At 43.1% G+C, this 144,179-nt stretch overlaps 3 protein-coding genes across 12 annotated transcripts; 1 reads left to right on the top strand and 2 right to left on the bottom strand.

Annotated features, from left to right (window-relative positions):
• Positions 1-43,305: 43,305 nt before the first annotated feature.
• Positions 43,306-53,044, bottom strand: LOC138606412 (SH3 and cysteine-rich domain-containing protein 3-like). The gene is made up of 14 exons (XM_069678882.1): positions 53,025-53,044; positions 52,862-52,918; positions 52,502-52,580; positions 50,343-50,499; positions 50,164-50,261; positions 49,125-49,164; positions 45,973-46,004; positions 44,998-45,090; positions 44,643-44,709; positions 44,398-44,447; positions 44,198-44,301; positions 44,057-44,108; positions 43,694-43,831; positions 43,306-43,404 (listed from the first exon to the last, which is right to left on the bottom strand). The coding sequence occupies exons 2-14, from the start codon at positions 52,876-52,878 to the stop codon at positions 43,306-43,308; spliced, it is 1,026 nt and encodes a 341-aa protein (XP_069534983.1). The 5' UTR covers positions 52,879-52,918; positions 53,025-53,044.
• A 4,752-nt stretch (positions 53,045-57,796) lies between these two features.
• Positions 57,797-115,762, bottom strand: LOC138605394 (R3H domain-containing protein 2). Of its 10 annotated transcripts, none has more exons than XM_069677602.1 (28): positions 115,497-115,762; positions 115,091-115,143; positions 89,860-89,939; positions 89,200-89,358; positions 88,851-89,073; positions 87,923-87,964; positions 84,293-84,379; positions 83,981-84,104; positions 83,187-83,265; positions 81,861-81,920; positions 81,119-81,259; positions 79,778-79,886; positions 79,318-79,413; positions 78,918-78,967; positions 78,302-78,355; positions 74,362-74,597; positions 73,381-73,547; positions 72,581-72,679; positions 71,098-71,391; positions 67,274-67,409; positions 65,528-65,685; positions 64,816-64,955; positions 64,572-64,672; positions 62,877-63,046; positions 62,463-62,607; positions 60,828-60,922; positions 59,877-59,961; positions 57,797-59,362 (listed from the first exon to the last, which is right to left on the bottom strand). In XM_069677602.1, exons 5-28 carry the CDS (start codon positions 89,007-89,009, stop codon positions 58,974-58,976), a joined length of 3,216 nt encoding a protein of 1,071 aa, XP_069533703.1. In that variant the 5' UTR covers positions 89,010-89,073; positions 89,200-89,358; positions 89,860-89,939; positions 115,091-115,143; positions 115,497-115,762; the 3' UTR covers positions 57,797-58,973. The 10 variants fall into 10 exon arrangements, with proteins under 10 accessions (XP_069533703.1, XP_069533706.1, XP_069533705.1 ...); XM_069677605.1 differs by having other exon boundaries at positions 73,381-73,505; XM_069677604.1 differs by having other exon boundaries at positions 78,918-78,949.
• Positions 115,763-119,924: 4,162 nt separating this feature from the next.
• Positions 119,925-121,737, top strand: LOC138606481 (inhibin beta B chain). The gene is made up of 2 exons (XM_069678949.1): positions 119,925-120,543; positions 120,956-121,737. The coding sequence occupies exons 1-2, from the start codon at positions 120,174-120,176 to the stop codon at positions 121,735-121,737; spliced, it is 1,152 nt and encodes a 383-aa protein (XP_069535050.1). The 5' UTR covers positions 119,925-120,173.
• The last annotated feature ends 22,442 nt before the right edge of the window (positions 121,738-144,179 follow it).

Here is a 144,179-nt window from a genome sequence, read left to right as displayed (position 1 = left end):
AATGTTCGTGTCTCTGTCTTATGACTTGACTGGACCTAAATGTGTTGGTTTGTTTACCATGTGTCCTCGGCCCAGCAGCTGCTCCTGAGCTGAACAGAACTGAGTAAGTCCATCACTGACAGTGTAGAAAGTCAGTTGCAGTCTTTGGTTTGCACATCACCTATAAACACTAAGAGACATGCACATATTTTTCCCCGCAGTGTTCAAACTTGGCCTCAGCTAGATTGCCATCTTTCCTTTTCAAGTGTTGTCATGTGCATCTTTACTTTCTTTGACTTTAACTACTTTGTATTTGGCAGAATATCATGTCATAATGACAAACGTCGATGACTTAAATAATACTGCTCCATTGTAGAATCACAGTCTGTCCTCTGACGGGAGCAAAGGGCACTTTGTCGTCTGTGGTTCAATAACTGGCAGCATCCTTAATGACACTCTTAAAAAGCTAAACGAGTAATGAAGACAGCAGCTTCACCTCAACATCCTGAAACATGCACATCATTTACATTTAAGCAAAGTATCAACAGGAAAGACATCCATATTGGACGAGTCAGCACCTCACAATTTACAGCAGACGCTAACCTGAAGTGCCAAAGCAAAGATGCTCATTGGCTGACAGCATATGTACGTAAATACAGCGAGACTTCATTCATCTCGGGCCAAAGTGAAAGTGAGAATACATTAAAAAATCATCTAACACAGATTTAACTCCTTTCATAGTAAAAGAAAACGTCTTTACAGTGATTCATACATCTGGTCTTTCTGTGAGTGATGGATGTTTAAGCTAAAGTGCATTCACTTGTTTCTTTGTTTTTTGGCAGTAACCAAACAGCTGTACATGCTTTACGCCTGACCTCGGACATCAACGTCTCACAGGTAAATGGGGATGAGAGACAGGTGTAAAGCTGTGTGTGCAGCTGCAGGATGAGAGCTGACACAGAAAACGTGATCGCGATGTTCGAACGCTGCACATGACGGATGGTCAAAACACAAACTGTATTCCACATGTGCACAAACAGGACACACTTCAAAGGAACAAACACACTCTGATGTCATTTACACCTCGGAGCTAAAAACTGCAAAGCCTGATGGGTAGTTGGCGTGTTGTTTAACAGCATTTTACAGTTCAGGTTGTTCTGACTGTAAACATCTGCTTCAGCACGCTGTGATCTTAAGTGTGAATCATATAAAACAACAAACACACGGTGGACGTCAGTCGCGCCGTGCACAGATTTACTGCAGGTTTGATGCTTCGCTTCATGTTGCAGTCTGAACAGTCTGTTTGGATAAACACAGGATTACTTCCTCTCCGACTCTGAGTCTCAGCTGCAGCACTTAGCTGTTGTTGCTAAATTATTTCTAAATGTGTTTGGGATAAAAGACGTGTTTGTGTGTTTTCAGAGGAGATGACAGATAATGATGACATGTCATCCTGTGATCACTTTAGTTACGAGTTGGCTGCTTAAACAATAGTGCCAGACATCTTTCTTTGGGAAAGAACACATTCATCTTTACACAACTGTCCTCCAGTCTCACATCAAGCCTTTTGTTTTTCTGTTTAGTAATGTCCTTCTTGTGTTTTTCCATTTCCCTTTGAAAGCTACTGTTGTCATGTCGTGGTTGTGAGGTTCACACAGCTTACAGCTCTAGTAGAGAAAAAACTAATGATTAGCTCATAAAGTAAAAAGAGAAATCTAAAAACACCAAAGTTTGAACATTTTGTGTTGAGTGATACTAACATGCTGATGTACAGTCAACACTCACAGCAGCTGGAGAAATAACTAAGTGTAACCGAAAGGATTCTTGAACATGAAAACATGCTGACAGATTTCCTGACAGTCAGCACAACCTCTTCACATCCAACCTGTGACGGTGGCAGCCATTAAAGTTTCACAACACTAGGACCAGCGCCCGCTACCTCAACTTCAGAGCGCTTCTCACTGGCGCTTACTGTTGCTAGTTCACGAAAGTTGTGGTGCTCACCGATAAGTCTGCTTTAAATCACTCTGAATGCTTAAAATGTGTTTTTATTCACTATAATTTAATATAGAAAACATTAACAAATGGAAAGGAATCGTGTCCTGGCGTTAGCAGCAGCTCTACACCTGGAAATTGTACCCTCGAAAAAAACGAAACGATACACATCTCCTCCGACCCACCCCTTCTTGATTTTGATTGGTCGGTGAGGGAAATGTGACATTGACGACTGCAGCTGTGTTCTAGAAGTTTAACTATTTTCAACTGACACTGGTGAGAGCACAGCGACGGGCTGCAGACGCTGAGAGCTGAAAACCCTGAACTGCTGCCGGCGCAAAAAACGCTGTTCGTGGACACAGGCCCTTATCCATGTGCAGTGTGTTTATGTTGAGGCTTCGTCACTACCTGGTTTGGTTTAAGGATGTATTAATTAGATTTGGATTACATAATAAGACATCATAATGTAATGTTGATATTTGGTCTCCTGGGTGAAGGTCACCACAAAAAGAAAAAGAGAACTTGTGTTTATATAAACAAATCTATGGATGACATTTTGTACGTCCGGCCTTGAGCTGAGCTGTGACAGGTACGTGTTGCTGCGATGCACCATTGTTACCTCGTTCGGTTTGTCAGTGTGTTTTTCTCTCACTGTACTGTGAACGTTCAGTTGAAGGTCACTGTGTGCAATCCCAACAACGTGAAGTCACAGTTTCTGTTTGTGTGTTTATAATTACAGCAGAGTGTAAAACGGTGGCTTTCAAATCTTGGTTTCATTTATAGTAAAACAGGTAACAACTGTAATATAGTGGTAACGTATAGAGGTCGGTATTACAGGTGTCCAGTGTTAGTATACAGTTTCATATATTTATTTATTCGTAGTTTTAGTTTAAAAATGGCTGGAGAAACATTATCTCCCTCTCACAACTACAGTAAGTGTGTGTGTGTGTGTGTGTGTGTGTGTGTGTGTGTGTGTGTGTGTGTGTGTGTGTGTGTGTGTGTTTGTGTGTGTGTGTGTGTGTGTGCACGTGTGTGTGCGCGCACGTGTGTGTGTGCTTATTTGTAACAGTGAGGCAGCAGCACTGTCTTGTTAGCGATAGGGCGACAGATGGGAGTGTGTCCATCTGCGTTTTTGTAAATGCACAAGTGGAGGCTGTGTGTGTGTGTGTGTGTGTGTGTGTGTGTGTGTGTGTCTGAAGCAGTGCAGTGAAGCGCTGGGTGACCTTTCGGGGGGTGTAGAGGTGGCATCACTGTGACAGTGTGACAGAGCGGGCCTCAGCCTTCCTGTAATGGATGAGCACTCTCAAGGTGAACACCTCTCCTTCGTCTCCTTTCTCTTCCCCCTTCATCCCACGTGTCCTCTTTTCCACTGAGACTTGCCGCGTGTGGCCCGTCTCCTTTGGTTGTTTTTGACCCAGTATGCGTGAGTGATGACTTCCTGTTTCTTGGTTTTCGCTGTTGTGCTCTTTCTTTTTTGCCTGTTTCAGCAGAGCAGCTGGTGTATCTTAAAAAACAGAGCCTGTTAATCCTGAAAATAAATGACAATAATATAAAGATACTTTTAAATGAGCAGCCTGTATTTAATGTCAATAATAAATTCATTGAAATATTAAAACAAACAACTGGTACTTAGAGCCATCACGAGACCGCTCCTATCACTTTAACTCTCTCTCCTGGTACCTCTCAGAGCTCTTCCTGTCAATTGAATTTCTGTAGCGTTCCAACAGTGGAGCTGACACTGCCCTTTCAAACAGGGGATATATGATAATGATGTTGAAAAGGCACACACTAATCCCTCAGAGAGTGGAGGTGGGGATGGGGGGTTTGAGGGGGTGTACAATCTGTTCGTGTTATTGATCTAAGCTGAGGGGACACGCATGGCAGGTCACAGCAACATACTTGCATGATATTGATGAGTGGGCAAGCAGCCGGCCACCTACGTCTCTGAGAAATGGACCCTGCTGTTCGTCCTTTGGAGCGAGCAGACTGTGGTGGAGTGGATTCTGTATTCTTCTGTCCTGGAGACACAGACTCAGTCACACTGGGCAGCTTTGGCCATGACGACCGAACAGTGTCTGACTGAATTAGTTTGACAGATTTATTGCATCAAACGTATCAAAGCTCACCTGAGTTCTACTTTACCTTAATATAAAGTTGTTGTTTTTTATAGATATAAACTGAATGTCTACATTTGTGCTGTTATTCCTCATTCACTGCGGCGAGCAGCCGTGCAGCGTGCTGGCCTGACCTTTAGGAGCAGTTGGGTTGGAGAAACTTCTGGCTAGCTTTTAAGCCAAAAAAACATTTAGACATGTGGACAGGATGTGCTGGTGGAGATCGAACTGCCAGTTACTACTGAATGTGTCAGTTATTCAAGGGAACACTGAAACCAGGGCTGGTAGAGAGTAGCTCAGTCAAGTCAGAGAGGAACTACAAATATGTGGTTAAACTACAAAGCCAACTGAATGTATTTTAAAAGTCTGCTAACTTTATTTGGCCCATTGTTCATAAAAGAGCCATTGCGTATGTCAACATACACCAATCAGCCACAACATCATGACCACCTGCCTAATATTGTGTAGGTCCCATTTAGCCTGACCCGTCGGGGAGTGGACTCCACCAGACCTGTGAAGGTGTGCTGAGGTATCTGGCACCAAGACGTGAGCAGCAGATCCTTTAAGTCCTGTAAGCTGCGAGGTGGGGCCTCCATGGATCGGACTTGTTTGTCCAGCACATCCCACAGACGCTCCGTTGGATTGAGATCTGGGGAATCTGGAGGCCAAGTCAACACCTTGACCTCGTCGCTCCTCAAACCATTCCTGAACCATGTCTGCAGCGTGGCAGGGCGCATCATCCTGCTGAGAGAGGCCACTGCTGTTAGGGAATACTGTTTCTATGAAGGGTTGGACTTGGTCTGCATCAATGTTCAGGTAGGTGTCAAAGTAACATCCACATGAACGGTAGGAACCAAGGTCTCCCAGCAGGACATCGCCCAAAGCATCACACTGCCTCCGCCGGCTCGCCTTCTTCCCATAGTGCATCCTGGTGCCATGTACCCGCCTTCTTCCATCGCTCCGTGGTCCAGTTCTGATGCTCACGTGCCCATTGTAGGTGCTTTCGGTGGTGGTCAGGGGTCAGCATGGGCACCCTGACCAGCCTGCAGCTACGCAGCCCCATACACAACAAACTGTGATGCTCTGTGTGTTCTGACACCTTTCTATCAGAACTACAGCAGCTCTTCTGTTGGATCGGACCACTGGGGCCAGCCTCCGCTCCCCACATGCATTAATGAGCCTTGGCTGCCCATGACCCTGTCGCCTGTTCAACCGTTTTCCTTCATTGGACCACTTTTGGGAGGTACTGAGCTCCACTGGGAACAGCCCGGAGGAGCTGCAGTGTTGGAAATGCTAGACCCAGTCATCTAGCCATCACAGTTTGGCCTTGTTTAGTTTATCAACATCAACGGATATACTGTACTCCCTTTGGAACGCTTACACTATGAGGGATACCAGGTTACAGGTTGTTGTAGTTTAAACATGAGCATCATTTCCAGGTCTTTGTCGTAGGAGCTGTTCATCTCTCACTTCATGTAACTTAAACACACGGGCGGATGATATGATGGAGTAAAAATCGGACGTTTGGAAATGTAACAGCAGCCATGATGAAGACAACATGCCAGTAAATATGGCTCAGTAGTGGACTGACGGGCGGCTGTGGCTCAGTGGTGGAGTGGGTTGTCCCTCGGTTGGATGGTTGGTGGTTCAGTCCCCAGCTGCTGGAGCCTACATGTTGACGTGTCCTTAGGCAAGAACCCTAAACTGCTACTGGCTGCATCGTCTGCGCTGTGTGAATGTGCGTGTGAGAGGATGACTGTGACGTGTCGTGTAAAGCTCTGAAACAGGAGACAGATCAGGGCAGTCCACACAGATCACACTGAATAATTACAAATCTATTTTTCATCAGCTGCATGCGACAAACATTTGATCCCTTTCAACACAAAGAAACTTTTATTGTTTGATTTATTGTGTTGCTGTTTTTTTTTTAAGTCTACAGTGAACCATGAACGGACCTGTGACTGAACTGACCTCCTGAACACGTTGACTGAGCCCAGCTGTGAACATCTGCACCAAACGACCATCATATCAGCTTTGAGTCACTTCAGCTCCGCGGCTTCATCACATCACTCAAACATAATTGACTGCGCCGCCGCTTCGTCTTAATCGTCAGAGATGTTACTGTAAACAGGTCTAACGAGATTAACATTTACACGCGCTGATATGAGACATTTGTTACACACGTGCTCTGTAGTCATTCAGTTAATTGTACGATCGTTAAGCGTTGATGACACGATTAGAGCGACGCTGTAGCTGGTTCAGCACAGCTCACAAGGCCTCGCCCTGAACCGGGAAACAGCAGAGCGATTCAAAGAAGATTGCATTTGTGACAAACACCATTCCGCACTCATCCATCATGCTTGCCAAACTTAGACATTCATTATAAAGTTTGCCGATGGATGCGGCCCGTTCTGCTCGGCCATTCATTTTTTAGACCCTCTCTCTTCCTCTCTCTCTCTCTCCATCCGCTCTTTCCATCTCCATCTCTTTACCTCTCGCTCTCCCTTCTGCGCTTCCTGTGTGTGTGCAGCGCGCCGTGGTGTGAATGAGTTCCTCTCGCTCCTTCTCTCCTGCTGTGGACTGAAAGATGCTGAGCAGCAGTGTAACAAAGGAGGCAGTGCATTAATTAAATACAGCAATTTGCTTTCCTCTCCTTTTTGTTGTGGGAACAGCGCTGCAAAGATTGATGAGGCACTGTCTGATACACAGGAGGCCCACTACATCTATATCTAAGGCTGATTGTGATGGAACACCCACTGAACGGCCAGTATGTATTAAGATGTCAACTTTCATATCATAAACTGTGTCGGTCTGTTTATTCAGATTTATTTCATTAATGAATCTTTCTTCTTTTGCATGTTAGCTCTTTGTTCCGAAGCAGCACTGATGCTCATGGTGGCTCTGCACGTTTAGCACGAGTGCAAGTGGTTCCAATTAAAATCCAAAGGGAGGTAAACAAAGAAAAGACACCAGAGAGGACGTCAGCATGCCGACCTCCAAAGTATGAACTCTCTCTTCTTCTTTATCTGCTGTATACGTTTGTCGGGGTAACGACGCTGCTTTGTGTGCGATGGTAACATTACATGGAGGAGAAAGAATTCAACGTCACGAGGGCTGAAGGAGGTAAGAGGAGGAGCGATCATGTTCAGGTGCCATGAAAGAGCAAAGTGAGGCCTTCAGGGACTCTCATCATCATAGAGCTCTGTATGGATTTCACATTGCAGGACCGTAATGAGCGTTTAATGAACGTTTCATCAGCCAAATTCACGTCAATTACAGCACATTAATTAATGTTTCTGTTCTGTATGAATCCGTCTGGACGTGGGACTCTGAAGAGGATCCTCTTTGGTTGGCCGTGTAAAGTTTGACCAAACCAACCAGATTTTCAAGGCCAACATTATAACTGATATTCAAGAGTGAGAAGAGTGGGTTTAGAATAATTTAACACCAGGCTGAAAGCTGTGTTTTACTGGCTTCTCTGATTGATAACCTGTGAATTGTTGCTCTTTTAAACCCTGTTACCACACCCGAGCTGCCGCCGCTGTGTAATAGCACCCTAGAGGTGACTCGACACTTTTCTTCCTCGACCACTTTCTCTCAAAATGTCCACTGGTGTCACCGTGAAGCACTGAATAGTTTATTGAAGCCTGGAGCACACGCTGACCTGACCAAACGGACACAAGTAGAATTTTCTGCAGAGATAATGTGTAACTACAACACCAGCATGTCAGAGTGCTTCAGTCGTGCAGGGTAGGCCGTCAGCTACGATGCTTTCACAAGAGACGAGCTTCATCCAACAGAATTAAATAGACTCAACAAAATGACATCATTCAATGAAACACCTTTAACAGGTGTGATACTTAAACATACACATGCAGAATGGGGAGCATTGTGTTCTGCCTTTAGAGGAGGTAGCTACAGAGCTGAGGGCCAGCAGGACGGGACAGGCTCCACCTGCCCATCTCCAAATGTTGTCACCATCACAAGATGACAGCGCCCGTCAGGGCGGATATTTTGGCATCAATTTCGTACAATGAGAGACGATGGAGACGCGTCGACCATCTATACATGCAGTCATTGGTTAGACCCGGCAGTGAGGAGATGAAGAGGTAGTCAGCAGCTGACCGACACAGCACCCAGGAATGTCTGCGAACTGGTGACGCAGCAACGTCTTCCATCTCACGTGAGCAAGAGTAACCACAATGTAACAGGAACAGGAGGGACCATTATTTTATCACATCTGCTTTGCTTCTGGAAGGACTGCATGCTGGGTAAAATGACATCATGGAGCAGCTGGTTCTGTGTCAGCATCATGAGGGGCCTTCTTTACAGGGTTACAGACTTCTGTATGAAACGGCTAATTTGACTATAACCGAGTTAAACGGTAACAATTCAGCCAACAACACTTCATGGTCATTTATTAGTTATGGATTTATGTGTCTGTTGGTGAGCTCGTTCTGTGTCACAGCTTCTTTTCAGCCTCAACAGACTCCAGTCTCCTTCAGCTGTTTGCATTATGGTATAGTTTTGTTCACTCATCGTTTGGTAACTTTGTACGCTTGTTCTTGTTACATGCTGCGGTATGCGTGAGTGCGAGCCGAAGTTAACGTGGCCGTAACAAAGATCAAGAAAGTTTTTCTACAATAAGTAATGAAAATCACATCCTGAGTACAAACTCACGCAGCCTGTCAGCTCAGAGTTAAACACTGTAGCACTGTATATGATCAGTCACCCTGTGATTAGTCACAGCTACAGAGGTGATTGTTGCAATCATTTAAATAGCGCTGAGGAAACAAAGAGTTAGCAGATGCTATGTACAGCCATGCAATGCTGCTTCCAACCATCCTACACTCATGTAACACATCATCACAGTGTAGTTACCTCACAGCTTCACCTCCTCTCGGCGCCTTCCTCCTTCATTTCTTGGTTGTGTTTCTCCTCCGTCCCTCTCTCACCTCCGGCCTCCCTCGGTGCCGCCGCCTCCCCTCTCTTCACTCTAATTGATAGGAACAGACTTAGTTAAGATGTCACCTGAACGCATCCACCACGCTCAGACACGGTGACAGCCCACCATCGACAGCCCACCCGGCGCCACACGTGGACTAACTGGCGGTTAAATTGGTGTTGGAGGGTCAGGAGCGCCGGCGGCCCTCGGGGAACATTTGACCCTTCCTGTCACACGCTTGCAAACTCGCACACGCTCTCCACACTTCAGCTGGTGAAGCCAAAGCGCCACAACACATTTACGACCACAGCAGCTCAATTAACACATGCAGCCAGTAAGGCAGCTCCCGCATGCTTCCAAGTATGCACATTAATTACGCAGATGCACCGGGCTCGCTTGCACTATGTATTGTGATTGGTAATTGCTTCCAGAGTTCTGACCCAGCTGTCATGATCAATGGGTGTGACCAGGTGATTAGACAAGACAAGCAACCGAAGCCATTGATTAGAGACATCCATTCCATAGGATATAGATTTATGAGCCCGCCCGCTGCACAATGAGTCAACCCGATGGGATTTCTTGTGTAAAGGTTACAAAAGGGTAGAGAATCTTCTCCTAAAGGATTCTCATTTCTAACAGGATGGAAGTGACCTTTTCAAGAAACTTTGTCGGAATAGTAAAGCATGCAGTAATTGCAGAGCATGCATCTTTAAAATTCATATTATGGACTGCCGTGTTTGGTGGAGGGGTTAGGGTCAGAGGTCAACAAAGACCGACACAGATTTATCTGTGTTTCCTCCTCTCTGATGATAAACAGGCTTAAAGTCGGATGTGTTTAAATAATACATCTGACGCATTATTCTTGGTTTGAAAGTCAACGTGAGCGAATCGCTTAGACATTCATAGAAAACTCAGCTGTTTGGAAAACTTGAGTTTTACGCATTTTTGGAGCTCAAGGAATGTTTTTCAAATCATGTCCGACTGAATCAGCTGGATCAATACACAGCTGTTAATGCTGAATGGAGCAAATCAATAGACTGTAATAGAATTGTTTTTTGTTGTGTGTTTAGATGAAACTGTCGCTGGAGGATCATTAAAGACTATCTGTGTGTGTGTGTGTGTGTGTGTGTGTGTGTGTGTGTGTGTGTGTGTGTGTGTGTACAGTGAGTACAGTACACGGAGCAGGCTCATAAGAACAGAATGGCTGCAGTTTTATTACTTTCATTACAAACAGCCAGAAGACAAAATCATAAAACTATGCGCGCTCGTGATATTTAAACTAATCACACTGTAATTCTTCAGTTTCTGGGTTCATGCGTGACACGGGAACACGGACATCCTGAAACATCGCGCACAGAGCAGCAGACTCTTCTTCATCGTGCATCATGATGAAATAGTTTTTTTAATCCTTTTACACGACAGTTAATATTTCAGTTTTATGCACTGCTCTGTCTGGAGTCGGTGTGTCAGGAGAAACTATGTTTAAGACTTAAAGAAGCTCAACACTTAAAAAAAGGCTGCTCCCTCTCCGTCTCACGTGTGCAGAAACCTCGATGACACATAAAGCATGAACCTTACTGACGGGAACTGAAGAGTGAAACCAGCATCATTCTATGACTCTGCAGGAATCAGAGGAGAGTCTCGTTGATCTAACCGAGGACACCTTTCCAACACGTTCTGTGGATGAAAACTGGCCGCGTGCCCGCCCTGTTGTGCCGGTATAAACAAAAAAAACACCAGACTTAGCATCTTCCCCCCGCCGTTCACACGGTGATCAGCAAAAGTGTATCTCTGGAAACTGGCTGTCAGGCAGAATGGATTGTACTTAATTTCCAATAAGGTGCTTAAGAGCGATCCCTAATCATGCCTTTAATTAGAATCCCCTGGTCATTAAGGGGAGATAATTCAGTGAAAAATAACTGTGCTCTCTGCGGGAGGAGCCAAGCAGCAGACGGACGAACGCTCTGCTCTGCACACAGGTCAGCTCCTCTGCTCGCTGCACAATGTGTCACACGAGGCCTACGCAGGTTAAAAATTAAGCTTTGTGCGTCTGCCGTTTACGAGACACCAAAAATACACTTCTATTGTAAAGTATTGTTGTGGAGGAAGGACACTCGCACAGATTCTACCTTCAAACTAGCTCTGACCTTCCTGCTATTGAACTAGCCTCTAAAAACTGAACAGAAGGACAGCAGGACGCAGACATGTGACTCGTGTGTGCATGTTAATAAAACTAGAGTCTGAGCACCTCTTTATCAGCTTCTGACATGAGCAACAACTTTTTATTTTAACATGCGGTTTGTTAACGTTGGTTTGGTCACATCAGACCGATTAATGAGAGAGTGTGTTTCAGAGTGACTCTGGGGTTTTCTCAGATTGGTGCCTTTTCAGTCATATCAAACTTAAGCTTTAAAAGAGTTTAAGAGCAACTTAGAGTCCTCCCAGGATTTCTTGGGCTTTTTCTTTGAGTCTTTTTCTTTGCAGCCTAAAAACAGCCTCTGATCAGCCCAAAGACTCAACACAAGGCAACAGGAAGTGGAAGTTGGCGGCTAACAAGTTTCAACACAAAAAAAGGATTAATAATCACCAGAAGACACTGACTTTGGGATTTGTTATTATTAATTCACTTCACAGAGTTAGCACGCCGCAGCAGCCTGCTTCACGTTTCTGGCATGCAGCCTTCTGAGATATTACACAAACAGTAACCAGGACCTTCTAACGCTGACATGACATTGCCGACCTAAGGGGGTTAATATGAGTTCGCCCCAGTTCCCGCTAACCGGGGTGACTTATTACATTTGCAGAGACACTGCAGTGAACGGACAAAACTTTAAGGTCACACAGAATGCACAGGGATTGGTTGTATTTGCGTTTATGGCTGCAATCGCAACATCGCAACTTCCTGTAGGGACTGAACTCAACACAAGCATTAACTTGGCTCAATGCGAATATGAATCCTTAATTTAAGGTAAATACAAACGAGACTACAGACCTCAGCAGCAGTGTAACGTAGCACTGAGTACACCTGAGTTAGTGAAGCCTGTGTACCTAACAACACATGTATAACAAATAAGGATGCCTGCAAAGCACACAAACGTGTTTTCTGTTAACGTACAGTTAATAGAGAATAATTACAACAAAAAAGAGGGTTCGATGACACGTCCTTTCTGTCCTTTGCTGGACCCACAGTCACTTTGTTCACGTAGTATGTTTTTAGATCCACACCTCCCATGCTGTCATGGTGTGTGATATTAACCCAAACACATTAAATATTTACTGCACTACATTTCAGCACCCGGTTGTCCCAGCCCTGTTCTTTGGCAGCGTGGGAATCCACACAGACTGCAGTGGGAGGCGGTGCAGCACGCAAACGTTCCCTGCACACGATGAAAAACATCTCTTGGCGCAGAGCGTCACTGCGTCCAGTGTATCAATCTAGAAGAGTGCTTGCAACAATTCAGTAACGTTCCAGTGTGTGCTCTGTGTTATTGTAGTGTATTATCTTTATCACTCTTGTGTCACTTGTTTTTCTCCATTACATTGCACTTGTTCGTCGTGTTTGTGTGATTCAATCTGCGCCTGTGTGTATGTGGATACATCGTGGTGTTTGATTAATAATCTGCTTTCATTAAAGTAATCAGGTCTGGGATCGGCAGCGGTGGCAGGATGACTTAGAACTGTGGGGCTCGCCTCATTAACTCTCTGTGACCAACGAGCGACTCCCGCGCTACAAATTGGAATTGCCTCGGCACCCTGACTCTGCGGGCTCGTCCGTGAGCCCAGAAGAAGTAAAGATTACATCCCCACGCTCTAATAATCTGTCCTACTATCATACCTGATATCATGCCCCAAACAACCTGAAAGCTTTTCTTTTAAAACCAACATTCATTTATTTTCTTTACTTTGTTTGTATGTATTTTTTGGCTCTCTCCACCTGAGGCCACTACGTCTACGACTGTAGGCTCCGTGTGCCTGCTCTCCTGACTCAGCTAAACCAACTATTTATAGATAAACATGTTTTTTCTTCCACCATTGTAATTGAAGGGACAACCCTAAAGTGGACACTTGGATGAGGATGATGTACTGTCAAATAGAACACTTATAAATAAAGCTTTTATAAAGAACAAAAAGGACGATAATAGAGAGCTCCAGTGGGTGGGGGCTGCCACACTGAAGGCTCGCTCCCATAAAGTCTGCAGGCGGGTGGGGGTTGGCCCGTGTTTGGGCCTTTCTGAGGGACCTGTAGGTGAGAGGGAGGATTTTGACCTGACTGTGAACCAGTGAAGGTGGATGAGGGTGGGGGTGATGTGTCGGAGCTGGTCAGAACCCTGGCAGCCAATTGTGCACATACTGGAGCCTGTGCAGGGCTTTGCTGCAGTAGTCCAGACAGGTGGTGATGAAGGCACGTATAAGGGACAAGTGATATGTTTCTGTAAATCCCTGGTTCTCTGGCTGATGGATGTTAGACATGTTTATCTATCAGAAATAAGCAGGTATTAGTGCAGGGCTTTGTCGGTCTTTGTCGTAGCATTTCTGTTCCTGTTTTCCTGTCCCACACTGTTAACCCAAAGTTCCCCCTCACTCTGTCTCTGCTCCTCTCTTTGTTGTTTCCACTTCATCTCCTCATATGTCGGGTACTAAATATATCCTCTTCTTTACAGTGAATGGTCTCCTGCCTCCACTTGTTCAGTGACAGCTAGTTATTAAGAAGAGAACGGATGAAAATAAACGCTCCTCTTTAAATCTAAAACACCCCCGGTGAACACCCTGCGTAGCTGCTGTGGGTTTACAGCTGCCTGGCAATCTGACCTCCAGCGGAGCGTGTTTCTAAATTCATTAGGCATCACAAACTCCCACACGTGTATTTGAAGTGAGACGCTCTTCTGAAGCTTGACCCAAGCTTGCTGCAAATTCAAAGAGCAAGAAGAAGAGGACGTAGTGACAGCGTTAGTGTTTGATCAGTTACGCTTTTTCTTTTTCTCGGCGATGTTTCTGTGTGTGCGCCACGTGGTTTCACACTCACACAATTTAACATATCTAGCATGCCTGAGGCTTAAATAATGACCTGCTGTCATCTCCATCTCCCTCTGAATGTCCCTCCTAATCAGCCCCCTCAATGTGCACTTATAGAATTTAATTAGCTCCGATGTTATTATTAAAACTAATCACAAACATCCCTCTTTGTTTGAACTGGAAGCTTTGATTCAATAAAAAGCACAAAGTCAGAGACAAAGAAAATGACGTTATAAAAACGGATCGCTGGAGTTTTTTAAGCACATTCACATGTGAATGCAGAACGCAGATTTGATGTGACTTTAGAGTCAAGTGGTCATCAAAGCAGCATTTCTAGAAGCCTCCAGAGCGGACGAAGCGGGGGGCCTCTTAACTACGACAGTTCAATGTTAAGATCCCGGCTCTGCGTCCCTGTGCTGGAGTTAAATGACCTCCATATTTCCCTGTGTGGCTGACACTAATGGGAACCACGCTGTGTCGCACAACTCACTCGCCGTGCCTGTGTGCGCTCACTGGTACTCAACCTACTGATTGGGTTGGTGACTGAGGTCATATTTTCCTGCGCTGACCACAAGTTGTGAAGCAAAACTTCAATAACCCGCTGGGCTAATGCAATTAGTAGCCAACAACCATATAACTTACACAGGCAGAGTGCTGCCCAGAGGGAGAGAGCTCTGCGCCGGTGTGTGTGTGTGCGTGTGCGTGTGCGTGTGTGTGTGTGTGTGATAAACAATGAGGTCTTCACAAAAGGGTGGGAAGGGGAGGAGGGGTGGAGGAGGGGTGGAGGAGTGATGTTATGATGCAGTCGGTGTTATCGAGTCATCACAGTGAGGTTAGGGTGAGAGAGGAAGAAAGGTGAACCGCGTGCTATCATCGCAGCATAGGATGTTATCTCACAGGAATTCTGTCAGTTTGCGCTCCGTATCAGAGCTCTCTATCTGATCAACACTCCCCAGTTATGAAGTGTTCGCACAGCCAGAGATACGGCAACAGGAAAAGTGTTTTTTACTGTCTCACAGGAAGAACGGGTAAATAAAGAGCCGACGAGCCTTTAGGTTTGACTGTTTATGCATGTTTGAGTTTTAGCTGGGTTTGGTGTGAGAATGTGTCCTGTTGTTCTCACAACATGAAACATGAAATAATACTTTGTGTTGCTTCATGATCATATTCTTCATCTCTACAGAGCTTTATATGAGACAACAGCTCAGTGTCTCTGTGCCTATAGATGTTGGTGATGTTGATGATGGCGTGTTGGAACATGGAGCTTCTGTGTAACTGCACCTGCTTTTCTTTGGAGCCCCGCACAGCTGAATGAATGAAGGAAACCTTTAACCCTTAGGAAACCGCTGCTCTAACAACATCCAGCGTGTACACCCCCACTTGTCTCATTTTGCTTTGACCTTCCACCTGTTCACAATCAGCACCTGATGTAATTAATGAGGTGATTAATTGCTGGATTGATCCACTGATCAATCAAAAGGCTCTTGGGTAGCAATTGGAATCCTATGCCCCGTGTAATTACTGGGAATATTAGGAGTTAATTGGATCCTGGGCTCAAACTTGCTTTGTTTCTTATTTGCAGCTTAGCTTGTGAACAAATCGTTCTTAATACTGATTATTATTAAAAACTGGGGATGTAATTAAATCCCATCATTTTTAAATGTGTGCCTCAGTCATTGGACAGCAAAGACTTTTCAGCACCAATCACATCCCAGCTGCAGTCTTTGAACTCAGCATGGTGATGGTCTGGTTTAGTTCACACTTGAGCAAAAGCTTTTAGAGTTTAGAAGTTCTTAATATTTGCGACAGTTATTTTACTCATCTGTCCGGTAAAAACAAACCAGGCTACAGAACCAGCCTGGGTTCTCTTTGCTTTGCTCGGCGCTCGAAGAATTTATTTTGGCTTGGCTGTCAAACAGTCTTTGCTTTGATGGTCTGATAACGTTAGAGGATGTAGTGATGTTTCCAGAGCCAACCTTTAAATCTTAGATGGTGACATGATCCCCCGTCAGACAGAAGTGAAAGGTAGAGTTTGAGCGATAGTGCGAGACAGTCGAGACATGATCAAAAAAACGCAGGTGTGTAAAACAGGTAGGAGGGAGGGGGGTTGAAATGAGACAGTTGTAGTGCAGGCTGCAGCTTGAGAAGGTGACCCTGAGACACAGGCAGGGCTGTTCACTTAGGCAGGCAGGGAGCAGAGCAGTGACAGCCAGCACCAGAGTGGGCCTGGACCCCCGGAGAGAGCCACTGTAGCAGATGGAATAAGAGAATTTAGATTAAGCAATCCCACACTGCACGATGTCACCATGTTGATGCTGCTCTCTGATTAGAGGTGCTGGTACACTCTGGTACCTGGAGGCTTGAGTGGGACAGGATTGGAATCCTCTGTTGTGCAGCCCTTTAAGAGGACGTATGGGATACTCACGTTCTTTACGGTAACTGATGGCTGAAACTGTGTGTGACGATACCGCTGCAACAAATTGATCTCTTCATTAATGTATTCATAGATTTATAGTAAATGATAAATCAATGAGATTCTCAAATCTTAGCAGATACAAGGTGATTCATGGAAATCTTTTTGTTTGAGAGGCTAAAGCCAAAAAAGTTTTCTTTATTTATTAATAATTTAACTATTAATCAATTAGCAACTCATACACTTATTTTCTTACGACTCTGGACAACCAAGAAAAATGAATGCCCATTTTAACCCCTCTAAAGATCCTCCTCTGACGTCCTGCCTCGTGTGAGCTGTGTATCTTTGTATCTGAGGTTGTTTTAAAGTGCTTTACAAATAAAGTTGGAGTCCTTTCCTTTCAGCAGTGTTTGATAACATTACTTTAAAAAGTGACTCTTTACGTTACTACTGAGAAAAGTAACAAGTTAGATTATTTTGCATTATGGAAAATTAAACCCCCTCTGTGACTTGTTACGCAGTTTGTCAGTTATACTGTCAGGACGGCGTGCAGCCTGCTGTACGTCTACACTGCTGGCAGAGTCCAACAGTGCCGTGTGTGTGTGTATGTGAAGGGTGCGCTGTTTGTTCACACCTTTAGATGTGGCTCTCGCAGTGGCCTTTAGCACAGCTGTGCAATTGGAAATGTGTGCAGGAAAGGTGTTCACAGACTGTTACAATGAAAACTGCTGTTAGAATAATCGTCAATGAAACCTGTTGTTTAAAAAATGGGGTTAGATATGATGTAAATCTTGCGTATTGCAACTTTCAGGTATCACATGTAATATTCCAGCTACTTTATTTTGGCGGGGAAGTCATACAGGCTCCTACTGTGGACGATGACCCCATGTGGAATCCAATCTGACCATGGAAAAGAAGCAGAAGAAGAAAAGCGTGCGGTCAGATGGAGAGTGGACAGGGTTGGCCAACCTCATCATTACTGGGTACTGGACTTCTAATTTTTCCACCTCAGTCTCATTCTCCATTTCAAGGGCACGTCGGCCTCAGAGAGTGTGATTGCAGTGCAGCTGTACTAGTGATGCTCCTTCCATTGTGGCTGGACGGCCAGCTGCCTGATGTATTATATCTTCTGATTACCACCCACCACACTCTCTGATAAGATCCCAGCTGGAACAGGACTGGGGCCAGAGTGCCAACACCACGTCTGTATGTACTCTGTGAGCCAGTACCAGCATGCCTGTGCATATGAGCATCTTCGTCTGGCTGCTTAAACAACAGCATGCTTGTACGTTTTAGCGAAGACAACCTGACATCAGCACTTTATACACACACACACACACACACACACACACACACACACACACACACACACACACACACACACACACACACACACACACATACAGATGAGCTCACAGATACACAACCCACCTGCTTGTGAACAAACATGCATAAACTCACATAGATCTGATGTCAAACACTTTCTTCTGATCAGCGTACTGAAAGTGCAAATGTAAGCTGCTGTTTGTACCTGTAGCTGCATGTTTGGTGGAGCTTCTTGTTCACACGGTCCGTAGTTCAATAACATTATGTGTGATTGTGACGTGAATAGGAAAATATGATACATGTAAGTGTTAGAATGTAAATGATATTTGTCATCATTCATTCTTCATTCTAATATGCATTTAACTGAAATCCTTTAAAATAAAAGACCTGTAATAAAAGGAATAGTTTATGTCATTTTAATAACTACACATAAACCTTCAGAAACATCACTACAGAGGTGTAACTGTCAGAAGTACTTTACCTGCATTTTGTTTCCGTTGTGCTAACTACTGTTCATTATTAGACTGGAGAGGTTTCCTTTTTAGTGTTCACCTGATAATAAAAATATCCAAAGCCTTTATCATCCACAGACTGTATAAAAAGATGGCCGACATGACAGCTCCCTAACACTGAAGCCAAACCCTCTCTATTGCCCCCTGCTGCCTGGCTGCAGTATAGCTCATAAAGCCCGCCTCCTCCATGTTAACAGATGGGACATGAGTCAAACTATAAAATCAAAATACACGTCACATACATTTTTCTCAAACATGGTTTCTGTCATTATAGTTAGTTCTTATCATGCTGATTTATGTCCCAGTGTTCACTTTACTTTTAAGTAGTTATTTGATGCTGTCAAAAGGATGATTGACAGCTCTGTTGACAAATACAGCTCCTGCAGGCGATCTGTTCAGACGTGTGGGATCCTTGCTGCTTTTGTTCAATAAGTTAAGTGTGTGTATTAGTTAGCGGAAGTGGCTACTGCGCCTCCACCCGCTGATCTCTACTGCACAACAGCTCCAGATGACGTCACCATCGCAAGATGGCAGCGCTCATAACAGGGGTACTTTGGCATCAACTGGGATACATGTAGTGATAGAAAACCTCCAAGGCACTCTCTTTAGAAACAATTAAAATGCCTTTATTATCCTGCCATGGCCATGTGGACCCTAAAACCAAATTTCTACGTGTTTCAGCATCAGCTTCAACTTCATCAGGAAGTCAAAACGACTTGACTTCGATTTACAAGTTCGGTTTTAAGGATAAAATGTTAAAATTTCATTTAGCAGACGCTTTTGTCCAAAGCGACGTAGAAGGTTTACATGGCCATGCCAAGATAATAAAGGCTTTTTAATAGTTTCAGAGGAGAGCGCCTGTTTCTTGTTTCTATGACCTTTATCACCAGGGCTGGAGGAACACTGAACACTGTCAGTGTGAAGTGGTAACAACTGGTGACATACTAATATACAAAAGGGAAGACTGGCAGCTTTACTAACATACTAGCATTACATTGGAAGTAACCAGTTGGTCTCTCTCACACAGTTTGCTGCTGTTGCGACTACACGGGCTGCTGAGATCATTTTGCTTTATTATTGCCATCGTGGTGCCTTCTCCTCATGACAGAGCCATTCCTCACTGAGACACTCTCTCCTTACTAATTCATTTTCCTGAAACAGAATTTATCTTGTGTTACTCCGCACATACAGAAACACAATCATACGTTCTCTTCTACAGAAGAGGAGGAAAAAAAGGCTTTTGTTTCCAGAGATTGTCATTTCTTCCTGACAGCGGGTTCCTGATGATCACCTCTGTATGTAAACTGTCTGAATTTATAATGTGGCACTGACGGATGCATTCATTTTCTTGGCCACTTGTCTGGTTCAATATTGCGTGTTTATCTGAGAGTGCTGCCTCCTCTTCTCACGAGTGTTACAGAACTCCTCCAGGAAAACAATTACTGTGCCAAACCCACCTCTGACAACTTCAAATGATGACTGAAAATAGATGTACAGATGTTTAAATCCCTTCAGCCGGATGTTGATGTGACACTTCTCTGTTAGTCACTCAAAGGTTTTCTGCCTTTTTCCCAAGGGAGCGTTTGAATATGATCGCTATGCTGCTACTGATGCTGTGAACAAAGCATTAGCAGGAACACACACAGTCAGTACGCATACACTCATGCACATATATGCAAAAAAACATTCCCATGCAACACATATGCCACCACGGTAAAGATGGATTGTTTCCATCAACAGCCCATAGCCATTTCTTCCTCATCTATACCCTCCTCTCACTTCTCCCCCTCTGTCTCCTCCTCTTCTTCTAACTTCACCTCATCCTTCTTTCTGTCTTTCTCCTCATCTCCTGAAGCTCCAGAGGGTTCCTCCTGATTCATTATTTCCTGTCAACATGTGTCTCCTGAGGCCTTGCACTCACTGGAGCTCCTTCTCTGACTTCACTTGAGCTGTTAAACGGGTAGTCATCTCCCTCCTCAACGGTTGAACCCAACGCTCAAGCTTCAACTTTTAAACAGGTAACAGCTGCTTTTATTGACTTCTGTGGAAAGGAGCTAATGACCCTGAACTCATCATGAAGTGGTGCCAGGTGTGTATAACAGCGGACACAAAGCAACTATTGAAGGGATATCACAGTAACCGAAAACTGTCCTACATCTGACAAACGGATGGTTGTTGAAGTCGTCTCCCATCATCTCCATCCTGTGGAGTCAGCTTGCTTTGCTTCTCTGCCAGTGTTTTTCTTGTCTCATATTCACATGAAATGAAACATGTGAAATATAATCGGCAGCTTTGAGGCTTGGCTTATGGAACTAGTGAAGTCCAGTGACTTAAACATTATTAACAAGCAAAAGGTGCGCTCTCTCACCCGCCAGGAAGCAGCAAACCAGGCAGATAAAGTGTTACGGACACAGTGTGAGCTCCACTGTGATGAGCTCCAATGAACCAGCGGAAATTTGAAGTAAGGAAGAAGGAAATGCCAAGCTAGCAACTGGCTAGACATCCAGACTTTGCTAAATGGTTTAGTGTGTGATGAGCTACGATCAGCTAAACATGCATCAGCCTTCAAATATTTATTGTGCATCCATAAAAAAATAGAGATATTTCTAAATTTGACCTTGGCACTATAACAAGCATACAACATGTCACGTAAAGCCTTTCTTTTAATATTACAGAACAAAAATGTATTTAAAAATTGTTTTAAAACAAATATATTCTAACTTTTCTATGCTACATATTTAGATATAATATTTGGATGGCACATTTTAGTATGCATTAATTTATCACTCATCTATACTTTTATATGCAGAGTACATATATAAACAGATGCAGTCAGCAGGAACAAAGACGTCACTCTGCATCTTGTTTTTTTGAGCCCTCCAGCCAGCGGGACACATCGATTCTGTCACGCCAGCATCGGCCCATCGAGCCTCTGCCTTCACTTGGTATTTACAGTATTTGGGGACATGAGGTAACGAGAGGGAGAGGGAACAGATCAAATGTAATTTATCCGGTGTTGGACAGCGAGTCAGTAAACCATACATGCTGAAGAGGTTCGGGGGGTCACAGAGGGGAAGGTCACAACTGTATAAATACTGACACGGCCGCCCTCGGCATGATTGGTGTGTGAAGAACGGACGATGGGACTGTGAGTGTGTGAGATGGTACTTTGTTTTTAAAATGTGGGGGTTAAAGGTTACCAATACACATTGAATTTTAAGAAAATTTGTATTATTTTCTGAGTGAACATGATCATACTCTGACCACAGAGGCTGTCTGTATGGACCGTCACTCGTCACTTTGCACTAAGGTTTTGTTAATGAGGTTTCTGTGAGTTATGGGCAGTTGCAAAGCAATCTGGCACCAGGTTGTTGGGTCAGACACCTCAATGATCTGACCTGAGACCTTGGACTGTCATGTTAGCAATGCAGAAAAAAAACCAGTGACGATGCCAGGACGGAGCAGGTCAGCGTGGTCCGACAGGACGTCATCACAGCGCACAGAACTGAAAAATGTACCGTATTATACACACGTGAAATGGTGCTGCGACTACATATAGGGGGTTAATGCAATTACTCTGGATGTGACATTTCTGTCAATCAATTCTATTATTATATTATCAGATTTAATCAGCGTATATTCATTCAGATATTCATTAAATCAGTGTTCTGTTCGTGATCACGTTCCTGAGGGTTAACTGAAAAGCAGAAGGTCTGGAAAAGGGGCATGGCAATAATATACTGGCGCTCTGATTGGGCGTTTGGGTATCAGACGCTTCCATTCGAGAAAACTAGGACAGATTACAGTCACAAAGGGAACAGCGTCCAAATGTACCAAATGTAGCAAAGCACCGAGACAGGGACAAGCCTTCAGCAGTTCTTCAGCAGGCTGTAACTTGTTGTTTCTCGTGGTGCAGACCAACATTTTAAATGTGTTTATGGTGTGACTGTAGCCCGAACATCCTCCAAACTCTTCTTTCTCCCTCTCCTGCTTTTAGTGTGTCACTTAACAACTTAATAAAAAGAGAAACACTGTAAATACAGGCTAGAATACAGAATACAGAATATGCTAACTATTGACCATCCATCCATCCATTATCTATACCGCTTATCCTGTTCAGGGTCGCGAGGGGGCTGGAGCCCATCCCAGCTGTCATTGGGCGAGAGGTGGGGTTACACCTGGACTGATCGCCAGTCAGTCACAGGGCTGAGACAGACACAGAGAACCCGGGGTTCTAACTAGGAACCCTCTAGCTGTGAGGCAACAGCACTAACCACTGCACCACCGTGCAGCCCAAGCATCAACCAATTAAATAAAAAATACTTAGTAATGCTCAACATTATTCTGTGGTTGTAATTTAGAATTGCCATGAGTGCCTGAATGTGTCTTACATTAAATACACCTGGGAGAGGACAGCACATCTGGTTACCCTGCTGCTTTGGACACATGAGACCCAATGAAACAAATACTTCAGTGATATCAGGTGAAGAGACAACATCAGTCTGCAGGGACAGTCTCATTATACCCAGCAGCCCCATTATTTCTAAAGACATGGTACTTACTGTGGAGTATTGCATTTCATTATATCATATTACAGTCCATCTACAGCGAACGGTTTGCATGATTAGTATTAAAGTGAGAGTGTGTTTGCATAAGGATTAGTTCTTGTGGTCACTACTCTAAAGCTACCGACACACTGCAGATAAAATACCGTCTACCTCAGCAGGCAGGCGGCGTAAGCACACATCTGAGCGATCCTTCTCATAAAAACTGGATTGCACTGCTGGACCGTGACTGACACACACCCTTCTGAGCCTGTCCTTCCACTTCACTGCAGTCACATTCATGGCAACACACACAGATATCAGGTACAGGTAGGGGAAGAGAGAAGACGATGCAGTGTGACGCTCCAAAAACCACTTGACCCACATAAGACCGAGTGTTAATAAATTCCTACACCTCGTTAGCAGCTTTCAGGGTGATAATTTCAAATTAAAGATTAATTCATACCAAACAGATACAATACTTTAGTTTCTCACACCTGGAGGTAACACCTACAGTATGCTTTAAAAAAATATGCAGTCAAATTAAATACTATTTATAGACTGCATATGGGAAGGGGTATTCATTTGTGAAGTGGGGCTTTTGGAGCCAGAAGTGGACACATCTGGAGAAGTGGGTGGAGCTGGAGAAATGGGTGGAGCTGGAGAGTTTGGTGGAGCTGGAGAGTTTGGTGGAGCTGGAGAGTTTGGTGGAGCTGGAGAGGTGAGAATGGTTGGCAAACACCAATTTATCACAGTTCTATAGTTACACAGTCCATGCACGTGTCCAAGTCTTCATTAGCCGGTTAATTGGAGAATTAACTGCAGTGTGTCCCACTGGAAGTGATTCTGCTGTTGGTGGTAGCTGACCAGATATTTTTGGGCGAGCAGCAAGTTGACAAAACCAAACGGGTAACTGAGAGGAACCTCTGAGAATGTCTCGGAGCCAGCTGGAGCATGTTTTTAAAGTGTTGGCTTCTTTTTCAGTACCGGAGGTTGATAGCAAGCTTTACTCCGGGTTCCTGTGTCACACACACCCGCTCGCTCTACATTATCCCTTAATATCCCCTGGGGACCATACCTGGTTGCTCATCACCTGACTAGGAGACGAGCAGACCAACAGGCTGACTGGCAATGCCATCCATTAAGCTGTACAAAGCTGAGCTGCGTTATTCTTACTGAATATATAATAACCATTTGTTGTCTAATACTAGCCAGAAGGAACCGTCCTAACCCTTGTTAATATCTCCTCCCCAACTCCCAGTATTCATTTGTACAATCTGAATTACGACAGACTACAAAACTGCTCCCTCAGGTTTGATTTGACAGTCCATCTCTCAGAGTCGTCTGTAGCGGCCTGGAATATTCTCCAGAGAGTATTTGTTGATCACTGACACCATTCTGTCATTCAGCAATACAAGCGATTTACCTGAAGACAAAGACTTGAAACAATACAGTCACTGCCCATCAATCTTTGCCTCTGCCACTTTTCTGTTTCTTCAAAGAGCTGCATCCAGTGCCCGCACGGAAAATATTAGATATCAGAAGTTTAAAAAAATCCAAGACTGGGTTCATAGAAGCAACGGTTTAAATAGAAAAGAGGCTTCATGAAAACTAAAGAACGTAGTCTAAGTCACCTGCAGTGATGGAAACAGAATAAATAAAATATTTGGAAAAGAATGTGTCAATGTGTCTCCAATATCTGAAGCCTTCTGCTGTCATCCGACAACGATACAGCTTCTCGGAGCGACGGCCAACTTTTCTGGGATTGTGACGAGGCCAGGGCTGAGCGGAGAAGGACATCCAGCCTTTTCCTTTTCCGTGCGATGGTCGTGGTTTAAAGTCAGACGAGCGACTTGAGGAGCGAGAGAGGAGACTTAAGAGACGACAAATAAAAGCAGATTGTTAGCTGGACTTGCACTTTTTTAGAGATAAATGAAATGGTAGAACGGTTCAGGGACTGCAATACACCTGAGAGATTTTTTTTGCAGCATTCAGCCAAACGCAGCAGAAACGTGGATAATACAACTCGAGAGGAAACGAGAGCGTTTCCAACAACAGAAATCGTGCAACTAGCCGACAGACTCTGGATTCATATGTAGAATCTGCTTACAGAGATGAATGCGTCTCCAACACCATTGCCAGTTTGCATTTGCAGGAAATATATCATGCATTTTACAACTGGAATAGTTTCATGGGTTTGAATGACTGTGTTTAGCAGAAAGGCATCATGGTAGTTTTCCTGAACTTTTCTCAAGAGGGGGAAAACTGCTTACGTTCTATTGATTTCCCTTTTTTATTCCCCGTTCCCATTCTGCGGACTCAACACTTTTTCCTGCCCATCTGTAAGTCCTGCATTTCCTGCCAGTAGATAACAGTTATCTGCACAATTATTTGTAGCGAAGCGACGGTCAATAGAGCTAATATAAAATGGTTAAAGAACAAGCAGCCTGATACCCACAAACACATTAGCATAAGTGGGCTTGAATGCAGAAGCCACCAGGATGACTATTAAATGAGATGGGGTGTGAGAGACATGGAAATGTATTCTGAGTGTGTGGCTGGTGGCATTAGCACCTCCACCGCCACCTGTCCACACACTGTTCACACACACAGGCACACAGGCACGCGCAAACACCAACATTAACACAATCACGTGACAGAGAGAGCCAGAGAAAAATTGCATGTAGCCAACGCACACTCGTGCAGCCACCAGTCAAACCGCAGTGCCTCACTACAAGTTACTTTACACACCGAGGCACCGGCGTGTGTCCGGCCCATCTGCTGAGAGAGGAGGGTAAAATCAAAAAGGACATGCAGAAGAGGAGAGGAGAGAGTGACGGGGATCTGTTTCTCTGGTAACTGTCACTGTTGAGAGAGCGTAAAGCATTCGAACTGAATATAACTGAGACAAACACACAAGAATATAAACAGTATTTTGTGTAAATATACATCAGGTAAATGTTTACTCGGGGTGCAACGATTCGTCAAAGTTGTCGACAAAAATCCCCCCCCAAAAAAGTTGCCAACAAATGTAATAGTCGAGAATGGTTACATCATCACGCGTGATTCTCATGTTGTGTGCAGACATAACATCATTTCCCAGTTTCTGTTTGCTGAGGGGTGAGCCATCTCGCATCCTTACTATCTCTGCTGAGTTACGCATGCAAAACAGCGACCGTGAAGCGACAGGTAAACAAAACACAGCGGCGGTCGATGCAACACAATCGCTTCCTCGAGCTTCTTAAGTCTGGAAGCATTTCACCCTCAGCGCTGCAAAGAGAAGCACTGCCTGCAAGACTTTGAAAGTGGACCTTGCTTATCACGTCGGAGCACGTTGGTAATACGCGAGCATTTGAAGAGAAGTTGGTCTTGTGGATGATGCAGACAAGATTCGCCCAGATAAGAAAATAGTCTGGGCTAGTCGACTATCAAAATCGTCATTAGTTGCAGCCCTAATGCTTACACCGGCAAAAAACATTGTGGTGGTTCAGAACCATATGAAATATACAAGCACAGACATGAGCAGAGAGGCGACGAACACACGGACATGAAAACAGAAAAGTAGTACAAGCGGACCAGCCTGTATGACACTTTGTCTATGAATCATAAAACTACAAGAGCAATGATTAGGACTTAAAAACACATTGTTGTGAAAAAACTGAAGATTATTTGGTTTTGTTTCTTATCAAAGTAAACAAACATATTTAGGCTTTGGACTCTCGTTTGGATTATGCAAGATAATATAAAGGGGGGATTATTGTTCTAATTTTTCAGCCTCATATTTCACTCTGACACCTGTGGAGTAGCTTAGCATCACAGTTATAAAACCTCCTCATTCTTCTCACCCTGGAGCTCTGTGCAGGCCCTCATACAGCCTAGTAGCCAAGCTCTGTCCCTTTAAGAAACCCCGCCCCCAACAAGCCCGCTGTCTTCTGATTGGCCAGCTCTCCGAAGCCTGCTGAGGCCGCGTGTAGAAAACGCAATGTGAAAGCTGGCGTTCACAGCAGCCTGCAGACCGAGCTGAGGAGCCGGGGGATTACTGCAACAGACTGTAACCTTCAGGTTTGAAACTTCTCCCACGTTCAGTCTGAACAGCCAACACTGTGACATTATATATATATATGTATATATGTACAGTTTAATGTCACTATTATCCTGGTGAAAATAATTGCTATTGATAATAACACCACAATAGTCATCAACATCTTTTGTAAACTCTTGAATTGGCACTATCACAGACAGGACTCGTGTGGACTCATTTTAATCATAGAGACAAACCGAGCTCAATTAAGGATTCATTATAAATAGATAAATCAATACAGGACTGTATGTTAGCAATCTAGACAGCTGTTCAAGTCACTTGTGAGGATATTCATTATTATCCCAGTAAATGAATGATGAGTTTTTAATCACAATTCATGATGTGCCCTGAATCGTCCACACCAACACGTCTCACAAGGTTTTGATATTTCTGAGGACCAGCCATAAGTTCATTCTTCTTACATAAACTATATTACAGAGTTTGACAGACTGGAGCGTACTGGTGTACGGGCTGTTATTTTTACAGAGCATGGTTTATTTTTTCTTTCCAATGTTTGAGCTTGTTTCCACTTTAGAGCATGTGCAGTCCCTCACACAAATGTCAATGGAGTGCCGGGAACATGGGAAATGTTGAACCAGGAGAGTGAGAGGGAGAGAGTGTGTGCTGACAGGGTGAAGGGGGAAAAAAAGACAGAAATAGAGTTGTTTGTGAGTTTATTTTGAGCTCCATTACCCCTATTACAGATGAGTATCTGCTCTCCAGCCTCCTCTAAATGCTGAGGGTGCAGGTGGCCCAGTGAGGAAAGCACCTATTAATCTCTCCCTGGATATCTACCTATCAGTCTGCCCATTTATTCATCAGCTCATCTGATGACAATCCACCCTGTCCATTCCTCTCTTCTTCTGCCACTCCTCCATCTTTCACATAATCAGTCCATCAACACATCCATCTGTGCACCCATCCTGCAATTCATCTACCCATCCATTTATCTCCCCATCATTCATCCATTTGTCTATCATCCATCCATCCATCCATCCTAACACACACGCTCGCTACCATCAGTTTCCAGCAGCTCCATCGAGACAGCACCTCAGTGGATTAAAGGGCCTCACGTGAATACAGCGGGCCATATGTTAGACTTCCAAACACCAAACAGCAAACAGAGGAGCTGTTCAATTAATATACCGGCTGCTGTAATCACTACTGTGACTGGGTGGTTCTGGGTAAATACAAAATGCAGCAACAGGGGGAAACAATTAAAAACACTGTTAGAAAACAATGTACAGACACTGTTCGGAGGCGTGGGCGATAATGTCGATTACCAAGAGAGTCTCGTCCTCAAAGTCAATTACCAGCTCACAGACATCCTGTAATTGAAATAGATTAGTGTTTAAGGATTATTCTCCTGTGTCATGTACAGTAAGGCCCTGATTCACTACATCTGTCTGGACGCAGAATCTTTGCAGATGAAAAGGGAATTACATTTTTTTTCCTTCATAAAACAGAGACGCACGAGGAGAGCGAAACCACGTCTGTTTACGCGAGAGATTCAACTATCACAAGCAGCTGGATAGCTTAGCTTAGCACAAAGACTGGAAACATAGGGAAAGCCAGCTAGCTTCTGTCAAAGGGTAACAGAATTAGCAACTCTAAAGAATACGTTATAATCATAAAAGCATGTTGTATCACTTTAATACAAGCACCAAAATCTAACTGTTCAATTCCAGATAAAGCTGCTAAAGTTCATTAGTCACTTGTTTTTTAATTGCTGTTAAATTGATGCTCATGATTGGGTAATAATTTAATATCATCATTAATCAAATAACAAAGAATCCCAATCATATGATCCTGTTTTAATCGTTTCAGAAAATGTTCTTTTATAAAACTAACCAGTGTGTCAATGCTTCGGTGTGCAAACTGCTCAGTGAGAAACCTTTCAGTTGACTGCGTACAGATGTTTATGCATCCTTTAAGATGACACATTGTTCTCTTGCCTCTGCTTTTACCTCTCAGGTTTATTCTCAGCTGTAGTGTTCTCCTGTTTTGACACAGGAGGTCAGCTTTGTGCAAAGCGGCCACCTAGCAAGTGATTGACACATTTTAATAATGTATGCTGCACTGAGCTTAATTTAAGACCATACATGGGTCAAGGATTGAATGACAATTACCACTGTTAGCATTTGTCTGCTTAACAAAACATCTGACAGTCGGCACTTTGGTACGTTTTCAGAGCAACAGGAGGTCGGCAACCAGTGCACGACGATGTTAAAAAAAAGGTTTGATTTAAAATGTCGAGCGGACCAATCTTTAACAACATGACAGAATGTGCCACATGAACACTGTACAAAGTACACCGACAAAGAAACAGCGGCTCACACAAAGAAAGTCACCAACAGAGGTTTGAAGGACAAACAGGAAACAGCGAGTAAAGGCTGACAAACAGCTGATTGGTATACAAGCTTATATAAGAGACACTTAGGGCACTATAGACACAGTGTGAGCATAATCAAGGAGGTAGATTTACGAAGAGTTGAAAACGGGGTGTATCATGGAAGATCAAGGTTCTCCCTACTGTAAGCATTATCAGTGAAAACCATGGCGCCATGTTTTGGTGAAATTTATGGGCACCAGAGTTGCAGAGATGCACACAAACATTTGACAAGCGTTGTGTCAAATGGGCCTTTCAGAACGCTAAAGATCAAAACTTTACGTTGACGATTTGCAGCCGGTGAACCGTTGATCTGAGACGCTGATGACGTAAGCCATGTTTAAACAACCAATCAGCTTGAGGCCACCTTGGCAAGTTAGTTATTAACTGTCAGACAGACAACATGATGATTTTAACTTATTTCTTTGGGGCCGTTTTTATAGCGTGTTTGAGAGATCAGGAATTAATTTAGTCAGGAATTTTTGCATCTCAAAAGAGGCGCACAAAGGAGGGGTGCTTTCATTTAATAAATGAACTTCAGCTGTAGGAGCGAAGTGGTTCAATTTTGAGGTGATGCTTCCCCCGAGGTGACGTGTCGCTGTCAATGTGGGTCTTATACGCTGCGGCTGCTGCTCAGATCAACTGGACCAAATAAATGAGCTCTTACGGTTCTTTTCTTTATAATTCAACCTTCAGTTCTGCCTGAATTTAGGGCAGTTTCAGGGAAAAACAGACGATGGAATTACTTTTCATATTTTAACAAAGAATTTAAAATCAGATTTGTTGTGAAAGATGTTGGTGGGTTATGATTTACCCACAAGAAATTCAGACTTGGTGTGCAATCTCCTAAAGTGCGATCTCACCATGAGACACAGGATCATAATGGATTATTATTTCTGAAGCTTTCGTAAGGTTGAATTATTGGTGCCATTAAACTTTGGCGTATAGTTGCTGATTCTGTCTGAAGCGAAGCCCTCCTTTTGTTTCTTTTATGTTCGTCTCTTTCTGTTTGAAAAAAAAAAACAGCTGCGGCTTCAATAAAAATGTATTTTAATGAGAGTCTCAAGGCGAAGAGATGAGGACAATTAATAGTGAAAATACTTTTACATGTTCTGTAAACCTCTGCAGTTAGATATAGCTCTGTAAGACACCGCCCGCAGGGGAATAAAAACAAAGGTTTGCTTTTTCAGACAATTAAAAAAAATATTGAATCTTATTGATTTGTCCATTGTTCTCGCAATGACATGTCTGCTATTGTCTGCAGAGGTGAATCTCACTGTTAATATCAGGAGCAGAGACAAATGTGGAGGGAAGAGCTTAGCTGCACGTGTCCTTCTCTGACACCCCTCCAGGCCAACCATTAGCAAGCAAGAGGCAATCACCATTTCATCAGCGTTCACCGCACGGCCTCTCCCCCTCTCTCTTTTATTCATGTCCTCCTCCTTTTTGTTTTGTTTTTCCTCCTCCATTTCTCATTTTTATTCCATTTTCATCACTATTCTCCCGCTCTGAGCTCGTTTCTGCTTCCCTTGGTTGACAGTAGCCGTGGATACATCAATTCATCCGCCTCGGTTGAATGTTGATTCGAGTAAAGAATACATCCCCATTGTGTAAGACTTTGTATGTACATGTGTCTACCACAGGTGTGTGTGCAAGTGTGTGTTGATGTTTGTGTGCATGTGTGTGAAGCCACCTCAGGGCGACCCACCTGATGCACCCTGATGGCAGCGGAGGAGAGCGCCTGGCTGCTGTTATGGGATAATGGAGGTTGTATCACTCGTTTCTCTCATTATAGGTCTCTATCGCTGCAGTCTGTCTCTCTCTCACGGAAACGCACAGCTCTTACCGGCCTCTTAGCTCACACACATACACACCTGGCTGTATCCTCTCCCTTCCCTCCCTCTCTGAGAGGCTTCACTCACCGCCTTATCGGCTTAAACCAGCTCTGACAGTGCTGGCCCCGCTCACACACACCTTGTCTCGGGGGCACACCACATTATGAAACAATTACTCCCCTAATTGACAGTTAATTAATCTAAAGTCAATTTGACCTTGCCGGCGTAACCTTGAGATTGAGAGCCGTGGTAGCAGAGGTACTTGCGACACTGAGGCCAGACATTGGGCTGAAGCCAGCAGAAGAATAAGCTGTCTCTACACCAGTATAGAAATCACCAACAGTATCTATTTTTCTGAAGATAGGAATGTTTCTGCGAACGTGTCGTGGCTTGTTTGCGTGTGCAACATTACCCCTTATCAGAAGTGCCAGCTTATTCTGCTGAGTTGATCATTTAGGTGTTAATTACGCTTCTCATTTGAAAACTCTGCAAAGCCGAGGTTTTCGTCCTCTCAGGCAACCATCTTGGCAACAGTCTATGTTGTGTGTGTGTCCAAGTGTCTTCACGGGTGAAGGTGCAATTACCAGGAACTGTCGCTGTTTTTCTCAGTTTGTCTTTATTATCGCCCGTTTGGCTTTTGTCAGGCTGCAGAGTCCTGCACAGTCTGAAGCGTAGCTCCATCTCAAGACGTATGGGATAAACCCTGATCTCTTCCTGAGTAAGTAGAACATGTTTGTTTGTGATCAGTCATAGCGAAGCTCGTTATCAAAGAGAACACTAAGGATCTCAGCAGGGCCCTTAATACATGGACATCAGCTGGACTTGTTACGAAGGTGTTTAACTGCAGGACGTTTTGTGACACACTCACATCAGCTATACAGCTCTGTAGTGTGTGTGATATAACTGTGTGTCATCAGCATTTCAGTGAAAAGAGACATTATGGTGACAAATGATATGACCTAATGGTAGCATACACAGAGAGAAAAGAATAGGATCCAGGACTGATCCTTGAGGTATGCCATCTGTTGTCTGTGCGCTGTGAGAAAAGAATGAATCCACTGAGACGAGATGTTTTCTATTTGAGTAAATGTAAATGTACCTTACAGGGTTAAAAGATGGTGAGGGATGCAGTAAAACATAACTGCCTTGTTACATATATTGTACACAGAGTTACCCGTTTATCAGGTGCACCTGTAATGCAATGCAATCCAATCAAACAGCTCCTGCAATAAATGCCGTCTCTGTGAAGCTCGTAAGATTCTGTTTCTGTCCATGCTGTGTCATAAGGGTTTGGATTTAACTGTGCGGTGTTTTAACGCTGTTTGTGGTGGTGCCGTTGGACTGGACTGTAAAATAGTAAGAGGTGTTTCCAAAGTTCTCTCATTAACATACATGAGGGGGGAGAATATTAAAAACTGTTCTCAGTATAATGCATCCAGCACCACCACTAACTAAAGCAAGAATTACCATACAGTTGAATCTGTATTGGCCGTGTCTGAACAAAGGTTGTATATTCTGCAGGAAAATCTAGACTGCATGAGATTGTACAGGTGTAAGAAACAAACTGGTAACTCAGTGGATGGCACTTCAGTTTACCCTGTGCAGGTATAGGAAGCACGTGGATATCTTTAGGAGAAGGCTTTAAACAAGAGCATCATTTTGGTGTCAGGATCGAAACTCAGGAATTGTTATGGAACTAGCATTGTAAAATTAAAACCAGCTCCTTGTTAATTAAGAAACAACAGGGTCAGGAAATACACTGATGCCTTTAGACGATTTGTCCACTGGGAGAAATTTTGCTGGACCGTTTATGGTGGTTGTAACTTTATTGCGGGTGATGTTACAAATTAAAAAAGATCAATGATTTGACAACAACACTGGTCTAACAGGATTTTATAATGGGATAAAGGACCTTAATTTTGAGACCGTCCTCATCATGAAGGCGACCCTGTGTGTAGATTATCTGAGTACAACAGCTTATTACGAACCACAAATCCACTGACAGGAAGGAGAGGACCTCTCGTGGGAATAGTTATAATCAAGGAGCAAAGACGCAAGTTGAGTGACTTTGTTTAAAAAGTGAGAAAGTCCATTGGGAACATATAAAAAGAAGGACGACATGACAGCTCCCTAACAGTGAAGCCAAACCCTCTCTGTCGCCCCCTGCTGACTGGCTCAACAACCTCTGTTTCCCTTTGGGTCGGAGGAGATCGTACAGATCGATATGTCAGGTTTTTAATTCACTGGAATCTGTTGAAACACACATTTCCATCTGCTTAAATTACTCTAGAGAAAATGTAAGTTAAATTTCCTTTTATGGTTTATCTATATCACAACATACATATTGCACCATGGTGAGTTTATCCATATGGTCAAAGGTCATCAGCAGGTTGTGGGTGTAAGTAAGGGGACGAATTAGGGAGAATCAAAAGAAATGTGAAGTTGCACAGGCTTGAGTGTGTCCTTGTCAAAATATCAGCATGACTGCCTTTGTAATAAAAATTCACTCAGCATATAATGTCAAGCAGCTCCAGATCCACAAAGACAGGGGCTATTGTTTATCCTGCTGCAGCCAACTTTACCTCGTCATAGCTGTCAAATTAAAAGTTCAACATCTTGTCATGCAACCAAACAGCAGCCAACACTCATCAAAACAATATGAGAGCAGACCACAACACAAAGCCCCGCATTTATGTTTAGCCCTTTTCTTAACAAATGCCTACACATCTTCTGTATCAAAATCTATAGCTTGCTGGATAAATTTGTCTCCACTTTGTGTTGCTTTGACAAGACAGAGCTTCGGCTTCATGGCCGACTGAATTTGTGTGATTAAAGACGACAAGCAAAACCATCTGCTTGTCACATCCATCTGTCATCGCCCAGCGTTCGCCATCAGCCGCACATCACTCAAAAACAACAGCAAGTCTCGGAGAGAGAGAGAGAAAGAAGAGAAAGGAGAGAGAAGGGGCCCGCACGCCTCTGACAGAGAGGAGAAAAGTGAGGGTGGAGGTGAGGAAGGAGGAGAGGGAGCTGAAGAGACCGGGAGGTGCAAGAACGAGAATCAGAGAGTGTGAGTGAAAGTAAATGAGGGAGTGAGGGTGAAGAGACAGGGCCAAGGGGTGATGGAGAGAGGAGCAAAGATAGCAAGATAAAGGAAGAGACAGTTGGAGAATTTCTGCTGGTTTATGCTGCCCTGTTCTGAGCCGACCTGTTGAGGTCGCCTGTTGTGGCCACGGACTGTCTTGAAGTGTCCTGCCAGCTCCCACCAGCCAATGATCGAATATGAACCAGATTATATTCCCTCTGCTTCCTCCCTCATTGTCTCTTCTTCACGACTGAATTCTTACAAAAAGAAAAATTTGTATCTCTAAAGAAACATTTCATTCAACAATGTTCCAATTTTGCATACTGACTGCGACAGAGGAATAAACACGATTATCAAGTTCAATCTTATGATTACATACTACATGCAAAAAAAGAGCGATTGGACACGATCGCACAAGGAACAGATTTTAAACGCCCACATCTGCTACTTTTTTAAATAATATACTTTTTAATTGGAATAACTGGGATCATACTCAGACTCACATGGAAATGATTGGTTTTGATGTCTTAATGGGTTTTGTTGGCAGTAAGAGGAAACAGCCGTACGTACATGACTGAAAAAAAGAGTGGCTGGATGTCTTATGATTATGGTATAATTAAAGCACTTTTAATGCTGCCATTCTCTCCATCGAAGAAACGTTCCGGAAACATCCACAACTTGACTCAGCATGACTCTGCACGCTGATTCAGGACTGCGTGGACTAAGTGTAAGCAGAAGAGTTTTCTGTGCAGAGGACACCTTGTTGTTTCTACTTGCTCTCCATATCTTTCCCTATGATTTCTCATTTTCAGTCATTCACCACTTCCTCTCTGTCTCCTCTCTCTTTTTCTCTCCTTTCACCTCAACAATGTCCTCTCATCCTCAGATAAAAACAGAGTCAGCAAAGGGGCCTTTGGGAGTTTGTGGGAAAACCAGCCCTCATCTTTCATCTTCCCATCACAGCCCTGCCCCCCCTCTCCTCTCTCTCTCCTCTGCCTCCTCGAGAGTTTCTGTCTCCTTTTTTACTCCTCCTCCACCCTTTTTCTCTCTCCTCAAGCCACTTTCTCTCCATCTTTTGCTGTCTCCCTCCCACCAACTATCTCCAGGATTATCGATTTAGCGTAGGCTGTGATTGAGTCTCACTGGGTGTAATGCAGGCCCTAAGGTGTCTTCTGAATGGAGAGCATCATGAGTTATGGACTAACTATAGTCACTCTTCCACAACACCTGAATCACAGGCAGACACGACACACACACACACACACACACACACACACACACACACACACACACACACAGACAGACACTCGCACACACTGCCTTCCCCAATGCAAACCAAACCCCTTGTACAAAAACACAGACATATCCATCGCACGAACATTTGTTAACACACACACCTGCACGTATAGATGATCTGATTGTCATTGCTGGCTTAAATTAAAATGCATCCAGCTATGACCTCATCATTGTAATAAAAGGTATATCATACATTATGTCTATTAATACATAATTAAAAAAGCCATACATGTGCACAGTATACCAATTAAGAGACAACAGATTCCCACAGGTTCTGGTGGTAGACAAATGAAGCTTTACTCACGGTTTAAACAGGAGTAGAGTGGAGGTGTCCGTGCTGAACCATCGCAGGATAATATCCTTTCAGTCATCGGTGCACTTTGTTGCAAGCAAGGATTCTCTTTGAAGCTCAGCAGCTGTAAACTGGCCTCATCCATGTTCAGTCAAAATTATCTGCAATATAAAAAACACAAATAACTTTATCCAACCCCTCATGTGTTGAATTCTGCATGTGTAAGTGTTTGAGTAATCCTGAGTACTCGTTTTAAAACTACTTTACAGTAGCTCTACTCCATTGTTAGAGTAAAACGTGTGTGAATGTTTCCTCTGTCCACACAATCACACAGAAGGTTATGTGTAAAACTGTTTGTATATCAGGAACAGTTTCATCAATTGTGTTTTTATTAATGACAAAATGTTTTTAATTTATCTTTTTTTCAGATGGAGACATTATTTTGTTTCTTTATGTGCGTGTGTGTGTGTGTGTGTGTGTGTGTGTGTGTGTGTAAGTTATGTTTATCCTTCATATAATTTTTGGTTATGAAATAAATAAAATTAATTATACATTTTGATAAACATAATGCTTTACTTTAACTGAGTAAAACTTTGAATACATAACATTTACAATAAAGACGTATCATATAATATCATCATAATGTCATCATAGTATCACAATATTTTTGTAGTACTTTTTATTACCTACCTAAGCTAAGTGAAGGATCTCAGTACCTCTTTCTCACTCCTTCAGATGAACCTGTGAAGGCACCGGAAGTCAGTGAATGTGGCGAAAGCTAGCTAACGTTTGGTCCAAAGGAGCAGAAAAAGTAATTTGCAGCCTCCGCCCTGACTCTGGGACTATGTTCCTACAACATACCTCCTTTGCACATACAGTCATAAATAAGAACCGTTTACCTTTAAGAGCTACTGTATAAACAGCCGAAGTAACGCGGTAAGTAGCTTGGCTTGTCACCCTGGTAACAGTGGGTGGGCTCGTGCACCTGTTAGCCGTTAAAGTATACAGTTAGCTTAGCGGTGAACGAAATCTACCAACGAACTCGGTGTATTTTCCCCATTTATTGCACTCACCTCGACCCAGCCTATCTCCTCTTGTGCTGCATCTTCTCTGGCCTCACTACAACTGGTGTAGAAAGTAGTGAAGGAGGGGAAAACGTTTCTGATGTTTTCTAGTTACCTCAATTAAGGCAAACACTTCCGGTTACGTTAATATATCCCGTGCCGGTAAAATATTGTACAATCTGGCGTTCCGCCCGGCCACTTGTGTCTTCAAAGTGAATGTTTGTTTTTTTAATATGTATTTTATTTTTTGCCGATTTTCACATTTCACTTTATATCACTGTTGTTATTACGTTTTTTTAATTTTGATGTTTTTTACTGGCCTATGTTTCTTTTCTAAGCCTGCTACCTAAACATTCAAACTGACTATATGACTACATGAATAACAAACCACAAGGATACAAGGAAAACTGTGAAATGATCAGAGGAATGAAAAGGACGTCCCGTTTAACTAAGTTTACTGAGTACAGTGCTACAACTAATCTGTCTCTTTCCTTATAACAATATGCTAGCACTACCAACCATCCCCTCCCTCTGAGCACAGATGTTCTCTGCAAATTGGTGACATTGACCGATTTTCTATATGAATGCTCTCTCACAAATTGCATTGTAGCTGAAGAGTTTTGAAGGGAAATTAAATTAGATTTCCTCTTGGATGAGTACAGTGCTTTAACACAGATTTCAGTAGAATCAAAAAAATGTTATGATGTGAAAAAGCTACTCAAGTGGTCTGGCTAGTTTATTTGCATAGTCTGATATCCCAGGTAATGTCTAAATGCATGGGCCAAAACTCTGTAAGAAGACAGTGACAACACCTCAAAACACAAAGGAAGTCTCAGGAGAGTTGAGTTCTCAGGAGACTGATTTCTCTCTGCAGATGGCAAAGGGTGGCGCACAGTTACACCTACAAGAGGAAAAGAGAGTTAAAAGTTATTATCAAATCAGTTTGCACAGAAAAAACATTTTAGAATGAAATTTAAATACAGGTCTCTGAAAGAATATGACTAAAATACTATAGAGTTCAATGATAGCATGGACTACCTGGGCTTGCTTTGAGTTCAATAGGATGCACCTGGTTTATCAGACTACAGGAGGTCACTTTGACTGACCTGACTTCTTCACACAACATACTGAACTACCAGGGACACCACATATATAATGGATGATAGTCAAGAAACCTATAATATGTCTGCATATTTGATTAACAGGCATATATTTAAGCGTAACCCAGACGTATTTGCTGCTGATGTTTCGAAATGTATGCCTGCTTTTATCCACACGTTAACCCTCCCCTCCTCCTCGAGCATCCTCTGTGCCCCAAAAACAAGTCGCTCATTGTAATTTGGGAATCCTATTAGGATTGGCCCCAGAGTCGGCCTCTGCTTAGCAAATAAATAATGGTAATGATGATGATCCCTCATCTTGTCACTGGGGCTCTCCCTCGGGGGCCAAGCAGTGCAGGTGGAGGGAGCCTCTCTTGGCCTAATTGGTTCCAACCCTGCAGCCTTCTCTCCAGCCTTTTCTCCCTCTCTCTTCTCTCTCTCTCTCTCTCTCTCTCTCTCTTTCTGGGCCTCAGGAGTCATTGGTAAACTTGTCATTCTCTCTGTGTCGGTGCATGTGTCATCACCATCTTTAATTTATTGTCACACAATCATGAAATCACACAGAGCACCAGCACTTGCTGTCTCTCTGTCCTGGTCTCCGTCTGCGCACACAGATGGATGGACAGACGAGCAGTAAACACACACAAATAGACATTTATGTACTGTACTGCAGTAACAGAGTATTTTGCCACAGTCGTCCCCTGCGGTCTCTTTTTGTCAGTTAGTGCATATAAACACCTTCACTTTTAACTGTCTCTATACCTGCCTGTCTAACCTGTAACCCTGACCCCTGCACTGAGCCTATCACCAACCATCACCATACCTCATTACATTTCCACTTAAAAAAGCCATCCTTTGTAACACACAAGATGGCAAAGTCATTTTGAAAATATGAGCAATGGAGATTAATAATTGTCCAGATCAGATTAGATAATTGAATTTTGGCGCCTCACTGGAAACTAGATGGAAATAAAGGAGGTGTTATTCTGCAACAGTTATTAAAAGAATCATGTCAGGGCTTTAATCTAACGCTTCAGAGGTTTTGGCAGGAAATATGAGATTTGATACACATTCACGCTCCTGAACGCACACTCACACACGTCACAAAAACAAAGACAGACAGAGAGCAAGAGAGTAACACATTTCTAAAAATAAACCCGGTCCCAAAGCTTCGTGAAAGGCCTCAAATGTTGTTTTTGAGCTGTGAGGAGAAGAAGCAGCGTTTGCAGTGGCCCGTGGAAGACGCTTTCTGAAACATTTCTCTACAAATCAATACCTTCTCTGCAAGGCAAAGAGGATCTCTAATATAGCTTTATGTTATTATTTTTCCTCACACATTGCTACATTTCTCAGCGGCCAGGCGAAGGGAAGATGGATTTTCTCTTCGACTGGATGCTAAATGTGTTTCTGAATATGGAGGGTCAATGAGATGATGCAGAGGCTGCACTCTTAAAAAGCCATGTGTTACTCCCTGCACATCCATAAGTGCAGTTTGAGTCAGTCTGACACCTCACAAATCTGCATTACTTTTCATCAATGTAATGCTGAGTGAACTCGTGCAGGAGAGGCAGGTAACACGTTCAGTCCTGTTATATTTTGATGCTAATGAGCAGCATCAAACAGTGTAAGGAGAGGAGGATTGTGGAACGTTGAACTGTAACTGATCACTCATCTAAAACTAATTATTGATTCTGAAGTGTTTGCATGTGATTGCTTTGATTTAAATCTGAGCATTTTTAAAGACCAGTTGAATCACTCCAGCAGCATTGCACAGAAACACGACCACATGACCAAGTACATCAAAAACAATATATTTCCTGCCTCTTCCAAGCTCACCGGCTTTACTGTTATTCACACTGTGCACACACCGTGTGGCGTGTTCAGCAGATTCAGGGAGAATGTCAGTTGTTGTGCTCGGTTTCTGGTCCAACAGGGACCTCTGCTGGGTGAAACTATCATTACATGTTTACCTCGTCTCACTGAAGCTCTTTGTAACTCAGCAAGTCTTTATTCTATTTCTTTCACTCCTTTTGATGATACCTTGCTGGTTTTAAAAGTACCAGACCACACATTGCACACCTGTTGCACCAAGTGATGAAGTTTGTTAAACATTTTGGAAAGATTAATGCATTTTGCATGTCCTGAAATAGTGTAATAAGTAATAATATCTCTTTAAGTGTTCAAACATCTTTCCAGCAGAGGTCAAAGCAGTGTAGAGACCCTAACTAATGGAGCTCTGTGTCCTGTCACGCCCCACCCCGAGGCGGCCCTATGGGCTAACACAACAACAACATCCCTGCTGAGAGGCAGAACCGCAGTCTTCAGATGTCATGTCTGGGGTTTTTAAGCACCTAAGAGCAGGTGAACCTCGTTCAGCAGTCACCTGGAGAGAGCTGGAAAGACACAACAGAGAGCCAAAAGGGACAAACAGTGCGGGGAACATACGAACATACAGCCCTGACAGTCCAACATGTTATTTAAAAAAAACTTGGTTTCATGAAAACTGATTAATTCATGATTTTAACAAGAGTTGATTTTGTCCACTAAAGGGGCAACATCTTCTGCTGGTTCGAATCCCAGTTCAGACGTAGTGGGCCTTTCTGTGCGGAGTTTGCATGTTCTCATGCATGTATTGTCCGGTTGTCAGCCCTGTGATTGACAGGTGATCAGTCCAGGTGTAACCCCACCTCTCACCCAATGACAGCTGGGATAGGCTCCAGCCCCCCACGACCCTGATAGATAATTTATAAATGATAAATAGTTTCCTGCAGTGAGATCTGTGTCTGTTGTCTGATTTAAAATGACCTCTCCAGGTTTGTCTTTGTTGGCGTCTCCAGTGAAAATGAAATTTTCTTGAACACATTCTTTGCTGCAGCTTCAAGCCGTCACCCCCTCTATGCCTTTGCCCTCTCACATATATACAGCCACACACACACACACACACACACACACATATAGGCTCATCCACCCACAGACATCCACAAACATTTTGGCAACCCTCTTCCATCCTGCCTCTGTGGAGTGGCAGGGGTCAAAAGGTCGGCGATGACAACATGGCAGCTGTGATATCCTCCAAGCGGTCTCTCGGTCCAGAGCGGCATGAAGCAGAGGCTGTTTCCCGGGAAGAAGTGACCCGTGTCTGAAGGGGTGCTCTGTTGTCCAATCAGACGACTGCTGAAGCCTGGCGGCGCTACCTGCTCGGGCCACGCGGCTCCTCTCCTCTGACAGACAACAGAGGAGGAAGGAGGCGTGACCAGGAAACTCATCATCTGCATCTGAACACGGACATTGAGGGAGACGTGAGAAAGAAAATGAAACCAGGGAGAATAAGACACAAACAGGAACGAATTGTTACGAGGACAATTATTAAAGTTCAGTTTTATTGTGTTAAAGACAATCAAGGCAGGAAATCAGGGGGAAATGATGTGTGAAGTGAAGACTGAAATCATCGTGGTGTCATTCAGGCTCACTGACAGCCTGTCTCTTGGACGTGCAGGATGCCATTCCCTGCATGCCTGATCTCTGAGCGTCCCCTCCACATAGCAGCCCGTCCCCTCGCTGCTTCCTTTGGTTAATTACGCAGCACTCAGGGCAGCTACAGAAAATAACTCTGCCTCCGTTTGAAGTTCTGAAATGCCTCCGTCTCATTTGAATCCCTCATTTGTTCCCCCTGAAATGTGAGGGAATAAAAGCAGTCTCCCACTCGACACTAATAACTGAGTGATAACAAATTCAGTGGCTCCTCACAGATCCTCCACTTTTTTTTTTGGACACTTTATGCACACACACACACACACACACGCACACGCACACGCACACGCACACGCACACGCACACACACACGCACACACACACGCACACACGCACACGCACACGCACACGCACACACACACACACGCATACACACGCACACACACACGCACACACACACAATCACACACACAATCACACACGCACACACACACGCACACGCACACGCACACGCACACGCACACGCACACGCACACACACACGCACACGCACACGCGCACACGCACACGCACACACACACACGCGCACGCGCACACACACACACACACACGCACACGCACACACAATCACACACGCACACGCGCACGCACACGCACACACACACACACATCACAAGTCCGTACAAAGAAACACACAATGTTTGTATAAGAAACGATGGTTTCCCACTCTGCCTTGAGTGTAAGTGATGGAAAGATGAAACCTTACAGCTCTGACTGATTATCGCACAGAAACAACGGAACAAAGAAACAAGTGTTTCCAGGTAACAGTGTGTTACCATTAATCACACACCATGTTCAATGCAGATATCACACTGATTATATATTATATAAAGTAGGTATCAGTTTGTCACTAAAATATTACAAAACTTTTACTCTAGTTTTTGCTTCTGTGTTTATATATAGTTTCTCATTATTATTACACTGTAATATACATATATATACACACATATATATATATGTGTGTATATATATATATATATATATATATATATGTATATATATGTATATGTATATGTATATTCTATTAGAATCAAACACACACCTAGTTATTACTTTGGTTATCACATGCTTTTACTTCACTTTAACCTCTTTGTTATCAAACTATTACCAGATTATGACCATGTTATTACTGATATGTTGACATTTTATTATTATTATTATTGTATATTAAAGCTTGACAGGTGACAGGTTTGATCATTACCGGCCTGGGGGGAAAGTGTGTGGAAGCCAAACATCAGTGAGTTGTTCCAGCGTGTGGAGGGAGGACCTAAGGTAAACGCTTTTTGTCCTTTTCTCTTGTTTTCAGACATAAAGAGGCGCTCACATGTTACAGCTCCTTCCCTCCTCAGACGTCTCTGTGATCAGAACACCGGGTTAACAGGCACTAAGATAATTCTGATAATAACTTTGGTTATGATTTGGTGCTATACAAATAAAAAATGATTGATTGCTTGACTGATTGATTTAACACTTAAAGCTTTGGGATAAAATTCAGACTACTGATGAAATGTAATCAGTGAAGCTGACCTGTGTCCTGTGCAGTCCTCATGATCAATGAATGTGTGCGTGTTTTTATCTGACATAAACTACAGTGAAGCTACATGAAGCCAACCCTCGTACTTTATTCTGTCGTTTAACACAAACCTCTGCGCTCTGCATTTTGTCAGGTTTACATACAATAAAAAAGTTTCAAGTGTTGTTGCTGCTTTGGACCAAAACCGAGCGGGTTGGCTCCAGCAGGAAAGAAATCTGAGACCGGATCTGGCTGAAGCACGGAGGCGCCGGCTGCTGCTCAGATCTCCTGCAGCAGGTTGGCGGGAAAGAAGCCGAGCTTCCGGCCTGTGCTGACCTTCAGGTAGCCGTTTACCTCCTCTCCTTTCTTCACCACAATCTGAGGACAGGAAACACACACGCTTCCATTAGTCCTGTTTATGTCGGTGTGGGGATACTGTGGAGGACGTACATTCTTTAGACCGGGTGACAGGTAACAAAGACATGCAGCAAAGCGTGCACATGACGAGGGCGAAGTTTAAACAGCTGTCAGGTTAAACAAGTTTAAAGGTTACAGGCTGAACGTAAATCAGAGCTGCATGTGTCGCTGCATGTCAACATGACGTGTGCTGGCCTTCAGTGTGGAGATGTGTGTGTGTGTGTGTGTGTGTGTGTGTGTGTGTGTGAACCTGGTCTTTCTTCAGGGTGATCTGGCCCATCTCTCTGTTGCCGACAAAGGAGCGTGTCACCTTGTAGACCCTCTCTCCTGCTCTCACTCGGATGATGTAGTTTGCAGGTATGAAGCCTGTCCTCTCGCCGATCTTCCCCTGGTGGAGAGAAGCAGCTTAACGGTGTCAGACCTTCCCCGCAGCGTAACCGCTCTGATGTAATCAACTAATGGCAAAAATCCCAGAACACAATTATGACCCAAATCTGCTTCATTGGTCCTGAAGCCATCTGCTGTCTGTGATATTTGCTGACCTTTGGGGAGCAGGCAGTGACCTTGACATCAGTGTAAGCTTTGTGACATATAAAACACATGTAGGACTCACCCTCCACCATTCCTCGTTGGAGTCGTCGATCACTGTGATGCGGTCGCCGGCGCTGCGGGACAAACAGGGCAGAAGTCTTTTTAAGAGGGGGCTCAAAGTGTAAGTCAGACAGGAAGAGTCACTCGGAGTCGCTGCTCTTACTGAACATCCAGGTCGTCCTTCTCGATGGCTTTGAAGCGGTACAGAGCCAGGTAGTAGTGAGACTGACTGAACACGCCGATCTTCCCCGGCTGAAGCTTTTTACTCTGACGAACACAAACACGCCGACTCGTATCACCAGTCACTACAGGACTATCGTTGTTTCAACTCCTGTCTTTAGTATCAGAGGATGTGTCTCGTACCTTGTCGTCAGCCGGAGCCTTGTCTCCTCTTTTGTCTCCTTCTGTGTTTGCTGACAAACAACACAGTCAAAAACAGGAAGTTCATCTTTAGATGTTAAATCACCCTTAAAGTATATTTGCTGTTACGTCGTTCCAAAGCAACATTTCAATCTAACAGTGACCTCGGTGGGGTTAAAGCAGCTGTCAGTCAGGATGTCCCATTGTTATATTACTAGCCTTGACAAGCTCCTGCATCATGCATGTACCTCCTTCACCTCCTTCGTCCTCCTGTTTGGGCTGTGACTCATCGTCCTCCATCATCATCATCATCATCTGAACAATTAGGAGAAAACAGCGATGCGTTTACTGACTCGTTCTCAGAGCCGACGGCTGCTTCCAGAATCAGATTAAACAACAAAGAGATTTAAAGAGGAACAAATAAAGGAGAAGGTGAGTAAAAACCACGAGCTGCAGAAAGAACACCTGCTGAGACGACTCTGTCACACTGAGCGAGGGTTCAGCTCAGTCTGCACTCTGGCTCAAAGGGGGCGACCTCCACAAGGCTTTAAAACATGGACGTGTTTTACCGTGTGCACAAACAGAGTAATCATTCACACTCACAGTCTTCTTGTCCTCGGAGCCTTTCTTACGCTCCTTGTTGGCCATGATGACGCCGATACGCAGAGTTTCAAACACGGGGTCGGTGCGGTTCGACTGCGCTGTCAATCAAACGTCATCGGTCAGTAAACAGAGAAAACATCAGAAGTGAGAAAGTAAACTGGTTCAAACAAGACGATAAAATCTGATCAACTTCAGTTTAACTGACCGAAAAGCAGGACGGATAATAACTCTGTCTCTGTGAGGATCTTAAACACCTGATCTTAAACACCTGATCTTTAAACACCTGATCTTAAACACCTGATCTTTAAACACCTGATCTTAAACACCTGATCTTAAACACCTGATCTTTAAACACCTGATCTTAAACACCTGATCTTTAAACACCTGATCTTAAACACCTGATCTTAAACACCTGATCTTTAAACACCTGATCTTAAACACCTGATCTTAAACACCTGATCTTTAAACACCTGATCATTCCCCGGATCTTTAAACACCTGATCTTAAACACCTGATCATTAAACACCTGATCTTTAAACACCTGATCTTAAACACCTGATCTTTAAACACCTGATCTTAAACACCTGATCTTTAAACACCTGATCTTAAACACCTGATCTTTAAACACCTGATCTTAAACACCTGATCTTAAACACCTGATCTTTAAACACCTGATCTTAAACACCTGATCTTAAACACCTGATCTTTAAACACCTGATCTTAAACACCTGATCTTAAACACCTGATCTTTAAACACCTGATCTTTAAACACCTGATCTTAAACACCTGATCTTTAAACACCTGATCTTAAACACCTGATCTTTAAACACCTGATCTTAAACACCTGATCTTAAACACCTGATCTTTAAACACCTGATCTTTAAACACCTGATCTTAAACACCTGATCTTAAACACCTGATCTTTAAACACCTGATCTTAAACACCTGATCTTTAAACACCTGATCTTTAAACACCTGATCATTCCCCGGATCATTAAACACCTGATCTTTAAACACCTGATCTTAAACACCTGATCTTTAAACACCTGATCTTTAAACACCTGATCTTTAAACACCTGATCTTAAACACCTGATCTTTAAACACCTGATCTTTAAACACCTGATCTTAAACACCTGATCTTTAAACACCTGATCTTAAACACCTGATCTTTAAACACCTGATCTTTAAACACCTGATCTTAAACACCTGATCTTTAAACACCTGATCATTCCCCGGATCTTTAAACACCTGATCTTTAAACACCTGATCTTTAAACACCTGATCTTTAAACACCTGATCATTAAACACCTGATCTTTAAACACCTGATCTTTAAACACCTGATCTTAAACACCTGATCTTTAAAAACCTGATCTTAAACACCTGATCTTTAAACACCTGATCTTTAAACACCTGATCATTCCCCGGATCTTTAAACACCTGATCATTAAACACCTGATCTTAAACACCTGATCTTTAAACACCTGATCTTAAACACCTGATCTTTAAACACCTGATCTTAAACACCTGATCTTTAAACACCTGATCTTTAAACACCTGATCTTAAACACCTGATCTTTAAACACCTGATCTTTAAACACCTGATCTTAAACACCTGATCTTTAAACACCTGATCTTTAAACACCTGATCTTAAACACCTGATCTTTAAACACCTGATCTTTAAACACCTGATCATTAAACACCTGATCTTAAACACCTGATCTTTAAACACCTGATCTTAAACACCTGATCTTTAAACACCTGATCTTTAAACACCTGATCTTTAAACACCTGATCTTAAACACCTGATCTTTAAACACCTGATCTTTAAACACCTGATCATTAAACACCTGATCTTAAACACCTGATCTTTAAACACCTGATCTTAAACACCTGATCTTTAAACACCTGATCTTAAACACCTGATCTTTAAACACCTGATCTTTAAACACCTGATCATTCCCCGGATCTTTAAACACCTGATCATTAAACACCTGATCTTAAACACCTGATCTTTAAACACCTGATCTTAAACACCTGATCTTTAAACACCTGATCTTAAACACCTGATCTTTAAACACCTGATCTTAAACACCTGATCTTTAAACACCTGATCTTTAAACACCTGATCTTTAAACACCTGATCTTAAACACCTGATCTTTAAACACCTGATCTTTAAACACCTGATCTTAAACACCTGATCTTTAAACACCTGATCTTTAAACACCTGATCTTAAACACCTGATCTTTAAACACCTGATCTTTAAACACCTGATCTTAAACACCTGATCATTAAACACCTGATCTTTAAACACCTAATCATTAAACACCTGATCTTTAAACACCTGATCTTTAAACACCTGATCTTAAACACCTGATCTTTAAACACCTGATCATTCCCCGGATCTTTAAACACCTGATCTTTAAACACCTGATCTTTAAACACCTGATCTTTAAACACCTGATCTTAAACACCTGATCTTTAAACACCTGATCTTTAAACACCTGATCATTAAACACCTGATCTTTAAACACCTGATCTTTAAACACCTGATCTTTAAACACCTGATCATTAAACACCTGATCTTAAACACCTGATCATTAAACACCTGATCTTTAAACACCTGATCTTTAAACACCTGATCTTAAACACCTGATCTTTAAACACCTGATCTTAAACACCTGATCTTTAAACACCTGATCTTAAACACCTGATCATTAAACACCTGATCTTTAAACACCTGATCTTTAAACACCTGATCATTAAACACCTGATCTTTAAACACCTGATCATTAAACACCTGATCTTTAAACACCTGATCTTTAAACACCTGATCATTAAACACCTGATCTTTAAACACCTGATCATTAAACACCTGATCTTTAAACACCTGATCTTTAAACACCTGATCTTTAAACACCTGATCATTAAACACCTGATCTTTAAACACCTGATCATTCCCCGGATCTTTAAACACCTGATCTTAAACACCTGATCTTAAACACCTGATCTTTAAACACCTGATCATTAAACACCTGATCATTAAACACCTGATCTTAAACACCTGATCTTTAAACACCTGATCTTTAAACACCTGATCTTTAAACACCTGATCTTAAACACCTGATCTTTAAACACCTGATCTTAAACACCTGATCTTTAAACACCTGATCTTAAACACCTGATCTTAAACACCTGATCTTAAACACCTGATCTTTAAACACCTGATCTTTAAACACCTGATCATTAAACACCTGATCTTTAAACACCTGATCATTAAACACCTGATCTTTAAACACCTGATCTTTAAACACCTGATCATTAAACACCTGATCTTTAAACACCTGATCATTAAACACCTGATCTTTAAACACCTGATCTTTAAACACCTGATCTTTAAACACCTGATCATTAAACACCTGATCTTTAAACACCTGATCATTCCCCGGATCTTTAAACACCTGATCTTAAACACCTGATCTTAAACACCTGATCTTTAAACACCTGATCTTAAACACCTGATCTTTAAACACCTGATCTTTAAACACCTGATCTTTAAACACCTGATCATTAAACACCTGATCATTAAACACCTGATCTTAAACACCTGATCTTTAAACACCTGATCTTTAAACACCTGATCATTCCCCGGATCTTTAAACACCTGATCTTTAAACACCTGATCTTAAACACCTGATCTTTAAACACCTGATCTTAAACACCTGATCTTAAACACCTGATCTTTAAACACCTGATCTTAAACACCTGATCTTAAACACCTGATCTTTAAACACCTGATCATTCCCCGGATCTTTAAACACCTGATCTTTAAACACCTGATCATTAAACACCTGATCTTTAAACACCTGATCATTAAACACCTGATCATTAAACACCTGATCTTTAAACACCTGATCTTTAACCGTAACAAAGTCATTAAGTCGCTTTTGTACGAGAGAACAGAAACATGACTTGAACTGAGAAACAGACAGAAATGTTCAGAGAGATGAGTCAGGAACATTTATGCTTTTTTCATGACAAGATTATAACCTGAAAGTTTCACATGTTACAGTCTGGACTCACAGAAGGGCAGCAGCTGGGAGACGGTGGCATTCTGCTGACTGCTGTAGAGAGGAGAGCTGTACGCTCGCCTGAAGCCTGGAGGCTAAAGCAGGAGAGGAGACGAGAGGATACGAGAGGAGACGAGAGGGGACGAGAGGAGACGAGAGGGGACGAGAGGGGACGAGAAGAGAGAAGAGGAGACGAGAGGGGACGAGAGGAGACGAGGGGAGACAAGAGGGGACGAGAGGGGACGAGAGGAGACGAGAGGAGACGAGAGGGGACGAGAGGAGACGAGGGGAGACAAGAGGGGACGAGAGGATACGAGAGGAGACGAGAGGGGACGAGAGGAGAGGAGAGGAGACGAGAGGGGACGAGAGGAGACGAGAGGGGACGAGAGGGGACGAGAGGAGAGAAGAGGAGACGAGAGGGGACGAGAGGAGACGAGGGGAGACGAGAGGGGACGAGAGGGGACGAGAGGAGACGAGAGGAGACGAGAGGGGACGAGAGGAGACGAGGGGAGACAAGAGGGGACGAGAGGATACGAGAGGAGACGAGAGGGGACGAGAGGAGACGAGAGGAGACGAGAGGGGACGAGAGGGGACGAGAGGGGACGAGAGGAGAGAAGAGGAGACGAGAGGGGACGAGAGGAGACGAGGGGAGACAAGAGGGGACGAGAGGGGACGAGAGGAGACGAGAGGAGACGAGAGGGGACGAGAGGAGAGAAGAGGAGACGAGAGGGGACGGGAGGGGACGAGAGGAGAGAAGAGGAGACGACGGTAGACGAGGGGAGACGAGAGGGGACGAGAGGGGACGAGAGGAGACGAGAGGGGATGAGAGGAGACGACGGGAGAGAAGAGGAGACGAGAGGACACGAGAGGGGACGAGAGGAGACGAGGGGAGACGAGAGGAGACGAGAGGGGACGAGAGGAGACGAGAGGGGATGAGAGGAGACGACGGGAGAGAAGAGGAGACGAGAGGACACGAGAGGGGACGAGAGGAGACGAGAGGAGACGAGAGGAGACGACAGGAGCAGGTACAATAAGCATCTTTTAAAAATACCCGAGCTGCATATTTCAGTTTAATTTCGTAGCATTAAACTCACAATTTTGCCGAAACACTTCTGGAACTCGACGTAGGACTGACACTGGTGGTGGATGCTGGTTTTGCAGTTCTTACATCTCAGTGCAAACTTGTTGTTCACTGAGGAGAGAACGAAGCAGAGTCATCACGTGTTCAGAGATGCACTCGGGTCTTCGGGGATCAGAGACGAGGCCCACGTACAAACTATCATGCGTGCGCAGACGTCACAGAACTTTGGTTTCTTGCAGTAGTGGTCCTTGAACTTGTGAGGTCTGTCGTTCACTGGTTTGACTGGTTCAGGAGGAGGTGCTTCCTCTCTTTCCTCCTCCTCCACCTCCTCATCGTAGATGAAATATACCTGGAGACAGGTGAAGTAGAAAGGATGGTGATAAAGGATGAGCTGCAGTTAACTTAAAGAAAAGGAACAAAGCTTCCTCACTGAGTCAGTTCTGGGGTTGTATGAATTGCTTATATTTAACGCTCCAAAATAGAAATCTACAATTAAGTTTCTTTCCTTTGTAAAAACACAACTCGTCGTTAATGATGAACTAAAGTGACGTTCAGAGCGTTCTACAACAACTTGCACTGAAACCCTCAAATAACATTTCAGATATAAAACTGTGACGACGCCAAACTATGAAAAGGTTTTCAAATGAAATTCTCAACGTTACAAGGTCGTGTTTTTGATCCGGTTCGTGACCTCATCTTTAAGTATCTAAGGTTTAAGGGGTCTAAAGGGTTAACCAGGAAGTCCCAGTATCCTGCATGACCCACAGCCTGACAGATTTATACGACAATGATTCTATTAATACTGAACCACCAACGTCTGACTCATATGGAGACTTTCTAATGTTCACACCACAGACTGTATAAAAAGATGGCCGACGTGACAGCTGTCTAACACTGAAGCCAAACCCTCTCTGTCGCCCCCTGCTGACTGGCTGCAGTATAGCTCATAAAGCCCGCCTCCTCCATGTTAACAGATGGGACATGAGTCAAACTATAAAATCAAAATACACAGCAAATACATTTTCCTCAAACATGGTTTCTGTCATTATAGTCAGTTCTTATCCTGCTGATTTATGTCCAAGTGTTCATTTTTCTGACAAGTTTATTTTTAATTAGTTATTTGATGCTGTCAAAATGATGATTGACAGCTCTGTTGACAAATCCGGCTCCTGCAGCCGATCAGTTCCGGGTGAGCAGAGCGGAGGACGAACAGCGAGAGGAGACGTAACTAAAACAATCACTACAGTCATTGAAGTTTCCATACCTGTGACCTTTAACCTCAGACCAGCACAAGAAGCTGTTCTGCTGTTAAACACGCCGGCGTGCGGGATCCTTGCTGTTTAAGTTAAGTGTGTGTTTGGGTTAGCGGAAGTGGCTATGGCCGACCCCACCCGCCGATCTCTACTGCGCAGCTCTGGCTCCGTATGACGTCACCATCGTAAGATGGCAGCGCCCACCTCGGGGGCTTTTTGGGCTTCACTTTTGTACAATGGGAGCAGATGGAGACGCGTCGTCCATCTTTATATACAGTCATTGGTTCACACACACTGCAGCATGTAAAGTTAAGACCACTGTGTGTCTGTTTGTGAAGCTTAGGGAGTCATTCTGCCTGACAGCAGGAGTTTATGTGCTGTTTCTGTATGCACACACACACACACACACACACAGATTAGAACGAACAGACAGATACACACACACACGCACACACACAAACCCCAGGTGGGATTGACTGAGAGGCTCAGATCTTAAAATAGCCATTAGTGGAGACCAACAGAATTCCCTCCTGGATGTAACAAAGCTCGACATTGCTGCTCCTAAATATACTGCAGTCTGGTCCAACAGAGCCATGAGGATGTCACACACACACACACACACACTGAGAGGGGCGCCTGACAGACTGGCAGGATTAGAGGTGTGCTGTGTCCGTCAGGCTGAGGATTTACACACAATAACCTGATAATACGGGCACGGTTCACACACTGCACAGCAGCTCACTCTGTGACTCTATTCAGCACCTGAACAGGCGACAGACGGCCGACTCACAGCTCACTTACTGATACACACGCTGGCAGATACACAAGTGATGTGAGATCTCTGTTAGCATGTTGGTATGTTGACATGTTGTAGACGTGTCTGAGGAGGACATGTCTCTTCTGCAGGTGTATGACTTGTTAGATACCTGCAGCAGACACGTGTGAAGCATGTCCACTGTCTGTTAAAGATAACGTAGCTCTACATGATCTTTGTTATTTCTCTGATACACATCAGCATCTACATCTTCTGTGTATAGAGAAGGCTGATGTTACTGCACTGTGTCGTAGTATTAAGTCAGGTGTGTGAACACAGCTCACCGTGTTGTCCTCCTCCTTCAGCACGTTATCAGGGAGAGGCGGGTTGTCATGAATATCCAACGAGTCCTTGTCATCCAACCTGTCATCATCAGAGAGCAAAGGTCACATCAGGAAGCCAGTGTTGGAATGTGACAGAGCAGTAGTACCTGGTGGTCTGTGGCCGCCTCAGACGGCACGTTCAAGGTGTCTCTGAGCTTTTTAAGTTTCTTTCTGTAACTTTACTTTTCTTTTTTATTCAAGATTATTTTCTGATGTTTCAGATTCTTCAGCCCGATAAAATCACGAATGTAACGGGAAGAAGAGTCTCAGAAACATTTCTCTGTCATTTGTCCATCAGTGATAAAGAACGTCTGAACTTACGAGTCATAATGAGCCATTGTTCCTTCAGATACTCAGCGTCTGGACCAGCAGGTGTCACTGTAGACACAGAACAGGTGAGCATCACTTCAGGTGTCCTCTGAAAACCTCTGCAGCTAACAATAACAATGATCAACAGGACAGATGTGGTGTAGTGAAGGTTTACCCCTCCAGGTCTCTCTAAGGTGGCTGTGGGTGCTGAGTGTGTCGTGCTGAGGCGAACACGGGGCCTCCTTCCTCCTCAGGCTGTTTAAATGTTAGAAACATGTTCAGGACACGCAGAGGAAACACACAAGCGTCCTGCACGTGTTAGTAAAGGTTTAGAAAACTGAATAAAAAATGTTGTGATGGAGCAGATTCAGACTCCGTCATGTAAAGCTGGACACTGACCTTTGCCTCCGCTCCTTCTCTTTCACCACCTCCTCTCCGATGTTCCTCCGGACGCGTCCCTGCAGCTTCAAACCTCCTCTCACTCCTTCTTTACTGGCAGTCCCGTTACGTTCGGTCCTGTACATGCTCAACTTTCCAAATGAGGCTCCAACAGGTGGGACAGTTGGGATGAGTAATGCCAGCAGGCCCACCCGGCCCAGCCCTGGGTGTGTGTGTGTGTGTGTGTGCATTAATGTGACTGTTGGGGACAGCTGAGCGCTTTAAAAGCTGAGCAGCTCCCCCAGCTGAGTAATAAAAAAGTGCTCTGCTCGCTGTTCCTCACTCTGACTGATAGAAGCTCAAAGACACGAACGTTCATGAACGTGTCTCTGAGGTGGATCGAACAGACATCGTTCAGTGTTTCTCACCGACTCTGAGCAGCAGACACGAAGGCTCAGCGGTCGGCTGTCTGGATTGTTTTACGTTCAGTTTGTGAAGATGATTTTTAACAGTCAGGCTGATGTTTAAGTTTTGGGCACAACATGAGAACGTTCCTTTGATCCATCTGAGAGGACTTCAATCTGCATGTTTCTTTTGTGGGTGAATATAAAACACAAGTTTATTTATTTGTGCGCTGAATAAAAGCGCAGAGAGCTGAATGATTCGTCTAACTGAACTGTTTCTTGAACAAACGTTGTAAAGAAAAGTGTCTGCAGTGATGAGATGTGTACACGTGGGGAATGGACGTATTACTATAAAAAAAACATTTCTACATTTATGGTTTTATTTATTTACATCTATTGTATTTCAATCAGAGTGTGTTGGTCTGCACTGTCCATCTCCAGCAGGCTACGTCCCGTCTGCCCCTCTGCTGCCTACACAGCATTAACGTGCATCATGTTTCTGTCTGAGAGCCGCAAACAACGACTAACTTAACCTGAATTATTACCTGACAATAACTCGTTAACACGAGTGTTTCCGTGAGTTCATGCTACACAGAGAAACAAATCTGTCTTTGTTCTCACTGGTATCAATACTCAGTCAGAACTCAATGGTTTACATATGTATATACACATATATACTGTACATAATAAACAGAGATATATTAAAATCACATGTAGCAGTTATAAAGAACATGAATGGGTCATTATAATGTATACTTGTAAAAGCTGTGAGCACATGTGAACACATGTGAGCACATGTGAACACATGTTCGTACGTTACTGCACATGTTTTTATTTATCTCTGAACAAATTTAAATCCTCCTGAGATTCATGACCTGTTATCAGATAAATTTACACATTTAATAGTTCAGTAAAAACTCCTGTATCAGTTTAAATAGAGCACATCACTACATTTACTAGAGTTGACTTTGTTGTTTGTTTGCTTTTAGATGAAACTTTGTACAAGACACACAGAGAGGATCGGGAGACGCCTCAACACACACAGGTAACATTCAATCACCTGTGTCCATGCGTTTCAGTTCTGTACACGGGGACAGTTTCAAGGTGCTGAACTTACACAACTTTAAAGACAGTTTTTGGAGCACTTGTGTTGCACTCCATCAGTCTTACAGCTCTACAGTCACTCTGTGAAAGCTCACAACATACGAACAGGTTTAAAAACTCATTGATCCACGATCCACGCCGACGTTTGACCATCAGGTTGTCGCTGTGTGTGAATGGTTTGCTGGATCCTGACTGGAGATCGTTGTGTGCGTTCCCTTTCACCAGTCAGTACATTATGTTGGTAAATCCTCTCGACTTTCACTTCAGTTAAATTCTGAACCTACTTGTTCTGTAGTTTTGTGTTTAAACTTTGACCAGTGTCATGTTAAATCCTCCTCTCACCACTGGAGGGGCTGCAGTAACTCCCACACGCCCTCCAGCAGGCCTGTTGATCCACCTGTCATCATTATATAATACACTGTTTAAAAGGTGCGCGTGTCAACAGCAGGAATCGTTGTATCTTACAGTTTTTAACAGAATACGAATCTCAAACAGTCCATTGGATCCATCCACACTGGCAGCATCGGGACACACCAGCAGGGACGGCCAGCAGGCAGCCAGGAGACGGCCTCTCCTGCTTCCTCAACCACATCAGTGGCCTCCGATTGTGCCAGCATGCTCGTTTCCGAGACCCTTGATCGGGCGGCAGCCAATATCGACGAGCTGATGCCGTCCGTCCCCAGGTGGGAGGCTGAGGAACGCTCCATGGCTGATGATCATACACAAGTCTCCTCAGATGTTTGATACACCAACCAAAAGTTGGAGCAGAATTTAGAAAGTTTTTTTGGACTCCACAAAGTGTTCGCTGAACACGAAGGAGAAACAATTCATAGAGAAAGACTTGGAATCAACACCAGAACCATCGGGGCAAGAACATGTTCATCAACCTTCAAGCACAAAGACGTCAGACAAACATGACAAGATCTACAGGAAGATGAAGTCTGCATGGAAACGCTGCTTCAGCAGGAAACCAGAAACGAAGGCCCGGCCTGCAGAAGAAGAGGAATCGGAAGAAACCACCAGGTCAGAAGAGCTTGACTCAAAATCTGGCTCTCCCAAAGAAACGTCTCCCAGAGCTTCTATGTGCTCCAGTGAGGAGATCAGGGATGCAAACAAAGCAGAGCTGAGCTCTGTCCCACCAGAGTTTGTGGAGCATGACGATGTCACAACGCAGGAGGCCTCCACTCCGTCCCTATGCAACCTCTTCCCATCAGAAGATCTTTATGAAGTGGAGCCTGTTGTTGAACAGGAAGACTTTGCAGTGCTGAGCTCAGTCCTCTTGGAACCAGCATCTTCAACTCCCAGAGAGACGTCCTCTACCGAGTGACGACCCCCGTCTGATTGTCCGTACACAGCAGTCTTGTGATTCTGGCGAGACAGAAGAAACTGCTGCAGGCAGTAATGGCACTAAGATTACCAAGACAATGAAGTCTGCATTGAAGCCCCCAGAGGAGGATGGAGCAGCAGCAGTCAGTCAGCTCCAGGTACAAATCATTTCTACAACATAATCGAGAGATTCTTCAGCTGCCTTACTGAAGGGTGGCTGTTTAGTTTCCTCAGTCAAACTACAGCAACTACAGACAATTGTGACATTTGTTGTTTAGATTCTTTTCCTCAGGCAGAAGAGGGATTTAAGCAGAGGCGTATATGATGTATTATTTCAAAGACTATCGACGCTTCACTGGATACAGGATCCTCCAGTGTCCATGCTGGTACCTGCTGGCAGTTCCCAAGAAGCAGGGCGTGCAAGGAGGTGTTAACAGCAGTTACTCAGATAATGAAAGACCTTCTCACGAGCCTGGGTAAACAAAGACTCAACCCCGCCAGGATGCAGAGAAACACCATCCGAGTGAAGAAGACTCGGTGGAGCTTCTTCAGCAAATTGAGGAAGACAAAGGTCGAGCCGAGTTCCAGCGAACAAGTGGAGCAGGCTGTCAGCCTGTCGTCCATGAATTCATCTCCTCGTGTAGTGAGAACTGCATCCTTCTGGTGTTCTCTGATGATGGAGATCCCATCCTCACACTGCATCCTCAGCAGCTCGACCCCTCGTCCAGCTTGTAAAGAGAACAAAGTAATTGCTCCGGAAAAAGAAGATTACCCATCGCTTCCCTGGACTCTGGTCAAGGAGTTATTCCTTTCTGCTCCTCAATCCGGTGACTCTGGCAATGGGAGCATTCAAAATGATGTGAAGGTAAAGAGCTGGTCCCAGCTGCTACCGAAACTGATGTCATCGAGACACGGGGCACGGAAAAGACCCTGCAACATCTTCAGAAAGGTATGGATGCTCTCACCTGAGAAGCCAAATCTATTAGACCACACGTCGAGATCAAAGTTAAACAGGACGACGAGTTTAAACAAGACAGAACACAAAAGGATTTCAGAGCTCACAGAACGACAGCTTTTCTACTGTTGGTACATTTAAGAGCGTCTGAGCAGAATCTGAGTTCTTCTCAAATCCACGAGTTGTTTAATGAAATGTGTCGGCTTCAAACTGCCCACAGCTGACGTCTTCATGATGAACTGTACGTGATGTTCTCTCTGCGCTAAACGTCCATGGTTCTATATTTCCTTTTCTCTCATAGGGCCTGAAGAAGAGAGAAGACGACCCTGCGAGGGAAATTCAGGAAGTGCTTCTGCTGTTTTAGTTGCTCTTTCTGACGATGTCGAACAATGAGCTTCTAATCCCCCTACTTTACCCCCCCCCCCCCCCCCCCCCCCGCAAACAAATGTTACTTGCATGTATTTTGACCGTCTGGTCAGTGGTACTTGATGTCCTGTACGGTGCAGGTGTGTCTGACAGCACGATCACATTATGTCAGATGACTGTTTACGCTTTTCTATTTCAATAACAACGTGACAGATAAACAGACAATAAGCTCACGAGGTCATGCAGCAGCTGTTCTGATGCTGCAGATCATATTAAAATTAACCAATAAAACACCAAATAAAATGATTATTAAAATATAAACATCCTTCAGAAAGTGTTCGATGTTGGATACATGCAGATAAACTGTAAACTTCAGTGAGTCGAACAGAAACCACAACACACGAATGTTTTTGATAGATTTTTTCTCGACTTTTATATTTTTAAAAACAAACAAAAAATAACAGATTAAATAAAATTTACAGTAGACATATGCAATCATTGTGCACTTTTACTACTTCTTCTGATACGTTCTGCACAGCTGTCAACGAAAAACGCAAACACAATGGGGCGTCAGGGTGGAGTGGGGGGGATGTGGGACAGTTGTGGGAGAGAGGAGAGGACCAAAGAAGTGAGGTAGAGGGCAGGAAGGAGGAGAGGAGAGGGGGAGAAAGAGGGGAGGAGTTAAGGAGAAAGGAAGGCCTAAACTTTGTCACTCAGGGGAAAGAAAGAAAAATCACTGAATATATAGATTTCTTTTATTCCTTACATCACTTATATAAATATATTGAATCCCAAAAAACAAAAAAAGAAAAAAAAACTTCTGAGAAAAAAAACAGCGCAATACAGAAACCCACAACAGCAGTAAGGCAAACAGAAAGCAAGAGAGGAGAGAGCGAGAGAGAGATGAGAGGGACGGAGCAGCAGAGGAAGATAGGAGGCAGTATGAGGCATGGCGGGGGGGGAGCAGAGAGATTGCGCAACTGTGCGTATGAAAATTTATAAATATGTGAGATTAAGAGACGACTGGGTGATGGAGAGTTGATACAGGAGAGGAGGCGTCGGCGGAAAGAGGAGGAGAAGGAGGAAGGGTTGGAGAGCGAAGGGAGAAGGAAGAGGAGGAAAAGGTTTGACTGAGGTCGACTGTCCAGTGTGTTCTTGTTATGTGCTACGTGACCCTGTTGCCTGCATTGTGTGTGTGTGTTTGTGTGTCCTGGTGTGTGTGTGTGTGTGTGTGTGTGTGTGTGTGTGGGATTGCATGTGTTTTAATGGCAGCACACATTCCACAGCATCAGTGAAACACATGCTTGCGTGTCTTGTGTGCTCGTCTGCTTTATAAATACAAAACAAAAACAATGAATAAAAACAAACAACAAAATCAGATTTGCAACCAAACACCAGCCACCTCATGATTCACACCTTCTTCCCTTTTATACATTTGACACATCATTGAACTCAAGTTTTTTTTGTTTTGTTTTTGACTTGTACACTAAGAGCAGTCCCCCTCAGTCCTCCTTCCTCTTCCACCACTCCACCAAGAGTCTTTCTTTCTGTCTCTGTGACGTCCTGTCTTTCCTCCCCCTCTCTTTTCCTTTCACTGAGAACTGGCTCTCTCCAGCACACGCAGGTCATAGTTCTTTTTGGCGGCCCTCAGTTTGAAGAGGCTGGCCCCGCTGTTGTTAAGTTTGAAGGAAGCACTCTGGGCAGCCATGGTGCTGGGGAACACTGCCACTACTGTGTAGAGGTGAGCCGGGTCGTTGCCTTCACCCTTTGCTCCCATAGCTCCCGCGCAGGCCCCGGGCCCGGCGACGGCTCCTGGCCCCACAACAGGACAGGGGCCACAGCCTCCTCCTCGGCCTCCCTGGGGCTCCTTCAGCCACTGGATCTTGGCACCGCACATGGACAGCTGGTTGAAGAGCTTCTCAGCTTCCGGACGTGAAATCCCCTCTGGCAGGTCCGTTACCTCGAGTACTCGACTCACCACTGGACAAGAAGAGACGAGAAGAGTCAGAGAGCGACACTGAGTGTCATCAAGACGAGTCCTCCAGCTGTATCTTTAGAAACTAGAGGCACTTATTTCAGAGACGTTTGCTGTGTGTTCGTTGGTTGGCTGCTGCTAGACTGTTTTTAAATCTCTATGCTATAGCTTTGCTCGTGACTAACGATTCGCCCAGTCTCCAATCACAGCGCCGGAGAGGCGGGATGAATACCACACGGACCAAACATTGGTAATTAAGATCTTTTCTCGGCCCTAAAAATGTCAGAAACCCACAAAGGTTCATTTGTAACACTCTGCTGCCCTCTTGTATCATCACATACACCTGAACTACACACACGAGAGAGCAGAGAGCACCTCGAAACTTTAGAGTAGTCTTCAGATAAAGGTCTTTAAAAATATAAGTGTGTGTGTGTGTGTGTGTGTGTTACTAAACGTGCAGTACAATGTAGTAACATATATTCATGTCGTGCAGGTGTGTGATGATGCATCTTAACTCACCAACATCAGTCGTGCCCAGATCTGTCGATGCTGATTTGAGTGTTTGTTTCTTCCCTCGCGCCCCGTGTTTCATCACTCCTTGGCCCTGTTCAAATAAAAACACATATTTCGAAGCTCAATATCACGATGCAGTTTCACAACAAGACACTAGATGGGGGTATAAGCAGTCAGCTTGTTCTTAGGTAAGTGGAACGTTTGTGACGAACACTAGTGGGCACAAGAGGGGTGAGTTGGAGGGTAAAATGATGACCAGCTCAGTGTGTAACGGCTTCTATTTAAAATACATTAACAAAATCCAGTTGAGTTAATAAAGAATAAAAACTGATACTTTCATCTAGATTACCACCTTGAACAAAATGCACATCATGATTTTCTTGTGCTCTAACAGGAAAGTTGATGTTGTTGTTCCTCGTCAGCATCTCGTGACCACAAAGCAGGGGGACGTTTTGAACAACTGATGTAATACAGCACGGTGTCAGGAGCAGGACCGCACCTCTTACGGCATTCCCATAAATTGAAACCTAACCCTCTTTCTCCTCTTTCACTCTCCCGCCCCTGCTCCGCTTCTGGTTCTCTCTGTCCTCCCTAACCCTCCGTAGGGCCCGGAGGAGGTTTGCCCGGGTGCTGCAGCGAGTCCCAGTGAAGCTCCCGCAAAAACTTCGACCTCTCCAAGTCCGAGCATCGTTATCATCAATGTCATTCATCAATAAATGATTAAATCGTATCCTGCTGATGGTGTGGTCCTTGTTAATGAAACAATCTTACAGTGACGTACAGCAGCGTGACACTACAGACAGAACTTAAACCTGGAGGTGTCTCATTTTAACTTTACTTGACCTACTTAGAAGTATCCGGTCAATCAGAGCAGAGTCAGTGTGTGTTTGTTGTTAATACTAAGAGCAGCCAGTCTTACAACCTTAACATGCAGATGGGTTGTCGAGCAGCACTGACCTGATGGGAGCTGTAGGAGGACTGGCCATGCATGAGTGGAGGAGGACACAGGCTGTACTGGAGAGGCTGTCCCAACAGAGAGTAGCGCCCGTCACCTGAACAGCAGAAGTCAGAATTCACATGATCAGACTTTTATTTAGAGCTTCATCCCCCGACAGACATGATCCCAAACTCTCTCTTAGTTTCACTTTGTGTCTCTGAAATTAAAACCACAAAATAAAGGAGAAAAACCTGCATGAGAAATGTGTCTGATGAAGCTCACGACCACAGCATCACTGTGAAACATCACAGACGCAGACTGATGCAAGTTTGTATTTGTCTGTGAAATCATTGATCCCACATGTTGGCTCTGTTTGTCAGTACAGGTACTGTTGTTGTGTAAATATCAGTCAGAGGGCAGAGACGAGGTTACACTCAGTGCCAGGCATGTAAACCTGCTGAGGTGACGTGATGTGAAGGTTGCTGTTTAAAGTGGGTGAAAGAGCACGAGAGAGAAAGACTTCACGCACACACCTGTAACAGCACCTCAGGTATATGAGCCGGTTACCTTAAAAAGACACTCTGGTTCTTCATTTTCTAGTTTAACCGTCATTTCAAATAGTTTTGATACAAAAACATCTCAAGGAGCAGTGTGTTGGAAAGATGAAAATCTATGGGCAGAATGTATTACATCAGTAAGTTTGTTTCTGTCAGTGAGTAATCACATCTCTGCAGAGGGAGCGTCTCTGCCTGTTTCTTCAGCATCCCTGAAAACACAAGCGAACACTGCCCGTAAACTTGTGTTCTTGTTTCGTTGTCACGTCCACCACAGCTCCTCCGACAGGCTTAGCTTGGTTAGACTCTGAAACCTGAATTCTACACATGGTTCCTGAGAGCTCATGGCTCAGATGTGAGCATGTTGTGACACTGCTGTAAGGAAGAGCACAAACTGTCAGTAACACAGGTCACTAAACCAACGGGAAATGTTAGTCGCAGTCCAGTAAAATTGGACCTCCTGTAACTGGTCCGGAAGACATGAACAACAGACCAGTGGCTCTCAACCTTGTTTCCTTGGAGCCCCCCTTGCTTGCCCCCCCTTGCTTGCCCCCCCAGCCCGCACACACGTAAACCAAAACAATAAAGTGATTCATTCCAAATCTTTGTTGGCGAACATTAACAGCAGTCAGCCTGTAGATCGCAGAGGTGTGGCCTACAGAGCAGCTACTATATTTGAATGAGGACAATATATATATATATATATATATATATATATATGTATATATGTATATATGTATATATATTGATGATCAAGAGTTTTTTCTATGATTTTATTTAACATGTGCAAATCTAAAAACGCCTCGCGCACCCCCAGTGATCTTTGGCGCCCCCCTAAGGGGGGCCCAGACCCCGGGTTGGGAACCACTGCAATAGACAATAATAACAAATGAAGATGTGGTTTTAGCAGTTACATATATCTGAATGTCTGACTGCTATTGCTGGTCAAAACTTAAAAACAGATTGTAAAGCATGCTGTTATTCTACGTTAATGTGTAATTAATAAGCAACATATTAAAGTGAGTGTATATAATCATGTGAGCGGAGAAGCTGTGTGATATCAGTCCATGTATTGGACCCTCGGCCCTTCTTGATCGGTACCTTGAGCTGGTCCTCCTGGCCGGGGAAACTGGGAAATGAGGGGTAATGGTCCCAGGCCTGGACAGACGCTGCTGACGCTGCCGGAGGGAGACGGGGTGGGAGACTGAGTCGGGGAGGCCAGGGGACTCGTCAGCTGGGTGCTCGCCTGGACACGAGGGGAAAACAAAAGTCATGTGACTCATGAACACCCGACCGAGCACATGATAACACTTTCAGCTCTGCATCGCTCACAACACACAGGCTGTGCACTCATATATCAAGCAGTCCCATTCCTCCTGGTGACCACTAGGGGGCAGACAGGCCAACAAATAAAAACATGAACAAGTTGGACACTGATTGGGAAGACCCTCGTGTGTGTGTGTGTGTGTGTGTGTGTGTGTGTGTGTGTGTGTGTGCGCGTGTGTGTGTGTGTACCTGTGGAGTGTTGTCAGGTTTGTAGAGCTCTCCTGGCTTGCTGGGCCTCTGCTCTATGCTGTAGTACTTGCATGGGTTCCACTGGACCAGAGGAGGGTTCTGGGAGGGCTGTGGTCCATTGGGGACGCTGAGCTGCATGACCATCACCCCAGGCCCAGGAGGCGGTACTCCTGAGAGCCAACACAGAGAAACACAAGCACACGATAAAAAAACAGCTGATTTATGACATTTATGAGGGAACATGTTAAAACAAATCAGACAGGTCTCTAAAGCAGGGTTAAAGCTGCGCCAGTTAAAGCCTGAACGTTCTCCCTTTTACTTGTTGTCAAGGACACAATAGTTATTACTGATTACATTAAGTATCACAGGTAATAGTAAAGGTAAGAAACGGGATACTTCACATAACCTTTTAGTTTTGTAATATGAAAGTATCGTGGATCGAGCCGGATGGAGTGAATATTCAACATTTCAGGTTGAGCCATTTTTGCCTTTGTTGATAGGACAGCTGACGAGAGACAGGAAACGTGGAGAGAGGGGGGACGACATGCACCAAATGATCTCAGACCGGGAGTCGAGCCTGTGATCAGTGCGTCGGGGACTGTGGCCTCTGCACATGGGGCGCCTGCTCCACCAACTGAGCTAAACCAGCGCCCCTCGTAGCCAAGTCATTAAAAGGTTTTCAGTTCCTACACGGCCAAAATCTGAGAAACTGACCCATTCAATGACCTGCAGACGACCTGTAAAACACACCATCATGATTCCATCTGGTTTCAGCAGCAGGATCACAGCTTCAGCTCTCAAACGCCAAGAAATTAAATATGTTCATTATTCCAAACACGTCAGAAGAGCCAAAACTCGGCCTCATTGTTAGAGTAAGTTACAGGGAAGATACAATCAGCAGCAAACACTCGCACCAACAGAGTGCTGCAACTCTCCATCATCTACATGTGCAGTGCTTCTTATGTTATTACATCAGGTGGTCCTTTTGTTCACTCATTCATGCTGTACACGTCTGTGTTGTTTTATCTCATTACACTTGTTAACTTATTGTTATCTGCTCTTTATCGTAACGTTGCACTTTGCTGCTGTAACACTGTAAATACAAAGGCTTATCTTATCTTCAGAGAGACGGGTGTTACGTCACCTTTAGGACAGGTTAGTCACAGAGGGTTCTCGTCTATCAATCGTACGACTTTTTCAATAAACAAACAAACACCTGAGTAAATAGCACAAACTGAGCGGAGGTAGAAAGGACCAACGTTTACTTAAAGCCGAATGGAAGCAAAGACTTTGTGAAGTTCAGACTTTTCCTTCTTTTCTTTTTTTAATCTATTAACAGGTTTGACCTCTGACCTCCGTGTACCCTGTCTAAACTTTCCCCTGAATACCTTTCACCTGATTTTGTATAGAGTTGATACATTTCACTCTTAATCAATGAATAAACACGGCCATACAAACCGCCCAGTCTGATCCACATGTTCAACAGACGTCCTCTACAAATAAAAGTGAGACAAACAGGAAAAGAAAACGAACTCTGGATCTGAAATAAAAAACTCACATTGTGAAGAATCCAGTCCACAGATTAGTTCAAATGAAGAACGGATAAATTCTCTCATAAATAAAGCTCAGACAGTTAATCTAGTGCTCACAATCATTTTGATAATAACTCTACAACCTACTGACACGTGGTCTCACCTGAATATTGCTGCTGCAGCTGTGGAGGGTTGCACGGGGACGGCGACTGTGTGATCTGATACTGCTCAGAGCTGGCAGCCTGCAGGTAACCTACAGACGGGCTGCAGGACGGACACGTACAAAGAAGGTGTTACATGTTTACATGTTTAGCAGTAACCTGTAGGTACTTCACTTCTGTGCACAACTCTGCAGAGGTTAAGTTACAGTTTTATTGATTCTACAGCCAACTCACTGTCTTCCATACCTTGTGCTATTCTGCTGTGTGGGTGTGATAACACTGTAGTAGACAGGCATGGGTCCCTGGACTGACTGGCTGACTGGCACCATCACCTGCTGCTGGTACTGCTGCTGCACCACCTGCTGATTCTCATTCCCCACAGGTACCTGGAAAAGTGTAGAGGATGAAGAGAAGAAGAGAGCCCAGTTCAGGAAGATGAATTTTTGCTTCAGTTGACTACCACCAGGAGTAATAAGAGTTAGAAGGAAAGCAGACTCGATCAAAAGAGAAGGATTCACACGAGACCGATTTCATTTTGTGAAAAAGCTCGTTGTTGTTTTCAATCAATCCGTCTTTCCATTTTTTCCTGTTCTGTTCACGAGGAACAGCATCGAAGAAGGTTCAAAGTTCACAGAACCTTTTTACCAACGTCCAGGTTTTCTAATCGTTTGCTCTCATGAGCCCATCATGATGTGGATCAGGAATGCAAACAGGGATCTGCTGTACTTTAAAGAGCATCACAGAGCCCACGAACACACTGGATATAGTTTGAAGTGTGCACCAGATGGAGCTGTTGAACCTGAGATCGGCACCTTGTAGAGCGTGTGGACACTAACATCTGTAGCTCACCAGGCACGGCTCATTTACTCCACAATAACAATGAAACTGCATCCTGTTTATTACATATGTTTTTGCTTATATAATCTCGACTCGCGTCTCGTCTGAAAACTGTCCTTACCTGATATGATGGCATCTGTGGGTACTGAACCATGATGCTTTGCATTTGTCCTCCCATGCCTGCCCTCTGGGAGTTGAGCAGACCTGGGTTCTGGGGCTGCTGTACACCCATCATGCCCTGGTAGCTCGGCTGCTGGCTGGGCATCATGGTCTGGAGACCTGATTTCATAACAGAGAAGAGGAGGAGAGAAATTAGAGCACAGAGAGATAGAGAGGAGATGGAGGCTGTTGTTGGAGGGGGAAATTAGATGTCAGAGCAGGTTACGGACTGAGGCTGTCAGAGTCATCTCTTTTGAAAGGCAAACAAAAGGACACATTAGGGCCTGTGCCCACTGACGGCGTTTTTTTGGGCTGGCTGTTTCTATACAAAACCGATGATGTTCAGCACGCGTGCAAAAACACTTTTGTCGCTGCGCTCTCAGTTAAAAATAGTTACACTTTTGGAACACCGGTGCTCTCGTCAATGTCACTCAACCCTCACCGACCAATCAAAATCAATAAGGGACGGGGCTTTAGATATCAACTTTGTCAACAACAATTGCAGAGGTGAAGCTAATCCTCTCGTTTTTTCCAGGGTACATTTTGCCTAGAGCTGCAGCTAACGTCAGGACACGCTTCCTTCACATCGTTTTTATGTTTTCTTAGTCAAATTTAAATAAACGAATAAAAGCAAATATTAAGAATACAGAGCGATTTAAAAACAGACTTAACGATCTCTACCGAGGGAAGTGGAAGTGCCGTCAGACAACTTTCGTAACCTAGCAACAGTAAGCGCCGGTGAGAAGCGCCCTGACATTGAGGTTGCGGGCGCTGTTAGCGCCAAAAGCAACGTTAGTGGACTCAGGCCCTGAGTCTGAACCATCCTTTTTACTGAATGACTGGTATTAAGAAAAAAGAGGTTATATGCACAAAACCAATCGAATTACAATTCAGAAGTTTCTCAGAAGTCGAACAGGCTACAAGTTTCAACATTTCTAAAATGCAGGGTTCACCATAATTACGGCAGGAGAACCCTTCGTGGCAGCTACTAAAAGTACAGTGTTTTATTACTCTCAATGCTTTTCATTTGTTGAAGTGTCACAGTCAAACAAAGCTGTGTAGAGTTCCTTTAATGGCCTTGTCTGTGTTGCTTTCACGTCAGCTGGGCCACTGAACATGTAGTTAGTTTGGTGCCTTGTTGTTGGTCCAGTGCTTCAAAACATCTGAATTTATCCATCACAAGAATGACTTCAGAAGGGTCTGACTTCACACTCTTGATCTCTCTTGTTTAAAACGCATTTTTCAAACCTGGCAGCGGCCTCGGATTGATTCAAGGTCTCACTGACCGCGATCTCCACGATCCATGAGGATTTGGCAGGCCACCACTACGAGCCAGAGTCCATTAAGGTTGTCAACAAAGTCTATCCGTCACGTACTGTATAAACACAGAGCCAACCTTCACAGATCCCAAATGAGAGGGTTTGAGGGATACAGCTGTCAAGGTTTTCCACAAAATAAATGAAAGTGGTCTATTTTGGTCTGAGCATATTTGACTTGGCAGAACAAAGTAGGGACGAAGTTTAAATATAACCTTTCACCTGGTGGTCTGAACGCTGGACATCATTTCTTTGCTCAGGAACACAGTACATACATAAAGTCAGGTGGACTTTACCTGTGTGTACTTTTCTTAACATTTTCTCAGAGTGCTCCAGATAAGGAAGTCAAAGATCAGCGGACAGCAGACACTTATGACCAAAGAAGTACAGACCTGACTGCTGTGTGGGCTGAGGCATGGGTTGTGTGCGCTGGGCAGGATAAGACACCTGGTGGGAGATGGGCTGGGGCACACGGTACTGCTGGCCTGAGCTGGGGTACTGACCAGGCGGGTAGTATGACACCTGTATCTGAGGACACACAGGAAGGAAACACTTAGAGGAGAATACACACAGAGGACAGAGGAGCGACCGTTGAACGACTGAATATTCAGCACAGAGACAGTACAAGGAACACGTCTCATATCTTTCACTGCATCGAGAACATGACTGTTATTCGTATTATTATTCAGAATCAGGTTTATTGCCACGAAGGTTTGCACACACGAGGAATCTGACTTGGTGTTTAGGTGCAGAACAATTAACACAGAAGAAGAAGGAAAATAAATCTATTAAAACAGTCGTAATTCTACTGTCAGGGACCTTAAACAGAATTTAGATAGAAAATAGAGAATAAGAATAAAATATAAAAAAGCAATATAATACCAAATATGTACACCAGGTGTACTTAGAGAGCTGTACGGGGGGGCAGGTATGTGAAAGACGATGGAATATTTAACAGTATAAAACTAAAGACCGTGTGCAGATTGTAGTCCTGTGTGCATTATACTGTGTGTTTACATTGCACAAATACATTTATGTTATATATTATGTCGTATGTTCATGTATCCTTGTTTATATATTTTGACACTAAATGCAGCAATCAGGGACGCAGACAGGTAAGGGGTAAAAAAGGTGAGAACTTGTGTGGATATAGAAAACCTGCCACAACTAGGGGGGTCCGGGGGCGTGCTCCCCCAGGAGAAACATTTCAAAGGTTCAGCGTTACACGCTCGTTTCTAGTTACTTTTAAGTATATTTGCATCTGCCTGAAAACTGATTCTAACTACCTTTATCAGGTAAAACAACCCAACATACAGCACAAAGAAGGAATCAATAGATCGTGTTTTCTTTCCAGATCCGCGCTGCGTGGCGTGGCGAGCGGAGAAAAGAGAAACAGACGGTGAAACCATCGCTGCAGATCGGGAGCCGACCGCGCAGCGTGTCCTGGCGCTCTCTCGACGAACAGACTAATTGGTTAACAGGGGCGCCGAGAGAGAGCGGGCAGCGGTTCAGGGTGCTTGGAGGTGCTTCGGGGCGTGGCCGCCCCCTGTGCGTCCCCGCTGTCAGGCATGAGACGCTCTTCAAGACGGTTCTCAGGGTTTACATTAGTAGAAGGCTTTTACAACATCAGCTTAAACACCTTAAACTTCACCTTTGGGCTGGTCAGGAAACACTTTAAACACAAAACTAGAAGATTTGACAACATCATCATTCATTCATTCAGAATCACGTCTGGCCACCATGATTTTGAAGTCCAATACCACTACTGCCATAAAGCTGCAGAGACCACAGAAGGGAAGAGAAGTCATCTGATCCACGGTTATCATAAAAGTATTGACTACAGCAGGTTGAATCTGATGCCTGCATAATTCAGCTCTGTGCTAGAAAGCATCTAAGCATGTACAGCAGTGTTAAAGCCTTACACAACTGGGCTAAATGTAGCACACAGAACTTCCAAACGAGACTCTAAACTGACAAACATAGCAGAAGTTGAATGTTAGGAGGGATCGATAGTTTCAGCCTCCACCATCATCTGCATATACGACAACATTCAGCCCATCTCCAGGCTGCAGCAGTGTCAATATCTGCACTCCTGTTAAACTGTCGACCACCCACATGCTGAACATAGTGCCTCTTCCTCTCCCAGCCTATGCGGTTTATACAAGCCTGGAGATGTGAGAGTGAGGATAACATGTAGGGTGATGAAAGGTAAGAGAACAGGATGTTTATATAGGTCAGAGTTTGGTACTACAAAATAAAAGCACAGAGGATCAGAACATAGGAGAGAGAAGGGTCAGTTTAAACCGGCGCAGCAACATTTAAAAGACTGAATATGGAAGGAAGAATTCACACTGCCCCGTATTCACCATCACAGATCTAATTAACTAGCTGCCTTAAGAGGATGCTACTGACCCACGATTACCTTCATGAAAACACAACACTAATACCATTTAAAAAAGATGAAGTCACTCCAGCTATTAAAAACACTGCTAAACAGACACTCCTCCTTTCCAGCATCGCCCCAGAGCAACATTACGAGCCTAATGTGTCCCACAGGGGGCTTAATGGCCAGGTCAATTTAGTTCTCTCTCCTCAAATGAATTATAATAACTACTTTATTGATTCAAGTAAAATCCTGAGGGGGGGAGGAAATAGTGTGAGTGACAGAGAGTGAGAGAACTCATTATCGTCACCGCCTCCACAATCAGAGGAATGTGTCAGGCTAGCTGACTGACTGAGACCGAGCTTGTGGAGGTGACGCACAGCGCTCCGAGCGCGAGGGACCGACTGAGTGAATGGAGCTGCTGCAGAAATAACAGCACTGATATGTAACACCCAACAAAGAAAGATCTTGTTACATTTGTGATATTTATGGAGTTTAAGCATCACTGAATGTCTTTCACTGCAGCACATTTTAAGGGTTTATTATTTCTGTAAAATGAGAATATAATCAGGGTGAACATATCTGGAGAATTCTAAAATATAAATTAAAATGTTTTTTCTCAGGTTTAAATGGAGCCAGAGGAACTGTTATTAGGACCACATGACATGTTTTATTTTGAAAGTACCAGGATGTTATTGACAAGAGAAAAAAACTGAATTTCAACAACATGCATTTGAAAGACAGATGAGGCCTCTTCTTTTGTCCAGAGTCAACATGTGTCTGACTCCTTTGATCTGAAAATATGTTCAATGTTGCTTCACTAAATCTGTTGTGCTCGTACAGTGTAAGCCTTTATGCTTGTAAGTGTATAAAAACATGTAGGTTAAACTTCAGTGCCTAAAGATATAAACACTTGGCCCAGCCGTGTATGTGATCACATCACTGGCTCCCAGCATGTTTTAGAACTGATTTTAAGATATGACTGATTATTCTACGTCTCTCCACAGCTATACCTCAGACCTTTAAGTCCTGTACGAGCCGACACGTACGCTGAGATCCTCGGGCAGAGGGCCTCAGACTGAAGACTAAAGAGGGCGGAGCGTTTGCTGTGAGGGGAGATCAGGTCAGCTGAGTCAGTGATCCTTTTAAATCCCGTCTTGATACAAACTTAAATCGCCGAGCCTTTCACGATCTTACTTGAATTTTAAACTTTTAGTTCTTTTAAATCAATCGTCTTTATATTTTAAATTAGTTATTTCTTAAAGGTGCCTTTGATTATGATTCTATGACATTTAAATACTATCAATGTATTATCTTCCCGTAGAGCTAACTTGAGCCACTGACAACCAAACTTACTATTCACTTACAAGGAAACTGTTACTCATGTGGAAACAGTGCAACGTCTAACTGTAATGATGTTAACTGGAATAGAGAACATGAAGTGTGATTAAGCTGTGACGTGTATCTCAGATGTCTTATTATAACACAGTTCCTTCCCCCTACACCTTCACTGTAAAGGGCCAACAGTCCCTGTGAAGGCTGCGTTGTGCTGTTGTGTAACTCTGTTTGACCAACGTCTGAGTTTCCTGGTTCTGCGTGGCTAAAGGATGAATCAGGAATGACTGCTGTCAGGTTCCTGTAACGGAAAGTCACCGTAACAGGAGACTCATATGACTCACTGGGTGTTACTTAAAGAAGGCAATCAAGTTTCATCTCTCAGTATCTGTATGTTGGCGAGGTGCAGTTCTGATCACACTGCGTATCACTCGCACATGAGAAAACATTAAAGCTTACCACATGTGTAAATGTCTCAACCTGTAGCGATCGGTTTACCTGTTGTGGAGGAGGCGGCTGCATGTAGCCTTGTGGGGGTGGTGGCGCCTGCATGACGGGCTGGGATGGAGGAGGTGGTGGAGGTGGAGGATGGGGGTGTCCAGTGGCAGGCTGGTAGCCAGACGGAGGCGGCATTGGCTGGCCCGTGGTAGCCATGATGTAGCCAGTCTGAGGTGGAGGGTGCTGGGACAACACCGTGGGAGGAGCCTGATACATGGGGGGAGGCTCAGGGTTCTCACTGGAGCCCTGCCGACTCAGCGTCATCTGGCTGAATTGGGGCGCCAGCTCTTCTCCCTGCATGGGGAATACAGAAGTTTGATTTCCACTACAATAAATAAAATAAATACATGATGATTATTTTACTTTAAATCTTGGCACACACACAGACTATGTAAAAAGATGGACGACATGACAGCTCCCTAAAAGTCATTATAGTTAGTTCTTATCATGCTGATTTACATCCAAGTTTATTTTCAATTAGTTATTTGATGCTGTCAAAAGGATGATTGACAGCTCTGTTTACAAATCCGGCTCCTGCAGCCGATCTGTTCCTGATTAGCAGAGTAAAGGACGGCGAGAAGAGACGTCACTAAAACAATCACTACAGTCATTGAACTTTAACCTCAGACCGACACAAGAAGCTGTTCTGCTGTAAAACACGCCGGCGTGCGGGATCCTTGCTGTTTTTTCGGTGTGTGTTTTGGTTAGCGGAAGTGGCTACGGCGGCGCCACCCGCCGATCTCTACTGCGCAGACTCTGACGTCACCATCGCTAGATGGCAGCGCCTATCACAGGGGCTATGTTGACTTCAGTGTCGTACAATGAGAGCAGATGGAGACGCGTGGTCCATCTGTATATACAGTCACTGGTCACACAGTATTTAATTAAACATGTGGGATGCAAATGTTAACTGTACTTGTTGGATATTTCCATCCGACTCTGGCTTCGATAGAATACAAATATTATGTTATATTCCTTTAAGGTTTGGGTCTATATAAACACTCATCTGGTGGCTGTGCATCATGACTTCGTTGATCAACATGAGATCATTTCACGGAGTCATTTGAGAGGAAACAGAGAGAAAACTGTCAACAGTTACATCAAATCATTTAAACAGTGTTTTTAGCATTAAGAGAAGGTGAACTACTGACAACAACAAACACTACCAAACATTTGGTTCCCTTTTTTACATTTAAAGAAAACACAATGTACCGTAAGAATAACTGAAATAGAAGGAGCACAAAGACGAACGTGAAAAAGCAAACAGATTCCCTGTCCTGAGTTAATCCTCTAAGAGAGGGCAGGAGAGAGCGCACCTCTTGAGTTATTGTTCATACCCAACTCAAAAGAGAACAGGATGTGAGAGACATTCCAAGCTTCAGAGAGAACACAGCCATAGATAAATGTGAAGTGTTAGAGTGTCAGTAATGCATCTTTTAACTAAATCTATATAAAGAGACGAAGCTACAAGAGGTGTCAGTACCATTGTGTACTGCTGGGGAGGAGAAACTGGCAGGAGAACCTGGGGGCAGGAAGGGCTGGAGTAGGAGACAGGCTGAGAGGGCTGCAGAGACGCCACCGGCTATACACACCAGCAGAAAGGAAGGAGGAAGTATACAGGCAGAGAACAGAGAGAGAGGGGGGAGAGGGAGAGAGAGAGAGAGAGGGGGGGGGGGGGGGGGGGAGAGGGAGGGAGAGAGAGAGAGAGAGAGAGAGAGGGGGGGGGAGAGGGAGGGAGGGAGAGAGAGAGAGAGAGAGAGAGAGAGAGAGGGGGGAGAGGGAGGGAGAGAGAGAGAGAGAGAGAGGGGGGGGGGGGGGAGAGGGAGGGAGAGAGAGAGAGAGAGAGACAGAGAGAGAGAGAGAGAGAGAGAGAGAGAGAGAGAGAGAGAGAGAGAGAGAGAGAGAGAGGGGGGAGAGGGAGAGAGGAGCAAGCCAGTGAGAGGGAGGGTGTGAGAAGCAGACGGATAGAAGGGAATAAAGAGAGTTAAGACAAAGGAAATATGTGGGTTAGAACACGGAGGAAAAGTTGTTAATGAACAGATGGAAATAAATGGAAGTCACATTAGTTTCTAAATATAATACAAAAGCAAAACACCGCCAACAAAGACAAAGTAATTACTATAACTCAGAGAGAGACAAGAGGACATGTCATTACATATGTTGTCTCTTTACGCACGACACGTTAAAGGCTCATTTAGAGCAGGAGCATGGATATTTCTTTCTCTACAGATATATCATTGACCAAAATATGTCAACATAAATGCAGCCAGTGTAGGTACGTACCTGAGCAATCATGTGGTTGCCCATGGGGTGTTGCTGTGGTGTGGGCAGCAGGGCAGTCTGGGGCGGAGCCTGGGGCTGTGGCTGTTGCGACGGGCAGGGAAGTAGGCTACGGCTAGACTGAGAGGCTGCAGGTGGAGGACACACATCAGGACTGACTAGGGGCAGGCCTAGTGATGCAGAAGAAGACATGATAGATGCAGGAAATAATTTCTCATATTAATTTTAGGTGAACCCAAAACGTCCCTGTTATTTGTGCCTGTGTGTTTGTCATGTATTATCCACTATTATACAACATGATGTGATTTTTCTGGACCATTACACTCAAGTTAACCTTCCAGCGAGAGGTGAAGCCTGGCTCTTCTTTGTTTTTGGCCTGCAGTAATTTATAGTAACAGATGATTCCTCTTTGTATTCACTTGCATGTTAAATAAGCTCTGTTCACACACACACGCACGCACGCACGCACGCGGGCGGGATGTTTCAGACAGACTTACTGGCCTAGCAGAGGCTAGAAAGGAACCAAGGTTTCAATCTTCTCACTAGCGGTCATGTTCATCTATAACTATTTCAGCTGAGTGCAAGACTATGAATGGCTTCTGTTTGAAACTTAAAATGTGCCATTAACAACATATTCAATGTCCAAGGCTCTCCTGCCGAGCAGCAGGCCCTCCTTTTCCACTGCAATACAAACTGCAGCCTCACTGTTGGATCAGAGGTGACGATGAACTCCGTTTTAGTAGTTGTGACGTTGGGTGTAGATTCATCTCCAGCCTTACATTTACATGGCAGTCCTTTCACAAACTTGGCCATGCTTTTTTTGGAATTCAGAACTGTATGCATCGTCTTTATTTAGCCACCATGTACATTGGAGCCTACATGACTGGGGGAAATGCATTTCTTTATAATTTAGACGCTTCACCTAAGCAGCTATAATTAGAATGAAAAGCCTCTCCTGTCTAAACTTTCCTCCCCAGTCCTTACCGGAGCGAGAGCCTTTGCAGCTTCCCTGTGAGCCTTTGTTGCTGCCAAGGCTATCCCCTCTGGTGAGGATGGAGATGCCAGAGAAGCTGCTAGCCTTAGTGACGGGCGGCCGGAGGGTGCGGTTGGAGCTGTCTGAGTCGGTGCTGCTCCAGGGCCGTGGCTCCAGGCACTTCATGTCACTGTCTGTGCTGCTTTGACGACTGCTAGATGCTCGGCTGGAGCTCTCCCGGTTCCCTCTGAGAGACGACAGATAGGGGAGGAAGAAGAGAGAGACGAAGAGATGAAATGAAGGGGATTCAAATGGGGACAGATGCATTAGAGGGGGAAAAGAGGAGAGATAAAGTGAGGAGAGTTAAGAAGTAGAAAAAGAGTGATGTGAGCAGATAGAGTTAAAGTTTATGAAGCCAGAGGAGGAGAGAGACAAAATGTAGATCGACAGCGTGACGCATATCGAGGAAGATAGTGAGATTTTGAAGCAGAGACAAACGTAGGTGGAAACAGAAACAGCAGGATAGTCAAAAGACAAAATAGGAGAGAGGGGAGAGCAGAGGAGCACAGTGAGGTCATCAACAGGTAGAAAAGACACAGTGTGACAGGCTTTAGGATGGGGCATTCAACACAGATGCATACTGGCTGGTTTTAGTGAAACCACGATACAAGAATCAGGCAACAAACCACCAAACGTTATTATATCCAATTTTAAACATACGACCACACACACACAATCACACACAATCACACACACACACACAATCACACACACACAATCACACACACAATCACACACAATCACACACAATCACACACAATCACACACACACACACACACACACACACACACACACACACACACACACACACACACACACAAACCCATACAGATAGGTAAACATACATGCAGGGAGAAAAGATGCTCCAGACATCAACACAGGTGTGTAGGAGGATGTTACAGGGGTTTAAGATGAGACAAACATCCATGAAGTCAACACACAAACCGTCTAAGAGTGGGGGCAACGTTCACATTAAGGAGTGCTGGCACACATACACGTGATGACACGTAAAAGGTCAAACATGCGCTTAAAATGTGTTGAATTAAAGACACGAAATGTCATGAAAACAAGACGCACACATACTCCTGTGAATGAATACCAGATGTACATCGACACTCAGACTCACAGACTTACTACAAAACAACCACTTGCTACGACTTGATCACCACTATGGGTCTACACTGTGTTTCTGTATACACACTCATTGTGTTGTTGTGATGCGGTCACCCTGGATAAGGGTAGCTGCCAAGAAAACCAATGATCACACTGTAAGCTTAACCACTCGGGTGAAACCCCTCCATCACTGACATGTCATGCCTTAGATGTGCTTGGAAATAAATATATACATAAAGAAAAATGTGCTGCACATACTGTGTGGCATTAATGTAGGTAGAACATAGACGTACGACTCTGCACCGAGGACAGCAGGGTACAAAAAACTAAAGAAAAACAGCCTCGTCAGCTGCAAACGTTTCCTTCTTTCAGCCTCTCAGGAAGGATTTGTACGTCCAGGCAGAGAGAGCAAGAGTTAAATGGATTCAAAACACGTAAGGCTGATTGTGGGAATCTCCATGATGATGAGAACAGGGATGTGGGTATGGGTTGTAAAACCCTTGTGATAGTGAGTGGTGTTTGAAGGTGGCTGCGGCTGATAAATATTTCAGAGAGACTGTAATTAATGGAGGATCTATTTTGAGTCTCTCCCTGCACAGCCTATTTTAAGGAAGGGAGGGCGCTCTGCCATTCTCTGGAAGAGAGGCGCACACTTGTTCACTTCGTTCTGCAGACAAAGATGAAAGCATGATGAGCGAGAAGAGGAAGAGGAGGAGGAGGAGGGATTCTGCTGTTGATCACATGATACTTCTTCTCCAGTCTCTCCTCTCGACAGTATTCCCCATCACATGCACATACAAACACGGCAGGGAAGCTACGTGTTCATCATTCTCTGTCTTCACTAAGATTTTCTTGTTTTGGTTCATGAAGGTGAAGTTGGTGGTGTAGCAGAGTTTAACAGCATGTATTCTGTAAAACACCTAAAATACTGAATATAAATGCTCGGGACATTAAGCTCAGTTTCAGGTGATATTTAAAAGACTCCAGTAAAGCAATATTGGATTACATGTCATCAAAGATAGTCACCAAATACTTTAACACTTGATGACAAGTTAAACCTTGGAACTTCAAAATAAAATTATCCATGTAAAAACCAAAAATAATAAGGAAAAACGCAGGGTTATATCTTAGTGATAATCTTAAAGTCCTAAACACACGTATGTATATTGTATCTATTAAAGTGATGATCTCAAAGATCTCAGTTTCGTTCTCTTTGGCGTCACCTGTGGTGATAAACGGTAACTGCAGGAGCACACTTCCCAGATATCCAGACAGTGCTGCATGTGTGACGTCCACGGTCGGCTCCGGTTGTAACTCTTGATTTTCCTGGCTGACGGTCGCTTTCCTTTTCAGACTGTTTGCTTCATCTGAGCGTCGAGTTTGTTTCTTCTTCTTTGGATTTTCACTTCTTGTTGAAGTTGTATCTGTAGTCATCCATCTTTTCTTTGTTTGTTCAGCCATAGTAGATTACTGTTTACTCGCAACACTTGCAGAGAGCGAAAAAGCAGCCGCTTAGCTCCGCCTACCCTCTCTGGCAGACCAACCACTGCTGGCTGATGGAAAACGCGTCACTAACTGGGCGCCGCCACAGACACCCAGCCCATAATAATACTATATACTGCAGATGCAAAGGCTTTCATCAGTGGGCCATAGGCTCAGTCACCATGTGTTACCTCATTCAGAGAGAGAGAGAGACTTACAGACATTTATTTACATGAACATCTTCCAGGTTATCACTTTAACATTTTTTTAGCTGATCATTACCTATATAGTAAAAGAAGAGAGACTGTCTGAATAGAGGAAGAGAGAAATGCAACAACAGTGCACTGAAGTTCATAGTTGGCGTCTGAAAATCAACACCAAAATAAGTTATGAACATTTCTCATTATTAAATGTTAATGAACCTGCTTTCTCTCGATTAACCTTCTGGTATATATCAGCTATAATAACTGTTTGCTGCAGCTCGTCTGATCACTAACAAAACATTAGGGCTGCACTCATTTATCGGTCAAACATCATTAAAAATGTACCAGTTACATTTCAAACGGAGTTACTACCTGCAGAAATAATCTTTTTGTTGGGCTCTGTGAGCACTGAAATGTTTCTCTCAATGAGTGGGTAGTTAAACATCAGGCAGAAGAGCCTTTGAACCAGTTATATTTCAAAAAAAAAATCTATTTCCTGTGAACCAGTTATATTTAAGGCTGCTTGTAAAGGTTGTTTTTGTGTAACTGAACATGTATTCATTCAAAAAATGAAGTTTGTTTCCCTGGGACAAAACTGGGGAAATAAAACAAAAGACGTTGGCTGAATAGCTACAGTACACATTAATAGGTGCATCCCAACAAAAGTAGACCTTGCAATCTTTTCTTTATGTCTCAAATGTTCCTTTGCTGCAAGTTAAACAGAGCATCGTGTACGTACTGCTTATGTACCTTTATGTGCTGTTATGCAACATGTTAACAAAAACTACAGGACTAAGTCAACCACAAAACAAACATGTTACTGTGGAAGCGATGCAGTAACTGTATATAAAAATGTAGTTGAAGGTGGATGGATGTAAGGGTAAGTAGGTCAATCAGTCCCCAGTGAAACCACAAAGCAGCCATGCATGGGCCATGGGAAGCCCCACGGTGCAGTGCTGGAATAGCCATCAATCAGCCGACTACGCCAAGCAAATATAGAAAAACCACCACAAGTCACCACTATCATCACCAAACCACTTTCAAAAAATGGGCATGGCAACACACAAGTCAAGGTCAGCAGCACCCCAATACCTAAAGATCTGCCTCCTCTTTTGAGAGCTAGAGCAGTAGCCCTCAGTGGAAAGTCTGTTGGGGTTAACATTAGGAGAAAATGCTCGGGTTACAGGACTGGATGGAGAACAGGAGAGGGGTTTGGGGGAGGGTGAGATAAGGAGGGGTGGCAGGTAGAGGTAGGCACAGTCTACAACTTTTACCCCTAAGAGGAATAAGAAAAGAAAAGGCACACATGGCAGAAACTTTGACTTCCTCATTCTCTCAGCATTTTAACTCATCATGATTCATCCTGAATGGACAGGGTGCTCAGGGAGTCACTTCAGAGTGACCTAACTGAAATCTGTCTCAAAGAGGAACGTTCCCCTCACAGCCTAGCATAAAACAACGTTTGGAAATCTGGATCAGAAGAGTGTGTGAAATAAAAATATGTTAATTGTCTTTTTTAGGAGTTAATTATTGCAAGTGAATCTATAAAATCTATATAAATGTGTAACTTTGTAACGTTTAAGGGTCTATGGAGCCCTACCTTTCATAACTGAAACTTAGCAACTAAACAGATTTAAGGGTAAAATAAAAAGAGTGGCATCTGATCATCTGCACACGCTAGAGTCTGCAGTAACACGCATTATCTTACCTGTTGTCGTTGATGTATCCATTTTGAGAGGACTGTAAAAAAAAGGACACCTGCACATTATGAAATGCTTCATCCATTCAAGAGCACTTCTCACCCTAACCCTAACTAAGGCCAACATTTTTGGCGAATCAACCTTTCAAAAGTTTTCAAATTCTACATCTTTATTTAGGATGCAGAATGTCTCTTATGCCTCTTCTGCACACAGCACAGTGTTAGCTACTCTGCTCCCTTCATTTGGTACTTTCTGTTATGCACTCAGTCACTAAAGGACTCGATGTATAAATGATAACACGTTATAACACAAACTTTTCTTATTCATTTCTTTTCTTATTTCTGATTCTGATTTAATGTTAGTCTGTCCTTTCATGTGTGTGTGACCCTGTCCAGGTCCAATACTTACTTCCCGTGCGAAGATCCGGTCTCGTACCCTCTGATACTCTTCCTCTCGCTCTTCAATGGACTTGCTACGTCGCCCGTCCTGCAGCGGCACACGGATCTAACATTTGGGAAAAGAACCATTATGTAAATACTTATAAAGCCACGCACAGAGACAAATAAGTAGCACAAAGTCACATGATAACAGTAGCATGCGAGGGAGAGCAGCTGCCTGCTGTCAAAACAAAACAAGAGACTGGAAACTGCAACAGGATTGTTTCGAGGGGCGGAATCAGCGTGGGAAGGTTTAGCACCACGAACGTGATGGAACACTTGCAGAATCATCATACAGGAATATGTGCAAGAATCAGGCGCCAAAGAAAAGTGTCGCCGCTTCAAACAAACATGTGAGAATGTTGCTTTGGTGGCAACAATGAAAGAAACGGATAATGAACATGATTCACTTGCTGTCTAATGCAGCCTACCTGATTATCATCCTTGTCCATGCTGGCGTCATCTCTCTTGAGGATGAATTTCTTCTGGAAGTCCATGTTACGTTCATCCTTGATGTGTTCAGAGAACCTTTGTTCAGGGCTGTAGGAGAAGAGGACAAAGAGCACCATGTTTTTAACCACATTAAACAAAGATAAAAAACAACACGACGACCAGTCCAGAAAGGTCAAAGTGGATTTGTGAAGGCATCCAATCACAAAACTGAGATGTGGACAAAGAGAGTCAGAATTAATATTCAGATTCAGATGTAGTAAAATTACCACATTCACCACATCAAAAATAGCCTGTGATCAACATTGTGGTATATCTGGCTTGACCACTTCCGAGTGCAGTGATCTGATGCTGTAAGTCTAAATAAGTCTTTAACCGTTGAACCTTTAAATGCATCCGGCTGCTGTTCCTCGATAAGTCTGTTAAAGGGGACATATTTTAACTGTGCAATCAGTTTTCTATTATTCTATCGTCTTTGAATCACGCTGGTAAAGTTTGTTTCCTTTTAAAACTTGTGCACATATTTTAATTATGTTTCGGAGCCTCTCCTTCCTCCTGAAACCAACAAGCCGTTTTGCCAGTCAAAGGTCAGACCTTAGCCACGATTGGCTGACAGTGGAGTGACCGCATAGCCCCTCCCCCACATGTGCGGCTGCACTGCACTGTCACTTCAAGATGTAGAAAACATGGCTGCTCTGGGATCGGTTATTCGGCCTTACATGTACGAGCCAGAATCACCAGGCGGTATCAGAATGGTACGTTGAAATCTTGTCAACGACTCGACTACAAGCTCGTGCGAGAAGGCAGCCTGAGGTGAACAACGGTGAATGACGATTGGTCGATTTCAGCCAAAGGTTCTACATAGAAACCTGCAGCTGCGGAACACGGAGTTATGCGGTTTTCACTTTTTCACTGTGAACAATAAACACCCAAACATGTGAGGCCCACACGATCACCACGCTGAGCGAAGCGTGCCAACACCTCATCCTCATCGGAGACCACCAGCAGGTAAGGGCACACACAGACAAATGCACACATGCAGAGAGGATCCACTTAAAGGAGATGGCCCCTTTAACATCATCTCAAGCGTCTGGATTGAATCTGCGTATAATATTCCCCACCAAAACCGCTATTGACACCACTCCAACGATGGCATCCGGAAAGGTCTGAATAAAGCGCACTCTTTCTTCAGCTGTTACATAATGCTTGAGTAAGCTCAGTGCTATCTATGCAAACCTATATTAAGATTTAAAAGAAGAGTTTGCTGTAGCTTTAAGACTGCAGCTGCTGAAGTCTGGACCAAAGTCAAAAACTGCACTCACATGCGCGTGTTGCCCGTCTTGTTGATGATGACAGCCTTTCCTGTCTGATCCACATTGTGGTCCATGCCGAAGTAGGCGGCCACACGGTGCAGCAGCATACGGTGATAAGAAGTCATCTGAGGAAACTTCTTATACTGGTTACTGGAGGGGACACAGAACAAGGTTGTAAGTATCGGGAGATTTCATTTGACTGCAATCAATTTTTAGTTTTTAGCATTTAAATGAATTGAGAAAAGAAACTTTATTTTAAAAATGATTTGCATTAAAAAAGATTCTTTAAAACACATCAGATGTTTCACAAAGATTTCCCTCTTCGAACACAAACTGTACTGTGAATATTTTCTTAAAAACACAGAATACTTCTAATAATTTAGTTTTTTTTGGGAACATTCTTCTGTCTCGTTTCCCTCAAGAATTTCCTCTCTAAAAAAAGGTTGTTTATCTGAATTGTGAGGTGTTTGAAAAGCAGGATGTTCCACTTTAGCGACAAATATTTTGGATCTGTTGTACACAAGATTATTTATTTTTGAGACAGATTTAAAATCCTAATACTGAAGTCTCATAAGACTGTTCTGGTTACAGGGGAACAGGGAGTCCTAGCCAGAAATACTGTCAGCCCATACATGCCCCATAATATCAGCTACAACCTGCAATATTAATCTAGTTACCTCAGCAATCTATAAATGGCTGTAGGAAGGCTAAATTTATATACAAGAGGGCGGTTGTGAAGAACGTGGCTTACTTGTCGTCGTTAATGAACTCCAGGATATCTTGTTCTAGTTTGAGCAGCATCATTCGATCCCTGTTAGGCCAAGGGTGGGACAGAGGGAAGGGGGAGAGATCAGAGGGGGGAGATCAGTGACTGTTGTGCAGCGAGCATACAAACTGAACATCACAGGTATGATGAACGGCAGTACTAGCAACAATAAAGGCTGTATGAGTATCTGCAGTTTTGTCTTTTTCTTTATATTAAGATTTTTTTTTTTACGACAGCTGAAGAGAGGCAGGGGATGTGGGGAGTAGAGAGTGGGGGGTGACATGCACCAAATGACCGGCAGACCGGGAGGCGAGCCTGCCATCAGTGGGTCAAAGACTGCAGCCTCTGTACACAGGACGCCTGCTCTACCAACGGAGCTGAGCCATCTTTTTCTAACTGTATTCAGACCAGTTCTCCTTCAACAACTGTATGAATCCATGTGGCCATGCAGGAGGTGAAGCAGCTGTATATCAACAGTACACATTCTATTGCAAAGCATGGAGGACTTAACTTCTACCTGTCAAACATTATTATTATTATTATTATGGCCCAACAGTTAATGCAGAGACCTTCCTGCTAATGGACAATTGACATGACTACATTTAGGATTTTTCCTTAAGCACTGAGCATTACACAGAGCTTCAAGTATTGGTTGGTATTTTGCACATCAGTGCATGCTGCAATTCATATTGCACATTAGGGCTGTCAACGAATATTATAAACTGGAATATATAACCGAATTGTAGTAAAAAACTGATATTCGGATTTTAAAATCAATAAAAGATGTGAAAAAAATCAGCACTACTGCAGCTGTCTTGTATGTCAGCGCGCACACTCTCTTGGTTAGGGGCATCTTTGCTGTAAGTTTGTCTCTCGTTGTATCGGTATGCCCTCGTGGACATAGTGCGCAATAATAGATATCCAAATAGTTCAGACCAATGCGTTTCTTTAGAAGGAATAATCGAACGTCATTTCTGGCCAATTTTGACAGCCCTAATGCACATTGCCATTAATGCAACTACCATGCTAGCAGGCTGCAGACCACTTCTATTTATGAAACCTGACAGATGATGGTACAAGTGCTTTTTGTGCAAGAGATGTGGAAACACGTTTGATACATCTCAGAGGTCTGATGGACAAAAAATATTTTTCATTTTAAGACAAACAAATCTTTATATTGTCAACAGATCAAAATAAATGAATGTAAAATGACTCGATGTCATCGTTTTAATGTTTCTGTTTGTTTCCTGTTGTTGTGCTGTTGTTGTCATAGCTGTGGATACCAGTCAACCTTTTGTGGCAATATCATACCTGGGATTGTTCTTCAGTGTGTTGACCAGAAACTCATGAACATCGATGCCCGTGGAGTCCGTGTATTCCTGACTTGAGTCTAAAGGAAAGAAAGACAAATTAAGCAGGCAAGCAGGAGGAAGGAAAGGTTGAGAGACTGTGTAGGAGAAAGAGTGACACTTCCGAAATGTGCAGGGGAGACAAAAAGAGTCGAGTCATAACACTGCCAAGTACAGTTCCTAAAATGGCACCCCGACACAGCAGCAACTACATTCCAGGTTGTTCAGGGAGGATAAACACGAAAAGCAGATTGCATGAGACACCGGCTCGCTCACACAAACATACAGGGGATCATATTCCACTATTTTCCACTACATGAGACAGTTGGGCTCGCCGTTTCATCTCCGCAGCTCTCAGACTGTAATGACGCCTGAGGGCCTCAGCAGAGAGAGGCAGTGAGGAAGGTAATTAAAAAAGAAGGCAGAGGGACCCCATTATCTTCCAGAGAAATTAGCCTGACATCATATTAGTTTTGGTGTTAATAACACAGTGGACATCATATTTACACGTAACAGCCATGATGAGATAAAACCTTCTAAAGATGACTAACGTAGGACAATTAAACGGACACTGATGTGATATAATAGCATTTGTTGTAGGGAAAATTAATCTAAAAGCTAACTTAATTTATTATCTCATATTTGATCTTTAATCATGACTTGTGTAGGAATAAGCATGGTGAGAAAAGTGACTTTGACAGGTTTTATAAGGACGAGAGCTGAAAAACAGATCAAAGCTCCAAAGCTGCATCTCACCACGTGACAACATCTTCCGCGGAGTCTTGTCCTTCTTCTCCTTCTCTTCATTTTCATACTCGTCCTTAGAGGACTTCTCCTCTTCCTTGTCTGATGGACAGCTGATGTGAAGCTGGATGATATCCTGGAAAAACCACATTTAAATGCTTTGAGAAAAGATGGTAAAAATGTTGCATTCTACGTCTGTTAAGGTGGTTAATCCTACACATACTGTGGTTGCATAGGAACACATAAGAACAGCAGGCTAGCCTAACTGCAGGGCATGGACTGAGGTTAGGGTGAGGGGTTAGGGGTTAGAGACAGGAACAGTACCGATTCTGGAGGTCCATCATTGGAGAACGGACCAGAGGACTCCTCACACACTGCCAGACTCCGTACCAGCTTCAGTTTGGCATTAGACTGAAACAGAATCACACATACATCACCTGTAGGGCTGAGTGTGTTTGTTGAAGGGATTTTGTGGCTGTTTAAAATGTAGCAGGTTAGTTTCAAATACATCGTTTCCTGCTTTAAAAGAATATTGATCATTACGGTTTATATTTAACACGTTCCTGATGCAACAAGCAAAGCTCAGAAGCAACTGATAGTAATATGAAGTTATGGAAATAACTGGCGAGGGAATCAAAGAGCTGCTGATTAGGCAATAAAATAGCTGGAAAGAAGAAAATGTACCAAACCAAGTTCTGGCATCGCAAGGAGAATTAAACCAATCAACCTTTTCACCATCTTTAATTCTCTTTAAAAAACACCCATTCAATGCTTTTTGATTGAGAAACAAACAATGAATATATGAACCTTGATCCTTCTGAGCATCTGGAGCTAAGTGCACCGGCTGGGCGTACACCTGGGTGTAACGTTACATCTGACTTACAGCTGAAAGTTACGACAGACTTTAAACGATGCCCTGTGCACCGGTTAGACTTAAGCCCCGTTTGTGTTGCGCCCGGGTGCATCTTTAACGCCTTAGACGGAGCAGGCGTAAGTTTTTATGTTCTGCAAACAACTCTATGAGATTCTTTAGTTCACTATCTGTAACATTTATTTTTCTTTACTGTGGTTTTGTGTTATCTTCTGACAATTCAGCCGATGTCAGTTCGTCTTGGTGCACTGTGTAAAGTCGAATCAAGGAGTCGGTCGTAGCTACGTCGGGCGAAAGAGGAAATACCTATTATTTGGGACGCCCAGCTTGTGCACTCGACTCCTGGGGAGAAAAAACTGATAAATATGATGCTTAATGTATAACATGCGTTTTTTTATTTCCTCACACAGTGCACTCTGTTTTACTCTAACCTGGATCATAGCAGGCGCTAAAACATGGCCCGTCTATGGCTGTGATAATCAGAGTTTGTACACAGTTATTGTAGTTTATATGGGATGGCGTTTGAAATAGAATATTTATTAATAAAAAGGGGAAACTGCAGATTCTTAATATTTGTATGCTTCTATTTTTTATGACACCATTAATGTAGTAGCCCCATTTTGATGCAGACAAATGGAAAAAGGAAAAATGTGTCTGGAGGCACTCGAGGCTCGAAGGTAATACGACTTTAAACTGATAGGAGGAGAAATCCTCTTGACTTAGCTCCAGAGGTTAGCTGGTTTTAGCATGAGGCTCTCCTTACATTGTGTTTTTATTATATTAACAAGAGCTAAATTGTACAGAAAACCTTGACAGAGTGCTAAACATAAAAGCCTGAGTAATGACTGATGATAAAAATCCCTGAGGACTGGAAGAGGGGCTGAAGGGAGACATGAAGAACACACAGAGCTTCAGTATATAACAGCTGATTAGCAAAGCTGCCCCTTTGCAGATTACGCTGTAAGAAGCGAGAGGAAAATTAAAGGAGGGGGATCAAACTTCATGAATGTTTGACTGTGATATCAGAGATTTGATCTGATCAGTTGGACAGAAGTCATTGTGAGCAGGTTAAGGAGGGGATATCCTATTCCTCAAACACATACAGTGATAGGGTTGAACAGCAGCCTCTGCGATGACATCCTTAAAGATGTGCACAGGCCTAGAAACACACTGCACCACATATCTTTAAGTCATGAATAAGGCAGGTTCAGAGGACTACGGTATATTAATGCAGTTGTTAGTGTTTGCTATATTAAAGGTGAAGTTACGTTCGCTTTAAAGATTATAAACCTGCTTCAATTTAAGACTGAATTACAATCACGTCAGTATAAAATTTCCTTCATGTTCATCAGACCAGTGAAACAGTCTGCAGGAAGATAAGTGAGACAACAGGAGTTGGCACAGAGTACACAGAGTCAGTGCATTTTGCCTGTTTAGGAGTCAAGTGACAACCTGTATTTATTAATTCTGCATTGCAAATGTAGTTCTAAAATTAACTGGTTAAATACTTCATGAACTCTCTTAAGTATATTCTTTATTTCATATCTTTAAGCAAGGCTTAGACGCCAGGAGTTCAGGGCCAATATAGAACTGCTCCCAGCACTCCCAGAGAAACCTGGTCTCACAGGTCATTAGTGATGTTCAGTTTAAACATCGAGTCTTAAGCCTCCAGAACGTCTCGCAGACTCATCAAGGCTACTGCACTCATGTAGGATTTAAAGGGGACATATTTTAGCTCTGCAATCAGTTTTCTATTATTCTGACGTGTTTGAATCACGCTGGTAAAGTTTGTTTCCTTTTTAAACATATTTTATTTGTTTCGGAGCCTCTCCTTCCTCCTGAAACCAACAAGCCGTTTTGCCAGTCAAAGGTCAGACCTTAGCCACGATTGGCTGACAGCGGAGTGACCGCATAGCCCCTCCCCCACATGTGCGGCCGCACTGCACTATCCCTCCAAAGTTGTAGAAAACATGGCTGCTCTACGATCGGTTATTTGGCCTTACATGAACGAGCCAGAATCACCAGGCGGTATCAGAATGGTACGTTGAAATCTCGTCAACGACTCGACTACAAGCTCGTGCGAGAAGGCAGCCTGAGGTGAACGACGGTGAATGATGATTGGTCGATTTCAGCCAAAGGTTCTACATAGAAACCTGCAGCTGTTCTGAACGGCCCGTTTCAGAGGCGACCTTTTTAAAAAACACAGAATTATGCAGCTTTCACTTTTTCACTGTGAACGATAAACAACCAAACATGTGAGAGTATCCATTTACAAGATACAGCCTCTTTAAACCTCCTGGACATCTCACAGGCTCATCAAGGCCACTGCACTCATTTTTTTTCTTTTTACATGTTTGAGAAACTAAGATACAAAATCTGGACGATAAAGTGAGTACAGTTCTGAGCAGGACCCCTCGAGCCAACAGAGACCGGTGTATAAGGAGACAGAGCAGCTGGTTGGGTAACCAAGCAACAGTAAACACACTAGCCCTCAGGCTAACATAAACTTGCATACTATTGTTGATAAATATTACAACTGACTATTAAAATCTCACCTCCAGGTCTGGATGAAGAATGGACAACCTGTGTTGACTGTGTCTCTCAACTATAATCTAGTGATACTCCTCTGCTTTAGTTACAGAGTATTAGTACGGCTAAACGTCTTGTGTTTACACCTGCTTTCCTATGAGAACACCTGAGGTGGCACACAGGATAATCTGAATGATAACCTGCAGTATATACTGCTCTATTATTTCTGTAGTGTACATGTTAGAGATTAGAGGGAAGGTTTCTCCTCATGTGCGTGATTTTAAACTCCTGCAGTCTGAGTCGGCCTGACTGAAGTCACTCTGACACACCTCCTCTAAACCTTCTCGCTGGATTTAAGATTTGAAACCAGTGATAAGACGATGGTGGTCCCCTTTAGATAAGAGGATTAGCATGTTAATAATGGAAGGTCATGTTGTACAAACCAGCGGGGGGTTATTTCAGGTAGCAGGATAATGAATTTGGGTGACTTAAAAAAAAATGAGTATCTGGTCTCGTTGTTAAAGACAAAACAATACTCAACAGAAATAACTTACCTTGGCCCTTTTCCTGCCATGGCTATGATTAGGAGCCCGTTTCTGCAAGAGAAATACATCACTTCACTAATAATAAGGTGCACGATGCAGATTACACACATATATATATATATATATATATATATAGATAGAGGTATTTAATACAAATATTGATTCGACAGGAAATTGCAACAAGCAGAAACTGTTCTGTTTGAGCTTTAGAAGCTCAAATTTTACAATGAATATAAATCATTTTATTTGTTGAAGAGACGGAATTACAGAATTTGCTGATTTAAAATGGAATAAACTGTTAAACCCGACATGTTTATAAATCCAGGGGTTTTGTCCAAATCAACTGTAGAGAAAATACTATGCTGCTATGTTTTGGTGTCACTCCCGAGCACGCCGCCTCTGTACTCTGCTCCCTGTGTTGGTTTTTCAACGAGGGCTCGGCTCCTCCATCACTCACACATAAACAGTCACATCGCAGAGGCTCTCTAAGACAGACAAAGCCCAGTTCAGACCAAAAGATTGGTGGAGAGATGATGAGATGAAACCGTTTTGACTTTGCAGGGTGTAAACTGGCTCGTAACCACTGTCAAGCCGTTAAGTCAAGCTGTGATGCTGATGGCGTTGCCAGGGACACAGCTCGTCAAATCACCAGTGGCTGGTTTTAGAACATGATGCACGTCACCGGTTTCAACAGCCAATCAGCTCGAAGCAAAGTCATCTAGGCAAGTCCGTTGCAAACTGTCAAGTGGTCAAAATGCCACCAAATACCCCAACAGCTAAATTTAGAGCAGAGCCATGTCCAAAGTCCAACTATGAGTCAGGAGAACGTTCTGACTATTGGAGCACTTTCCTTGATAAAAATAATATTTTCTTATTAAATCAGTGTAATTTTAAAATGAATTGTCATGCCACCACTCATACTGTCGTTTCCTCTCACCTGTGCGTCCTGTGGGGAGCTCTCCTCCGGCTCCAGGCCCTCTCCCGTCCCTTCCTTAACGCCCTGTGGTTGAGGGGAGGTTTTGCCTCGACCGCAGGGCTCGATGAGTGGCCCACTCTCTCCCTCCTGCTGGATGTCTGTTGTCAGGCTCACTGACATCTTCTTAGGGGAGGGGGAGAGGGTGGGAGTAGGGGAGGGGGTTGGGTGGAGAACCCAGGAGTGGCTGAAAGAAAAGATGCAAGAAAAAGAAAGAAAGGGAAATTCAAGGTTCTGAAGGTTTAAACACTGAAGGGCTGTAATTATTTTTTCATTCAGCTTGTGTGTGAGGCTGTAGTGCTATACTATCTACCTGTAGGTGGTACCAGATCTGTTCTAGACTCTGTTCAGCGAGTCTGGACGGGAAACACACACAGAAAGATTAGGGGAACCCACTAAGGTAGTGTACTGGGCTGGGCTGCAGCAGGGGGCGAAGCGCAGGCCATAGCAGGTCTTAGCCTTCAAGGTGGGGCTGTGAGGAAAGATGTTATTTAGAGAGGAAAGTTATATTCGTCTCAATGTCAGAACAAATGGTACAGACAAATCTCTGCCAACAAGTCATTTATACTGCTTACACTGCCTCCAGAGACAATCTGACACTGAACGATGAAACAGGTCCGATTTTCCCTCCAGTTACACATGAGCAGCAGGTTAGCCCCCTGAATGCAAAAAAGCCCACCTAACAGGATGGTGTTATCACTTGTCCTCACTTCTTTATGTGCCCAGGTGTTTTAGAGTAAGACACAATGTTTTCATTCAATTCATAAAAAAGAGCAACACCACTGACTTCTCTGAACATCGATTTTGTACTTTTTAAAAAACTAATCAATAAACACTTGATGTCCAAAAGACAAGTCTTTGTTAAAACAATATTACAAGACTATCAACACAAAAAGTCAACAATATTTACAGCAATCAGGTGAACAGAAGAAGTAGCAGCTAGCCAACCAGACAGGGGGGAGGGGCACACTACCTCAGCCGTCACGGGGGCCTCTCTCTTTTCTCTCCCTCCGGCTCAGTGCAGCAGCATGGTCTGTCCTCCAGTCAGGAGCCCTGGACAGCAATAACAGAAGAGGAAGACACGGATGACGTCATGTTTCACACACTTGAGTGACTCATCGCTGCTGCTGCTCCCCCTGCTGCTGCTGACTGTAGCAGGGAGGGGACAAAGCAGCTGAATGCTCAGAGCACACTGGCTCACAGGGTTTACAAAGGAGCCCCTCATGTGAGCTTTAATCTTCCCAAAACGGCTAATTGTTCATTCTTTTAGTTTTTCGCTGCTTAAACTGAAGATTCCTCGGTGTGGGCGCCGCTCTCTATGAGAAGAGAAATGTGTGTTTGTCTCAGATGTGCAGGATATTCCCCGCTCATAAAGTTAGCTGACATTGAATTATGAATGTGTTACGACTGGAACAGGACTGTATCATTTGTCTGACCAACTGTAGTTAAACATTTAACATCCCTACGGGCATCTCGTAGCTGGAAGCTCATCCTGATAACATTTCTAATGCACTTAAAAAAACAGTTCTATAAGGTCTCCTTTATGTTCTTTAATAAACAGAATTGCTATTGCAACAATATTTTACATAATCCCAAACTTATCATGACTTGTGTTCTCAGTCGCCCTTCCTGTAACTTACATCATTAAACTCATTTTTCCAGCATGGAAAAACATAACTGCAAACAGCTCTGGGGTGAGTTCTGGCTCTGAGGCTGCAGCTCTGATGTATCAGGCTTTACACACATGAATACACGAACACAGACACAGAGCACAGATGAGTATAAATCCTATTCCTACTCTACCGAAAAAACATACCCTCCTCTTGCTTCTACCACACTTGTTTCAGCCCTCTGCCACCCCTCCAAAAATCAACTTGGACTCTTCCACTTTCAGTTCAACTTACGTGACTCTGACACTGGCATGGATAAGTGGAGCGAGAGCAGGTGGATAGTTTTTTGGGAGAAACAGCATTGTTCTTAATTAAGCATACATTCTAAACATTGTTAGAAAAAGCTAGATTACCTATAAATACCTATATATATATACACCTTATAAATAATAGATTATGAACAGTATTAATCTGCTGCGAAGAAGAAAAGCAAGCCTGCAAGCAAGATGGAAACACGGCAGGATCTCAATTGCGTACTTCAAACTGTGTGTGTTAAGCATTTCTTACATAATGCTACAGACCAGCCCACTGATGGTAAGTTTAACTTTTAACCAGCATCAGGACAAGGTGCCGCTGATAACAGGAATACATACACACTCAGGAGCCCCCTCACATAACTGAACCGTCTTGAGCATCCAGCATTTCTATGCGTCCTGCAATGTAACCATTACTAAAGCACACAGCTGTGATGTAATACTTGAAACTAAATAGTCTACCACTAAAAGAAATATGAGAATCATGCATTAAACCATGCATGCAAAAGCTATAAAAAGTGCATTCTAGCAAAGATTCAGGTATCAGAGCCATGACATCTAGGTGGATGCATGCAGCATGAAGTGTGATGCATCCATACCTATGTCTGTATGGATGTGCTGTGCTGGCCTGTGCCGTCCTGTGCTGCAGGATAGATGAGATGAGTGAACAAACAAGGCAGGGATTCCCAGTGTGGGGAGGACCCAGGAAATGCAAGAGCACAGGCGTCATCAGCAGCAGCATCAGCAATACGACACATCACTGACCAGGACACCCACATGCCCCAACCCCACGCAGCTTATACAAGAGGCAGAGAATACAACCACACTATCTACTGTGGGCAGATACAACTGCCTGACACAGTGTTCTTTGAAAAAATAAGCTCCCTCGCTCACACACAAACACACAAAGTGTGTTCTTGCACAAAAGAAATGAATGGCTCTGGATTAGAAAGCAAAGATAATCATTCATCTCAAGTGGCAGCCTTGTGGTTGATTGGACGATGATGTTGAATCGCAGGGAGGGGCTGCAGCACAAATTGTGAATCGGAGCCAGAAAAGGGTTGCTAATGAATAAACCAGCATTACCTATTCTCTCCTCCTCAACCCCTTCCTCTCTTATGTCTCCTCAGCTCTCTCCTCAACACTCCCCGCTGCTTCTCTCAACACACACGCGCACACAGAATCCAGCCTACAGGGTTGCCAAGGAGATGGTAACGTCATTCGCAACTGCTGCCATTTGTGTTGAGCGAGTACCAGCGAGAAGGGCAGGGAGGAGAATGATATTAAAAATAAATACGTGGATTGCAGTGTGCAAAGACGGAGCGGGATGGACTGACAGAAGCAGAGAGAACGAGGGCACGATGACAAGAAAAAGCGAGAGACCAGGATATGCTGCTGCTGCTGTACCATTTCATAAGTTCAGGCTATCTAACAAACAACAATGTGAGTTCTCAGTCATCCCGGTCATGGGATCATGTACAGGAAAGTCATATTACTGCAGCTAAACTGATGAAACCTTTGAGAGGAGTGCAGCTCTTCATAAACCCCCCAATGAGTCCAGTTGCTTTTGACCTAACATTATCAGACAAACTGCAGGGCACCTTAAAACATGAACATACATGCCATCTCCAGGTTACATTACACTGACATCTAAACATATAGGGAATGATACCACACACAATGATATAACACACGGTTCACATTACAAAATGCTCACATAAAGCAAAAGTCACCTACTCAAAGTCCATATATTCTTTAACCCCTAAATGTTCCTCTCATATATTGCAGTATAAGCATTACCCCTGTATCATGATAAAAACAACATCCTTATTCTTAAGGTAAAGAAAGTGGTAAAACAAAGTTATATCCTGGCTGAAGAGCTTAACGTCCATGTGTCATCATACAGGCTGAACATTGCAGACTCAACAGCTACAACACCAGCAGCAGCGGCAGCAGCAGCAGCCCTAATCTGTGCCTGCTGTGTCCCAGTTCAGTCAGTGTGTCGGTCGGCCTCATGTTGGCATCTCCCTGCCAACTGTCTGCATCATCATCACATGTGGCTGCAGACATGCAGCAGGCCAGCTGATTCACACAGGACTCTGGCCAGTTACATCATCGCCAAAGAGGTTACGCACATCATGCTGTCCTTAAAAACAGCACATAAACTAAGGCTGGTGTGTTACAGCAGGGAGGGAGGCTTTGATGAAACATTTAAGAGCAAGTATTGATCACCCATTTAAAGTCTCTTAAAAATTGCAGCATTAACGACAGATGTCTTTCTATTCATCTTACACGCTACAAGCTGCTCATTTTGGATGTATTTTTGTGGTAGCAACCATTCATTATTATTTGACATGCATCCTTCTCAACACTCCTTCACTTGTTAAAATGCTGCAGTGTAAGTACTACCCTCTTGTTATGACCCATTACATTATAAAAAACTAAAACATGTGGCTAAGATTCTTTGAACAACTGAACTGAAAGCAATCGAATGCATTGTTGTCAAACACACAAGCTACAAATACACACATGGAAGAATCTAGACACATAGCTGATCATAGAGAAAATGGACTGAAACCTGCAACCAAGTACATTTAAATAAAAGTTCAAGTATTGACTTCATGGTAGCATTTACTATGTGCTTGCAGCTGTTTTGCTTCGGTCCTTTAGTTCCTTGGGAAAGTATGCTTTATTATAACCAGAGCAAGGGAAACTATTGCAATGATATACGGCTCTGTTTTCCTATGACTGCAACACAATTGGGATTCTTCTTCCTTTTAATTCACTGGTTTGATATTATTAGTTTTTATTATAATGATGATTAAGGGCTGCACGGTGGTGCACGGCTACAAGGTTCCTCGTTCAAATCCCAGTTAGGACAATGTGTGTCTTTCTGTGTGGAGTTTGCATGTTCTCCCCGTGCACTGGTGGAACCCTCCGGCTTCCTGCCACAGTCCAAAGACCTGCTCGCGAGGTTCACTGGGGACTCTAAATTGGCCATAGGTGTGAATGTGCGCGTGAAGGGTTGTTTGTCTCTGTGTCTTGGCCCTATGATTGACAGGTGATCAGTCCAGGTGTAACCCCACCTCTCGCCCAATAACAGCTGGGATAGGCTCCAGCCCCCCTGCGACCCTGAACAGGATAAGGGGTATAGATAATGGATGGATGGATAATGAATATTAGCATTACTCTATATGTATGGTATTTGATGTATATATGATGCTTACTTTATGTTCTTTTCTATGTTGTGTTTTATGCGTACTGTTATAACAACATTCGATTGTATCACAGAGAACAAAGTTAATTAATTCATAACTGTTCACTGAGGACATTTGAAAGTGTGAAATTTACTTTAGTTATATTTGTATCAACACAATCACAGCTTCACACGTTCTTAAAAAGGTTTTCTATAAAATGAAACGGTTTCACAAAACGCCCACACAGGTGAGCACATACATGAGCCACACGCAAAAATAAATAAGTAAATAAATCACCATGCTCCTCATAAAACAATGCGGGGCGCTCTGACCCACTTCACACACATTACCATTGCAGCTTCTTATGTAGGCCCTCCTGATGACAGGCAACCAGCTGAGACACACGGGTCATGCACTGCCCTGCCCACTGGGTCAGGTTACCACACCAGAGGCCGCCTGTGAGAGGGAGCCCTGAGGGGAGCAGTGTGTGTGTGAGGCGGTGAGTGAAAGGGACAGAGAGAGGTATCTGTCTGGTCTGTGTGTTCGAGTGAGTGCATGTTTGTGTTAAGACACACAGGATGTATATCTCTGCTTCAGACAGTAGGCTAGCCAGACTACATTTTTCGTGCAGGTACGAGCTCACGGTCAAATATAGCGGCTGCAGGTCAAGCTGGGTCAGGGTCACAGCAATAGTTCGCAGCGGAGCGAGCACTGAGAGGACTCTGAGAGGTTGTTACATGTAGTCACAATGAAATGTAATGTTATATTACTTTAATAATGTAGTGTTAAGTGAATATCTTTGGGTTTTTGTAGAGACATTAAAGAACTCTGAGCCTGTGGCCCACTGATGAAAGCCTTTGCATTTGCAGTATATAGTATTATTATGGGCTGGGTGTCTGTGGCGGCGCCCAGTTAGTGACGCGTTTCCCATCAGCCAGCAGTGGTTGGTCTGCCAGAGAGGGTAGGCGGAGCTAGGAAATATTTTACCGACATTTATAGTTCAGATGGACAGATGAATCTTCAGTGGCTATCTGTTCTGTCCCGCTGTGATCACTTGCACTCTGGTTCCAATTAATGAGAATTAACCTCATAATCAGCACTGCTGTTCCTACAATTCTATGTAGAGAATGACTGAGAACAGCTTCTATTATCAGTTATTTCATTCACTGCATTATTTCAGATTTCATAATGGAGAATCATGCGTAGCAGACATGCCTCTCCATTTTCTCTGCAGAGGCTGAATGAAAGATGAAGGTGAATGGAAGCGCAGAGCGCTGCAAACAGGAGCAAGCGAGCACGTACAAACCCACAGACGGCAGTGGGAGAGACACACACACAGGCAGTTCGACCCAATTCAGCTCCTCTGTATTCAGCCGCACACCTCGCCCATTTGACGTCAGAGAGAACCCATTTCACAAAAGGCAGCAAGGTTATGTCTTTATAGAGTGTGTGTGTGTGTGTGTGTGTGTGTGTGTGTGTGTGTGTGTGTGTGTGTGTGTGTGTGTGTGTGTAGTGATGGAGTTTGTGCACACTCAGTGACTGCACATATTATATATCAGCAGAGTGCTCGCGGTGCGCGCGTACCAGTGCTCGTCTGTGTCAGAGAGGATTCCCCTTTGCGTCGGTTGCACAATCTCACACAGGGAGGGGGCGAGGGGGCTGGCAGAGCACTGGGGACTGAAGAGGAACCGTCCAGGCACATAAGCACTGTCTGCCACACAGTAAAACTATGGATATAAACAAACACAGAGACCCTCCAGTCCACTGTAAATACGATCTGCCACGATCTATATCAGAGTGATTAATGTTGCTTTAAGGCTCAGAAAAACAGCTCCAAAAAAAAAAAACTATTACAAAACAGATGCGGGGGAGATGAATGGTCATAGAAACGGAAGAAAGGGTTTCTCTTTTTCCATCTACGTCTTTCTCTGTCCTTCTCCCAGCCACCCCCTCGCTCCTTTCTCTCTCTGTGCTATGAGGATACCCCTTCCTGCCTTCCGCCCCCTTCGCATCAACCCCTCCCATCAATATCTCTCTGAACATCCACCCACTTCTAAGGCTTTGCTCTCCGTCTGTCTCCCTCTCTTTCACTCTTTTTCTTCCTCTTTTAATGTGTCTTCTTAAATTGTCAGGCCTACTGCTGACGCCATCCTCCTCCACTAAGCCGGCCCACTCAGTCCTGTGGGATGAGCTATGACTCATTCTCTCCCTCCCCTCCCTCCCTCCATAGTTACCTACCTACCTACCTTTCTGCAGCTCTTTCCCAGTCTCGCTCTCCCTGTGTTGCTCTCGCTAAGTAGCTATAACCTATGTTTAGTTCTCTGCTGCGTGTGGGGGGACATACAGAAGGTGTACAGAGAGAAGAAAATGACACTGTAGGATAAAAACACAAGAAAGTGGATGATGGAGAGAAAGCCCAACGACAGTCTCCCCTCTGCATAATGAAGGAGGGCAGTGGACGGAGAAGGGATCCTGATCTTGCGTGCATTATTGATGAAGGCAAGAGTGCAAGAATGTGGGTGAGGGAGAGATGTATGGGATTCCCACCGGGCAAAATTAATGAAGTAAAAAAAAACAACAACTCAACTCTCAACAGGCCACCAATTATTTCAATATTCTTCAAAAGTGTATTTCTAAATGCTCCCTTTCTCGACTCATCATGAAGCCAGAGACATTTCTGGTGAAATGGCATCTTTACTTGAACATGACACATTTCCTGTTACATAGGGAAGTCTGAGTAGGATGCAACAGCGATGGACAATAAGGCTCAAACACCAAAACATATTTTAAAATGCATCAGTGGTGCAGCTAGTGAGAGAACAGGAAACACTTTAAAACTGTCTCTGCAGCTCATTCCCCGAATGTACCGTCTTACTGAAACAGAAAACAATGACGTAAAAGTCTCCAGTCTAAATGAAACTATGTCATCACTCTAACACACAGAGGAAGCGTAACATATTCCATCTCTAAAAAGGGCTGAAGTTGCATCAACAAATGACAAGACAGGATTACACCATGTGACAAAGTGCGCACAGGCAAGTGGAGGCAGAAACTAATCAAACGTTTAAACAAGCACAGCAAAAGAAAACGCTTCAGAGGAACATCTGCAGAGAAAAAATGAGTCACAGTGAAGACAACCCTGCTGGAAGTAGAATAAACATTGGGTCCCTACTAGAACTGCAACGAGAAATCCACTGGTTGTCAACTATTGATCAATAAAAATCTACTGTACGTTAATGATTGATCATTTGGTTTATTTTTACACTAAAATATTCTATGCCTCAAACTTCTAAAATGTGAATATTTCCTAGTTTCTTCTCTGACAGCCGTCTGTATCCTTTGAGCATCACAATGAGTACATTATTTCCAGTCTAAAGTTAGCCAACAACACATAGTAGGAAAAGTATGAACAACCTCTGGGTGCTCTTAAACTTTTCTGCGCGCTGGATTTTCTTTTACGGGGTGGTTTAGCTCAGGCTGGTAGAGCAGACGGCCCACCTAAAGAGGACACTAGACGCACTGATCGCTGGTTCGACTCCCGGTCTACAGGTCATTTGGTGCATGTCATCCCCCACTCTTTCCTCCCCACACCTCCCGTCTCTCTTCAGCTGTTCTACTTAATAAAAGGCAAAAAGCCAAAAAAAAATCATCTTAAAAGAACACAGTTAAAGCTTACTAACTTACTGCCATTACATTACCTCCAAAACAAGCTACAAATTAAATGTCAAAGGCACGCTCGGGTTCTTTAAAAATATCACTATATATTACAGAAGCACAGAGAGCAGACAAACAAGGTGAAGCGTAAGCTCTACAGATGAGTGTCATCGCAGCATGTGTTTCTCTTGTAAGATGTTCAGTTATAGTTAACACTGATTTTCTCACTGAACACTCACCGTGTCGTCCACATGCACTATAAATGTCACCAGAAAATATGTTACAAGACATTATCAAGCCCATAAAAATCAAGGCCTTTGGCAATGCTTAAGCTAAGCATCTAAATAACCAGGGAATCCTGCTCCTTAATGCAGTTCTATTTTGGTCCCATCAATGGTCAATTAAATGTCTGGTACTAGGTGCATGAAGGCATCTCCTCATCAGTGTGTCTGTCAAGAGGGAGCCCTCAGGGAGCGTGTTAACAGCACCACCAGAGCACAATCCAATTTCACCTTGCAACAATGATATTTGTAAGCTAGTTCTAATAGCAGGTGACACTTAACATACACATGTTCTATTAATTCAAATAAAGGTTCATACAATTTACATGATCCAAAAAAACCCATACAATTCATAGAAATACAATTACCGTAAAACTGGGTGTATAAGACGCACTTCAATACTTTTTTTTTGTTATTGTGTTACAGTATTGTACCCAGATGATGGCGCTATCTGGTTGTTAAGTGGTGACGTCACATCTCCGCATTAAACTGTTTCCGGGTACAAGCCGCTACGACGTCTCTCGCAGTGCTGTTTGTGTTTTCCTCGCCGTTTTAAGCGATGATTTGACGATGACTTGATTGTTGCTAACGCTTCGTCACGGACATGCATGGTCATGATCACCATTGCAGCCGCCACCCTCACAACAATCAAGGTTACCGTAGGCTGTCAGCTACCGCTAGCTACAGCAGCAGTAGCTAGTAGGACTGCAACCTCAACATGGTGAAAACAGATGGTAGGCTGTAATTTGTGTGTGTTTTGAATGTGTTTTAAATGAAAATAGTGTTGAAATAACTTAAATACACGTTTTTATTTATAAACAGAGATACCCCCAAAAACAGACTGCGTCTTATATCCCGGTGTGACTTATATTCCATATTTTAATGGTACTCTTTTTGAGTGCAGTCATGTTTGTAAACTGCATGAGAGGTAGCCTGTGCAACATACACAAGGACTTGTTATGTGTGGCAACATTTAATAAAACACGATTAGCCTCAGATTGTAAACCTTGCTTGGTTTTTTAATTGCAATAGTAAAAAAAAAACATGCATTTCTTGGAAGACTGAACTGAAATGTTCAAATCAAATTGTGCTTGACATTTAATGTTTCTTGTTTTAGCTTCAGAGCTGAGAGAGTCCCAAGCTTTGGGTTTAACGATTTGACTGACGACAAGAGTGAATAAAATGTCTACACTATGAAGGAGTTAGGCAGACAAAAATAAAAGACTGGCTTTTCTCAGACATTAAACTGTCTGGCCAGTCATCATTTGAAATACAGAGATCTCTTAGCAGTCACATAAATGCATAAATAACTGAACGTGGTACTGTGGAGTTAGCTTGAGTTCTCAAGTACAGCGAGGAGATTTGCGAGAGATTCTGCCTGCTCAACTTGAGCTGCTGATGTAACATGAATAACTGTGTCAAAATAAAATTGGGTGGCGGCTCCTGCACCCATTATAAACCTTATGTAATTTATCGGCTTCTTTGACTGTGAGAAAGGGGAGCAGGGGAGGAAAGAGTGAGAGAGACAGGAGGAAAAACAGAGAGGAGAGAAAGATGGAGGAGCAAGGGGTGGCTAGTGAGACAGGAAGAGAGGAAAAACTTCTCAATGATGAAACAATCTCTGCTGTTAAGCGATTGGACCAGACCTCCACCAATGGGAGGACCAGCTCCATGGCAACAGGCTCTGTCACCAAGAGAAAAGCAGCCATATCCCTCAACACCCCCATATTTTTCTCTCCTTTTCTCTCTCACCACCCCCCTCCTTTCCCCAATTACAAGGCCCGGTGTATTTATCACTGGGTAAACACAAATAAAACAGCACTCACACACATGCACAACACAAAGCAGCATCATGGGTTACTTATAGCCTGCACAACACAGCTCCATCACACAGACACAACAAACACTCACACGCAACCAAACATGGCCTGCAGATGTACACACAGGCACGCAGACTTAATGGGGCTTACATAGTGATCAGAATGTGAGTCATTCGCACACACAGTTACTTAAATGTGCAGATAGGCGATGACTCCCCTCACACACTGTCTGACTGCAGACAGTTCGGTTCCACTTCGTCCTGATGAGAGCTGTGACTAACTATCAGGTCTGCCGGAGCTGAACCTTGACCTCAACAGACTGAGATCGGAGGCACAAGAGCAGACCACCAGAATAAGGAAGTAAGCTTTAAGAGAGAGACAGAAACCAGCCTTCCCTCACAGAAAAACTACTAATACGGTGAATTTAGTAGCGACCCAGCGTTTACCTCACTCAACTAGCTTTACAAGCTAAACCTAGCTGATATAGGATGGCAAAAGACACACGCCAGTCTTCATGTGTACTCTGTAACATTTTACTGTGGAATCCAGAATATTAGTTGCACAAGAATAAAAGACGCAGTCTGTTTTTGGGGGTATCCCGGAGGGAAAAGGGTTGTCTGTTCATTAATAAAAACTTGTATGTAAGTTTTCACCATGTTGAGTTTGCAATTCTGCGACCTACCGCTGCTGCAGCTAGCGGTAGCTGGCAGCCTACAGTAACGTTGATTGTTGTGAGGGTGGCGGCTGCAATAGACGAAGCAACAATCAAGTTAGGAACACAAACAGCACTGCGGCATGTTGTAAATAGGAGACGTTGTAGCGACATTAGAGCGCCATCGTCTGGGTAAAATAACGTAACACAATAACATACATCTGCATTTTATACTGGTATATTGGTCGCACCAGTATCCACCGTCGCACCAGAGGACACAGCCCACTTTTATGATGAAAAAAAGATGATTAAAAATGAGTCTTATACACCGACTTGTCTATGAATGCTTGTGCAAACACAGTTAACATAATGACAGACATAATGATGTTATACATACATGTTATTGTTTTTACAAAATTGTTTCTATTGTTGTCAATTTGGGTTCATATTTTACATCTGTTTGTTCCTATATAAACCACTCTGGCAAAGGGCTGCACGATTGTGCATAAAATGAGAATCACGATTTTCTTGTTTAGAACCGAGATCACGATTCTCTCACGATTTTTTTTTTCTCAATTGAAGTGTTTATTGCACTCACCTGATGCAAAAAGAAACGCAGCAAAAAATATAAAGGTGCCTGATAAAGGACCAATTTTGGACAACAGAAGGGGAATGCTTCTGTTTCAAGTGCTAAAGTGCAAACGCGATCTGAACATGAAAACAACAGAACAGAATTATTATTATTATTTATATAACAGAAGTAGTGCTGCACGATATTGGAAACAACATACATTGCAATGTATTTTTGTTATATACATATAAACATACATAAAAACAATTAACAATCATACTTTTTATTAAAAGGGACTTTTAAGTCTATTTGCTGTTAATTAATAAAAGGTTCTATATAAGTACAGCTGAGTTATAACTATAATATATTTATTATATCCTTACTCCCATCTTTTCCACTTGTTTGGTATTTTATCACAGTGTAGTTAGCGATGGCTGATTGCTGATAACTGATTAAACCAGTGAGATTTTGTGTCAATGCATGCAAAGTGCCAACGCTGCATGTAGGCACTGACAGCTCATGTGTACAGGAGAAAGCAATTGATGAAATGCAGAAACCTCGGTTGATTTGCATGTGATCCATGTGCAGCCACAGCAGCCAATCTGTTGTGCCTGCTGTGTATTTTCAAGTACTCTCACTTGTGCATGTGACTTGTGGGTGCACTCAGAAACTTGACTGGCACAAAAGCACTTAGAGCGGGTTGGGCTTGGTTTTTGCCAATTCATTTCAAAGCAGCACACCAAACACTACTTGCTGTTTTGTTAGACTTTAAATATCAATGTGCAAGAAGTAAAATACCGACAGCATCGTGACAAAGATAGACTAGTAGAATATTTTAATTATTCTAAATAAAACAGGTTCTGCATGTTTCTGCACACACTCTAAATTAGTAACCACAGCACGGCTCTACCTGCTGTAGAACTCCAACACACTTTCTACTCTTCGTGCTTGTTATATATTTATTAGGTGTGTAAGAAAGTATTGATGCACTTTTGCATGTTTTGTGCGGCTGAATCAATTCTCAGACAAACTACATGTCTGCTGAAAATGTTGACTTACATGTTCGTATGTGGGAGTAAATCTGTTTAGTAACATACATAGCACAGTGACAGAAGATGTTACAGGGGCTGCGATAAATGCAAATTCCCGTTCTTTACTCTAAAAGAGTAAAGATTTTTTTTCCCAAATGTACGCATATGGGATGTGTTTTTATACTTTTACAGTCTTCCTAACATTAAATTAAAAACATGTGATATAGCCCCTTCCTGACAGTATCCCAATAGTTCCAGATATATAGAATTGTAAACCCTGTTTCTAGATGCTTTTATTTGGTCAGATTCTTTCCACTACTCAGCCATAGTATTTAGAAGTAAACCTCTGGCCTGACAGAGCAGAGCGTAAGCAGCACACTCCCCTCACTGGGCTTTCCTGGAAGGCCTCGTCCAGCCATGCTGGCAGGGACTCCAGCCCTGAGGGAGGGAACACCAGTAACAGCTGGAGCATTAATAAAGCTCGAGCCACCACACAACTTTATGGCATATTCCTCCTGTGCACGCCTTATGTCTCAAGCCGTCTCTGTCCCTGTGTTTAGCTGGTGGTCTTACGCTGAATGGCTGTGCCTCTAGCTTCAGATGCATATTTTAACACCCCTTTAGCCAGCCTCCTCTGGGTCACACATTTGTAAGGCCAATGACTTGGCCCCAGGTATGGTGCAGGCTCTTACTGTTTGCCACCAACTGTCTCTTCCTGGCTGTGTCCCTTTAAGCATGTCTAAAATGTGTTTCTTTTACTCATCCCATTTGAGAAGGGAGAGAAGCACTGGTTCCAGCTTCGTCTTCGAGTATCTTGTCCCCTCCACACCCTTTCTCCTGTTTGCTCTTTGCTCACACCAAAAGAAAATCACATTCCTTTACACCCCAGAGCAAATATGGTCAGTCTAGTCTTTCTCTTGCACAATACAACAAAAGAAAATATAACAATGTTAAAGCCTTCAGATGAAACAGAACAGTTGCCATTATCCTAAACGTTGAAGTATGGCATTCTATCTGAATGCAGAAGCTCGTGGGCTGAATCACTTTCTTGGAGCAAAAAAGAAATCCAATGTCCCAAGCTGCTTCATGTTCCAGGCAAAGTCATGTCACTCTGCTCTGATGCATGTTCCTTATCTATAACGTCTTGTGCCTTAATCCCTGCTCCACAGTCATGCGGCGCTCATGTAAGGACAGAATAGTTTTGTATTTTGCCTGAGTCAGATTTATCCTTGAGCTAAGAAATGTTACCATGAATAGTTTTGGAACAATTTGTTTACATTTGAGTTTGTTTTAAATCAGGGTGTTTTAATGTGATGGATCAACATTACATCTTTATGTTTTGTGCCAACGCTGACCAGAGCAACCAGAGGAACGTTTTTTAAAATTTTGCCATAAACTATGAAAGATTATGATCACACAAGTGTTTCGAATTTAAGTCTCTTTGTTCTTTTTAAACAAAATCCTGGATTTCTTTAAAGTATGAGACAATAAGGTCCTGAAATGTAAAGACCTGCAGGAACTTCCTGTGACCTGAGATTTAAGTACCTGAAAGGTTTCAGTTCTGGGTTTAGACATTTACACTTCACTTTACAAGCCATTAAAGAAGTAGACATCGGACAAAATGTAACTATGTTCACAAAGTGTGGTTTAAACATTTAAGTGAACTTGGCAAACCCTGAGAATGCTTTGAGGAGAGCATCTGCGTCCTGTAAGCCAACTATCTATGCCCTGATTCACAAACGCAGAAACTTAAAGATAATAAGCGCGCTTTTGTGGCAGAGATGTAAATTATACAGATCTGTAAACTCAATGATTAGCAACACTACGACACTTTTTCAGTTGCCAACTCTTCAATAGTGTCGACAGTAGATCAATAAAAGCTCCATCTATTACCATGATTGACACACATGCTTGGGCATAGTTAAGTGTGAGAGACGACCTACTGCCGCCAACTCAAATTGAAGAAGAAAAATGAAAGGACGACAGCACACATGAGGAACAGACTGTTGATAGTATCTTCGTCTTTCGAGGGTCGGATCAGTGGACTCAAGTACGCACAAAAGGAGGGTTACTCTGCAGCCAGAATAAAGCTGTTAACTATAACATGAAAATCAAAAGCATCCAAACCCATAATCCTTGATACCTTCATTATCCCTGACCACTGACTTTCCATCTTCAAAGTCATCTTTAAAAAATAAAACATAAAAAATGTGTATCTGTTGATGTTGAAAGAAGCACCATCAAAACCAGCAATTACTCTTTTAACCAACCATCTTATCCGGCACAGTCTGAGCTTTACAATGACGCTGAGCGCTCACCTGACACAATGACGACATTAAATAACATCCAGTGTCAATCAGAATAAGAGATAACACAACTCATCCCTGTTTGTAGATTATCTATAGAAATCAGTTGTGGTGATGCAGTTTGAAATAATCTGTTTGTTTGAAGCTAAAATTATTCACAGTTTTTAAGCATCAGGGAGATGATTGGCTGTTGCTTTCATATCATCCTAGAGCAGTTAGAGCACCAATGTTTTCATACATGCATATTACTTTAAGATTAAAAAGTGCCACAGTCACTGGTTAAAACAATAAGCACGTTAGTACAGGGTCTCGTTCATTTCACAGTGTGTGGCACAGCACAAGTCATCTATTAGCCAGTTTACATGGTGTTTAAAAATGTAACATATTCCACATTGATCATAATCGCGGTGCTATTTTTAGTCTAAACATCCCTTTACTTCATGATAAAATGCTGTTAGCTATAACCTAAGTAAATGTTGAATAATGCACTTTCCAGATGGTGACCACCGTCCTCAGTGATCTGTACAAACACCTCCTTTTGCCACACTTAATGACAGCTGGCTCCAGTGCTGCCAGCCAGCTAGCCTAACCCAGAAGTCAGGCATCCAGCCAGTCAAACAGCCAGGCTGTCTCTGTTGGAGCCAGCAGAAAAGTGTGGTCTCTTACAATGCGGCTTGTGCACTCCAGAATAGCCAGCAGGAAGGCAACATGCCAGTCATTCAGACATCCATCCAGCCAACCAACACTCATCTTCAGTCTACCAACCAGCATCTCCCTTCAGCTACTCTTCAGTGCTTCTCCTCCCTCCTTTGTCGCCTGGCCAGATAAATATAGTCCCTTCAAATCCCATAGGTCTACAAGGGTCAGGGTCTGCAAACCAAACACACATCCAACACTAGATCTCTCGATCACCCAATGATGAGATCTCATCGACACAGAGGGCATTAAAAGTAGAACCAGCAGCAACCGAAACAGTAAGTCAGCACAGACGCGTAAAACATGGCCTCTCTTTCTTTTTGCATTACCATTACACTATGCATCCGCTGTTCCAACCATGACGACGCTGTGCTAAAATAGAAAAATAGGGGGATGATGACAGGCCTGCTGTTGGCTGCAGAAGCTGAGGACACAAAATGACATGCATACTGTGTAGACTCAGATAAGTAGGGTAAGACTATATTTGAATACAGCTGTGCAGATCTTTATCCAGTGGCAAACCTCCTGCATAACATGTCTGGAACTGAAGTTGAAGAGTAAACTCTCATACGTGAAGAGTTCTCCTGTTTCCTGCTTCCTGCAACATATCTGTGCATTATAAAATAAGAAAGTCTTCTCTTTGTAACTGAAATTTGTTTCTATTAATAAACTCATTAGAAACTTTGCCCTCTATTCACCTATTTCATATGCGAGCTCGTGTATGGCACTAACAGCACTGCAGCCCCAGCACAGATTAGGAGGTAGAGTTAATTAGAGAAACTGCACACGGCAGCGAGTCGCTAGATCACGTAGCTGACCTGACAGCGGCGGCAGGTCAGCGTCTTGCAGTGCTTTGCCATCTGTTTACCTGTAAAAGCCAACCACTCCCAACACCAACGCCTGCCTTAGGATAGCAATTATCTGTCCCCACCTTCTTTATATTTTTGTTCTTTCTCTGTCCCTCGTTCTCATCATCCATCATGCTGATTACATCAGAGAGAACCACTCCTAAACTTGTTTAGGTGGAGTGTGGCATACCCTCCATTCTCCTTACTCGTCTAGACTCTCCAATCATTTACTTTGATTTCTAATCATATCTATGTAAGAAGACCAATCTATTGGTCTCTTACTGCTTCCTCTGTCTGTCTCTCTAGGAACTTTAAAAGCGGGGTCTCACTGGCAGTCTCAGAGGGAGTCAAACCTGCGATCAGTGCGTCGAGGACTGTGGCCTCTGAATGGGGCGCCTGCTCTACCAACCGAGCTAAACCAGCGGCGCCAGACTGTTTTTGCCCTCCATCAATTTGTCCCTAAAGCAGGTTCTCAGGTTGAAGTTTACTCATCATGTTATTGTTTGACACAAAGTGCACTCTGAGCTTCATAGTCACTAATAAGTTAGTGGTAATTTGTTAACTCACTCACTCCTACATGTAACATTTGCATTGTGTTCAATGAAACTACCATTTGTTTCAAGGTAAACTAAAGCCTTTTAATGCCATTTGATGGAGCTGTTATGGGCTGTTTAATCTGCTTTTTCACACTCCAAACGTTTCATATTTCATCAGCCTTTAAAAGATATGCTATTTACAGAATGACAGAATTGTTGAATTGTTAATAAACACACACTGGCAACATACAAAACTTCATATTGGATGCTGAGGAAGCAAAAACACCCATCAAAGAGAAACAACAAGGGAACGGCCACTTCCTGACACAGTCTGCAGGATTTCCAAATATTTCTTCCTCTTTGTTTGTTCATCTTAAAAAAACAAAACAAAAGTGTGAGGACATTTTTTTTCCAAAACCCCTCCAGATTGGAAGTGTGAAACTTCCGACTTTAAGGCAATTACAGAAGCAGTTACTCCAGGGGTTGCCATCGATTGCTTTCCTCCCTTCCTCTCCCTCTCGTGCTTCCTCTCTTTCGTTCTCAGTCTTTTTCCCACGCATTGGCAATTAGTATGCAGGAGTGAGGCTGCAGGAGCACCAACTACCTGGGGAGCTGAACTTCGAAGTCACAAGTAAAAACAAGAAAAGAAATGGTCACAGGCAGAGACAAGGATGCGCACACCCATTCATATCCCATTTCACATTGCATGGGGTCGGACTTCTTTATGTCAGTCGAGGCTACGCAGCGAGCTTTAGCCCCTTCAGCTCTCCATGTATTTTCTTGCACCACAAAGGGGCCTACATGTGGACTGGCAGACATCAGGAAGAAAACAGCATGAGCTCTGGCAACATGACACCAAATGGGCGGCTTCTATCTAATTTGGGGGTTGCTGTGGTTGTTGTCTGCCTTTTACATTTCTAATTGACAAGAGGGTAGAATCATGGGATCACTGTCATTTTATGAGGAAACACCAGGCTAGTTGAATTAGGGTGCATGGCTTTGGACACTGATGCATCTTGATTTATCCTTATGCTGAGAGATGTGCACACACATACACAAAGCGGCAGGCATTACATAAACAGCCCATTTCCAGCACAAGACAGATCTGGGCCGAGTGAACAAAAAAAGACGAAAAAGAAGAGGCGATGAGGAGGATTGTGAGTCTGATTTTGCGAGGCTGTAAGCATCTGAACAGAAAAAGAGAGGGAAAAGCCAGGTCCTGTAAACCTGAAACAGTGCTGAGGCAATGAGGATGGCTTTCTATTTATAGCGACAGATTTTTTATTCAAGAGGGCTCTGCCGTTGTGCTCTCTCTCACGCTTCTGCTGCCTCTCTCTCACCTCCTCTCTATTTTTTTTGCTATTCCCACCCATTGTGTTCAACAAATAAAGGTGGAATACAATTATAAGCAGGTGTGAATGTATATATTGTCTTTAGAGATCAAAGGAGATTTCTACTTTCCTATGCATTCATAACCACCATTCATAATCATAAGCCACTGCTGCGCCTTCGCTCCAAGAGGATCATTGAGGATAAACTTCAGGGTCTCTTAACACAGGACTTCCCACATGCAGCCTTATGTAAGCGCAAAGGTTGTCCTTTTTCCCTGCACCCCTCCCTCCCTCATCAGTATGACAGTGTTGCAGAGTGACGCCTACTTCTCAGTGACTCTCCACCCCCACCAGGCCACCTCCACCCTCTTCTCTCCCTCCTCCCACACAGGGACACGGAGGAAGGGAATTCCTCATTACCTCAGCATTTGCCTCACTAAACAAGTTTCGGGTGTATCGGTGCAATCACATACGGACACAAACTGACCACTAGGTGAACACACAAACACCGTTAAAGTCACCACAAATTGGATCCTTTTAGTCTGTCCTGTTTGAATTCCATCTACGTCAGGGTTAGCCTGAGCGCACTGATAAAATGAGTAATATTCAAATAAGAAGAAACTGTAAAATAAATCACTGCAACTATCTTCCAGCAAGCTCCATATATGATGTACGCAGTTTTTCCAAAGGTGTAATTAAATAAATTGCTGCAGGAACTTAACAAAGACCAACAATGAAAAGTGCCAAGATAAGAGGTAATTATAGCCTCGGCAATGGCTGCACTTTATACCAATTCTCAAGAGTTGAGAAAGGCAGATGAACAGGCTACAGCTCACCTACAAATTATTAACACCCACTGACAAAGACACACACATGCACACACGGCACATGCTTACTGTATTTAGAATTCAGCTCTGTGGATCTCCAGCCAAGTCGGATCAGGTGTCTCACAGATAAAAGCACATAATCGCAGGAGAAGCGGCGGCAGAAGCAGCAGCAGCTCTGGACCAAGACAAGGCTGACATTAGTTATATCTCGCCGAGCAGCACAGATGAATGAATTCCATTTCCTGCAGCATGTAAATAGCTGAGTGTCAGGGCTGTTTACCTCTGTCACTCTTTTCACCTCATTCTACTTTCTCCATCTTCACGCTTGCTCTGCTGCCTCCCTGTCTGCAGGTATCGGCTCTGCTCGTTTATTTGGTTTCATGAAAATGGATAGAAAACTCTTTGATGGCTGCCCCCTCTCTTTTTCTGAATGAAGCACAAGCACTACATGGAAACAGAAAGCCTCGCTCGCTGGCTGACTCTCTCTGCCTACTGCTCTTATGCTATCATGCGCACAGTTTGCACCGCTCCCTTCTCCTCCAACCCTCCCTTCCGTGTGGATTCTCTCCCTCTCTCTCTCACATATCTTGTTTGCTCTCTGCCTCTGTGTTACAATATAATTGCAATGACAGCCAACCCTGGGCTTGCAAGAAGCCCAGCTGTTAAAAGGGCTTGTTGGATCAGCCAGGATGTCACTGGATAAAACAACATACTTAAATGAGAGGCTACAGTAAATACATTTATTCTTTCATAAGTACAATTACAGGTTTGGTACTTTTTTTTGCAAACAAGGACATAAGCCTAGACACAGTCTGTAGTCATTCTTCATATGTGGAATATATGAAGACATTATCTGTAGCCTGTGTCTGGACAACCTGAACGAGCTCAAAGTACTGACAGCTGCTGGTGAAACGCAGCACTGCTGCAGTGGTCAAAAATAAAACATAAGAGGGTTTTGAAGAAAAGATAGTGGGGGGAAAATAATGGAACCACCTCATTAGCTAAGAAAAACTTAAATCCCACAAGACGACATATTTGCATCTTCTCCCTGCAGCCCCCACACTGCAAGCGGCAGCTGAGAGACGCAGTCGAAAAGAGGCAGTCAAAAGTTCAGCATCAAAGGAAACGTCAGCAGGGAACTCTGGGTAAGGTAGCATAAGTCCAGGGATGTCTGTCTCTTAGGAGGCCGAGTTCGAGTTGACAGGAAGTTGCTAGGATTTATTTGGGGACTAGGGGGCAACATCTGAACAGAACAATGTCTGGCCAGGTTAGTCGGTGTCCCCGTTTTTAACTGTATTCAAGTAGCTGTGAACCAGTGATTCAATCAGCAGTTGAGAGTATTTTGGCTGCAACTGTGACCAGGACAACTAATAATCCAACACTTAACAGTATGACACTGAAGAAAGATCTTTGTGTTAAAGGTCACCAGACCAACTGCTCCAAAACACAGCTCAGGAGCAGAGCCTGCATCAAGACATCTGGGCTGCAGGTGGGCCGCAACACAGCACAACTCTGATTTTCCAGCTCTGATGTTGACTGATGCTTCAGAGATGCATAGTGTTAAGACATACATGTATGTGAAACAATGCAAGTAAAAGCATTCAAAATGAGACTTCCAGGGAAGCTGTGTTTGGCTTCTTAGTAAGAGTTAAGAGAAATGGCACACAAAAGAAAGGAAGCACCCACACTGCCTCTGAGTGTCTCAGAATATGCTCCTAATTCAATCTGCTCCTTAGATATCGATGATTTGAATCAATAGACAGGGAGCCGCAAGTCTAATATCATGTTGTCACTCAAATAGTCAGACGTCAGCAGGCCAAAAGTTAATTGTTGTGACACCAGTATGAGCTGAATGTGCAATTAAAAATATTAACAGCTGAGATATTGTTCAACTCTGAGGCACAAGCCTCGCATGAAACAGTAGGCGATTTTTAATTTGCATTTGGTGCACAATGAAACTTTCCACTCTCCAAACTACTGAAGGCTTTCACTGAGAAGCAGCCACAGGTTCACTGAGCCTAAATCAATAACTCCTAAATGTATTGAAATATAGACAATTTTGCTACATTATCAGATTTCAATATAACAGAATGAAACAACAGGTGTTTGCTGCAGCTAAACTTCTAAGGTGTGTTTTTGTTGAATAAAAAACTGCTTGTGCTGTGAGCACTGTGAGCCTTCATGTCAAAAGTCGGTCTTAACCTGAGCAATGAAACAAAGCTTCTGTTCTTATCATTGAAGAAGTGCTTCTCAACATATTGATGGACCAACTGGCAGGTCTGTCATTGCTAAACTTCTCATCTCTTTTCAATACGTTTCATTCATTTACTCACTCACCTTATTAAAATCATTGTTTAAGCCATTAGATGTTACGGCACACTCAGGTGTGACTGTCTAATAGACGCATGCGTCTGAAAACGTTGTGCACATGTACTTTCAGCTGCACAGACGATCCATTAAAGTCTTGTTTTCCAAAACACTGTTTTGGGTCGCTGGGATCTAACACTGATATTAGAAAGTTGAGCATGTCTATCTTGCAATCTTTATGTTGAAGGACACTTCGCTGCTCTAAAGGCAGCAGTTTAAGAAAGAAAACCGACTTCCATCAGAGTTAAAGCACCTTAGCTGCTGAGAGTTGGTCCACAATACAGGTCGGCCACTCACATTACATGGAGCAGGACAATGTTCTCCTGAAGCTTTGGGATAGTGTTTATGTTTACATATCAGTCCAAACTCAAACCAATGGTCTGTATTTATTCTCTTTTAATATAAAGTATACCTAACTTTAGTTTGTATACAGGAAGCATGCAGGCAGCATTCAGGCTCAGTGGTTTGCACAGTGACCTCACAGCAAAAGGGTCTTTGGTTCAAACCCACAGTAATGATTTGTGGTTCCTGCACAACGTAGCCAGGTACAGCAAATGGAGGGGTGGACATTAAGCACACCTTTGGCCTCATATCCTCTTTCGCCATGTTCAGATGAGAAATCATCCAGTGACTCTGCAGTCCGAGCACGGCCCCGGTAAAAGATTTGTCACTGGTTGACCACATGACTGGGATAAAGGCAAAGCACTAATGCTTCGAACCAAGCCCAGCAGGTTCTTCTGCATTTGTGCAGCCAGGTAGCCTTTCTCACGGGACAGTATGGGAAGAGCAGGGCTTAGAAAGTAGGAAAGAAAGGGGAGGAGCTAAGTAAGGATCAGTAGCCAAAGATACCACGGATAAACCGTTCCTAAACACAAACTCCTCACACAGTGAAGCAGGCTCGGCACGCAGCATACAACTGAGGTTAAGCTTTATGGAAACATTTACAAAATGGTTATTATTTACACTGCAAACGGGCCAACACTAACAGTTTCTTATTGACCCATGTCGACAAAAAAGGTCCCATTAAAATGTTAAACATTTGAACAATTAAAGCTACTCTTGCATTAGGTTAATAGATACTTATTCTCCAAGTGTTTTCCAGCAGACTTACTGCAAAACACACACTTCCCCAGCCTGTTTGGATTTGACTGCAAATATCAACTCGTGATTATTCTTTGTTTTCTTTCCCTTTGAACTATCACGCGAAAACCCTCCGGCTTTGCAGCAATTACTGTGAAGTCCGTCAGGCAGCTCTACCCAATCTGAGGCCAGTCTTACGGCCATGCAACCAGTCGCCTCCCTTCTGCTCTGATCAATAATTTACATCAAAGCAAGAAATGAAGAAAAATATACAGAAAAGAGGACAGAGAAACACTGAGAGAAAAACACATCACGAAAACGGGAGCTCCGAACAACAAAGACAACGGGAAAAGAAGAAGAGGGAATGAATAAAGATGGAGAGCGACAGAGAAACAGAAGCAGAAGTGGTTAAGAGAAGAGAGATAGGAGCAGCAGCAACAGCACCACGCTTGGTGCTCTGGCAGAGATCTATAAATAGCTCTTCAAATCTCTCTAGAAAAAGCCACTCTTCTGCTTATGCTGCTGCAAACAGAGATTCAGAGACGGAAGGAGATATGGATACCTGACTGACAAATGAATACAGAGAACATGCCCGAGTGGATAAATAGCTGCCTATTTCTATCACATCTGCACATTAAAGAGCTTCTGCACTGACCCTCTTGGCTCGTATAAATATTTGATCATAGACAGTGAATACAGTAAAAGCAAGCAGGTTACAATAAAAGAGTTGTTTATATTCACTCATCCTGCAAACCAAAGACAAATTAATAAGCAGCTTTTAGAAATCCCATCATAAATTCTTACACTCATCCACAAACACTAACAGCTTGTAATTGTAATATATTTGCCTAACAATCAATTCAGAAAAAAGTAATACAATGCAATGACAATGAGCAGGGTTTGAGTAGGGAACATGTTGACAGGGAGGCAGGATATTCTGTCTCTCTCTCTCTCTCTCATTGCTGACCTTAGCAACAGCAGACTGTTGATTCAATGACTCACCTCCATCCGATCTAACCATGGAAAGCCTTTTCTCAATGATATTGCCCTCACACCAGGACTCAATATTATTTAGGAAAGATACTGTATGCGCCCGATGTCAAAGTACAGAGAAAAGAGCTATAATGGGGGCACATCTGGTACAAAAAGAATCGCAGAGTATATGACTGCTTTAAACCTGAAATACTGACACTGCTCAGCAGAGGTACCCTCAACAGTCTCCAAAAGGAACAGACAAATTGTAATATCTTCAAAACATCAAATGTATCTACACTCAGAGTACGAGCCTGCAAATTGCCAATCCTCTGCATCACATGACCTGCCCATGCCAATTGATATGAATATTTATGTTTTCAGACACACACACATGCTGCTTTCCCAGAGCAGATGTTTGAATCACAGCTCCGACCGTCTGTGCTGTGATCCCACCTAGTTTGACACAACAGTCTTGCCATCTATTTTCAGCTCGAGTGTCAAAATGTAGAGCTAAAGCCAAGACACAGAGACAGACGACCGTTTGTCAAGTATTTCTGGACAAACCCATACAGCTTGTTTCATGTCAATCAGTAAATCATATAATAATTATTCCTCACTGCGCCATGGCCTGGGATGATGGATATTACTTTAGTTCAAAGGATGGCAAAGAAAGCTAAGGATGACATTTAATATGATATAAATGCTATAAAAAAACACAACAAAGTAGTGCGTTCAATTGTTTAAGTCTCTTACAGCTCATGTGAGGAGTTTTTCGCTGGTCATGGAACAGACTGAAATAAATTCTTATTACTGTATATGAGGTACAACAGCAAACCAGACCATCAGCAGCAAGATTGATTATTTCTATATAGTTATTGTAAAACCTAAAAACGCTGGCGGGGGGGACTGTCATACTAAGCAATTAACTGCACGCTGCCTTTGTTTACATTTCTTCAGCATGTACAGGACAAAATCTGCAAAGAGATAAGAGGTCCGGTTTTGTCCACAGGGGGCGCCAAAATCAACACAAACCTCACAGGAGCTTTAAGTCAGCTCACTTCAATATTCATTCATTTATCGAGTCTTTTACTTTGTAACTTCCAGTTTATTTATATTTACATCAACACTTTGTTGTATTTTCTGACTATCATTGAACACACGCACACACACACACACACCAGGATGTAATGGCTTAAATACACCTTGCTGTCAACAGCTATGGTGTGAAGGTTTACACATACAAGGAATTAGTTTTTGTTGTTGGTGCAGAACAATTAACACAGAACTAGAATAAAAATCAGTAAAAGACTTAAAGCTGCTGTGAGGAACTTTTGGTTTGATTTTGGCGCCCCCTGTGGACAAAGCCGTACCTCTTATCTCTATGCTGATTTTGTTCCTGCTTTCTTTAACAGTCATATCACTCACTATAACTTTTTGCCTTGGAAAATGTAAACAAAGGCAGCGTGCAGTTTACCACCAGCAGTTTCAGGCATTAAAAATAACTATATAGAAATAATCAATCTTGTTGATGATGGTGTGGTTTGCTATTGTAGGACATATAGAGTCCTCAGTAATATTTTCAGTCTGTTTCCAAAAACTCCTCACAGCAGCTTTAAATAGAATAACATAAAAAAAGGGTAATAAGATTAATTATATGAAAAACTATTCGTATAATACCAAATACGTACAACAGGTGTAATTACAAACTGTACAAGTGTGCAGGATATTGGTGAGTGCAAAAATGTTACAGTATAAAATTAAAAATAGTGCAGTGTACAGACAATATAAAAGTCCAGTGTGCGTTAATGTAACGCACACAGTCTGATTTAGAGTCTTAACATGACTGAGGGGCTTTCTGAATGTCTGCAGCAAACAGGTATAATCATTTCTTTCAAATTCACCCAAATAAGGACTCACTTCATTCTTAGTTCAGTTGCACATTCATTCACTGACTTAACGTCTCTCAACTAAAGCAAGAAGGATAAATGTTAACATGGCTTTCTCGTGCCAGGCATGGTGAAGGCGGATTTTAAAGATGGTGCTGTTACATATATAACTTAAGATCTTGGGGCATTGATTTAAAGTCACCTTAAAAGGTGTCAGCTCACCGTTATGCTGGCCTTAAGTCGCGAGTCCGTGCAAGGAATCCTTCAGGTTGTTTCTGCAGAAAACAGATGGCAGTGTGGTCAGAGCCGTGGCTGAAAACATTAGCTTGCCCACACGCTAACAATAGCTAGCTCACGGCATTAGCCTGCTTCCTCCGGTGAGTATAATTAGCCACCTACAGCACCTAGCCACATAGCTAATGTTAGCCAGTTAGCTAGCCTTTCTTTTCAGTGTACGCTAGCAACACAACGCCAACAAAACCTATCGTTGATAATACAAGTGGTTAGCAAACAAAGTAGCATATGTTTACAGTAAGGCAAACAATGTTATAAACCCCTACCAGCACTGTCAGGTCTCAAAATAGAAGGTGCTAGCTGGTGCTGTTAGCTAGCTCTCCGAATGACTTACCAGTGCTAGTTAATATAATGGTGCTGCTAGCTTCAGTTGGTTCACTGCGACCCTGACTGTCAAAATAGCGCCGCGTGAGGGGAGAGCGGCATGGACGTAAACGATATAGAGCAAGTGCTGAGGAGCAAGGCAGTCGAATCCGTGACAGGGCTACTGCTAAATAACAACAAAACGCCAAAGAATAAAAGGACACAAATTAAAGAAAAAAGAAACAAAACGCTATTCCCCCTTCTCGGCTCCGGCTTCAGTGTGTGTGTCTGTCAGCGTCACTTTTTTTCCCTTCACCGACAGTTTACGTCAGCGGCGTACCAAACAGGCGCAGTGAGACGTTCAGGATAACCTGAGTAGATTTATTATTGATAATATTGATTTCACTTTATGCCTAGAGAATGTATTGTTTGGTTTCAATAAATGTAAAGGCAATAAAATCAAAGAATATTATTAAAGCTCCTGTGAGGAGTTTTTCACTGGTCATGAGACAGACTGAAATTAATTCTGATTACTCTATATGACCTAAAGCAAACCAGACCATCAGCGACAAGATTGATTATTTCTATATCATTTTGTTAAATGCCTGAAACTGCTGGCAGGGGGTTGGTGTCAGACGAGGCGGTTAACTGCACACTGCCTTTGTTTACATTTTCCAGGGCAAAGATTTGAAGTGAACGATACAGATGACCACCACATGTATTGTACAAGCATGTACAGGACAAAATCTGCAAAGAGATAAGAGGTCCGGTTTGTCCACAGGGGGCGCCAAAATCAACACCAAAAGTTCCTCACAGGAGCTTTAAGTCAGCTCACTTCAATTCAGGCTTTTAACTGACTAATATCCATTCATTTATAGATTCTTTTACTTTGTAACTTCCGGTTTATTTGTAATTACATCAACATTTTGTTGTATGTTCAGTAAACACACACACACATACATGCAAGCCAGGATGTAATGGCTTAAATAAACCTTGCTGTCAACAGCTATGGTGGGCTTCCAGAATCAGGGCTTATTGCCAAGTAGGTTTACACCAACGACTGTACATATAGATGGACGACGCGTCTCCATCAGCTCTCATTGTACGAAATCAATGCTAAAACAGCCCCTGTGATAGGCGCTGCCATCTTGCGCTGGTGGCAAAATGTTTTGGCTTCACTTTTAGGGAGCTGTCATGTCGTCCGTCTTTTTATACAGTCTGATTTACATAATCTCTATTTACAGATTCTACAAAGTAGAATAGTCATTGTATCATCTGTAGGCAGGGACGTGGATTTCCGGGAAGGCAGGTGTTCTGGTTTCCGTTTGAACTACGCTTGTAGTCCAAGTAATACTGACCAATCACATATCAGCATGCTGCGGCGTATGCAGGAAAAACAGTCAGTGTGGCGTTCAGATTTCCTGACTTCCTGTAATGCATCAGATCGATTCCTCACAGGAGCTTTGACCTACTAATCCTTTTAGCAAGATTTCACATTCACAAATCTAAATTCAATAAATCTAAAGCCTTACTTATTGTTTTTGAAAATGAACCCAAGCAATACATGAAAACGATTTTCTCCTCTGAAAACAAGAAGGCTATCGAGACAACGAGTTTGTGCACCTCCTTTAATGTGTTTGTATGAATGAATAATGATCTCTGGCTTTACAAATGTACACTGTCCCCTGGCATTTTGTTTTGTTCTGCATTTTATTATGATTGACTGCTGTCACCTGAATGTTCTCTGTACCTGAGTCTGAATAATAAAGAACATTAAAAAAAAGGAATTTCCAATAACAAATATATAAGGGAAATAATTCAGAGGGACACATGTAGTAAACCTGCATCTATTTTTGTTTGGCTTAATTTGTACACTGATATTGACTGGAAGAAGATTTGGTTATTGACCAAGAAATACTCTGTATCGAATACATTGCGCGTGTCTCTGAAAATTTTGCACAGGTTATTGTAAAATATAGACTAAACATCGATCCTCTTGGCTCTCTTTGTAACATTGCAGATGAACTACTCTCGTCAAACTTTCCGTATGACCTAGGTCCTCTCTCGAACAGAAAATTGGATATTCAACTAAATCTCAAGGTAGACTTTTTATTGTTCGTTTGTCTTTTTGATGATGAGACGCCTCCCAGGAAGAAGTATGTCATTAATCTGCTGATTTTATGAGCAAAGCTCCATCTACACACCAGCACACTTTAAAAACCAAACCATTATACTGTAGTTTTTACATCCTCGTTAAATCCTGCCTAGAAACACGAACATATTGCACAAATCCTAAAGCCCCAAAAACCATGGCTTTCTGTGATGCGTTGGATTTATAATTTATTAAATTGAACTTTTTCTGCCTTATTTTGTTTACTTCAACTTACTTTAATTTATTTGTATGTTGTACCTCGAGCTGACAACCTCGTCTCTATTGTTGAAACGTACTGTCTGTACTCTACTTTGAATTTGTAAATAAAGTTTTGAAGAAAAAAAACGACATTCACCCATCTATTAGAATATCAAAATCTAACATTAAGAATTTTAACATGACTACTCCATCACTGAATGATTATGATTGTTAACCTTATTTCTTTGAATAAATTATACGTGTTTATCATCAGTTGGCTGTTTAGGGAAACTGCCTTTAAATTCTTCTTTACTGGATGTAACTTTAAATTCTGCACATTATTGCAAGGCACCAATAAATGTGTTGTAGTTCCTCGTATTCTCCACATGTTGGCAGGCAAGTCCTTCTGTGCAATAGTGAGTCTGTGTGGCTCACCCTCATGTTTTAACCCTTAGATAAGACAACATGCAAAAGGTGCATATTCACTTCAGGCAGGTGAAAAAATACCACCTCAAAGGGTGTCCTACTGTAAGACAACACATGTTGTAATGGTGCCCTTTTCAACACTTTATCATTATTTATTACTATTATTATTATTATACACATTCATGGTGGACAACTTTTACGCTCATTTGAAATATATTCTTATTAAAGGGTGCAGAGCTGTAGGGCTCCTTACCCAAGTTTGTGGGATGACTGGCCACATAACCACATACTACATTTAACATGCAAGTCCACATCGCTATAGTTACCCACAGTAGCTTCCTGACCCTGTATCTCCTCACAAACCACCATATAGTTACAAATAACTTAATGACATTATATATACGATTAAAGGTATCAATTAGGAAACTGTATGTCGGCATAAAGACACTGTTGTATACAATAATGTAAAGTAACTATGTACATTTACTCATGTACTGTGGTCAAGTCACATTTGAAGGTACTTGCACTGTACTTTAGTATACGTCCATACTCTGATACCCTATGTCTCTGCTCCACTATAACAAAGGGAAATATGGTACTTTGTACTCCACTAAATGTATGTGACATAGACAGCAAATTACAACACTATTAATGCAAAATAAAATCAATAAATAAACCACTGAAGTTTAAGATAGTACTTCCATAAATGTTTTAAACATCTTGGCTTCTCCTTTAGCTTCAGCATTAAAGTTATAAACACGTTCATGCCTCAGTTATCACAATCTGATGGTAATATATCTTAATTGTTCTGAAATTAGCCACTTTGAATAACGAGACTTAACTTAAGGAAAGTTTCTGATGTTCTTTTTCTTGCAGTATTTCCAGGCTGTATTGCTACTTTTACTAAAGACGTGAAGTGAAACACATGAGTTGGCTACTTCTTCCACCACTGGCCATATAATTAAGGCTACCATGCGATTTTAGCAGCTCACAGTGCCAAAGGCTTCATAAACAGCCCATTAAAAGCTGCGCAATTTGGACGAACTGGTCTATTTCAGATTATATTTTGTGCGTAAAACCCCGTGAAACCCAAACAGGCAAGACTTGCATGAGATATGTGCAGAGAGTCCTTCTTCTTCCTCTCTCTCTCTCTCTCTCTCTCTCTCTCTCTCTCTCACTCACACACTAGGCATTATTTTACAGGTTGAGATTTTGCCACCTTGCAGGGAACATGACGGAACGTGCACAAATACCGCTCAGCACTTCCCCCCACGTAGCCTCGAGCAATTTTTTGCACATTTTGAACAACAATACAAGTGCTCGGTGGGTATGTGAAGCCTGTAAGTGGGTTAAAGGGCGCTGACTTTCAACTTTGATCGGCAAGAGTGACGGCAGGTTTGCGAATCCTGCTCAGCTGGCATGGAGAGGACAACGAGGCACCGGAAGTACCTGTTGTGTTACGCGTTGGTGACGGCTTTATTGTAACTAAAATTTATCAACAGCAATCTTATTTAAATAGACGTCTTGGTTCTTGTACCAGCTGTGTCATTGAAGTCACAGGACTTTTATTAATTCCTCGTCCTTTTTCCACCGGGATTCTAAGTCAAAGCCTGAGTGTGGGCGCGTGTTTTGTGTGTACGTGTGAGTGCGTGTGTTGTGTGACAGACAGATGCCAGTAATTTCCTCGGTGCCCCGATGCGCTCATTGGTGCGTCCCTCCAACGTGTCACCAGTTTTGGTGGATTACCCCAGATATCTTCAACCATCAGGAGGGTGAAACTCCACTCATTTCTCTCAACTCCAGTCCTCGCGGTCTCCAGCTGCGAACAAGGAACTCTGACAACGTTTGGGAAACTTGTGACTTTCAAAAGAACAACTCAGGGAAAGACTTTGAAGATTTTTATTTGTTCTTTTACGCACACCGACGACAAGAATGCAGTTTTTTTCTTCAGAGTCGATGGTGACGCCGTCTTTTTCAGTCAGCGCGTTTCTGTTTTTGGCACCCCTGTTGATGAAGGGTCTCTGCGTCAGTGGCTCTCCGGGCTGCGCGTCCTGCGGCTTGTCAGCGATGGAGAAAGACTCAGAGGAGAGGCTGATGATAGAAATAGCCAAGAAGCAACTTTTGGACAAGCTGCACCTGAAAGAGAGGCCAACCATCAGTCAGACGGTGCCCCGGGTGGCGCTGCTCACTGCGCTGCGCAAACTGCACTCGGGGCGCGTCAGACAGGATGGCACTCTTGAACTAGAGAACAGTATACCTACCAAAGATCAAGGCTATGAAATAGTGAGCTTTGCAGATTTAAGTAAGTTTGACATTCACCTTTTACGCTCAGAAAGTTGTTTTATTAACCTGTTTGGTACTAAATCACTCCATGTACATATTCTGTGTGCGCTTTTACGCATGTCAGTGCGTAAAATGGCCACAAATTAGGTCAAGGTTTCCGTGTGCCTTCTTGACTACTTACGGTTGTGGTTCTGTTTGCACTTCATTAGATTTAATTATAAGTATAGTATATGTATATATACATATATATATATATATATGTATATATATATATATATGGGCCAGCTGTAACTTTGTGATGAGGTAAAATGCTTTAAAAAGCTGGAGTAGATGTACTTGTCCAGTACAGTTTTGCGTGTGTAACATTGGTGCTGATCTCCTGTTTCACTATATTAACAGTGTTTTGTTCTACATTTATCATTGATCCATAGATGAGACAGACAGTGGTGATGAGGCCAGCCTCAGTCTTACCTTCCAGTTCCTGCAGGAACGTGGTCAGAGTATCCAGGTCCTCCAGTCTTCTCTGTGGATCTACGCTCGCTCCTCAGGGGACCCTCACCGAGACTCCCGACTCCCTGCCCGAGTTTTCCTCACTGCAGAGGGTGGGGCGTCAGACTCTAACCGTACCCTGGTGATAGAGAAGATGCTGGAGGTCCAGGAGAGTAACTGGCACACCTTCCCCATCACCCGCACCCTGCAGACCTTCCTTGACGGCGGTCAGCGTCGGCTGCGACTGGAGGTGAGCTGCGATGAGGATGGGACGAACCTCTGCTCGCTGGATGGCACTGCTGACACCCCTAACCAGCCCTTCATGGTGGCCCAGGTGCGTCTCCGTGAGGACCACTCCAAGCACGTACTCAGGAAGCGCTCGCTGCGTTGTGGGGACGATGTCACCGTGTGCTGCAAGAGAGACTTTTACATCAAGTTCAAGGATATCCAGTGGCATGACTGGATCATTGCACCTGAAGGCTACCACATGAACTACTGCATGGGTCAGTGTCCCCAACACCTGGCTGGCTCACCTGGCATAGCATCCTCATTCCATGCCACCGTCTTCAGCCAGCTGAAAGTCAACGGCATAAACACTGCTGCATCTTCATGCTGCGTCCCCACTGAGCGTCGGCCTCTCTCCATGGTGTACTTCAACTCTCAGCACAGCATCGTCAAAACAGACGTCCCGGACATGATAGTGGAGTCCTGCGGATGCACATAAAGGACAGACTGTTACAGACATGGTATATTTAACTTTCAAGAATCATGTGGGTATTGTAGGCAAACAGAAAGATACAAACACACATGAACAGAGACGGTGAAAATGGAAGTATTTCTCTGATTAGGGAAATGGGAGGCACAAAAAAGGAGAGAATGAAAGAAAGAGCAGTTGCCAAGGCGCTCGGGCATGTTCAAAGAATTAAATATACAAATCATTTAAGTCGTTGAAATGTTTTATATTATATATTCTTACATGTTTCACTAAGTATTTCTTCATTTCATTCTAAAGTCTTGTATTATGCAGGATGTAAAGAGTTAAATTGAGTGCCTAGAACCAACTGAATGAAATAAATAAGAAGATAAAATAATGAGATTATCCATCTGTCAGAGGCAAACATCAAAGAGAGGACGAGACTAAACATATGGCAGACTCGACACGGATGAGGAAGGTGTGATATTAATATAAAACATGGATGGTTGTGACAGTGGGTCAGACCCGTCTCGCTTTTATCATAGAAATAGTTTATGAGTTTCTCTTGGTCCCACAAAACACGACGACATGAAACTAAGAAGCCTTTCTGTGGTGAAGAGTTTACGGCTGCGTGGTTCTGTTCAGTTACGTGTTTATTTATACCGTGTGTTGCTCTTTGTGACGGGATTCAGTTCAAAGACTAATGTGTTATTTTTCTCAGGAAACTGGACAGAAGTGAAAAACACCTGTAGCTGTAATGTGTTTCAGCCAGTGTCCACATGTTACAGAAGGGGTGTAAAACAATGAGAGGGATCTTTGATTTAAAGTGTGCCTTCTGCATTTACTCATCATGACAAAGAGCAACTTGGACATGGAGACAATTCATCCTGCTCTAAATACCAAAGATCCACTGTGTGTTTCTCACTATTGTTTTTCATGTTCATATTGACTCGTGTTTGTGTTCTGATAATATGACTGTTGAAATCAAAAGCAGAGAGTGTCTTACAGCTGCCTCTATGACCCTGAACTTAAATGTTTGGAACAGGTCGTGTCTGCCCTGAGTTCTGCCCGGCAGCGTCAAATATGCTTCATCAGCATCTCCACTGTAATATTTACCAAAGTCGGCTAATCAGTTGGGTAACGACGGCTCTGACAGCTTATGAACTCAGGGTCATTTTTCAGCAACGTGAGTAAACATTTAGCTATTGCCTCAGTGTCAGGTAATGTGAAGGTCTGTGAGGCAGCTGGGTCAGCGGGCATGTGCTACAGCACGTTGGTATCTCCCAAAGTCTAAAGTTTCTGGGATGATGTAAAATTAGAAGCTTTCCAGCGAGAGGCAATCTGGGGATCTTTTTTTGGCTGACTCTATAACATCATTTTGGGAACGTAGAGTTCTACATCCACACCCGGAAACAAATGCTGTGTATTTAAAATGCGGCTGAAATTGGTTAAAAAAGTCAGCACAGGCCTCGTGTCATTTCATGTTAGGACTAAATCTATTGTGCTATATCCTCTTTGGAACCAGCTCCAAAGGTAGAACAATGCTAGCACCATCGTACAGACCCGAGGCCCTGGCCGTGTCTCTTTGTCGCCCATGCTCACACCAAACAGTGAGTCAAAGCTCGTTTACGTGTCTGTTCTTAAGTTGGGGCCATATCTTTACATTTCTGTCCAAATATTCCTCCTCTCTCTCTGTTGCCTCTTGAAGCTACACTTGTATTACTTCCTGTGTAAAATACATCATGCATGAGATTATTGTTTTATCTTGTAAGCGCCCCCTGTCCCAGGGCTCGATGTGACATTGGGGTGCCATTGTAACATAACTTATGAAGCACTTTATCACCCTACTGAGGGTCTTCCACTTATAACTCAGGTGAGCTTTACCCACAAAATGTAATTAGGATTACACAAAGCAGATATCACTCTGGTTGTGTCCAGGTGTGTGGTACAGCGTGTGTTTGCAGAGCACACAGAGGAAGCAACGATTCCTTTATACTGTAACTGGTGCGAATGTGTGTCGATATAAAGTCACGATTATTGTCTTTATTTTTATATGATACTATATTTCCTGCATACGTAATGATTACATTTGAAATGTGCTGAATTTATATAATTACAAAATATTTTTAATAAATAAAGAAATATTTTAAATCAACCTCGTTATTGTCATCGTATGTTTTAATCCTGGTGTCTCTCCTGTCAGCCTCAGTGATGCGTCGCTTGACAGAAATGATCATGTTCATTATAAAACACTTTAGTGAACACGGCAAACACGTCACAAGAAACGTAACAAATCTATAATACGTATTAGCTGGCGCTGCCTCTGGCTTTAACAATGGGATGTTATTTAATTTAGGACATGTTATAAACTCCACGTTTGTCTCATTAGCATTATGAACATGTGCGCATAAAGGAGGAAAGTAAGTCTCCGATTTTAACCTGCATGAGAAAAAGTGATGGGTCATGTTATCACACTGGGACCGTCTGTAAGGCAAAGGGTGTGTTTGCTCATACAAACAGTAGAAGTGGCTTTATGGACTGTCTGTGTTTGCTGTGTAAACACATGTCGCATTCCCCTGGCATGTTGTCACCTTCACATCGTGCATTTGCATGTTTGATGTAGAGTGGAGAGGTCAATCATCCATTTTAAAAAGATGTTTTATGGACAGCAAGTTTATGAACGCTAACAAGGCACAAATAGAGCAGAAGGCAAGCACACATCGTTATACAGGGAACCATGATTTAAACTCACCTGTAGAGATCGCTGTGTTTACTTTATGATGTACAAAAACCACTGATCAATGTTCTTAAACCATCTATCAGTGAATGTCCCGAAGATCATCGGCCAAAATCCCTGACGCTAAAAGAACAGGATGTCAAAAAGAAACGTTCTCTCCTGCCAACATCTGCCAACTGCCCGTCTTCAGTCAACAGCGGTGCTGATGTTACACCATCTGAAATGGACTATAATCAGCCTCTGAGGGTGCTCTGGCACTCAAAATGTTTTTTAGATGTTAAACGTTGTTTAAACATATTTCTATCCAAGTTACTTTTGGTCCAAATGTCAAGGTCTCTGGTAACAACTCCATTACAGCCATTACATGCTAACTGTCTGTGGCTATCCCTGCTACCATCGATAGCAGCAACCAGAAGAAGGTTAGGTTAGGTTAGTTCTGCTGTTGTGAATCAGCTGCACAGTCACTGGTACTCATTAAAGACATACCTATGTCCTTTATATCCTTTATAACTTTACATAACGCTCTTCACCTGCTCTCGTAACCTGTTGTTTGAAAGGGGGGGCAGTCCAGAGCACAGCTACACAAGGCTGTGAAGGTGGTTAATGCAGGTGTTTTATCACCACACTCGGTCCAAACACTGGATAAGCAGAGGAGCTAACGATACCTCAACGTGTTACAGACAGAAGCTGTCAAAGACCTGAAGTGCAAACGGAGGTCTGAAATGTATCGTATTAGTTTTATATCAGCTGCAGACACATGACCGTAAAAAGAGAGATGTACTTCATCTACGTTTGTTAAGCTAATCTCTCTGGCCCATCAAAGACACTCATCAGTATAAAGCAGACCCACTTCATGATGATCACCACACACGGCCATCAAACACAAGGAACCCGCCAGGAACTCACTTTTAGCCAATTTACTGAAAGCTGCTGTGAGGAGTTTTTCTCTGGTTATGAAACAGACTGAACTGAACTCTGATGACTCTGAACGAGCTACAACAGCAAACAGACCATCAGAGACAACATTGATTTATTAGTTATTTTAATGCCTGACACTGCTGGCGGGGGGGTAACTGCACGCTGCCTTTGTTTACATTTTCTGGGGCGAATATTTGGTGAATGGTTTGGTTGGTTGGTTTGGCGCCCCGTGCACAGAGGTTGGATGGATGATCACAGGTTCAACTCCTGGTCTGCTGATCATCTGGTGCGTGTCACCCCCCCCACTCTTGTATATACCTCTTATTTAATTGAATTTATTTGATCTATTCTTATTTCTGTTGTATCTGCCTTCTTGCTATTTGTCGCGTCCTCTGGGGATTAATAAAGAATGATCGGATCTGACTCTGCACGTTTCCTGTCTCTCTTCAGCTGTCCTATCAATAAAGGCAAATGGGTAAATATATATTCAGTGATGTGGATGAGATGACGCTTAAACCAACTCTGCTCACCTTCTGCTGTATTATGGTTGTCTGGTTACGAGATGCTGGAAACTGGCTGAAGGATCAAACTCTTGTAAATGTCTGATCGATGGCACACTGTAGCAAGCTGCAGCAACATGTGAGCAGATCAATAAATAAAAATATATTAGACTGAAAATGAAAATGCATGTTTGCCGTGGCCCCACCAAAGCTCACGAAGAGAAGAAGTCTTTTGTTTCTGTGTCTGTCAGAAGAAGTGTGATGGTCTCACAGCAGCAGCTCGGACACAGTTCAGACTCATCGCTGATCAGCTGACAACTCTTTGACACCAGGACGTTATGGCATTGGCCCCCCACGAATGGAAAGCAGAAAGCTGACCTACTCTGGGAAAAATAAAAGCCTACTGACTCACTGATACACTAACACACTGACCCACAGACCCAATGTTTGTTGTGTGCCACCAAACCCTAATCCCTCACTGCACTCACAATCCCACAAATCCCCATGGGAGGTTTAAGACTCGTCCCCCATGTCATGACAGGACAAGCTGGGAAGAACCTGCTCTCACACTCTCTCCTTTTCCAGACTTGGTCTCAGGTAATCCCTAAAGAGAGTTCTGCAATGTTCACATGAAGTAATGATTGTTGATATATATATTTATTTAGTAATCATGCTAGGACACATGTTCCTTGGTTTATGCAATTAATAGAGAAAACTGAAGAAGTACCATCAGACTCTCAAATCCCGAACAGAGGAGACATAAATCACTACATTAAGCAGTCTAATATGTAAGCAGGGCAACTAGGGAAAGTGTCATACATGAACTGTACAAATAAATGTGAATTATTGCTAATTTATTGATAATCGATTAGCTATAAGTCACATACGAGACAGAAAACGCTGTTCTTTAGAGTCAGGATCTTCATGTCCATCTGCAGGATTTGTTAGAATTTAATGTCCAGTATTTATGTAACCGCTAAAAGGTTATAAAATGTATTTCGGATATGTGCTCGATTGGCTTCACTTGTGTATATATATACATATATATATATACATATATATACATATATATATAAATTCAGGCCTGTTGACGGCTTACGAAGCATTTCAAACGGCCCCCGTCTGTAATATCGTCTGCACTTTCGGTCCAACGTACGACACACTCCAAATAACTTTTAAATCCACAGGATGATCCCATTACGACAGACCCAGTTACCTGTTATGTCTCTGTGTGTTACATCAGAAGTGCCTCCTTACAGAACAACATCCTGAGTGTGAACTCACACAGAGCTTTACTTTCCACCGCGAGCGCTGATAAAGGTCATTCGTGTTCCCTGGATTAATTAGGCTTAAAAACAAAACAAGATAAACAAACACAAAGACACGAATGACCATAACATAAATATATATACTATATATTAGAAAATGTGATGTACTGTATGTACACCAGCTTCATTAAAAATCTGATAAAATGATGGAGCATGATCCACACGGAGACTGGATCCAGAACTCTTCACATTATATTTATATTATGTCGAACCACTTTGAACTGCATCTCCAGTAGGACAAGTGCTGAAGTATCATAATTATCATCATTATATCATGCATATCAAGTATCATAATTATAATCGTTGTAAAATACTTACTGAATAAAGAGTAAAATATGTTTAATAAATGAAGACTGAATTATTTTCATCTTGTTTGTTCAAGATTGGAAAAAGACAAAGTCCAAACTTCACATTATTTTCTGTTGATGTGAAATTTGCCAAATATTTAATTACTGCAAAACGCAGAAATAACGTTGATATTTTCCTTTTCCTGTCGCATGTTTTAGCTTCCCTGTCTACTTACTGAGGAGTTGGAACTCGACATGCTGGTAAACTGCCAATGTTTACAGAAGTAAACATAAGATTCAAAGTTCTCAGTATTTGCCACTAGGTGGCGTTGTATCAGTAATAAGCTTGAGGATCAATTCTTCAGATTTACTACAGGTTAAATCCAATTAAATCAACTCCTGCTTTACCTTAATACTGCCATTTACTCTGTTTACCTCCAAGCAACTCAAAAATCAAGACCATCCACTGAAGACAAGCTGGTATCACCCTCGCTCATACGTGTTGACATGTTTGCTCCTTGTCTACACGAGATGTTTGAGGTGGGTTGAGGGACTGCACACTAAAGGGGATTTCGTATTAGTCAGTATTTTCCTCCTACAAATATTTAATAAAGGGGACAGAAAACCAGCCGATCTCGGTGGTCCGAAGTATTCCAAACATGGAGGAATGTTTGTCTGTAATGTCATGAACACCAAAGCAGCATCTTTATCATCACCGTTCTTTAGAGTTTAACTATGGTGACTTGAGTTAAGGTGATTTACAGTTTGGTCAGCAGGGGGCCCTACACCTACCTGTTTGGATAGACAGTGTGCATCTGTGAAAAGTGCTAGCAATAAAGCTGCAGATGACAGCTATGCTTTGGACGGTCTGATTAGAGATGTGTTGTCTGAACTACCACCTGTATCATGTACCTGTATGTCCATCAGTGATGTTACACCGGGACCCATCATTAAAGGTATTCTAGCCTGTTGCTGCACAGAAAGAGAACTAATGAGGACACTGATCAGTGCAAACACTGGCACAGAAACTCTTTTAAAATGAGTTTTATAACCACTTGTGAATTAGTCACTACACAAGCACTCCAGCAACAGCATCCTTGGATAAAACACACAGACCTACTCCCATCAGAACTCCGTGTTTTTAGACTTTGATCTGGTTGATTTGGGTGTTCAGACAACTCATCCAGTTGTTTCTGAAGGTGTCACAACGTATCCCTGTTCAGGTGGGCATGCCAAAGCTCTTTGCTTTGCAAGTTGTTAGGCAGAAACGTCCGACTTCCAAGCCTCTGCTTTTTGCTAAAAACTTAACTGGACTGCTGATTAGGTCCCGTCTTACAAAATCACACGTGGTCAGTGAAATCAGGAGGTGTGACAGTGTCAGCACACTATTGCCCTGAGAGTGGCCTTGCTAATATCCGTACTTTAAAATCAATGAATGATGTAGAAACAGGGAGTGTCTAAAGCAGGCTGGTGAGGACGTCGACATTTTCAAGGTTTGGAGCAGGTTCAGTGTGTTACACTGCCAGCGTGTCACCTGTGTGAAAAAGCTCCTTCAAACACGTCGTTTGGCTGAAAGGTCCCAGCGAGCTAGCTTCAGTTTGGGCCGTTTGATCAAAGAGATGGATTTAAACAAGCGAACAGATTTTGGAAACTCATATCTCCAGCCTGTAAATGCAGACACTAAGAAGCCTTGGTAAGCACTAACCCTAAGGCAAGTCACAGTAGGTGCCTGAGTCAGTTGTATAAACGTATCAAGACATGCACGTGTTAAACGCCCAAAAGCAACTTCACACAGCGTAACTTTAACAGGCGTCTAAAGACAGATTTATGGTACTTGAAGCTTACTTACCTGACAGACTGAAAAAGGACACCCAGATTCAAGAGACAGTACCACTCTGTAGATCGTCTTTGGCGCCTAAGGGTCTAATAAAAAGGACATGAAAGCAGATATATTACTGATAACAAGCTGCACAGAAACATGAATCAGCGACACGTTTATAGAGCAGTTACCTCTAGGACACGTCTGCCAGTACGAGACACAATAAAAAGAGGATACTGCATACATGAGGTATCCAAAGGACAGGGTATACCGGATGTCTTGAACTGATGTACCAATGGCTCAGAGTGTTGTGCCATGATCATACTAGGTTCTTACTCTCTGCTCTTAACTGATACTGTGGCTTTTGGTACAGTTTACATTTACAAGTCATAGCAAAGGTTCTGATCAGTTCAATTAAGGAAGCTAAAGGGACGAGTGTACACAGTCCTGGCGTGTGTCTTGGAAGATGAGTAACAATGACTTGAGAAGCAGCTATGAGTTTTCACAGAAGACTTCCTTAGTTTGCTCACCAGAAGTGAGTTTAAATATGGGACATATTGACCACCTGTGTCGTTTTAATGGATGTACATACCTTGTTTGAGTGTCTCTGCATCGCTAAGAGAAGCAGGACTTGTCTTCTCAATGTGTAAAACAAGGACGAGAGGCACCACTGGACGGAACTTTGGACAAGTGCTCCAGAAACTTCCAGTAAGATCGTCCTACATTTGGTTTGAGGAGCTGCAATAGTCAAAAACAAAAAGAACATAAACATGCATATTCAAAACACATTTTGGATTAGCTTAGCAGCCCCGAGAGCGTGAACGGTTTGGTGAAAGAGTGACTTCAATCATCCCAAGATTCTAGAAGGCAACTCCAGTCAAACCTGTTCCCACGACCACCCAACTACCAGTTATAGTCAGAACTGACCGGAAACAAAAACCCAATGTTTTTGCCAAATCTGGCGCCAACATCCACAGTGTGTCTGTTGGCTGGGTTGAGTTTGGTCCAGTGATCAGCAGGACTTACCCAGCTCCTTGTTCAGACCTGCTGTGAATCAAAGAACTCTCTTTGAAGTGGCAAAAACCATCTTTAGTAAAAAGATGTCAAGCCTACAGGCCCGTACCCAACGATTGAAATCGCAACATGTCACCTGTCTGTTTGAATGAACATCTCAATGTCAAATGCGTCACCTTTATACCAACAACATATGTTGAACCGTGTGCTACTGTCGTGCCAGTGGCTCTTTGTTATTGTTGTCACGTTAATTATACCATTCGTTGTCCAACATGGTGACAAGGAACAAACGGTAGAAGACGTAGGCTGCAATCTTCCTACTCCAGCACAGGTGGTGTTGCATGCGGCTTATCTTTTACTGACAGCGAGGACACCTCGCATCTACAGAGTTTCAACTACCATCACCCTCACCGAACAGCTGCTCATGACGCACAGGGTGTGCTGTCCAGGGGTCCGTTTCACAAAGAAGGTTCAACAAACTCTGAGTCTAACCCTGAACTCTGAGTGGATCTACTCTGAGATAGGAAACTCTGAGTTTTCAGTTCCAGAACAGCTGATCAGAGTTAGTTCAATCAACTCTGAGTAGGTTCAGCCGGAGTTAAGTGCGTGCACGCGGACTGTAAAAAGCCAGCATTAATGGAGCCCCGACACCACGAGTCACCATGGCAACGGTACACAAAAAGAGGTCCTCCTACGTCACACCAGTGGAGCTCGAAATCCTCACGCGGACGTTCAGCGAATACGAGCATGTTTTTAGAAACATAAAGTAACACGGCTGCAGCTGCAAAAGAGAGAGAAGCGGCGTGGGAAGAAACTGCTGCTCGAGTTAATGCGCAAGTTTGAACTGGTCTATTTATTTAATACTTAATCACGACCGGAAGCTTAAATTTATATTAATTTAGGAGCAATGCAGCGGGAGAAAAAAAACGTACATGGAAGCACTTCAGTCATATTTTAAATATCAAACAGATTAAATATCATTCAGTGGCTGTTTTAATGTGCATCAGCTTTATCCCTAACATGATGCTGACTTCACATACATTATAATTCATGTTGATTAAACTGAATTGTTTAAGTTTAAAAAAAAGAAATCCAATAACTTACGGCGTCTTATCTGAGCGCTCTCGGCAGTGGTGGTGGAAAATCTAAAAATGATGACTTTGACACAGATTTGTCTTTTGATTGTTTTTATTATAATAATAAAAGACTTTTGCAAAGCGGTCAGAGCAGCACAGAGACGCAACGTTTCTTCTTTTAATCTGTAACCGCTCAAACACACACGTGAGACGGGCTGAATGAATGAGGAAGTAATGAGGGTTTTATATTCTAGAGGGAGGAGACGGAGCGAAACTCTGAGTGTCCTGAAGAAAACCTGCTCGCGACCAGGTGAGGTTCATAGAGTCTGTTACTACGGTAACTGACCGAGAGCTTAAGTTACCTCCTTTGTGAAACGGAAAACTCAGAGTTTCCCTCATTTCAGGGTTAACAGACTCAGAGTTTTCAATAAACCTGCTTTGTGAAACGGACCCCAGGTCTACAGGGGTGTAGTGCATGGACAAATGTTGAGTCTCTGTCAACTGGGCAACCCGCGAATGTCCTGACCAATTTCCACCAAAATTTATGTCATCTGAAAAACTGTAAAGCAAGTCCATCGTTGGCGCCACTTTGCAGATACCTTAACCTGCAGTAACTGATCTTTGTTCACTAGGAGGCGGCAGAAACACAACATTCATATATCACCTTTTAAAGATGCAGGGTGCATGAATTTGTGCAGATGGCAATCAGCTGATAACAGCTTACCTCGCCCTTCCCTTCCAAGCTGGCAGGAGACCTTATTGTTATTGAGTGTTTTGCTAAAATAAATGTAACCCGTCGGCACTCTCTAGAGCAAACGTTTGATTTGTCCATTCTGGGCTACTGTAGAAGCATGGCAGTGCAAAAGGGAATAAGTAATGGACTCATTCTAAGTTAAGAAAACACAATGATATTTTCTGATTAAACACAAAGTGATTTACTTATGAGTATTTTCCACCAACAGATTTCCCTGAATCTTACGCACTGGTCCTTTAAGTTAATATTATTAGAAAACTCTTGCTTGCTTCACATCAAGCTGTGACTTTATTCTTTTCTGTCTTATCTTATTTTACAGAGGAGCATTATCATCATTTGGATTAATGTTTTGCTGCTACCTGGCTATATAGGTCCAATATTTACCTGCTATTTCCTCAGTGTTTGGTCTTCACCTGCCCCTGAGGGAAATACCTGGCTCCACTATGTTTACCTGGTAGTTGCTAACTGTGTCTGTTGTTAGGTGATGAGCAGGTGGTGGGCAGCGTGCTGGAGCCAACCTCAGCCCTGTAAACTGAGTCGTATGAGTAAATAAAAGCAGCCCATTTGCAGAGGGGTAGCTGCATCAGTGTATTTTATGACTTTGTCATTAGAGGGAGCCAAAGTCACACTTTTCATTAATAATCTGTTTAACTCTGATCATAACAAAACAAAGAGTAAAGATTACTGCAGGAATAAAAAAGGTGTCCCTGAGGTGTTTCAGCGAGAACAGGAGCTGCTGGATTTAAACAGTCAGTGATCCAGCAGGAGCTTGCATCAGCACAGCTCAGGGAATTAATGTCAAAGAGTCCTTGCTGTTCCACCTAAACCCTCACTCAGGTCTTACCACACACAATTTCCTGTGAGGACCTAATTCTGTCAAGGTCTTAACAGAATCCATCCAGGTTTTCTGTGTGCCAGCTCCTAATGGGAAAGTTCACAGAAAAAGTATCAGCCAACACATGCAGAAGAGGTTAAATGTGTCTTCATTATTTACTGTATTTATAAATGTAGTTATGGGTGATGCTTCATCTTGCACGACCTAATTGTCATGTACAGGATAAAGGACGGTTTGTATCACTTTGTTTTTAGATGGTGCACATGGAAACAAAAAACTGTGCTCTACTTATTTCTGCATTTTAACCATTTTGATAAGATTAAGAAAATACAAGTAAAAGTTTACTGTAAGATGACACTGCACAGCTTCTGCAGACAAACCTCAGCCATGAAATAAAGAGTCATTAAACGTTACATGAAACATTATTTACTGAGATGATGTGGAAACTTTTCAACTGATGGATTTACCTTTATTTATACTCATATATATATATATATATACATATATATGAGTATAAATAAATAAATATATATATCTATGTATATATATATGTGTATGAATACGTACATTTGTTGCTCTGTTTGTGATCAAACTCCATCAAGCTGTTGAAAGGAAGATAAACAGTAAGAAACACCACATCTATAAAAGTAAAGAATACATTTTTAAACATGTTTAAAGTTGTGTACATTTATTTTATTGTTAATGTATAATTATCTACTGTTACACAAGTCTGTAGCGGAGACAGTGAAGCGTCGTCCTGATCGCAGGCTTGTACTTTGCTGCCCTCTGCTGACTGAATACAATAAAAAGTTCAGATTTTTTAACCCTTTTGAAATTTCATGTAAAGAAACATTTATTTTGAATTTGCAGTTAAAATCAGTGAGTACTGTTATTAATTGTGTTTATTACATGTTAATGTATGCATGCATTTGTTATCTAAGCTTTAATGACTTCACAGTTCTGCTACAGGAAACAAAGAAGACTTTCAGCATGCAGTAATATATCTGCGCTCACATCTGCATGAGTCCTTGTGAAAAGGAACGTCGCGTTTGAGTTTTAAAAACTGTTTACAAAGTTTACAAGGAAAAATATGACACAGCATGACGTGATGAGGCACACAATGAGACACAATGAGACACAACTATATCTAATTCTGACACTCATATTTAAATCACCATAGATGCACTTCTCAGCACTTAATCTTTAGTTCTTATTTGATCATATATATCATGCACATATTTGATGTATATATATGACGTATATACCTCTCCATGCTCCTCCCAGATTTACCCCCGGGGGTAAAGAAAGTGTTTCTGTTACATGTCTGTCCATTAAACAGGGAAACGATTATGTATTTATATCAATATTAAATATTATATCAATGTCTTTATATAATGAGATGATGTGGGTTCTATTGAATTTATCTTTAGTCCGCTTGGTTACATTTCTTTATCAAATCTGGGTTTTTTTGCAACAATAATAAAATATTTAATAATAATTAATAATATAAAGTTATGCATTATTAATCTGTTCTGCTCTAAACACAGAAAGCTATTCTACTTCTTTAGATAGTTTTTAACATGTTACTGAATCATATAAAGACAAGTTGTAAAATACCTTCAGCTGAACTCTGTTTAAATGGTCTTATAGTCTAATGTACGTAATCCATTCAAATCAGTACTGTGGATTACGATGACTCAGGGCTGGCCACATGGAGGTCTACTATCAGGTACTGTCTGTTAAACATTGCACAGCCTTTCAAACCCTCACGTGACAGTCTGACTGCACAGGTACAATGGCTCTACATATGAGGGAGAACGTCTTTGTAATTAAGACTTTCTCCATCACTACAACAGTAAAAACATTCGTCACAGTGGAACATTTTCTATGTTACAAAAAGTGTGTAAAAAACTCACAGTGTTGATATACTGTGTTTACACTGAGTGAAATCAAAGGCAGGAGATCTTTGTGTCTGTCAGTCAGGTTATTAAGAGGTAACAAAGCCATGGTTTGTTGCTTTAACAACTCGTGAGTGTGTATGACAGGATCTCATTGTGTCACCTGATATACTTCACAGTACTGACCTCTAAGACATTAACACTAAGATAAAACACAACTCGTACACTAACATACAGTATATCTAAACTTCATTTAAAATAAAGACGTATGAGATGTGATCAAATGTTCAAGATGCTTTCCTGCCATGTTAAAAGTTAATAATAGAGAACTTTACTGCACTCATATGCAATGCAGTAACTTTATGATTCAACAGAACAAATGCACTGGAGTTAACCCTGTCATACATCATATGCACACATTCTGCAACGACTAAGCAACCATGCAAAATGTCATGCCTTTAAATCTAAATCAATTCATGACAGTTGCAATGCATGCAACAATGCAACATCTCTATGCAACTCTTACCTGTGCACCCTGCAGCCTTCATGCACACCTGCTCCTCCTCTTCAGACCTGAGGTGAAACCTCGTCCAGGCAGAGAGCACCCTTATATGTACTACCTGCAGCAGTGTGAGCCAGGGACCCCGGGCCAATGGGAAGAAAACATGTGCAAAGGACCATCTGCAACGGAAAAACAAATCCTGTAAAAGATTTTGTGGATTTTGCAGCACCAGGGACTGTCGTCCAGCTGCTCTGATTCTTAGTGACAGATGCTTTCTCTCCCTCTCACTTGGCTAACGTGGACGTTCTTCCGTATCCTCCAGTGGCCTTAAATACTCTAAACCTGGAGGCTACTTAAACCTCCACCCAGCAACACTTTCTTAAACTCTCAGAGAGTGAATGATGCTTTTACTTCTACTAATACAACACTTGTATACTATTATGTTTAATTTAGTAAGCTACAATTCACTTAATGTGGATACTTAGTAAAGACAGCTGTAAGGATATCTCAGCTTGTAATATAAATGTAAATGACTCACAGTACATGAAGTAAAAGTGTTTTTCACGAGTGCAAGCTGTCAATTAAGGGCAGTGAAAGCTTTTGATAACATGCTTAGGCCAGGTTTCAGGTGATGAGCAGGTACAAGACATCTCATTTACGGCTCTCAGCTTTCATGTTCACTTTACTGAATGGCACGGCCACGAGCCTCTGCTCTGACTTACTAACAACATCTTGTCTCTAATCCGTCTAGTCCTGTAAGCCTTCTACGAGCTTTGCAGGTAGACATCTGTAACTTTTGTTGCTGTCCTATTCACCTTTCCTCTGCACGCTTCATTGAGACATGTTTTAGTGTATGAAAGAGAAGAAGCAGAGAAAACTCTGCGATGTGACTCTCTGGTAGAAGAAGTGTTTCTGAAGTTGCTTTTTGGTTGTTGATTCTGCATCTGATTGTATTTTCAACATGTTCAGTGCTTTAAGCTGCAGCAATCAATATATATATTAACAGCATCTTGGCTTATTAAGTGTAATGTAGGAGGGGGGCCATGGGGATAACCCCTCCGAGAAGGATCCTCTGACTCTGCAAATGTCTAACAAGACTTTTATTTCTATTTTAACACTGTAACTAAATGTTAACATCATACTTTATCACACACGTTAATGTCAAACAGGAGCCATAAAAACATTTCCACAGCATCACAATGACGAGTGATTTGTCCTTCAGCAGGTGGTGGCGGTCCTGAGGCTACCTTTAGGAGAAAGGGTTGAACACATATTGACACGTGTGGCGATGGCAGAAAGATCAGATAGCGTCTCTACACGTTACCTAACCAGCACTAAATAACAGATAAACTAAGTTAGCTGCTAGCTGGTAAACGTGAGCATTTAGCAGCATAAGAGCCAGTTACGTCTGTGAGCAAAAAAGAGCCTGAACTTTTGTGAGGTGGATCGTAGCGCGGCTAAAAATGAAGGCTAATGTTGCTGCTAGAATTGTAAGTAGACAACAAGTCAAATGTACTTTTCAGACTGTTCTGCTGCCCCCAGAGGCCAACGTCATCTGGTCAGACTGACTCTATGGATCTCTGATGAAAACATTTTCAGCACAGAGAATTATAGTACTTTATAAATACATATATAATGTGCTCACACTTGTACACAGGTCGTAATGTGTCGGTGGTTTAACAGGAATAAGAGCTGTTTATCTAGTTTCTGTAGTTTAACAGCTGACTCAGGAGCTCTCAGTCATTTTATTACACAGAGGTCGTGAGGTCATGAGTAATAGGATCAGAACTGTTTATGCTTTAAACTGGGTTGATGTGATTCCAAAAAGGGCATGTCAAATGAATATATGCAGCTACCACAGCTACACCTTTCCAACCAGTAAGACCATCTCCTCACTGGCTCACTGGACGTGCTGCTTCACCTTTAATCCCCCTCCCATTGATAATCTGGAGCGAAGCCTGAGTCGGACTCTCTGCTGTCAGATGAAGCATATGGCTCCGACATCTGTGGGCCGATTTACATCCAAGATTCCCTGCTTGGCTCCTCCAGCAGCAGCTATATTAGGACTAAAGCCCACGACTTTCATTGACAAAATCTGATTTAACCACTGGCCGTATGTTCTCAATGGACTCCTGCCTCGGCTCAGGTCACCAACTGTTCAGACTTTGACTCAGCTTTCATTGCTGCTTAAAGGTACACTGCTTAATTACCTGCAGATACAGACATTATTACTGTATGTAACAGTACCGAGCAGTGTGACTGAAAGCCCCCTCTCGTCCTCATCACTGCACCCCTTCACTCACTGCAGGTTTGGACATTTTCATCCTGTCATTAATGCTCTTTTTATTGTGAACATATGTTTGACAACATATCTGTGTGACTATAACAACAATGCAACAAAGACAGACGAATCATAAAGTCAAATTATTGAGGCACTAAAAGCTTACTGGGCGCTTACTGAGCCGCTACCTGCCATCATCTGTACAATGAGTCACTCTTAGGTACACTGTGCTGAGCAGACTACACATGGCACTATCATCATTAGTGTTAACCTTCATGTGACCATGTTTGTCCCATTGAAATAAGAGATCTGTTTTATGAGGGAGACCTGGCCAAGAGTGGCAGCGACACAGTTTTAACAAGAAGCAATCAAACTCACAGAATTCATAAAACATTGAAATAATCCGCTAAAACATTTGCACACAGACGGCCTGCTCGCTGGACTCACTGAAGACCTACAAACATTCACACAACAAGTCTGGCAGTTTAAAGTCAGTCTGTAGATTGTTCCGAGCAGTGGTAGCTTTCTGTCCCAAAGCAGTTCTGACTTTGGGAACAACAAACTGCACAATGTCCAAGAACAAAGGCTGTGATTTCCTCCCTTTAAAGCTCCGGTGAGGAACTGTGGCGCCCCCTGTGGACGAAGCCGTACCTCTGATCTCTGTGCTGATTTTGTCCTGTTCATGCTGAAGTCTGGGAGGCTTCAGCCCAAAGTTGGGTCAGAATTAGTTAAATGTCATTTAAGGTTTCTGTTATTTGTTTTATTTATCCTGGTATAATCACTTTTCATTGGTGCAATTATAACACGGATATATGTTCTCTATATAAAGAGGGGGGAAACCGTATCAGACCTGCAGCACTGGTCCTGGTCCTGGTCTGAACTCCAGTCCGGGTTTTGTGGCGGACTCTGGTGTCCAGGCGCAGCAATCTGCAGCATCCCCACACGTAGCCGCAGCCACACACGCTGTCCGAGAGCGGCTCTGAAGTTACACCAATAAAGTAAACACAAACATTTATAGATGGATTATTCCAATTACTAGAAAGGGACGCACTTTATATACACGCAGCCGTGAGCAGACAACTACTTTATACACACAGGCTGTGATGTCTTTATATAACGTCTCTGTGTCGCTTTAAGTCGATTTAAAAACACAAAGAAAAAGTAGAGAAATGACAAATATATGACTGTGGGTGGATAATGCGTGGTGCATGTTAACTGTGAGGGAAAACTGACGCAGCGTGCTCCTTTTTTAAGAAAAACAAAAAGTGAACTTCCTGTTTCGGGGTGGTCCACAGACTGTGGAGAAAGGGAGGAGGGAGGAAGGGAAGGGGGTGCGCATTCCCACATTGGCTGTGTGTGCAACCAACTTCTCCAGGGCGCTTTGCGGGACTCCATAGCCGAACATGGGGTTCAATTTTGTCACCGTTTGCGTAAAGTAACCGTGAAGGAGCGAAGGAACGGCGATGGAAGAGCACTTCTGAATCAGGATAAAGTGTCGCTTTCTGTGAAGAATCAAGTCATCTCCATCCGAGTGCGTGTGCCAGAGAGAAAGAGAGAAAAGGGAGGTTTTTACTGGAAACTCTGTGTTAGCTCCTCCAAGGACTCTGGGGATCGAGTCAAAAAGTTTCATGCTGAAATCTGCTGCGTTTACCTGAGGTGAGTGCTGCTGCTGCTGAGCCATGCTCGCTTTTTGAAACCTCTGATGAATAACACGTTTTTTTATGTGTGGAAAGTTGTGTTTAATTGTTCGGCGCTGTAATGATTACTTTCCTTCTCTCTGGTGTGGGACACAAACGTGCAGTCGTGTTATTAGAGATGTTGAAGTGAGCCGTGCGGCTTGACTTTTACGCTTTGACTGTAATTAATAATGCTGGTTTATATTTTCTGCACTCTCCAAATCTGAGTAATTGAGTCACACTATATTCCTTCCAACTGAACAAAATGTGTGAAGCTTCAGCCACTGTGCAACGCGTTTACGGTCGAGTCACGCACTTTGTTCTTTCTGCGTTGTTTCTGTTGTGTCTTTTATCCCTCAGTGGAGATGAGAAGAACATTCTGGCACACACTTCAGTTTAACAAAGTTTATTTAGACTGCAGAAAATGTAAGTTTGCTTCCTTTCAGACGTCCATCTCTCAGCGAAGTGCTTCCTTTTCTCACTCCAAGCCCAGTTTAAACTCATCTGGCACAGCCCAGGGTCGCAGGGCCACCCGGGAACAGCTGTTTCTTGTAACCTGAAATACTTGAGGTGCCAATATCTTTTCCAAATGTGAGTTTCTGTCAGGACACCCACAAAACAACATCATCCCTGAGCTGTGTGTGTGTGTGTGTGTGTGTGTGTGTGTGTGTGTGTGTGTGTGTGGCTTCAGGAGGAAGAAAACATCCTGCAAACGATTCAAAGATCTCTGCTGTCCTGAATATAAAAACACGCAGCGAGCCGTCCTTCAGCCATCTCTAATCTCAGATAGATTATTGAACGTAATCTAATTATGTGAGCAAGAGGAGCCTGTAGCTGTTAATGTGGGAAGATTAGGCCGCGGGTCGTCCATGCAGTGGCCCTGGAGGACTGAAGAGCGTCAACACTGGACTCAATAGAGAAGCTAAACACTTATTTATTCCAAAGTGACAGTGAGGAGTGCTAAACACACAGAGACACAACCTCACTAAACAGTATTTACACAGACACACATGCAGAGAGTGTATTTGTACGTCACAAAGGGCCTCAGTGGAAGGAGGGGGACAGACAAAGATTTAAAAGGTGACATTTATCGAGTGTTTTTCTAACTGCTTACACTGGACAAGAGGAACCAACCGGATCTGTGTGAACAGTAGAAACTGTGATAACTTCATAAATCAGACACGTTACAGGACAACAGATCATAACCGACTAAAATTCAAGCACAGGGTGGATTCAACTTGTTGCTTATAATCCCGTCCAGCGAACTCCACTCGGTCCGCTCTCAAGGTTGAGACGGGGGAAAAGTGCACTTGTCCTTTGGCCACGTGTGAAAAGCTCTGCAGGGGAGCTTCCTCGCCCTCCCTGCTCTTTATCAAGTGTGTTAAGGCCAAAAGGCTCCTTAATGGGGAATGCTCTTAAACAAATAGGCCATACAGGAAGCAACTGTCCTCCTATCCAGTCACAGCAGAGGGCTGATGTGCTTTATCACGGCTGTATCAGAGCGCTGATAAGTCTCCATCAGGATGAATACAGTTGAATTTAGAGGGATGGCTGTCCTCTCCTGATTGGCCGGTTTAACAAAGCGTTAAAGTGGCTTCTGTGCTCTTATATTAAAAGTGTAAATAGAGGCAATTTGAGCGCTGATGTTGTCCTTAAAGAGAGGTCTCGATCACGAAGTCGCTCTACATGGACTCCTTTAAGCTTCCTGCAGCAGTAAAGATGCACACTACATGATTAAAGTGTTGGCATGGTTATGAGACACACGGGTACCCAGAGGCAGGCAGCAACAAGTGGTGTGTTTTTGTCCAGATTCCATTTTGGTCCGCTCAGCAAGAAACATGCGTCACGTGATGCCTTCAAACCCCCCCTAACAACCCACCTCCTCCTCCCCACCTTCCAGTTAGAGGGAGGGAGAGGGGGGGGAGAAAGACCACCCTCACTGGGATCACAGCCCCTCAATCAGACCCTTTCACACCCTGTGAACCTGAAACAATCAGGGTTTAATAGCAGCTGTCTGTCTGTGCCGGCCCTGGCTGAAACCATGCAGGCTCGCCGTGCAGAGCCGATCGGCTTCGGCTGCAGAGAGAACAGAAGAGACGGGCTCGGGGATGCTCCAAAGGACACACACGCACACACACACACACACTCTGAAACACTGCTTTATCCCCTGCTACTCTTTTCTCTCCTCATCTTCTTGTTTTCTCCCAAACTTCAAGGCTCATGAAGACTCAGATCGCCGGTGTCAGGGTCTGCTATTTCAAGGTGATTTTGGTTCATCGGACTGAGTTTGTGTTGTTTTCAAACTGCTGCAGGGTTTTATTCACGTTGTGTGTCGTCATCTGGGAAAGAGTGAATGGATTTTGGTTGTGGTTGTTGGTTTGAGCCAAACTTTATCCCATCTGAGCCGTCTGCAAATCACAACAAGAAGCCAGAGTCTTGATTTATTGTTGAAAACAGATGCATAAGGTTAAAATGCACAGATGATTTTCCTGAAGAGAGTCTCACACTGAAGCCTTTGAAATGATCCTGAAATGAGAATGAGTGATCGGCACCAGAGGCCAAAGGCATTACACTTAAAAAAGCTTGGACTGCATTAACCAAAGGCCGCACATATTAGGAAGGGGAAACGTCGCAGTCACGGGAAACGTTCTGAAAATCATTGTTCATCGTCACTTGGAGATTTCCCATCAGAAGGCACGTTAGAGAAATGAAGCGGTTGAGATGAAACAGAAAAGATCCAGAGGGACAATCAGTTCAAAGGAAGAGAACATTGAGAGGTTCAAGACGCGTCGTTGGCTGGACAGGATTCAGCATCTATCCATATTTTAAAGAGTAAACAGTGAGTCGATCAGAAAAACAAATGGATGACAGAAATAATTGTAAGTTGTTACCTAATCTAATTTAACAGGTTCCTCATGAAGGACTCCAACAATCAGTACAGGCTGTAACACAACCTGAATGCTGCAGAGAACTCTGACACTGGACGGTTCTGCAACAATCATGCATGCATGCTCAGTGACTACGATGGCAGGGTGACGGTCAGCAAACGGTTGTGGTTATGGTAGCTAAACTGGGGCGACCGTATAGGTAGGTATTTTCATGGTAAGAAGACGAAGATAAACTTTATTAATCACTTTTAGAAACATGCTACACACACACATGCACAAACAAGAACCTACCAACATGAGGGGGCTGCACATGGACACGGTGCCTTGCTCAAGGACAGCTCGACGGCTCCCAGGAATAGAACAAGCAGCTACCAGACCCACTTCCATGCTTGGTCCGTACCAGGACTTGAACAGGGAACCCTCGGGTTCCCAAGCCAAGCCCCGACAGACTGAGCTGCCGTCGACCCGTACCGTCTCTTTAAAGAGAAACAACATGCCATGAAGTGGACTCTGCGCTGGACGGGAGCAAGTATGTCTTTAAAGTTACAGAACGCCGGCCACATAACGTTTCACAACACGATGAGGATTTTAACCTGATTCGCTTCTCTGGCAAATAACAAAAATGAAGATGCTGAGCAAATGTGCAAATCGGTCCAGTGACTCGTTCCGCCTACGATACACCGTGCGCTCTAATTGGTTACATTCATGGTTACACTCAGGGAAAGATACCTGCTTTCCCCAGTCATGATAAATGTTGCCACTGAACATTTACCAACCGAGTCCAAACTTAAAGGGCCAGGTCCTTCCTGCGTTGGCACTGATCTTTAGCTGTAGATGTAAATCATGATCTGCAGAATCATCATCAACATACTGGATGCTCAGTGCAAATATGATGAACGCACATCACACAATGAAGCACTGGAGGGCCAACCCAAGGAAGCTCGCAGCGATGATCTTCAGGTTCAGCCGTACGACACATGAAAGGTGGAGTCACATGTGGAGCAGCAGGCAGCACAAAGAAACACGCTGGTTGTGTTTTACATTAAATGCAGTGTTTTTGCGTAAGCCTGAGCCTTAGGGAATATGTGTGTGTGTGTGTGTGTGTGTGTGTTTTATAGATTTCAGCACGCTGCTGACAGTAAGAGGCGGAGTCCTTGCCTTCCCCATCCTCCCTCCTCCAGCTTTGAATGAGGGTGGCGGTTTTTGAAACATTTGTGTGTGTGTGTGTGTGTGTGTGTGTGTGTGTGTGAAAGCAGTAAGGCATGCTGACTGTTAACTATCGTCTCATGTGGTTGATATTAGAAATCAAACTGGTGCTAATAGGATGCAGGTGAGAGTGTAAATAGGTTTCATATGCACAAACAACCCACGCTCGCTCTTACTGCTGCAGCCGCTCGCTCTGGAACAATGAGGTCGCTTTCTTTGAGCGATGGTGGTCGTCTGTCGTCTGTGGATGACAAAGACAAATGTCATGTGATCTTTCAGGCTCAGATTCAGGTGGTTGAACAGGGTGACGCATGTGTTCATGTGAGAGGATGAACGTGTTTTCTACAGGTGTGTGTTTGTGTGCAGAGGTTCATTCATAAAGTGTTAATGTTCTGCACGATTCTGGAGCTGTATGTTTCTGTCTGTGTTTCACTGTGTGTGTTCTCAGCCGCTGATGACTCACGGCGTGCTGTCCTGTCCACAGGCAGAAAGCGAGCGAGGAGGAGGCAGTGTTTGTTATTTCAGCAGGTTGCCATAGCCACGGTGCGTTCGGGTGCTGTCATCATCGGTGTAATTACGACACAGAGTCTTACAGTCGCCCTCCTCAGTGCCTGCGTCGCTCTGACGTCTGTCGATAAGAGAAAAACTGTCAGAAAAGTATTTCGCTTTTACTTTCAGAGAGGCTCATTGTCGTGATTTGATGAGTTTGTGAAGGACCTGAAGTTCATCTGCACAACAGAAAACATCTGCTCC

The sequence above is a fragment of the Semicossyphus pulcher genome, unplaced genomic scaffold, assembly GCF_022749685.1.
Source record: "Semicossyphus pulcher isolate SPU_LCO1_2020_fin unplaced genomic scaffold, fSemPul1.0.p SCAF_3, whole genome shotgun sequence".
Taxonomy (NCBI): domain Eukaryota; kingdom Metazoa; phylum Chordata; class Actinopteri; order Labriformes; family Labridae; genus Semicossyphus; species Semicossyphus pulcher.
The sequence above is the reverse complement of the archived record's forward strand: the minus strand, read 5'-3'. Positions and strand labels throughout refer to the sequence as shown.

Bases quoted from the DNA above. Each gene is read 5' to 3' on its own strand.
- LOC138606412 (XM_069678882.1), bottom strand. The intron at 44,109-44,197 runs GTAAGAGCAGCG...TTTGTCCCGCAG, and splicing joins AAGGACGACCTGGATGTTCA to CGCCGGCGACCGCATCACAG. The intron at 43,832-44,056 runs GTGAGTCCTACA...TCTCTCCACCAG, and splicing joins CCAACGAGGAATGGTGGAGG to GGGAAGATCGGCGAGAGGAC.
- LOC138605394 (XM_069677602.1), bottom strand. From the start codon at position 89,009: ATGTCAGTGAGCCTGACAACAGACATCCAGCAGGAGGGAGAGAGTGGG. The intron at 79,887-81,118 runs GTGAGTGCAGTT...CTTCTCCTACAG, and splicing joins AAGACGGGCAACACGCGCAT to CCCTGAACAAAGGTTCTCTG. The intron at 59,363-59,876 runs GTGAGTTAAGAT...CTTCTTGTCCAG, and splicing joins TCTGGGCACGACTGATGTTG to TGGTGAGTCGAGTACTCGAG.
- LOC138606481 (XM_069678949.1), top strand. From the start codon at position 120,174: ATGCAGTTTTTTTCTTCAGAGTCGATGGTGACGCCGTCTTTTTCAGTC. The intron at 120,544-120,955 runs GTAAGTTTGACA...ATTGATCCATAG, and splicing joins AGTGAGCTTTGCAGATTTAA to ATGAGACAGACAGTGGTGAT.